This window comes from Artemia sp. Qi Xiang Cuo, chromosome 11, assembly GCF_049724085.1.
Source record: "Artemia sp. Qi Xiang Cuo chromosome 11, ASM4972408v1, whole genome shotgun sequence".
Lineage (NCBI taxonomy): Eukaryota > Metazoa > Arthropoda > Branchiopoda > Anostraca > Artemiidae > Artemia > Artemia sp. Qi Xiang Cuo.
The window spans coordinates 3417562-3557242 of NC_142804.1; the positions used below are offsets into that span (position 1 = coordinate 3417562).

The window sequence follows — 139681 nt, forward strand, 5'->3', positions numbered from 1 at the left end:
CAGACCTAACTCCGGATCCACAAGGGATCCGATGTAGACAAATTCTTTAACTTTCTCAATGGTCTTGCCATCTATGGGTATAAAAGGGGGTTCTGGGAACTGGCACATATCACATTGGTCTTTGTTGAGTTAATTCTTAATCCGACCATTGCAGAGTAGCATGTTACTTTGTTCATTAGCACTTGGGCTTTCTGTGGATCATCCTCTGCTAGGGCAATATCATCAGCATAGTCAGAGTCAGTGGCCTGAACATTTTTTCTGACCGTTCCTTCTTCGTATGTGCTGACAACTCTTCCCATAATCCAGTAAATTACATTATTAAAAAGGACGGGGATAGGACGTCGCCTTGTTTTACTCCTGAGTCTACAGACAAAATGTTCAGATTTTTCACCAAAGACAGTACCCTCACAGTATGCTTTCAAAAGCTCTACAAAATGCTAGGGCATTCCACCCTTTTCTAGGATATTACCAAGGAGCTACTATTCTTCTGTTGGAGTAGCAGTCTAATACAAAACACTGTAGGGTAGCCTCGGAAGTAGACTAAGGGGTGGCGAATACACCTTTTAGCTTGGGTTCAATTCGTTGTTGTGAAGTTTTGATTTTTCTTTTTACGAATATGTTGAGTGAATGTATTACTTTTTCTTCTCCCGGCCCCTCTGTATAGAAGAGGTGGCAGTAAAAACTTGAAAGAGGGCTCATCAGATTGAAAACTGAAAGTTCTAGTTTTTCTTTAAGAGTCAGAAGGGATTGGATACAAGTAAGCTGGATTTTTTTTTCCATGGGATTGGAGAAATTACTAATAAAATGCATCAAGGGACACCCTTTATAAGACTCAAAAGGGCATAAGACATATTCCAGTAGATCCAGATCTATTTCAACAATATACAACTATAACAATATAAACTGGCTTCCAGATGTGAAACTGAAATGTTCGGACTTTTTTTATTTTTAAAATTTTTTTGTTGGTTGTTTTTATTCACTGTCTTTGTCATTGTCTTTGTTACTGTCTTTATTCACTGTCTTTGAAACATTATATCCGTTTTTCTATATTTGCATTTGTTTAAATTTTTAAATGGAAACACAGCGGTCTTTATGAAATTATTTTCTTCTTCTGTCGGTTTTTTTTTCCTGTTTACGTCAACCCAAATGCTACCATAAAAATGCAGATAATTCAGAGTGATTGAGAGACAACATGTAAACTAATATAATGATTTAAATGCAAATGGCAAAAATTTCTGAGTTTTTTTGGTGACTTTCAAAATTCAAGACGTTTTGAAAAACTGGAAATGAAAAGCCCTCTAAGCAAACATTGCAAAGGTATGTAAGTTAGCAACTCTAAACAAAAACTAGCTACACGTGCCCTTATAAGAAAAAGTCATTTAGCAAACAAATCCAAAGTATTGTCGTATAAAAACACGTTAAAATAATATCATCAGAAGCATACAGACAATGATTATGCTTAAATTGGCTGCGAATTAGTATTCAATCATATAACAACAATAACAAATCATTAGCTTTATTTATATGCCGAAACTAGACTAAATTCTACTTTATTGCCAAAAAGTACAGTAGTCAAGTAAACTTTTTCTCATCTTGTCGTACTTACCCAGTGTGGTCTCAGAAATTATTTAGAGTCAACACCTTCCTTAAACAAAGCTTTCTATTAGTATTTATGACTATATTTTTAATGATACAAAAACTTAGAAACATTAGATATAAATTCTGAAAAAGGTTAATAAAACACGAATAAGAACTTTAAAACCTAAAAATATTAACTTAAAAAAAAAGATGGAAAAATCATTGTTCGTATTTCAATAATGATGGTACATGTTAACACAAACTGGCCAAATACCAGCAAGTACCAGCTTGAACTAGTGCCTAGTTCCAGCAATATTCAAATGGAGAACCCTGAACTGCGAGGAGATATTCTCAACCAATACAGCACCTAAGTTTATATTCTCAACCAATTGGGTGCTGTATTCTCAACCAATACAGCACCCAAAGATCATCTGTCCAGATTATAGAGTTTAAAAAGTTGGCCAATTTTTTGTATTATTGAGTTTCTTCTATGCTTAAAAATAACCGAATGAAACAGATTTGCACAATCTGTATTAACAATAAAATGAAAAAGAACATTTGGAACTTATTTATCATGTTCAAACGGAAAGCTTCGACTTGTAAGAAGATATTGTGAGCTAAAAATGTCTCACAGTATCCGAACTTAGCTCGTACTAGGAGTGAATATTGCTAGATCTTGAATATACGTAATCTGGCAAGACATTGTCTGAACTTTTTGGGCAAATATTTTCGATTATTTAGACTAGATACTTTCTGCCCCGTATACCCACAAATAATATTTGACCAGGTTGTACAGTGAAATATTTAAAAAGTGAAGTACCTTTAAATGTGAGACAAAAAGAAACAGCAAAGAGAAAGAGAGAGACAGAAAGAAAGAAAGAGAGAAAGAAAGAAAGAGAGAGGGCGGGGGGGGAGGATCAGAACACAAACACTCTGTACATAAATCACATCATATTTGATACCTAAAATTGATTTCTTAAACTTGATTAGTTAAAGAATAGCTGCACAAAATAGAAAAGAGACGACAAAATTGACTTAAAAACTAAACACTATGGCAGCAGAGTTTACCAAGAAGTGGATAGACTAGAAATAAGTAGAAAAAGGAATGAAATTCCCTTTTAAGCTAATACTATTCTCTGTATAAGCAAAATTAATATAACAGGCAATTAATTGGTTAATTAATAAGCACAGATGAACCTGAAACAAATAAGCATAAACATACTTCACATATGTTACTATGATTTAAAATACAGACCTCCTAATTCTACGAATATGGATAGGATTCTTTTAAGTATGCCCTAAGCACAAACAAAAGCAAGCAAATACTGTTGTAGAAGTTGAGCCAATTAATACGGATAGTTAACACTACTACTATCAAAAAAACAACTTTACACTGCATTTTAGCAGCTTCTAGTCAAGCCACTTGATTCAGTAATAAAAATCATATTTTGATTTCAACGGTTTGCAGCTGTGACACATTTTGGTCAGAAAATCACATTAGTCTTTAATTATAATTCAAAAAGGAAATAACCCTCTCTTTTTTTAACCTGAATGGGTTTCCTTTAGTCATCTGTGAAATCTTCAATATTTACATCTATTAATTCGAACTCAGCCTGTCCTAAGGCATTCTATGGACGCTTTCTTGGTTTTGGCTGTCTTTTCTTAATATTTGGCAACCACGAAAATCTGCGCCTTCAATCGAGCCCATGATAACAGCAGTGTCAATAATGAAAAGAATTCTTTCCTGTCAAATCGATTCGTTACCCATTCGACTTTCAATTTGTCCGATCCAAAACGTCATCTGTTATTTCCATTGATCCAAAGCGTCTTTCACAGTCCCTTGGTCTAAACCACACTGTCTCAAAAACTGTAAACCTTAATTTAAGACATTTTGAAATTAAGGAGGCGTTATAAAAAGTACACATTTGGTCAATTTAGTATATGATACCTTTTTATAGTTATCCAAAATAAAAATAGCCACCAATTACTCTAAAGTGTCGTTATTGACTGCGCTATACCTTAAAACACCGTTCAAAAAAGGTATGCTTCTAAGACGCAATTAAGAAGAGGGCCAGAGGGATCATGTCCCCTCCTTTGAACTAAAAATTAATGTGCTCAGAAAAGGGTCAAAGTTTCTTTTAATTCTTTTGGTTTGACCCCCCCCCCCTCAAGCACAAAAGGGGAAATATTGACTTGCACCAACAACCACTCTCCGTTTTACTCCAAAAAAAGAAAAGGAATGAGCTTCCCAGTTGTACATTTTCACTGAACATTAAACCACTTAACAAACAAAGGGATACAAAACCAACTTAAAAACAGAACAGAGCTAATAAAATATGATATAGACCGTTCCTTTTCTCTTAGTTTATTGAAACACGTGTTCGAAAGTATATAAGATAGATTTTGTCCATTATTATTATTATTGTTTATTGGAAAATTCTTTTAGTTCAATTTTTAAATGAAATCTGAGAGGATACAGAGGCCATTATAAATAAAAGAGGAGACCCTGCCTTTCCTTATGGGAAGTTCAGTCATATTGGAAAAATGGACACCCAGCCTATAAAAGGAGTCGCTTTAAAAACTTTATTGCTGACATTTCTTTTAAGAAGAAAAGGAACAATCAATCAATCCGATTTAAAAATGTACATTCAATACAATATGACTACTATCGTTTTTCATATGACCGTTTAGATACCCCTTTACCAGCATGTCTGAGCTTACCATTAATTACGTCATTATTTATCCCATTTGTCTATTAGCTTATACAACGAAACCTATTTTTCACTGGTGGTCATTCAATGTTTCAATGAACAGAAAAGGTCAGTCGTCACAGTCTTTCTTCTTTTCTTCTTTAGATGGGAGGAAGAGCAATGGAAACATTCCAATAATACACCCAAGAGCAACTCCAAACGCTCGCCCCTGCAAGAGAAAGACAATACGAACTTCTGACATTAAACTTAGTTAGGGTAAAGGAAGCTACAGATTTTTTTCCGGGATGGAAACGAGGACTAAGAAGTTTTTTCAATTATTTTTTCGATAATAAATAATTCCCGATTTCGGTCTGACCCGTTCTAGCTAATAGGTCAAGCGGTTTACCTTTCTTTGAGAGGTTATTCGCAGATACTATTAAATTCTGTGGAAGTTATAGGTTCAGGTTCTAGAGTAAAATTTTCCTCAATTGTAACGTGGACACCACGGTAGAGAGAGAATATACAATAGCGACTTTTTTTCAAAACATGACACATATTTCAGACCACGCGTAAATATTCTGACCCGTGTCGTCACAGCCTAGTTCAGTTGCTAACACAGTAAAGAAAATAAAAACAGGTTTTTCCTAAGCTTATCGTGATGTGTGCATCGGAATCATGCGAGCGCAAAGGTGGGGTATGAATCTCGTGTGGTTTTAGATCAGTGTCACATATTTTTAATGGAGAGTATAGCCCCTGTTGCTACTTGGTATTATCTCTACTGTGGTAGACACAAACAAGATAACCTTTATGCCCTTCATGTAAAAGCTGTAAAACAAGTTTTCATATCTATCAGCTCCGCATAGCTCAAACGTGCAGTGAACAGTGTATGGCTGTAATTACCATTTGGATGAACGACCAACTTCCCTCCTGACTTCCTCAATATTTCACATCTCGTCATTATACTTTATTATCCTGTCGTAGAGTTGTGAAGACAGATAGTTAGCTAAAAACGATTTTCTTATATGATAAAAACAAAGTTGTGATCAAAATGGCGTAAGTCATCACGGTTATGGTTTATTTCCCTACAATAATATCAACGTGATCAGTGTCATTGTCATCATTTGATGACCACATGGCATAGGTTCCGCTAAATGGCTTGGAAATCGATATGATGGCCTGAGAAGGTGAGTTTAACCACCATTTTAAAGGCCCAAATGTCCGATGCAGGCCCAATGGAATATATAATTTTGATAGATAAAAAAGGGCAATTCATGACTAGAGTTACCCAATGGCAGAATTGACTCTAATTCTTAATTATAACTGTTGAATATTACTCCTTAATTAGCTGTTGAGCTCAAAATCCCTGATAACATAGAAAATAATTTATTTCTAAGATTACGGTGTTTCCGTAATAAATATAGAAAAAATCATCAATTACTCGGATTTAATTTAAAATTTTGGAGAAATTTTGGATATAAAAAAAAAGGATTTAATATTAAACGAGATGAAGACGAATTCACAAAAACTGACTTATAAAATTATTACTAGAGGAGAAACTTATTTGATGTATAATTAGTTATTCAAAATTAAAATAACAAAAAGCAAAATCACGTGTCTAATAATTAAGAATTTCAAAAGTAAACGTTTTACCGCAATTCCGACAAAAAAAAAGTAATCTTAGTGATAACTGTGTATTTTAGAGAATTATTCGACTTCCATTGACTCATCTATTATATAATTTTCGACTTGTTAAAATTTCATTTAAAAGTAATTTAAAATAGAATCACAAACATTTATTTTTATTCGTAGTCTGATAAGATTGACAGACTAAATAAATCTGTCTTTTACGATCTTAGTCTTAGGGTATTCTATTAAAGGTACGAGTGAAAAATGAGACAAGTGAATTTTAATCAGTTAGTTTTGATAGGTCCTGGATCAAATCTTTCTTCTTCTGTGTGTTTACTACTGATGTACTGATTTCGGCAACTTTATAAAGTTGCCATCTGATAACCTTTCAGGATTCTGAATAGCCAAAAATGACGAGGGTAGATGGCATTGTAAACAAAGATGGCGTTACTACTTGTCGAAAATAATAAAGTCCTTATAATGACGATTTTCTGGCTGCGACTGGCATGACTACTGCACAACTCAAATTCAAAGGATAATAATATTTTAATCGCACTGCCAGAACAACACACTGTAAACACTGAAAAAAAATAAGGTCAAATAGGGAGGAGGGTAAGCAGCGACACATCGCTCAAGTGCTGGATAAACGAGTGACATGGAGGCAAGGAACAATTCGATGTTATAACCGTCGGGTTCACTGAATATCCATCCAAAGTCGAAGGGGTATGAATGATTGGAAGATGGTCCGGAGCTTAAGCAGCTAATCAGCGCTCAAGTGCTGGAAAAATAAGAAAAAAAAAGTTTTTTTATATGCATTGGCCATATTGCAGTCGCAATGTGTTTTACTTCATTCCTTTAATAATACGTTTTCCCTAATTCCGGACCAATATATTTTTTCCTCAGGTTCTTTCAGTTGTTATTTATGAAAATATATTCATTCTCGTACGACGCTTTCAAGGTATACATATACATATACGAATATTTAGAAGCGAGTGGCTATATACACAAAAGAAATGAACAAGTGAACAAATCGAAAAAAAAACCCACAAAATTGAACAAATCGAACAATAACACACAAAACATTGAAATTATACCTTCCGTGCCTCTGAGACTTTCCATATCAGACTTTCTACCGCAATAACTAAGTACTTAAAAGAAGTCTCAAAAATACCTGGGGGCAGTGGTGCACCCCTACGAAAAAACCAAACAAAACTATTACTTAAATTCTTCAAACTCTGGCAATTACTCATAAAATGTTCCAGATCATACCCATAACTCCCTACAAAGGGGGCAAGCACACTTACCTCCCCAGCCATCTTCGGTATATAAATGCCAGTGTCCCCTACGCAGTGGTACACAATTTGCTTGCACCTGCAACCAACACTTAAGCACCCACTACGGAGGGTTCAGCCTTAACTGAAACTCCTCTATATGCACTACTTTAATCTCGTATAAAACTTAGAGTACTTGACTTCTCGACGCCAGTAAGCCAAACCCGAATCTCCTGGTTCCGAAGGAGCGATTCCAACATACCACGGAAGTCATCAGGTTTACAATGGGGACCGTGACTCTCATTCCATGATAGTCACGGCCGCTTTGGCCATGTTGCCTTTTTAGAAGAATTCAAAATTTCATTGTAAGTCATCTTCGCTAGACGGTTATCGTGCAAAAGTAATAACTGTAACCAAAAATTAATCATCTGGATCGTCCTCTTACGACGTACATTTGGTAAACCCAGGTCTCCTTTAAGAGCTCAACTTCTGAAATTATTTTGTAAGCCACCTACTTTTTAATAAACGTAAACCGCAGAGGCTCAAATTTTCTCACCAATGCGGTCTCCCACAATTCACAACCATAATGGACAACTGATAGGACTTTTAGTCATGAAAAGGTACTTATGCATCTTCATGTTCTTAATTTCCATTATGTGTTTTGTCAGAGTGGAGCACACGCGGCTGCTTTTCCACGCAAAGTCACCAATTTAATGTGTTCGGTCCAGTCCCCATTTGCTCCGAGCATGAATCCAAAGTACTTATGCCTAGGGACTAATTTCATTGACTCAACTTTATAAAAAAAATGAGAAACCATGGGAGACTACGGAATACGACAATATCTGTCGTGGATACGTTTAGCTTTAATTTCTTAGATTCTAAGTAAGCTTCGACTAAATCCAGGAGAGTTTCGAGCTCCTCAGCTGACTTGGGCACTAAGCCTGCGTCATTAACTAAACAAGAAAAAGGGTGTTCACTATTAAGACAGCCAGAGCCCATCTCTGTTCAACGTACTCTACCAAATCATTAATATACAAAGTAAACAGCTTCAGTGACAACGTACCTCCTTGACGAATTCCTCGGAAAGTTCTGAATAGCTTAGATATACCTTGTTCGGCCATGATAACTACAGATAAAATAGTCCCATACATACTAGTTAAGAATTTAATAAAAGGTTTAGGTAGTACAATCTTAACAAAGTAATAAAATAGGCCTAACAGTGCACCCGAATGCTTTTTTGATGTGAAAGAAGGCGACATAAACCTTACCCTTTTTCCTGCAATATTTTTCTATGAGAGCTTACAGAATAAAGACACGATCTGTACGATAGTTGAATAGTATTTTGTTACCTTTATCTAACCAGCACCCTAATCTAACATCTAAAACCTTTTCCAATAATTTAATAGTAGTTGACACTAAACTAATTGGACGATAATTACTATGCATCATGCGGTCACCCTTTTTAAATAACGACATTAAAGCCGAAGTATTCCACACTGCAAGCCTGCACACTGCATGTACAATTTCTTATACGTGGGGATTCCATCGTATTCCATATACGTGGGGATTCATGGGGATTCCATCAGCCCCTGGAGAAGATCCTCCACGGTGACTCTTAATATTTTGTATCAAGTATAAGTTATTTTAGGAAGGAAACTGTACTAATCAGCAAAACTCCGAAAATTAGCAAAGTTGGTGCAAAATCACGGTGATTCAGAAAATAATTTCTTTAATAGGATATTAAGAACTGGCATCAGAATCGTTTTGATATTCAGAAATTATTCTTAATCCTGATGCTGATTCTAGGAATACCGCTGATTCTCTCAAGACCCTGTTCCCACAAATCATGGAAAAATTGATAAGATTTGGACCGCATAAAGTGTTTCTAATTCTTCAGGAACGAGAGACATTAATAATTAACTAGCTAAACCTGTTCCAGGAGCATTTTTAAACTTAAAAACCATACGATCTTTATAAAAATCAGACCTCAAGATATAAAATGTCTTTTAACCGGAGCCTTTTTCTGTAAAACTGAGAACACACACACACACAAAAAAAGATTTGTATCCCAAACATCTCATATAAAAAAGAAATGAAATATAAATGTTCCAATAAGCAAATTTAAAGTGCACCTTTTTTTCAAAAATGTTGTATATTTTGTACAGTTAAGATAATAATTTCAGGTTCCATATTCATGTATTTTTTTTTATCATGTTAAACATAGATACTATTTTAAACGATATTTTTTTCCATATTAGAAAAATATAAATTAAATATATTAGAAAAATATAAATAAAATCGAAAAGAGAGACTACGTTGTTTCAAAGCGAAAAAAGGACATTGAGCCCGAATATGATTGGACCCATTTTAAAAGAAATACAAAATAATTCAAAAATAAACAAAAATTGCGAAAAACTTAACTGATAAAAAATCCCGAGCACACCCCAAATGACTCAAGCATATAATAGTTTTATAAGAAAAAAAAAACAAGAGAAATACAGTATAAACTCAAACAAGAACCAACACTGTGAAGCTCCTACCATTGAATTAATTTGGAAAATTTCGTTTTATTGTTTTTCTTACTCTTTACAATATATTGCGCAGCCCCAATTTTATTTGTAGTTTTTGTAAAATAAAGGTATAGAATACAGCATTAGACTTTACATTCTATACACGGCAGTGCTGATCTTAATTTCATTGCACTTCAGACAGGAAGTGGAAAGATGGGTTGAGAGTTAGACAATCAATGACCAAAGAGCAACTACTTAGTAATAAGTCATTTCAGCGAAGTCACTTAGTGTACCACTGTTTTGCTTTTGTAATAAGCAACCATAATTTTTGAGCAACAAATAAGTTTTCAGGATTGCGAATTATATCATATTATTTACATCGGAGAACTGTCAAGTTCTAATTGCTAATTTTTGCTCATGAAAGATCGTAACAGTTTTCTACTTTAAATAATAAACAAATTTTATTTTGAAAATTCAATAGCCATGTAGGTGGTACCTAACTAAAACCCTGTCTTTAAGCTGAACGCTCTCGATTTTGACGGTCGAGAAGGTAAAGGGTAAAAGATGTTCCATTGAATTGGTAGACTAGTAAAAGATTTTAATCGCACTTTATTTGCATATCAAAAAATTGTTCTTTTTTATTATTACCAGTAACCACGTAAGATGAACCAAACTCAAAGTTTGTTTTTGCACTAATCGTATTTTTATTTTGGAGGGGCAAGATGGCAAAAGTAAAGAAAAATTTGTTGGATTGGTGGCCCAGAGAGGGATAACTTCAAAAACTAGCATTACTTAATACTAAACTGCAGAAACCAAACTATATCCAAGGCAAAGTTTGTGGCATACTTGCATACAGGTAGGGGGAAAATACAAAATAATTTGGAGAATTTAGTGAAAAAGTAGACTTAGTGGGTGTTTCATGAGCTAGAAAAATTATGTGACACCTGACTGAAAATGATATTCTGATATCCTGAACAAAATGATAGTCTAAAAAAAATAAACAGCTTACAAGGTTTGCAGATATTCTAAACGATGTTGTCGCTAGCTGAACTGGAGTTAGAGAATGTTTGGCAACCCCAAACTTTTCTGCTAGCTTTTCGACATAAGCAGAAAGACTAATCCCAGCTACATCAGAAACAGCGTTTCCTAAAGCAGCAGCAGCCATAGTTGAGATTCCAAGTGCTATGCCAAGTGATAGATCAATATAATCTCCCTAAAAAGAAGAAAACAATAGGGACATACCTACGAAAAATACAATCTATCAGATCACCCCTTTCAACAAAGGCTATCCGAGGAAGGCCATACAGTATTTTGGTATAAAATTTGTAAATTTATACAAGATTCAACAGACGTGACCTAAAACAGTAAGATTAACAGTAGGTGTGGAATTTTTATTTCTTGAAGTAAAGGCTTTATACGATAACGATAAGGGTAGAAGATAACGTCTACTCGGTAACGATAGCAAAGCTGCTGCTTATCGGGCTGTTTTAGAGGTATTTTGGCTTTTTATCATGGTTGCACCAGTAACTACAATCTAGTAAGGAACAAACCACGGCCCATAGCAGCCAAAATTTAAAAACACGTTTAAAAAAATGGAAAGTGGGAAAACATTACCATTTCTAGCTGATTCAGGAATTGTAACTATTATCTATTATCTAAAATTTAAAAATAAATTTAAAGGAATTTCGAAAAATAGCCCCCCCCCCAAAAAAAAAAAAATTTGCATCGATTCAAACCAAAACGTACACCATTGGAACCGCCATGGCCCAAAACCTATGACGTACCAATAACAGTTCAATAGGGAAAAATCGTTTCATTAGAGAGTGAAAACAACAACAAAATCTCTAGATATTCCGGTCAAATACATAGTGACCGTCCTCAGCAGATGATCAAAATCAGCAGATAAACAAACAGCATATTTTGTTACTGTTTTCACTGTCTTAAAAGGACTTTTCCCAATTAAACTGTTATTTGTACGTCATGAAAAGCCAGTGTGGTCTCCGAAAATACCCGAAACCTATTCAGGAAACTTACAGCTCACTGCCATGAACAATAGACAAAAAATCACCTTTTAACATGAGCAGCACTGATGTGTCCTCTTTTTTATTGTCTTTTTTATCCTTCACTGCTGGCGGGATACTGGAACGTCATAGAGAGCTGTTTAATGGCTTATTTTGAAAGAAACTGCTACATCTACGTGATTTTGTAAATAACAAAACATAATGTTAAAAATCAAATCCATTTTTTGACAAAAAGTACATCTTTGTATAAAAGATGATGAATGAGGTCAAAATCGTAGGTTACAACCATAAATGGCGTTATAGCGTAAACTATATTGTGACGTTAGTTGTAATTGAGGTTTGTTCTTTACTATATACAGCTAAGAAAAAGCCGAAGGCTTTTTCTTGAGTGCGATATATAGTCATGGTTGCAGCGGTAATTTTTATCATTATCGATACAGCCAATGCGTAAAATGTATTTATGTCATTATGTATACGCCATAGTATTTAGTGTTAAATTACTTAATTTCTGTCACTGCCAAATTACATTCTAGAATTAATTTATTGCTTGTTATTTAAAAAAATGAGACACGCCATCTAACGTTATCAAGTTAAACCCTAAATATGCTTATAACCAACAAAGAGAAATATCTCTAAAAAAAACAAACAAACGAGACTGTGTCCAGTGTATATAAAAAGAAAAAAACACAAACAAAACAACGCGTATATTTCGCCTTTATACAAACAAGGCGTCTTATGCACTAAAGACACAAAAAAAAAAAACAAGATAAAACTAAAAACCAATAAAACCACCACCAAAAAATGCTTATGAATCATTCTACTCAATGTTGGTAGCAAACCTGGTGCTGGTTGCGATTTTATACAGGTGTTTTGGCATATTAAAATTTCTAAGCAAAATTCATACGATTTCTCGTTGATCTAGAAATCAGTTTATTACTGATTACAAACGTTGATCAATATTATCTAAGAAAATCGTAAAAACGAGTATGCTTCTGAATTCCATTCACTACATACAGAAGGCAAAGCTTCAACTTTGGCGGTAAAGCTATTTTTCCCTACAAACTTTTCACGTCATCTAAAAAACCCTAAAGACACATATGCTTTTCAAATCTGCTCGGTATCGATAGCAAAGCTGCTGCTTGCCAGGCCGTTTTACAGATATTTTTGCTTTTTATTTTTTCTAAAACGATTCACGTTATCTAGCGCTATCAAGTTAAACCCTAAAATATACGTAGGCTTTTTTATTTTACTCAATATCGGTTGCAAACCTGGTGCTTGCCTGGTGTTTATGGTGGTTATCTAACGTTATATAATCTCTGCTTGTTAGGCTTTTCTTAAGTCATTTTAGCTTTTTAGCTGTTTTTAGAATACGTGCTCAATTACTACTCCTAAATATATATTCTTGTTTCTTTTAATTGGCTTTTGTGTTTTCAGTAAAGCGCTAGTTTTCTATAATCATACAAAAATATGAAAATACTAGTTTTATCGATATATTTTAGATAGGACGTGAAGCAATAATTGTTTAATCACTATTAGTTAGGTTCTGCTGAAAACAATTCCCAATATCCAACATTACCTAATATTTAAAACTTTTAAAAAACAACCCTTCGCTAGTGAAACACTAAAAATGCATAGACTATTTAATTCTAATTAATAACTTGTTTGGCGGGGATCATAAAAAATTTTCACCAGTACACTGTGTTTTTCTTATGTTTGACTATGAAGTACAAATTCGATCTATCTGGGTCTGTGATAGCGATTTATGGAAATAAATATTATTTTCAAATTGTATTATAGGGGCAAAAGTCGGCCTATAGTCCCTCCAACACTACCTAACTTCCCAGCTCAGTTTTCAGCAGATAAGTAAGCAGTTTTTTTTTTTTTTAAACCGATTGACTCGAAACTGGAGGGGCAATAGAATATGAGAATGAGGATTTTCAGAAACGAAGTGCACCCCTTCTCCGAACAGTTCACGAAAGTGCTCAGATGTACTTGAAACTTACAGGCCGTGTGTCATGAGTTAACGGGAGAGAGCAGATGGATTTTTAGCAGTATACACAACTTCTGATCCCTCTACCTTCTGTACGAAAATACGGGGATTCCATTGCATTTTTTTTAAACAAATACGGTAACAAGAGTTAAGGAGACTTGACAAAGAAACTTTAGACATCAAACCCTGACAGTAAGGGTGCTGCCAACCTTCAAACTTCCAAATGTCAAAGATTCCCTGAACTACGAAACTGTTAACCCTTTAAGGAGCGTGTCATCAAATTTTTGCTTAAATAACTTTCTTCTTGAGACGTGCTATCTTAACAGTTTTGAGGGATAAGCATAAGCTATTTGCATGATAATAAATAACTTGACACATTTAAAATTGATACATTTAAAATTCCTTAAGAAGCTTGCATAAATCATCAGGATTTGGCGCTGGCCACTGGAGATTACGAGTTTTCTGGGTTTTAAAATTTTTGTGTCACGAAAACATTAGAAAAACTACTGGGCTATAGATTGCACTAATTTTAACTCCGAGTATAGCGCTAAGTATGCAACTGAAAGAGTTTCTGTGATGGCCAATCTTCGTCAATGGCAACAACGAGCAATTTTAGTTAACGTTATGTTTACACAAAGATATTTACAAGGCACAATAGCCCCAAAACATTAAAATAAAACATTATGGTTGGAACGAACCAGAATAATACTTCACTTTTTTCTATTGCTGTTAGAATGAAAAAAAAGAAAAACCTCAGTTGTGTACTACAAAGAATCTATTACATTTTGTTTAAATAGATATTGTATTACTTTTTCTATTTTTTACTTTAATACATTTGTTTTATTGGTTGTTCCATTGAGTAACCATTCTGAATGCTTCCTGAGAGAAGGCGAAACAAGTACAAGAATTTCGGTTAGTTGTACACAGGGAAGAATATTTGTAAGATGTAACTTAAATCAAGTTTTTAGTACTTTCTCCAGTATTTCTTTGATTACATTTTTAGCTTCGTAATTCAATAGTTAGTCTTAATACTTATACATACCATGGTTGTTGCTGGTCCTTACAGAAAAAAAATTCAGCTCTGAGTAGTGTCTTTGTATGGCAATTAAAATTGCCAAGATTGACAATTAAATAGCAGCGACATGTAAATTTCTTCCCTTTTGTTTTTTCGTCGAAAACGCCACTCCTTTCAGAAAATTCAACTGCAAGGGAGGAGCGACATTGAAACTTAAAACGAACAGAAATTATTACGTATACGAGGGGGATTGCTCCCACTTCAAAACCTCACTTTTTACACTAAAGTTTGAGCTTTTGTTCCAAACATTAAAGAATGACCCCTAAAACAATTCGAATTCGAATTTAATTATTAATAAAAACATTTTAATTCGAATGATAACTTTTTTTAAAGCTATAAGAAAACTTTAGTCTAAAGAGGCACTAAGGAGGAGGCAACCCCCCTCATATACATACTAATTTATGTTCGTTTAAGTTTTTATGTTGCTTTTGGAGCTTCATGAGCGAGATATTGAGGAGGGGGCAACCCCCCTCATATACAAAATAATTTCTGTTCATTTTAAGTTTGTATTTGGTCACTTAAAAAGAGCACTAGAAATTTTGATTTCCGATCAAATGAGCCCTCTCCCAATCTTCTACATCACTGGTTCGATACGATCACCCTTGAAAAAAACAACAACAAATAAACACGCATCCGTGATCTTGCTTCAGGTAAAAAAATCAAAACTCCACATTTTTATATATAGGAGCTTGAAACATCTACTGCAGGCTTCTCTTACATGCTGAATCAGCCCTTTTTCAAAAATTATCCAAATTTTCCGAGACTCGTAAATTTTGATGGGAAGATTAAACTTAATGAATTTATATATTTTGAATAAGCATCCAAGTTTGATTCTTTTGATATGTCCACTGTAATCAGAACTCCGTATCTTAAAGCAACTATTGAGCTGCATCGATCCTTACTTGAAGTTCGTTACCACGAATTGTTTGATAAGTGACATAAGGTATAAAATGAAATCTGGCGTGCATGGGTTAGACTGTTTATAGTAATGAGTAGTGAACGGTACGCAAAGAGTTGCCCTTGTTTATATTGACCATAATTCCAAAAATTGGAAGCTTGGAAAAACAGACATGTCAAAACCGATGTTTTCTTACGGGGATTACACATCTATTAAACCTGAAGTGATAAATCCAAAGTTATTGTCATAAAAAAGTTTGCATAAAAAAACAACATATTCTTTAGCTAGGCTTTAATGCTAACGAGAGTTGACACAGGGGAAACAAGGGAAAGATCTACATCTGAAACCATAAGAATCATTGAATCATCCGAGATTGAGCATGACCATACATTAGTGGTCGAAATAATAAAATTCCAGAAGAAACCCCGGTAAGATGATGAATTGGGATCATTCAGTTAAGTAGTAAATTAAGTTTAGGATAAACAGACCCTTCAACCTTACACTGTCTACTAAGGATATTGCTAGCAAAGACAGGGGCGTAGGTCCAGCTTTTTATTGGGGGGGGGGGAGCAAGAGGGGGTCCATATCTGGATAGTCAATTAGCATGGGCTATCTTTCAGGGGAAAGCACTGGCGTTTCTCGCCTCTTCAATTAGCTTATGCTTACAGTAAGCATTAAGTATTATCATATAAGTATTACAGTAAGTAACTTCCTGCAAACTGCGACCTCTATTTTATTTTAATAAAGATAAAATTTCAAAAAATTATAAAATTATTATAAATGTTAGATTATTATTTCAAATTTCAGCACTCCTAAAATTTCAGGGTTGAGGGGGCGAGTGCCCCGTCAACGCCTGTTCTCTAAAACCACTTGTGGGGAAAGGGGTATTGGAAAACTTGTGAAAAACACAAAGCTAAATGTGTTTTGAAGATGTCTGAAAATCCTGTTCCGAATTTTCTCCCGTTAGTGTAGGGAAAAATCAAGTCTATGTTGAAAGGCGGCTATCACAAATATGAGCCAAGGCTGAGGCTGTACCATTGGATCACATTTGTTAATTAATTTGGTCTAAGTTGAGCTGCTTTCATTGTTAAGATTGTTTTCACTTTTTGTTATTGTGTTACTAATGGAAGACGTCGATGGGAATCAAATCCCTTTTAAATGCCTTCTTCTTTTTGTTCCACTTTCTGTTGCTTTTAAAAGTTGGTTCTGAGCCAACGGAAGAAAGTAATGAGCTCTTCCGTTTATTGGTTCATTAGCCTATCTAACTAAATAAAATTGAGACAAATTATATTTTTTAATAACTTTAAAAAACGCATCAAAGTTGAGAGCTGGACAAAGCTGGTTTTTACGGTTAAGGTGATTAACTGATTAAATAGTTTGCATCGCTAAGCCTACGGATACGTTTATTTTGAATATATAGCGTTTTGTCTAAGTCATTGAAATTATCACGTTACATCATCGTATCGTGAGATTCTGCAGAGTTTTGATAGAACAAATTCTACATTTGATATTATAGGCCTATGTGAGATTTTTTTAACGTCAGAGCATTCTTTGTCACTTATTAATTTTCCAGGATAACAACTTATTGTAAAGAATAGAAAGACGAAAGCACGTGGAGGTTAGCATTTTATAATAAGGTTGAAACTCTTACTCTTGAGCTGGAAATGGGTGGGAATAAGGTTTTGACAAGTGAAGTGTATAGGCCACTGATGACTCAATGGGAGGAGTTTGCACATAGTTTTGGTTGAGCTTTTTTTATGAGATACAGATGAATACTTCCGAGTTTATTTGCATGGGTGATTTTAATTCTGATCTTTTATATTTGAATAATGATACTCTCAGAAAGCCATGGATATCCCAAAAGTTTCTTCGACTAATCCAGAAAAGAAATGAGTCGTAGGGACTTTACCCAAATTTAGAGTTACAGGAGGTATTCAAAGTATTTAAGAAAGTTGGCAATGAGACTATTCGGCATCAAAGATCTTGTGTTGAAAAAAATTGAAAATGTATAGAAAATAATGAAAATAATAATAGAAAATAAGAAAATGTATAGAAAAAATTGAAAATAATAGAGGAAACACTAAAGGTATGTGGAAAATCATTCACGAATTATTAAGCGAGAACAAGAAGATTGAAACTCCAACTAGGCTAAAATTTTATGATAGAATAGTTGCTAAAAGGCAAGAAATTTCTGATATCTTTTCAAAAAATAGGTGAATCAGTACACGAGACTTCATATAATGATAGTAACAAAATTTCTAAGGAATTTAAATATGAAAGAGGTTCAGAAGTGAAGATGGATATTGCTGAAACTAATAAGGAGGGGATGAAGCAAATAGTAGGATTCATGAAGCCGAATTTGTCTGGGAGTGATGGTGTCAATCTGCAAACATTTAGATTAGTGATGGTTAGGTTAAATTAGTTAGTGATAGAATATTTGTTGCCCTGCTTTGTATTAATGAAAAGAGATGAGTTTCCTTCACGATTAAAAGAAGCCACTGTTATCCCTTTGCATAAAGAAGGTTTAAAAACAACTGGAGACCGATTTCGATGTTATAGTTTGTTTTCAAAACTATATTAAAATGTTATGCACAAAAGATTGTAGTTACCTGAAACTATATGGATTTCTCAGGGAAACACAGTTTGGATTCAGGAAAGACCATTCTTGAATACATGCAGTACACCATCTCACAGATTTCATTAACTTGCTACTTGAACATGGTGAGTTAGCGATTTCAATTTTCATAGATTTTAGTAAAGCTATTGATACTACTGTTTTTAATATTTTATTGAATAGGCTACGTTGATTGGGGGTTCAGGATATATCTTTGAATTAGTTCGAGTTTTATCTTAGAGGGAGAACCCTAGATGAAGCCCTTAGAAGCCCTTTATCTTAGAAGCCCTAGATGAATTGGTAAGTTTTACGCACAGCTCATATAATTATCCAGTAAGCTTATTGCAGATCATTTCTGGTCTTCGTTCTCGGTGCGAACAAAAAGCTCCTCCCACTTCTTCGTGCAGTTAATAATAGCGGGTTTCCACTTGTTTCCGATTGTTTCGCGTCTGACTTGTCTACCCGTGAAAAGATCTGACGCCGCTTATGTTTCTACGTTCTCTGGAGCACTCGCACTCCGGTCCGGGTTTTTATAATGGGTGAGATAGGGAATGATCATACTGGATAATTATATGAACTGTGGTTTTACGAGGTTTAACTGGCTTTCTATTTGTGTTTTGAGACGAAATTTGTGACTTTTGGTAGAGCTAGTACTCTCACTGGTTTAGAGAATAAAGTTTGTCTGAATGGTAGTTTTAAATCAAGCTTTTACTATTGAATAATTATGTTTTATCTTGATCAAACAGTTCGTGGTAACGAACTGTAAGTAAGGAGCCACCCGGCTCAATAGTAAGCGAAACTCTAAAAAACGGAATTTTGACAATAATAGATGCATCAAAAGAATTGGATTTTTATGCTGATTTTAGATATATAAGTTTCATCGAGTTTAGTCCTACCCATCAAAAGTTAAGAGCCTCAGAAAATTTGCCTTATTTTCGAAAAAGGGGGATAAGAGCCCCTAAAGTCATAGAATCTTAATGAAAATCATACCATCAGATTCAGCGTGTCAGAGAACCCTACTGTAAAGGTTTCAAGCTAGTATCTGCACAAATGTGGAATTTTGTATTTTTTGCAAGAAGAAAGATCACGGATGTGTGTTTATTTTTTTTTTTTTTTTTCCAGGGTTGACTGTATCCACCCAATGGTCCTAGAATTTCACGATAGGACTCATTCGAACGGAAATTAAAAAACTCTAGTGCCCTTTTTAAGTGACCAAAAAATTGGAGGGCAACTAGGCCCCCTCCCACGTTCATTTTTTTCCCCAATCAGATAATCTACCAAGCATACAACTACCACAAATCAGGATCAATAAATAAATGAAACCTCCCAAAAAAAAAGAAATTAAAATAAGTCAAACTCAAAAGGAGCAGAAATTAATCTGAGTAGGGTTCTAAACCCTGTGCTTTCTAAAAGCTAGAATATAATTTGTACTTTACTGAAAAAAATTCAAATGAATTTACTGAAAAAATGTGCATTGTCAGTTTAATATAGATATGCTTATATTAATTCCTTAAAATACTAATTATTATTTTATTTCTTCAGGTTATAAAAGTGATAACATTTAAAAGAATTTTTTTCAGTAAAGTACAAATTATATTCTAGCTTTTGTCTATCTGAAGATTTTTATTGGATGTGTTTGGGGAAATGGTGGGCGTGAGAGGGGCGTTAGTTGCCTTCCAATCACGTTCGACTATTAAAAAGGTTCGAACAGTGGAATATTTTACTTTAGTTAGGCTGACTGTAACATGTTTTATTTAAATTATATTAAACAACAACCATGCCCAAAATAACCGTGAGAGAGGGGTTAGTTGCCATCCAATCACTTTCGACTATTAAAAAGGGCACTAGCCCTTTGAATTTCCAATCGAATGAGCCCTTTTTCATTTTTCTACGACAAAGATTTCAATAAAACCTTATATGCCCCCAGGGCATAACCTACAACCTTAGCCCTAAGGGCTCTGGGGGGATTGTCATCCTCAAAGACCTAATTTAAAGAACTTTCAACTACGTTGTACAAAATGGCTATCTGAAAATTTTGATTGGATGTTCCTGGGGAAATGGTGGGCGTGAGAGGGGTTAGTTACCCTCCAATCACTTTCAACTATTATGAAGGGCACTGTCGCTATCTATTTCCAATTGAATGAGCCCTTTTTGAAGTTTTGTACAAAAACGCTTTCTATAAAGACCTTATATGCCCCCAGGGCATAACTTAAAATCTGTTCCGTGGGGGCTCTGGGGGGTTTGTCATCCTCAAATACATAATGTCCTGAACTTTCAACTATGTTGAACAAAATGGTTATCTCAAATTTTGATTGAATGTGTTTGGGGAAATTGTGGGCGTGAAAGGGGGTTAGTTGCTCTCCATTCAATTTTGACTATTAAAAAGGGCACTAGCCCTTTCAATTTCCAATCAAATACGCCCTTTTTGAAATTTCTACGACAAAACTTTCTATAAGAACCTTATATTCCCCCAGGGTATAACTTGTAACCCTTGCCCTGAGGATTGTGGGAGGGGGGGGGCTAGAGTTGTCATCCTCAAAGACCTATTGTCCAGAACTTTCAATTACTCTAAACAAAATGAGTATCTTAAAATTTTGATTGGACGTGTTTTGGGAGATGGTGGGCGTGAGAGGGGGGTTAGTTGCCCTTCAATCCCTTTCGACTATTAAAAAGGGCACTAGTCCTTTCAATTTTCAATCGAATGAGCCCTTTTTGAAGTTTCTAAGACAACTCTTTCTATAAAAACCTCATAAGCCCCCAGTGCATAACTTACAACACTTGCCCTGAGGGCTATAGGAGGAGGGGGGGGGGGGGGCATCCTCAAATACCCAATTTCCAGAACTTTAAACTACGTTGAAAAAAATAGTTATCTCAAAATTTTGATTGGATGCGTGTGAGAAAATGGCGGGCGTGAGAGGGGAGTTTTCTTTCCTTCAATCATTGTTGACTATCGAAAAGGGCACGAGTTCTCTGAGTTTCAATCGACTAGGCCCTTTTTGAGGATTTTATAACAGCGATTTCTATAAGAATCTTATATATCCCAAGGGCATTACTTGCAACCCTTGCCCTGAGGGCTGTGGGGGGTGGGGGGGGGTCACCCTCAAAGACCTAATTACTAAAACTTTCAACTACGTTGAACAAAATGGCTATCTAAAAATGTTGATTGGATGTGTTTGCGGAAAAGGTGGGCGTGAGAGGGGGTTAGTTGCCCTCCAATCACTTTCAGCTTTTAAAAAGGGCACTAGCCCTTTGAATTTCCAATCGAATGAGCGCTTTTTCAAGTTTCTACGACAAAGCTTTGAATAAAAACCTTATATGCATCCAGGGCATAGCTTAAAACCCTTGCCCTGAGGGCTCTGAGGGGGTTATCATCCTCAAACGCCTAATTTCCAGAACTTACAACTACGTTGAACAAAATGGCTATCTCAAAATTTGATTGGATGTGTTTGGATAAATAGAGGGCGTGAGAGGGGGGTTAGTTGCCCTCCAATCACTTTCGACTGTAAAAAGGGCACTAGCCATTTCACTTTCCAATCGAATGAGCCCTTTTTGAAGTCTCTACGACAACGCTTTTTATGAAAACCTTAGAAACTTGAAGCCCTTTTTCAAGTTTCTACGACAAATATTTAAATAAAAACCTTATATGCCCCCAGGGCATAACTTACAACCCTTGTCCTGAAGACTGTGGGGGGAGTGTCCTGCTCAAAGGTATAATTTCCTGAGCTTTAGACTGCGTGGAACAAAACGGCTACCTCGCAATTTTGATTATGCGTTTTTGGGAAAACGGTGGACGTGAGAGGAGGGTTATTTGACTTCCAATCACTTTCGACTATTAAAAAGGGCACTAGCCATTTCAAGTTCTAATCGAATGCGTCCTTTTTGATGTTTCTACAACAATGCTTTCTAAACAACCTTATATGCCACCAGGACATAACTTTCAACCTTTGTCCTGAAGACTGTAGGGGGAGTGTCCGGCTCAAATGTATAATTTCCCGAACTTTAAACTACGTGGAACAAAACGGCTACCTCGCAATTTTGATTGGATGTGTTTGGGGAAATGGTGGGCGTGAGAGGGGGGTTAGTTGCCCTCCAATCACTTTCGACTATTAACAAGGGCACTAGTCCTTTGAATTTCCAATCGAATAAGCCCTTTTTGAAATTCCTTCGACAAAGCTTTCTATAAAAACCTTATATGCCCCCAGGGCATAAATTACAATCCTTACCCTGGGGGCTGTGGGGGGAGTGCCCTCCTCAAAAACATAATTTCTATCTGGAAATCTTTTACGTTGAACAAAATGGCTATCTCAAAATTCTGATTGGATGTGCTTGGGGAAATGGTGGGCGTGGAAGGGTTGTTAGTTGCCTTCCAATCACTTTTGACTATTAAGCAGGGCACTAGCCATTCCAATTTCCAATCGAATAAATAGGAAAATAGGAAAAACATTGGAAAAACCCAAATAGGAAAGACATTGTTTTCTCCGATCAGCTTGAATATTCCAGGGTATACTGAGTGGAACAAGGGAATCCTAACGAGGACAACAAATTCAGGAGAAAAATGTGGTCGCTTCTTAGTGCAAAAATTCCTTTTTTTATAACATTGATCTTCTTTAAAAGTTCTTACCATGTAAACACCCCAAAAAAATCTCAGGACTGAGAGAACCTCCATTAAGAGAACAAAATTAGGAAAAAATCTGGTTATATTCATCTTTGACGCCCATTTTTTTTTTATTTAGACACCAAAACAGAACTCTCTTTAAAAAATGAACGTGACATGCTTTTAATTAAACAAACAAGCAGTTAAACCAAAATATAATACAACGCTTTTTTCAATAAGATGTTGGATTGATATACGTCTATATTTAAGGGTGTACCAGGATGGGGGTCAAGATAAATAAGCTGGTAAATCGTGGAAATTTACACTAGCATTAAGCTAAACATGAAAACCAAAAGATTGTATTTAGAATTCTGATTTGCCCACCTCTGCTTCTCCAAATATACACGTCCACTCGCCTCACATCCTCATTGATTAGTATAAGACTCAGTAAGCTGTGTGGGATGGAGATATGGAGGAATAGGGAACAGAGAGGTGGAGAACTAGGTAGTGGTGAGTTGAGAAATGGAGAGCTGAGTGGAAACTAAAATTGACATTTTTAGAATTTAAAAATACTACATTGTGAAGGATGCCGACGGAAAGTCGATTAGGCATTATGAATTACAAATGCTACCTTTGATGGCCCTTAGTTATCCTGCCTGGAAGAATTGGCATCAGATAAAGGTTCCTAAGACGTAGAGGATTGGCCTAAAATGCACATATAGCAAAAAAATCAGCAATTTAGCTTTTTTAGAGAACAAAAACTAGCTAAAAATAGTACTACTATTCCATAAGATTTAATTTCAGTCATTTTCAATTTCTTATCATGAATACTACTACTACTACTACTACTAACAACTCACCGCAGCACCAGGCCGCCTGAGGCCAACACAGCTACGCACGCTCCTCTTCCACCCGAATCTATTCAAAGCCTCCCTTTTTACACCCGTCCACGAAGTTCCCATTTCCTTCAAATCTTTCTTTATGACGTCCTCCCACCCCAGACGGGGACAACCTACTGTCCGTTTAGCCCTAGACGGTTGGCCGAAAAGAAGAATCTTCGGCAATCTGTCATCCTTCATCCACACAACGTACCCTAGCCACCTCAACATTTCTTTTTTATTAAAGTCCTAGAGAGCGGTATTGACCCACATTTTTCGTATAGCCTATTGTTTGAAATACGGTCAGTCAGCCGGGTACCCAGAACAATCCTTACGAAATTTCTCTGGAAAAAATCTAGCAAATCTTCATCCGCTTTTCGGAGCGTCCATGCTTCAGAGCCATATTTGACTACTGTCATCACTGTAGCTTCAAATATTCTAATCTTGGTTTGCAGACTTATCTTCCTATTCTTCCAAACTTTTTTTAAGCTGTGAAAAAACACCCTGATCCTTGGCTATTCTACTTTTAACATCTTCACTGCTCCCACCATCTTTGCTAATAATACTACCAAGGTAAGTGAAGCTACCCAACTGATCCATGTTTTCATTACCCAACATCACCTTTTCGTTTTCACTTATTCTTAGCCTTAATGACGTAGTCTTCCTAACATTAATCTTCAAACCAATTCTAGCACCCTGAACTCGCAAAACCTCTAAAACTTCATTCATTTTGCTCAAACTTTCATCTAGGATGCTTAAATAATCAGCATAATCCAATTCCACGAGACTTTTCCCTCCCCATTTGATTCCGTGGTCTCCCATTGCCTTTCCTGTGCTCCTTAAAACAAAGTCCATCAAAATAATCCCTATAAAGGGGGATAGAACACAACCCTGATTAAAACCTGATTTAATACAAAACCAGCTGCTAACCTCATTTCCTACCTTAACCGCAGCAGTGTTATTCTCGTACATAGCACTAATTACTTTAATGTATTTGCCTGGTACAAGATACAAGGATAAGACCTTTGCCATAAGTCTTCTATAATCGGATTCGAACGCTTGCTCATAATCTATAAAACTGAGGACCAAAAGTGTTTGAAAACTCAGGCACTTCTCAATAATTAGCCTAAGAGTGATAATTTGGTCAACACATCCTCTACCTATTCTAAAACAAAACTGTTCTTCTCTTAAAACTTCTGTCTACGGCATCTCTCAGTCTAAAAAGTATCATATTACTAAGTGATTTGCTACCTACAGAGACCAGACTAATGCCTCGATAATAACCACGCTCACTTTTATCACCTTTCTTATAAAGTGGCTTAATTAAGGTTTTCCTAAAATTATTTGGTACTTCCCCTTTTTCAGAAATCATATTCATAATCTTCAGTAACTTGTTTCTAACCTCAGAGCCGCCATATTTAAGAAATTTATCTACCACACTATCAGAACTTGGAACTTAATTATTTTTTTTATCTTTCTAGTATTGTCGTTAATTCCTCCTCACAAAATAAATATTCCTTCACATCCAAGGTATCACAAACTTTTTCATTTTCCTCTTTATCTTTTCCTGCAACTCTATCTCGGTTAAGCAAATTCTCAAAATGTTCGGCCCATCTCTCTTTAGTTTTTTCCTTATCGCTAATTGCGGCCCCATACCTATCTTTAACTGGGCAAAGTCTGGATTGACTAATCCCTCTCAATTGTTAACATGCCAGGACAATATTTTACTATTATGCCGTCTAGCTGCATCATCCACATCCTCGGCAATTTTATCCATTGGCTCCAAATCACACCTCCTTAGTTCATATTTTAATGCTTTCTCCACTTTCTTTACATTCCTTTTGTTTTCATATGATCTATCACTCAGATAATTCTTGTACAAGTCCTTTCCCCTTTCTATTAAACATAAAGCTTTTTCACTAATATTCTTATCTGCATTTCTAGCTTTCTTCCCTAATACACCTTCAGCAACTTCACAAATAATTTTTCTAAAATTATTCCAACCATCTTCCACATTATCAAATTTTAAACTCTCATGTTTAGTATTCAACTGTTCCTGGAAAGTTTCTCTCATATTCTCACCCTGGAGTCTACCAACATCATAACTTCCCGGGAGGTAGTTACCCTTCCGATATTTCAGCTTTAAATCAACCCTTGACGCTACTAGATGGTGATCTTTGCTTTTAGCATCAATAACGGCACTCCTACATACCCTAGTATCTTGTATTGATCCCGTCAGTCTCTGGGTTTACTATAACATTATCAACAAGGTTAGCTGTCTTACCATCACGTGAACACCAAGTTAACTTATGAGCCATTTTATGACCAAACACCGTATTGGTTATAACTAGATTGTTATACCTACAAAATTGCAAAAGTCCGTATCCATTACTGTTTTCTTTTCCTACACCAAATTTACCTAGGCTAGGATACTACCTATCCCTATTTCTAATAACCTGGCGTTAAAATCTCCCAGTAATAACCTCATATTTCTACCTGGGACCCTGTCTATTTGCTCCAGTAACTGTGAGTAAAATTTATCTGAGTCACTAGAATCTCCGTCAGTCGGTTCTACAGGGGCGTATACTACTATAACTGATACCCTGAACTTTTTAGTCATAAAATGAGCAATTAGTATTCTATTATTAACACATTCCCAGCCTAAACAAGACTTAGCAGCTTCCTTATTCATCATCAGCCCTACTCCCTGTCTATGTACCCCATCCTTCCTGCCTGAGTAAACAAATTCTATATCATCTAATTTCATGCTTCCTACCCCTGGGATATGAGTTTCTGAAACTCCTAATAAGTCCAGTTCGAATCGTCTGAATCGTCAGCCGAAATTTCGATACGATAGTCATTTTTTAATGTCGTAACATTCCAAGTTCCAATTTTCATGTTCTTTAAATCATTGAAATTATTTTCGCCTCAGAAAAAGCAATGATCCCGGATACCAGTGCAGGACGGGGATCACATATCTTCTCACATCAACGCCGAAGTGCTTAAGCCGGCTTAGAACCAGACAGCAAGAAGTCCCTGGGACCTCCATGAATGGAGGCTTTGTGAAATCCTGGGCCCATCTTGGTCACAACATGGTTTTCAGCACTTGGCGATGCTCTTCTATCAACAAGAGTCCAAATCCTGCACAGACAGTCTCAAGCCTATTACCTCCGACATATTATATATTCATGCCTACAAATATTATGCTAGTTCGGGGAGGCAGCCCATAGTAGATAAATTAGTTAGAAATAGGTCAGCCCGAAGACACCCATCAAAACATACCAAGCCCAGAAGAATTTTCCATTAGTCAGAATCCCATGCGAATACTGTGTCGTTTATTAGGCTATAATTAACTCGAGGGGCGCCACTCCTCAAGTGGGAATAGAGTTGACCGCAAGGTCCCTAGTCTTGCAGGTACCCCGAAAAGGTCGAGGCAGCCCTTTGCAGAGGCCGTTGTCCATAGATCAGGAATCTTACGCCCTGCCACAGTTGTCCTCCTATCGAGGATCCTCCTGCGATGGTGTTCTGCATCACCATGCAATATAACCCATTACTGGGAGAAGGTCTGCAACTCATGGGACTTGTGGACAAACCAGTGGGCCCTTTTGAGTGTACGTTTAAGGGGCCTTCTTCCACCTGCACCTGTATTTATGACCCTGGGCGAGGGTGTCCCAGTTTCTATTATGGACCCCCAGGAACGAGGTACCCCCTTGGTCCATTCCTCCTATGGAGGTACCCTACATATCTGTAGAGCGTTCCCCTATCGCAACCTGGGGACACGCTGAATGGCCTGGGGAAGGCCAGGATAAAAATGAAATTAATAAAAAATATTATGTTTCCTTTAAACATGGAAAATAGTATAGTCTTCAGTATGACTTTTTAAACATCAAATTATTATAGAGAAGTATGAACAAAGTTATACAGATGACTTTTTGGTTTTCTTATTCAATGTAACTCAAAATTACCTTGTAAAACCAATGCATAAGTAACGTTTAGACAAATTTATTGGTGTACTTGAACATTTACCTGTAAAACTAATGTAAAAACTAATGTAAAAACTTATGTCTAGCCTGTTTTATTGATTTACTTCAACATTAGCTTGTAAAACTAATGTAAAACTAATATAAAGCTAATATCTAGCCAAATTTATTTATTTACTTCAACATTAGCTTGTAAAACTAATGTTTTACAAGACAGATTCGTGGTACATCACTACAATATGATTTAAATATACCCAAAATGTAAAAACAATAGCCACGGATTTGCACTAATGAACGTCTACTAAATAAGGACTTAAAAAATAACTTACAGCAAGAATCATTATTGCATTATCTAAAAATCCAAATCCAACAAATGGTAGGCCATTTTGAACAGCCACTTTCCAATAATCTCCACCAGTAACCATAGGAAGATCCAAAGTTTTTGGAGCCTCGGAAGAATGTACTTCTGTTTTTTCCAGAGCTTGCCTCAGTAGAGCCCTTTCCTCAGGTCTTAGTTTAGAGACCCATTTCTCTGCCTGTTGTACAGAAAGAGTTGGACTCCTAGGTCTATGAAAAGATACAGACCTACATGTAAATTGTAGCAGGCTTGAAAAAATTAGGTTTTTTGAGGCCATTGTTGGTGGTCAACAGCAAACAACCTATAACGATAATAAACAAAACTAAAAACGATATTAGACCCCTTACAAGCGATCAGGACATTAAATGTGCAAGTTAAACTATTCTGAATTAGCTTTGACTTATTGTTTACGCACCAATTATTACCACTACTACAAATTGAACGAAGGGTAGAGCTACCTGAGGCACAAACCAACAAGGACTCCTATTGTGTTTTTTTTTTTTTTTTTTTTTTTTTTTTTTTTTTTTTTTTTTTTTTAACTGATGCATAAGCAATTCCACAAGTATGTGAATTTGAAAGGTTTTTATTAACATAAGACTGTTTGGTTTCCGTCCAGGTCATTCCATCGAAGACGCCCCTGCTTCTCTTCCTTTGTTTATTAATGAGATGTCAGATCAAGGTAGAAGTCCTGTAGAAATTCTTTTGGACATTAAGAAAGCGCCTTGATTGGTAGACGTTCGCATGGTAAATTGGTATAAGAGGTAACGCATTTTCATGCTCTAAAAGCTCCCTTTCTTGAAAGACAAATAGTAGTTGATGAAGGTAATTCAAATGCTAAAAAGACAAATTGTGGTGGTCAGCAGGTTCTTTATCCTGGGGCCACGTTTGATAATAATAAATATTTATGTCCTTAAGTTTGTTTAAAAGGGACTGTTAGCATTGATCACCGCTAACACATATACCCCTCCCAATATATACCGCTACAAATGGGGTACTTATGTATTATAGCCACCACAACCAAGAAGTGAAGTTAGGTTAATCCTAATGAAACAATTCTTACTTCATGATTAATTAAAAAAAACTTTCCGAAAAATAAGTTTTTCAAAGAAAAGTAAAGGCCATTTTAAACTTAAGCTCAGAAGATACAAATACCTGTTAAAATTCAAACTCAAAACGACCAGAAATTAATATTAAAGAATAAATGAAACCCAAAACGAACAGAAATTAAATAAACAATCATAGCAAAAAACATACAACAAGTAATAATATAAATGAATAAATAGATCTTAAAGCGAGTAATGCTTAGATTGAATAAGAAAATCAAGATTAAACCGAAAAAAAATAGTTTGCTATTGAAGTATAAATAAAACTTAAAACAGACAGAAATTAAATAAATAAGCAATGTAAATAAACATACAATATAGATTATTGTAAATGAATTAATAAATATTAAAACGATTGAAACTGAAATTGAATAAGCGAATTAAGTGTGAATAGAATAAAAATAACTACAAGCAAGAGTTTGGGTATCGCCTCACTGCAAAAGCCTAAAACCTACTGCGTCATTGGCACTTTACTGAAAACTATATGAGTCTTGAACAGTCTTGGAAAGTATAAACAAAATCAAATTGAATATTAGATATATAATCATATTAATTGTTGAAAGATCCATCAGTTCAAGATTTTTTTTCACTGTAATTTTTATTTTCATTTTCAATGCTGTAAAAACTCGAAAAGAATAAATTTGTAATATACGAGTAATTCGTTTTTAGTGAAGTGCCAATGACGCAGAAGGCTTTAGGTTTTTACAGTTAAAGAAGGGGGCAGTATCCAAATTTTGTTTGTAGTGAAACTATATTTGTCCTTGGCTGTAGAATGTTGGACCGTTTGAGTTGTGGAAGATGTTAAAATACTCAAAAATACTTTATATTTTCAGTTATTGCAGGATTTATTTCATAGATTGTGGAATGGTGAGCCCCCTGGGCCATCATTTGGGTGAGCCTCAACTCATAATATGCAATTTTGATCAATTGTTCCGTGTTATGTGCAAATATTATTCTATATATGTTATTTTGAGTTATAATTTTTATGTTATTTTGAGTTATGAACATTGCGTTCATTTTTAAGCCTTGAGATAAAAACTGAAACCTTAGTGTAGACAGTGGTTGGGGGAAGTCTCCCCCCTCACATGCATAATTGAGCAGCCACAGAGAAAGTAATACAAATGAAATTAATCTGTCTTTTGAAAATGTCTTTTTTCAAAAGACACGAACAAAATCGTCTAAAGGAACCTGAAGTGCTATCTCTGACATTTCCGTTGATTCTTTATTCCCGTTACATTCAGACGTAACATTTAGAATAGTATATAATTGGTTTAGTCATCTCCTCCCTGAGTTATTAATATTTGTAAAACCCGCCCCTGAAAAATATCTCCCCCTCAAAGAACATTTTCTTTTCCTGCTGATAATTCCCCCGCGTTAAATTCCACCCAGCAGAAATTTATTAATTAATTTACATTAATACCAGCACTAAATTTATTTATTAATTTACATTAATATCTATTGTATGTTTGTTTGCATTGATTGTTTATTTAATGATTGTTTGATTGTTTATATGCCCCCAGGGCATAACTTGCAACGCCTACCCCCGGGCCCTGGTGCGCTGTGTCGACACCGGAGTTTTTTTTGTTATCAGAACTTTGGACTATTTTAAGAAAATGTCTATCTCAAAATTTTTATCTGATGCATTTAGGGCGTGGAGGAGCAATGGGGGGGGGGGGGGGCTAGTTGCCCTCCAATCTCTTTTGACTCTTAAAAAGTGAACAAGAACTTTCAATTTCCAATAAAATGAGCCCCCTCTAAAGTTTATACGAGCATCCCTTCCATAAGAAATAACGGGAAGGATTCTGAGAATCCTTAAATTACAACCCTTGCCCTGAGGGCTGTGGGGGAGTTGTCATCCTCAAAGACCTAATTTCCAGAATTAAAACTACGTTTAATAAAATGGGTGTATCAAAATTTTGATTGGATGTGTTTGGGGAAAAGGTTGGGGAAAGGGGGTAGTTGCCCTCCAATCACTTTCGACTATTAAAAAGGGCACTAGCCCTTTGAAATTCTAATCAAATGAGCCTTTTTTGAAGCTTCTACGACAACGCCTTCTATAAAAACCTTATATGCCCCCAGGGCATAACTTAAAACCCTTGCCCTGGGGGTTGTGGGGGATTGTCATCCTCAAAAACATATTTTTTGTCTGGAAATCAATTACGCTGAACAACATAGCTATCTCAAAATTTTTATTGGGTGTTTTTGGGAGAATGATGGGCGTAGGGGGGAGGCTTTGTGCAATTTGATCACTTGTATCAATTACTAAGAATCCGATCCCTTTGTTTGTCCAACCAAATGTTACTTTTTTGAATATTATATGTCAACACCTTCTATAAAAACCTCTCGTATCCCTAAGGTATATAATAATTTCCAGTTAGCGAGGGTTGTGGGGGAGTGTCCTCCTCAAAAACAACTACGTTGAACAAAATGGCTATCTCAAAATTTTGATTGAATGTGTTTGGGGAATGATGGGCGTTGGCGGGGGGGGGGCTAGTTGCCCTCCAATCACTTTCGACTATTAAAAAGGGCACCAGCCCTTTGAATTTACAATCGAATGAGCCTTTTTTGAAGTTTCTACGACAACACCTTCTATAAAAATCTTAATCAAATTCTAATCAAATGAGCCCTTTTTGAAGCTTCTACGACAACGCCTTCTATAAAAACCTTATATGCCCTCAGGGCATAATTTAAAACCCTTCCCCAAAGGGTTGTGGGGGCGTGTCCTCCTCAAAAAAATATTTTCTATCTGGAAATCAACTACGCTGATCAAAATGGATGTCTCAAAATTTTTATTGGATGTGTTTGGGGGAATGATGGGCGTTTTTGGGAGAATGATAGGCGTGGGGGGGGGGATAGTTGCCCTCCAATCACTTTCGACTATTAAAAAGGGCACTATCCCTTTGAATTTCCAATCGAATGAGCCTTTTTTGAAGTTTCTACGACAACACCTTCTATAAAAACCTTATATGCCCCCAGGGCATAACTTAAAACCCTTGCCCTGGGGGTTGTGGGGGATTGTCCTCCTCAAAAACAACTACGCTGAACAAAATAGCTCTCTCAAAATTTTGATTGAATGTGTTTGGGGGAATGATGGGCGTTGGAGGGGGGGGGGTTTAGTTTCCCTTCAATCCTTTTCGAAGATCAAAAAGGGCACTAGCCATTTGAATGTCCAATGGAATGAGCTTGTTTTGAAATTTTCTACAACAACACCTTCTTCAAAAATCTTACATGTCCTCAGGGCATAATTTAAAACCCTTCCCCTAAGGGTTGTGGGGGAGTGTCCTCCTCAAAAAAATATTTTCTATCTGGAAATCAACTACGAATTTTTATTGGATGTGTTTGGGGGAATGATGGGCGTGGGGGGGGGGGGTACTTGCCCTCCAATCACTTTCGACTATTAAAAAGGGCACTAGCCCTTTGAAATTCTAATCAAATGAGCCTTTTTTGAAGATTCTACGACAACGCCTTCTATAAAAACCTTATATGCCCCCAGGGCATAATTTAAAACCCTTCCCCTAAGGGTTGTGGGGGAGTGTCCTCCTCAAAAACATATTTTATATATGGAAATCAACTACGCTGATCAAAATGGCTATCTCAAATTTTTTATTGGATGTGTTTGAGGGAATGATGGACGTGGGGGAGGGGTAGTTGCCCTCCAATCACTTTCGAAATTTAAAAAGGGCACTAGCCCTTTGAATTTCCAATCGAATGAGCCTTTTTTGAAGTTTCTACGACAACGCCTTCTATAAAAACCTTATATGCCCCCAGGGCATAACTTAAAACCCTTGCCCTGAGGGTTGTGGGGCATTATCCTCCTCAAAAAAATATTTTCTATCTGGAAATCAACTACGCTGAACAAAATGGCTATCTCAAAATTTTTATTGGGTGTTTTTGGGAGAATGATAGGCGTGGGGGGCTAGTTGCCCTCCAATCAGTTTCGACTATTAAAAAGGGCACTATCCCTTTGAATTTCCAATCGAATGAGCCTTTTTTTAAGTTTCTATGACAATGGCTTCTGGAAAAACCTAAAATGCCCTCAGGGCATAATTTGAAACCTGTCCCTCGACGTCTTTTGGGTAGTATCATTCTAAAAGAAATCTTTACTATCGGGAAATCAACTACGCTGAACAAAATGGAGATCTCAAATTTTTGATTGGATGTGTTTGGGGGAATTTGGGGCGTGGGGTAGTTTGGGGGGGTAGTTGCCCTCCAATCACTTTCGACTATTCAAAAGGGCACTAGCCCTTTGAAATTCTAATCAAATGAGCCTTTTTTGAAGCTTCTACGACAACGCCTTCTATAAAAACCTTATATGCCCCCAGGCCATAACTTAAAACCCTTGCCCTAAGGGTTGTGGGGGAATGTCCTCCTCAAAAAAATATTTTCTATCTGGAAATCAACTACGCTGATCAAAATGGATATCTCAAAATTTTTATTGGATGTGTTTGGGGGAATGATGGGCGTTGGGGAAAGGGGTTAGTTGTCTTCCAATCACTTTCGACTATTAAAAAGGGCACTAGCCCTTTGAAATTCTAATCTAATGAGCCTGTTTTGAAGCTTCTACGACAACGCCTTCTATAAAAACCTTATAGGCCCCCAGGGCTTAACTTAAAACACTTGCCCTGAGGGATGTGGGGGAGTGTTCTCCTCAAAAAAATATTTTCTATATGGAAATCAACTACGCTGATCAAAATGGATATCTCAAAATTTTTATTGGGTGTTTTTGGGAGAATGATAGGCGTGGGGGGGGGGGCTAGTTGCCCTCCAATCACTTTCGACTATTAAAAAGGGCACTATCCCTTTGGATTTTCAATCAAATGAGCCTTTTTTGAAGTTTTTATGAAAACGTCTTCTGTAAATACCTCATTTTCCTCGAGAGCCTAACGCAAAGCATTCGTCCTGTGGATTATGGGGGAGCATCATCCACAAAAATACATTTTCTACCTTGAACTCAATTATGCTGAACAAAATGGCTATCTCGCAATTTTGAAAGGATGCGTTTGGGGGAATGATTGGCGTGGGGGGGGGTACTTGCCCTCCAATCACTTTCGACTATTAAAAAGGGCACTAGCCCATTGAACTTCCAATCAAATGAGCCTTTTTTGAAGTTTCTACGACAACGCCTTCTATAAAAACCTTATATGCCCCCAGGGCATAACTTAAAACCGTTGCCCTGAGGGTTGTGGGAGATTGTTATCCTCAAAAAAATATTTTCTATCTGGAAATCAATTACGCTGAACAAAATGGCTATCTCAAAATTTTATTGGGTGTTTTTGGGAGAATGATAGGCGTGGGGTGGGCTAGTTTCCCTCCAATCACTTTCGACTATTAAAAAGGGCACTAGTCCTTTGAAATTCTAAGCAAATAAGCCTTTTTTGAAGTTTCTACGACAACACCTTCTATAAAAACCTTATATGCCCCCAGGGCATAACTTAAAACCCTTGCCCTGGGGGTTGTGGGGGATTGTCCTCCTCAAAAACATATTTTCTGTCTGGAAATCAATTACGCTGAACAAAATGGCTATCTCAAAATTTTTATTGGGTGGTTTTGGGAGAATGATAGGCGTGGGGGGGGGGGGGGCTAGTTGCCCACCAATCACTTTCGACTATTAAAAAGGGCACAAACCCTTTGAATTTCCAATCGAATTAGCCTTTTTTTAAGTTTATACGACAACGACTTCCATAAAAACCTTATATGTCCCCCAGGGCATAACTTAAAACCCTTGCCCTGGGGGTTGTGGGGGATTGTCCTCCTCAAAAACAACTACGTTGAACAAAATGGCTATCTCAAAATTTTGATTGGATATGTTTGGGGAAATAATCGGCGTTGGAGGGGGGGGGGGCTAGTTACCCTCCAATCATTTTCGACTATTAAAAAGGGCACCAGCCCTTTGAATTTCCAATCGAATGTGCCTGTTTTGAAGTTTCTACGACAACACCTTCTATAAAAACCTTAATCAAATTCTAATCAAATGAGCCTTTTTTTAAGCTTCTACGACAACGCCTTCTATAAAAACCTTATATGCCCCCAGGGCATAATTTAAAACCCTTCCCCTAAGGGTTGTGGGGGCGTGTCCTCCTCAAAAAAATATTTTCTATCTGGAAATCAACTACGCTGATCAAAATGGATGTCTCAAAATTTTTATTGGATGTGTTTGGGGGAATGATGGGCGTTTTTGGGAGAATGATAGGCGTGGGGGGGCACCAGCCCTTTGAATTTCCAATCGAATGAGCCTTTTTTGAAGTTTCTACGACAACACCTTCTATAAAAACCTTATATACCCCCAGGTCATAATTGAAAACCCTTCCCCTAAGGGTTGTGGGGGAGTTTCCTCCTCAAAAAAATATTTTCTATCTGGAAATCAACTACGCTGATCAAAATGGATATCTCAAAATTTTTATTGGGTGTTTTTGGGAGAATGATAGGCGTGGGGTGGGCTAGTTGCCCTCCAATCACTTTCGACTATTAAAAAGGGCACTAGCCCTTTGAAATTCTAATCAAAAGAGCCTTTTTTGAAGCTTCTACGACAACGCCTTCTATAAAAACCTTATATGCCCCCAGGGCATAATTTAAAACCCTTACCCTAAGGATTGTGGGGGAGTGTCCTCCTCAAAAAAATATTTTGTATCTGGAAATCAACTACGCTGATCAAAATGGATATCTCAAAATTTTTATTGGATGTGTTTGGGGGAATGATGGGCGTGGGGGGGGGGGGGGGGGGTAGTTGCCCTCTGAACACTTTCGACTATTAAAAAGGGCCCTAGCCCTTTGAAATTCTAATCCCATGAGCCTTTTTTGAAGCTTCTACGACAACGCCTTCTATAAAAACCTTATATGCCCCCAGGGCATAACTTAAAACCCTTGCCCTGGGGGTTGTGGGGGATTGTCCTCCTCAAAAACATATTTTCTGTCTGGAAATCAATTACGCTGAACAAAATGGCTATCTCAAAATTTTTATTGGGTGTTTTTGGGAGAATGATAGGCGTGGGGGGGAGGCTAGTTGCCCTCCAATCACTTTCGACTATTAAAAAGGGCATTATCAATGTGAATTTCAAATCCAATAAGACTGTGTTTATGTTTATTCGACAACCCCATCTATAAAAAGCATATATAACCCCGACGTACAGCCCACATCCCTTCACTCCAAGGTCTGGGGGGAGTGTTCTGCTCAGAAAAACAATTTCTATCTTGAGATCAACCTCGCTGAACAAAATGGATATCTCAAAATTTTGATTGGATGTGTTTGGGGGAATGATAGTTGTGGGGGGGGCTAGTTGCCCTCCAATCACTTTCACCTATTAAAAAGGGCACTAGCCCTATGAATTCCTAATCGAATGAGCCTTTTTTTAAGTTTCTACGAAAACACCTTCTACAAAAACCTTAGATGCCCTCTGGGTATAACTTTAAACCCTTGCCCTGAGGGCATTGAGTGTTTGTCCTCCTCAAATAAATGACTTCTATCTAGAAATAAAATACACTGAACGAACTAGATATCTCCAAATTTTGCTTGGTTGTATTTGGGGAAAAGATCGGTGGGGGGGGGGGGGGGGGGTCGTTGCCCTCCAATCACTTTCGCCTATTAAAAAGGGCACTAGCCCTTTGAACTTCTAATTAAATGAGCCTTTTTTGAAGTTTCTACGACAACACCTTCGATAAAAACCTTATATGCCCCCAGGACATAACTTAAAACTCTTGCCCTGAGGGCTGTGGAGGATTGTCCTCCTCAAAAACATATTTTCTCTCTGGAAATCAACTACGCTCAACAAAATGGCTATCTCAAAATTTTGATTGGATGTTTTTGGGAGAATGATGGGCGCGGGGAGGGGTCAGGGAAAATAAACTCGCTGATGAATAGTAAAACGGGCGGTGTAACTTTTTATGTCCAATCGAATTAGCATGTATTGTAGATCCTGTGAAAAAAACTTATATAAGAACCTTATATGCTCCCAGAGTATAACTTAAAACCGCTGAACAAAACGCTGAACAAAATGGATATCTCAAAATTTTGATTGGAGGTGTTTGGGGAAATGATTGGCGTGGGGGAGGGGGGGCGAGAGTTGCTCTGCAATCACTTTCGACTATTAGAAAGGGCACTAGCCTTTTGAATTTCCAATCGATTGAGCCTGTTTTGAAGTTTCTACGAAAACGCCTTCTATAAAAACCTTATATGCCCCTAGGGCATAACTTAAAACACTTGCCCTGAGGGTTGTGAGGGAGTGTCCTCCACAAAAATATATTTTCTATTTGGAAATCAACTACGCTGAACAAAATGGCTATATCAAAATTTTGTTTGGTTGTGTTGGGGGTTTGGATGGGCGTGGGGGGGGGCTAGTTATCCTACATCCACTTTTTACTAATAAAAAGGGCAATATAACTCCCAAATTCCAATCGAATGGGCCCCCTTTGAAGTTTTTTTGACGACCTTTTCCATGTGAACAGCCTCTGGGAAAAAAAAAATAATAAAACATTGGAGCCGTATGGCCTTATGGCCTCTGATATGCAGAATAATAGTAGCTAACACATTTTGCATGCAGACCCGCTATGCTTTAGGATTTTTAGGGCTTTATCTTGGGCTTCCATAATGAACCTATTCGAGCCACACGCTCACTCATTATTAAAGCATTGAAGGAGAAGCTAACAAAAGTCCTATGGTCCTCTCTCTAGGGTGAAGAATCAATTCGATAACACTCGGTCGTCTTTATAACGCGTTTCTGCTCCTCATATTTTATTTTTAGTCCCTATTTGGAAGTTTTTCACCGCTTTTGAACGGAAACAAATTCCTTCGCTATTTTCCAGATTTTGTAAATATCTTCTTCGTATTCCAATTTGGACGCGTAACAGATACATATCAAGACGTTATAGTCTTCGAAATTTGCGAGAAAATGGATAATCTTAGAGTTGCGAATCAGTAGTCGATTGTTCACTCATTTGTATTTCATTGATGTGAGTCATTCTAATTTTGTAATTCTTATGTTTGTTTATCTGTGCTGATACGTGTGTTTGTCCCCGGTAAGAAGTTTCCTTTTTTTCTTTCATTTTGTTTTGTTCTTTTCCTTCTGTACTTCTCTTGTTACATTTTATATGTATAGATGGTTCAAATATATTATTATTATTATCATTATAATAATGGTTAAGGAAGCTTCGAAAATTTTTTGGGTATTATTTTGTTCATAGATATTCCACAGGTGTTACTACATAGGGGTATGCCATATGGTTTTATGGTATGGCGCGCTCATTTTGCCTGGGTGATGAAATTTAAGCGCCGAAACCTATATAAGCAATGAGTTTTCATCTGAGGAGCCCTGATATGTGGTGACTACTTAGGGAATATTAAATTTTGTAGACTTAAGATGCCCTGACTTGGTTTTGGGACAATGACTTATACTTTTTAATGTTGATTTTGCTCTATGTTGGACTTGATTTTCGGATTATCGGGTTGGATATACTGTTTGTCCAAGGTGATTGGATGGATGAGTAAGGTATAGATCTTGTTCAAGTACTCATTTATCTCAGTTACTAAATTAGGAAGACAGTTTTGTTTTTTGCCAAGTAATTACCTGTAATACATTATTATTATTATATTATAAAGTAAGAATTGTTTCATTGGGATTAACCTAACTTCACTTCTTGTGGGTGTGGTGGCTATAATACATAAGCATAGGGAATGGTTTTATAAACTATAGCATGCAATACACATGCAATGGCACCACAGACAAGTCTGCTTCCTAAAATAACTGGTAGATACAGGATTTATCCTATCACTAGATAGTTATTAATAATTAGTTCACCAGCTAAAAGATGAACATGCCACCTGATATGCCTTTTAATACTCTTTATAAATTCAGTTATTGCTACCGTTACAAATACTTGTGAACCTTCTTTCTAATTGGGGTGAATGTAGCTGTAGACTATATTCAAAATTTTGCTGATTTTAGGCCCTTTTTTAACTGACAAACCAAATAGTAAAACTAAAACCCGGTGTGTAAATTTCCAATTCTGTCAGTAATCTGGATCATTAAAGAATGCTCTATTGAAAACTGAGATCATGAGTTCATAATCTATATTGTGAATTTGACAACTATACTTGAGAAGAAGTTTGTGGATTAGGATTATTATAAATTTTGTTGTTCCAAAGTTGGCAATCTAACAATCTAGTTTTATAAGTTCATTTGTTCTTCTGACAATAGTCAACCTTGTTTTAAAATTCTGGTTTTTTTTTGGCAGAAAACATCTTTAGTAGGTTAGACAAGAGTAGTACCATTTGACTCCCTAATCAAAACTCTTTCTAACTATAATGGTAACTGCAAGTATGGCAGTTATCTCCCTCCTTCCCCTCTCATGGGGCTGGATATAGATCTAACCCCAGTGGCGGATCCAGGGGAGGGGCGAGCCCCCCCCTAGCGTAGTCTAAATTAGTGCAATTTACTTAATTAACCCAAGTTTGCGTTAATAAACTTGCTCCTAACGCAAGTTTATCGGATCAGCCTATTTTGCCTCCCCCCCCCTAAAAATGGCTTTTCGGATCAACCTATTTCCCCCCCCCCTAAAACAAAATCCTGGATCCGTCCCTGTCTAACCTTAGACTAGGCTATATATAAAATTACAAGGAAACACTATGATAAAGAGGTTCTTACTTTTTAAAGGTCAAAAATTCCTATTCATCAAATTTTCATGCTTCTTTCTATTTTTAACCAGTATTTTGAAAATACCTTTTACAGGATACATTTATCCAACTGTTCTTATTGTTTCTCAATGATAATAAGAACATCCCCACCTTTGAGGAGGGGGGGGGTATTTTGTTATGGTAACAATGATTATATTTTGAAAAAACTTTATTGGGAATTGAATGCTGCTAATTTCTTCTATATTACATTGTTCAGAAGAGGGCATAGACAAGACTTTTCTGCTTAGTGTGCCTTTTTTGTGCTCATATCTTATAAGCTAATATATGATTCAAAATAAAGCCAATTTGAAAAAACAAAAATAAGGAAGCTCTTCAAACAGTTCTTGGTAATGAACTGTAAGTAAGAAGTAACTCGGCTCAATAGTAACCAAAACTCTAAGAGGGGAATTTAAATATCAATATATATATATATATATATATATATATATATATATATATATATATATATATATATATATATATATATATATATATATATATATATATATATATATATCAAATGAGTCAGCTTATTATGCTGGTTCCAAATATGTAAAATTCAAAAAGTTTAGTGTTACCTGTCAAAAGTTACAAGCCTGAGAAAAAATTCCCTAAATCTTAATGAAAATCACGCCATCATATTCAGCATACCAGAGAATCAGCATTTTGACTGACGACTTCAGACGATTTGAGATGGACTTATTAGGAGTTTCAGAAACTCATATCCCAGGGGTAGGAAGCATGAAATTAGGTGATATAGAATTTATTTACTCAGGCAGAAAGGATGGGGTACAAAGACAGTGAGGTGGGCTCATGATGAAAAAGGAAGCTGCAGGGAGTTGGGCTCATGCAGGGTATCAGTTATAGTATTATATGCCCCTGTAGAACCGACTGAAGGAGACACTAGTGAGTCAGATGAATTTTACTTACAGTTACAGGAGCAAAGAGACAGGGTCCCAGGTAGAAATATGATGTTTTTACTAGGAGATTTTAACGCCCAGGTCGGTAGAAATAGGGATAGATGGCATCTTAGCCTAGGTAAATTTGGTGTAGGAAAAGAAAACAGTAATGGATACAGACTTTTGCAATTTTGCAGGTATAACAATCTAGTTATAACCAATATGGTGTTTGGGCATAAAATGGCTCATAAGTTAACATGGTATTCACGTGATGGTAAGACAGAAACCATATTGATTATGTTATAGTAAACCGAAGACTGGCAGGATAAATACAAGATACTAGGGTATATAGGAGTGCTGTTATTGATGTTAAAGTAAAGATCACCGTCTAGTAGTATCAAGGGTTAATTTAAAGCTAAAATTTCAGAAGGGTAACTACCTCCTGGGGAGTTATGATGTTGGTGGACCCCAGGATGAGAATTTGAAAGAAACTTTCCAGGAACAGTTGAATACTAAACTTCAGAGTTTAAAATTTGATAATTTGGAAGATGGTTGGATTAATTTTAGAAAAATAATTTGTGAAGTTGCTGAAGGAGTCTTAGAGAAGAAAGCTAGGAATGCAGCTAAGGATATTAGTGAAAAAGCTTTATGTTTAATAGGAAGGAGAGAGGACTTGTACAAGAATTATCTGAGTGACAGATCATATGAAAACAAAAGGAATGTAAAGATAGTGGGAGAAAGGATTAAAATATGAAATAAGGAGGTGTGAAGTGGAGACCATGGATAAAATTGCTGAGGATCTTGAAGATGCAGCTAGATTGACATAATGGTAAAATATTGTACTGGCATGTTAATAAATTGAGAGGGAGAAGTCAACCCAGACTTGGCCCAGTTAAAGATAGGAATGGGGCCACAATTAGCGACAAGGAAAGAATTAAAGAGAGATGGGCAGAACATTTTGAGAATTGGCTAAACCAAGATGGAGTTGCAGGAAAAGATATAGAGGAAAATAAAAAGTTTTTGATACCTTAAAGTAAGTAAGTAAGTATGACGGCACTAGACCCTTAAGGTCCAAACCGGCGGTGCTTATCTCCGGTCCATGGCCCTTCAACCAGGAACCCTTCAGCCAGTGATACCTTGGATGTGAAAGAAAATTTTTTTTGTGAGGAAGAATTAGCTACAGTACTAAAAGGATTAAAAAATAATAAGGCTCCAGGTGCTGATAGGGTGGTAATTGAGTTTCTTAAATATGGTGGATCTGAGGTTAGAAATAAGTTACCTTACTGAAGATTATGAATATGATTTTTGAAAAAGGGGAAGTACATGACGATTTTAGGAAAACCTTAATTAAGCCACTTTATGAGAAAGTTGATAAAAGGGAGTATGGTAATTATCGAGGCATTAGTCTGGTCTCTGTAGGTAGCAAATTACTTAGTAATATGATACTTTTTAGACTGAGAGATGCCGTAGACAAAGTTTTAAGAGAAGAACAGTACGGCTTTAGAAAAGGTAGAGGATATGTCGACCAAATTTTCACTCTTAGGTTAATAATTGAGAAGTGCCTGAGTTTTCAAATACCTTTGGTCCTCAGTTTTATAGATTATGAGCAAGCGTTCGATTCAGATGATAGAAGAGTTTTAGTAAAGGTCTTATCCTTGTATGGTGTACCAGACAAATACATTAAAGTGATTAGTGATACGTACGAGAATAACACTGCTGCGGTTAAGGTAGGCAATGAGGTTAGCAGCTGTTTGCGCATTCAATCAATAGTTAAGCAGGGTTGTATTCTATCCCCCTTTATATGGATTATTTTGATGGACTCTGTATTAAGGAGCACAGGAGAGGCAATGGGACACTACGGAATCAAATGGGGAGAAAAAAATCTCCTGGACTTGGATTATGCTGATGATTTAAGCAACCTAGATGAAAGTGTGAGCAAAACGAATGAACTTTTAGAGGTTTTGTGAGTTCAGGGTGCTAGAATAGGTTTAAAAATTAATGTTAAGAAGACTAAGTCACTAAGGCTAGGAATAAGTGAAGATGAAAAGGTGACGTTGGGTACTGAAAAGATTGATCAGGTGGGAAGATTCACTTACCTTGGTAGTACTATTAGTAAAGATGGTGGGAGTAGTGAAGATGTTAAAAGTAGAATAACCAAGGCTGAGGCTGTTTTTTCACAGTTAAAAAAAAGTTTGGAAGAATAGGAAGATAAGTCTGCAAACCAAGATTAGAATAATAGAAGCTACCGTGATGACAGTGGTCAAATATGGCTCTGAAGCATGGGGCTCCAAAAAGCAGATGAAGATTTGCTAGATGTTTTCCAGAAAAATTGTTTAAGAATTGATCTGGGTACCCGGCTGACTGACCATACTTCAAACAATAGGCTGTACGAAAAACATGGTTCAATACCGCTCTCTAGGGCTATAATGAAAGAAAGGTTGAGGTGGCTAGGGCACTTTGTGCGGATGAAGGATGACAGATTGCCGAATATTGTTCTTTTCAGCCAACCGTCAAGGGCTAAACGGAGAGCAGGTCGTCCTCGTCTGGGATGGGAGGACATCATAAAGAAAGATTTAAAGGAAATGGGAACTTCGTGAAAGGGTGTAAAAAGGGAATCTTTGAATACATTGGGATGGAGGAGGAGCATGCGTAGCTGTGTTGGCCTCAGGTGGCTTGGTGCTGCCGTGAGTTGTCAGTAGTAGTAGTAGTAATGTACCAGAGAACCCTGCTGTAGAAGTTTCAAGCTCCTGTCTGCAAAAATGTAGAATTTTGCTATTTTTGTCAGAAGACAGATCACAGTTGCATGTTTATTTGTTTTTTTTTCTCCATGGGTGATTGTATTGAAATAATGGTCCAATAAGATCCGGAGTGGGTGCTTCCGAACGGAAATTAAAAGTTCTAGTGCCATTTTTGAGTGACCAAAAATACTAGAGGGCAACTGGGCCCCCTCCCTCACCCACTTTTCCCCAAAGTTATGTTATCAAAATTTGAGATAATAATTTTGTTCAGTATAGTTGAAAGATCAAATAACTATGTCTTTAGGTGTAAAACGATCCCCCCTCCAGTCTGTGGGGAGAGGCCTGAAAGATGTGAAATTTGCCCATTGCTTACATATAGTATACAGATTGGGAAATACACAGACATTTTTCGGGAGAGGGGAGGGAATTTCTCTTCCTTTGGGCAGGGAAATTTCTGGGGGGTGAATTTTCCTGGGGAAATGTTACACAGGGAGATTTGACAGAATTACTATACAAAATTATTTAATTGCCTTACATTCTCTTTTCCAAATTTTTCATGTGGAGATATTCTGGGGGAAATATCTGGGACTACTTACCATGTGTTTCGATTTCTGGGAAATAATTTCCATGGAAGGGGGCATATCTGGAGTGATCAAAACACCAATTAGAGATGAAAGTCTTATTCGAACGAAAGAATAATAAGGAGAATTTTTCAGGCTGAATTGTCAGCAAGCAATTTTACAGGGGGTGGGACAATTCTCAGCAAGGATAGAAATGTCTGAAGGGAATTTGATGGGGGGTGCACTTTATTTTGGATGAAGTTGCCATGGAAGAGTTTTCTGTGAGGGGGAGGGTATACTTCATACAAGGTGAGCCAGATTTACTGGCATTATTTGAAAAACGAACAGAAAGTACTCTTTATATGAAGGGTGGCCCCCTCCTCAATACCTTGCTCTTTATGCTAAAGTTTGACTGTTTATCCCAATGTTTTCAGAGGAGCTACTGAAACATAGGGGCCATTTAATTAGAATAGGAAGCTTTTTAAAAGTGCTAACACCTTTAGCATAAAGAGCAAGGTATTGAGGATGGGGCAACCCTACATATAAGGAATAAATCTGCCAAATTTAATATACAAATTTCGTTTCAATTTTTCATGTTGTGTGAGCCAAATTTGCAACCGCATTAGTTGAAAAACGTTCAGAAACTAAATAAGAAAAACAAGTTTTTTTAACTTGAAGTAAGGAGTGACACTAAAACTTAAAATGAACAGAAATTATTCCATATATGAAAGGGACTGTCCCCTCCTCAATGCCTTGCTCTTTACACTAAAGTTTGACTCTTTGTCAGAACTCTACTTTTTAAAACAATCAAAACTTTAGTGTAAGGAGCAAGGCATTGAGGAGAGGACAGCCCTCTTCAAATTTGTGCTCGCTCAACTTCCCGGTTATTTCGCCCTCAAATGTGGAGACAAAAATCAAGAACATTAAAAATGCAGTATTTGCCCACTAGACATCCCAATTGTACTAATTAAAGCCTTTGCCGACAATCTTTCAGAACATTTGTCCTTACTTTTTAATGAAATCACCTCTACTGGTGAGTTCCCAAATTGATGGAAAGTAATTAATGGAAAGTGTCCGGCCCATTACCCTTACTCCAGTTTTTTCCAAGTGAAATGAAAGCTTTTTAGCTGAGAGGTTGAAAGTAAAGATAATCCCAAATGCTGACCAAAGACAATTTGGAAACTTATGCTCTACATCTACCACCATCTTGTTCACCTTATTGACACAATATGTAACAAACTTGAGAAATCGAACACCTGGCTCAACGTTACAGGGCTCAGAATGATTCCTGCTCATTAGAAAAAGGATTTTTAGGGGTGAAAAAGGGACCAATAGGGACCAAAGTGGGAAGGGATTTTTATTGCCATTCCTGGTCAAAACATTCCTTTGATCATGAATCAGAAGCAGTGGCCAAGTCCCCCTAAGAATCATCATATTCCTGAGCCTTGGAAGGAACTCATTTTCCATAGAGATAGGTCAGTTGTCTTTGTTTCTCCATTTTCTTTTTGTTCAAACTTTTTTTTTTCTTTCTGCCACTCATGTCTCCTTTGATTAACCAGGAGTAACAAAATTTGCAGTTGTCCATTGTCTTTCCTAAATAAACTTGAGAGAATTGAAAGACAAGTAGGTTTAAACAAAGCAGGAAAAACACTTGAGTACACAAATTTGCTATCTGAATATTCCACCCATGGAACTCTTTTCACTCATCCTGCTTTTAGTTTATAAACTAACATTTAGAGGGAAGGAACATATAATTTTTACTTTTTTGGAATATAATATAAGTTTTTGGAATATAATTCAAACAAATTCATACTGGTATGGTTCATTTTATGAAGCTACAGGAAATTATCTGTCCTTGAACATTACCATGATATGACCAAGCCATCCCATCCACCATATAGGCCAACATTACTCTCTGTCAAGGGCGCCGGCAGAAAATTTTCCAGTGGGGGGCCAAATGCCAAAATATCAGTGGTGGTTGGGTGACAGGGAATATATTTCACGAAATTTTTTTCGTAGGAATACGTTTAGTTTTAAATACTTTTAGGAAGAACTCTCAAATAAAAAGAGAAATTAATCTGAATACAAAATGAAACAAAATACAGTAAATTTTAAACGACAGGGATTCCTGGAAAAGGGATCAACTTATTTAATCAATAATATATTTAATTATTATGCATTTAATCTTAAAAGAAAATCAAACTCAAACCAAAATTACAGAAATATTTATTGCTTCCGTAGATTATAACAAATGTAGACTTGTCTTTATGCAATTTGCTTCGCCTTAGAATAGTTTACAGAAGAAGTAGAGATGCTCAGAAATCATCCTGCCTGCGTAGATACCATGTTTTGACTTTATAACAGCCATGTAAAATGTACATCTTTCCGTAACAGGACAATCCTCCCTCTCTCGAACTTAAACTCCTTATATATTCAGAAATTAAAAAAATAGAATAGCAAAACAAAAACAAAATTTAAACTTACTATCTAGTTGCCAAATTAACCCTCTTTCTTGTGTCCTATTCAACTAAATAAAATGAATAGGTTTCAAAAAAAAATTTCGTCACAAGAGAATCTTATCAATTAGTTTGTTATAAAAAAAACTGGAAGTAAAAAGTGACTCGGATGAAAATTCACCAAAAGCAAAAATGGAATTATCATGACGCTTGCTATTGGCACCGACAGTATTGGCTTTTTATCCTGCCACTAAAGATATAAAATTCTTTCAGTTAATTGTTGCCCACCCAAAACCAAAATCTGAGAAAACTTGCCTGATTTTTGAAAAAAGGGGAAACACCCCCCAAAAAGCAAGTGATCTTACTGAAAATCCCTTTATTAGATACATCATATCAGAGAACATTACCATAGAAGTTTCAAGCTCCAATTTTCAAAATGTGGAATTTTGCCCTTTTTTTTAAGAAACATTGTCGATGCACGTTTATTTGTTTTTCACAGGGGTGATTGTATCCAACCGAAGGTCCAAGATAATTGGGAGGGAGCTCATGAATTTAAAGCTCTTTTTTAAGTGACCATACAGATTGGACCAATCTTGTTTTCTTGCTATTTTTGGGCACCAACCTACGACTTTCCCCCGAAGAGGACGAATTTGCAATCAATTTAGAATTCTGAGAAGCTAATTGATTTAAAAGTACCAATAAATATATCTTAGGCTTCAGTTCCAGAAGAAGCTATGCTATACGCTGGCAGTACTAGATTTTAGCAAAACGACTAACTTAATTTGTGATGAAATAACGTTACTACGTTTGGTGATCTGTAATTGCGTATCAGCTATAATAAGGAGAGAGGGGCTGAGTCATTGTTTAGGTGGGGGTAGGGTAGATTCCTAAAAAAGTACATTTTAATGGACAAACTGCTAACTGTTCATGAGGGTTCAGATAAATGTTGAAAGAGGTAGGGGGGAGCAGGAATTATTTAAATTGTTTCTCTATTCAGCTAAAATGTTACATTCCCATATCTACCAGCACAGAGGTGGAAAATGCAACGCAGGTCATCATAAGCCCCGCAAGGAAATTTCTTTGGGATGGCAAATACTGCTAGGAAATTAGTTTTCAGCAATTTTAAATGGTGTTATTTTCTTTTTCTATTTATATGAAGTACTTTAATGTATTCTAACAAATGTATGCAATGTATTTATTGATAAGAAATCCTATTGTAGAGGTAGTGATGGCTTCAGTTACGTAGAAGATCCAAGGTCTCACAGAATTTCAATCCATACAAACAATAATACTCCTTTTCATCCAACAGGAATTCTTTAGTAATAATATTAACAAGGACTTTTTATCAGAATTACTCAAAAAATTGCCAATTTTTTTAGTATATTCAGATTTTATCCAAATTGATATTGCAAATTTAAATGTAGGACGGTACTAATCAATTTACAATTGTTGATTTGCACATTTTAAAAACAATTAACCAGGAATTTAAGGGACTGGTACCTCAAATTATATCCTGGTTAGGCCTGGGTATGATTTGGAAAACAATCAGAAATTAAATAAAAAAGAGCTTTTCAAATGAAAGCAAGGAACATATTTGGGACCTATTTGAACAGATTACTCTTTATAAGAATGGGGTTGTCTCCTCCATAGCTCCTTACTCTTTACTGTGAAGTTTGGCTTTTTTCAAATTTTAAAAGAAATTTTGCAATTGGAAAAATAAAAGATTTTTTAAAGCACTAAAAACCTGTTGTTTAATGAGCAAGGTATCAAGAAGGGGGCAGTCCCCCTTATATGCACAGCAATTTAAATTTAAGTTTTAAACTTGCTCCTTACTTTAGTTGAAAAATATTTTTTATTTGTTTAATTACATTTCATTAAACTGTAAAGTTTTATGAATACAATACTTTTGGTAACACAGAAAAAACAATCAATATTTCAATGATCTTTGTTTGAGTGGTAATCAAAGAGTTTGTGCTAACAAATTGTAATTCAATTCAATTCAAACTTTTTATTTCCTCCGAATACGAAGAATAAAAAAAAAAAAAAAAAAAAAAAAAAAAAAAAAATGGAAATAATAACCGCTAATCGACAGGCCATAAAATTATTTTAAACTATATAACAATAAGTACGCAAAGGCTTTCAATCAAAATTACCACATAAATTAACACTTCATTCAATAGATAATAAATTAACACTTCACACATTAACACTTCATTCAAAAATTAAATCAAATAAAATAAATTAAGCTTCGTGCGCAGCTCTATATAAATTACGAGAAAAAACATTTAATTCGGATAAAAATTTCTTTTGCTTTTTCTCCAAAACATCAACAGGGTTTTTTATTTTATATGTATTAATTAAAAAAGTATTTGATTCAGATTTAGAAAAGCGGAAAAGGAACTTAGCAAAATTAAAAATTGTGGTTTTTACATGCGAAATATTACTAATTCTAAAAAACGGGAGAAGCGATGAAAAAACTAAAATTTGAGGCAAAGCGACTGTATTATATACCCAAGCCAATGATTTCCGAGGAAGGAGATCGCAAAGACAAATTACTGCCCCAAGACTAGAAGCCATTCTAATTTTAACAGCTTTAGAAATAGAAGCATGGCACAGAGCTAAAGTTCGTCCATAAGGCACACCAATATATAAAAAAGAACGGTTTTAAAATATTGTCATAAAACCAAAAAGATCTTTCTGAGTTAACCATATCACTAGCTTTAGGACCAATAACTAAAAACTGACACTTTGCAGGGTGAAAACGAAGTCCATGCTCACTAAAAACTTTTGCTAAAAAATCTACATTTTGTTGAAGTGACTGAAGCGATCGACTCAAAAGCAGTAAATCATCTGCGTAAGCAATCCACGACAGAACATAACCTTTACCATAAATAAAAGTCAACTGAATTTGATCAAATAGCCCCGAAACAGTAATATTGAAAATCAAAGGAGAAATAATGCTTCCTTGTCTCAGCCCCCTACATAACTTATCATTATAATCACTAAACTGATTCTTCCACTTAATACGAATACGAGAGGAGCCATACCACTTTTTAAAACCAAAACTACTGGTAGTGGGACATTACTCTTCAGAAGCGCCGTCATAGCCTAAGAATGGATAATTGAATCATACGCCACCGCAAAATCTAACACAAGTGTATAAACTCTCCCATTGCTTACAAAAGGATATTATTCTTGAAAGGAGGGTATGAGCAACATCCATGCTTAGACCCTTCCGGTACCCTATTTGTTTCAGGCCTTGGTTACAAGACTCCAAATAATTTAATAAAACTAACTCAAAAACTTTGCTAATCTGGCACGAAACAGTAATCGGCCTGTAATCAGAACATCGATTCGTATTCCCTCCTTTTTTTGAAAGGGGTGAAGTGGTAGCACGAGAACAGCTAGTTGAACGAACTCCAGAAGAAAGAATAGTAGTAAAAAGAGTAGCGAGGAGAAGGATTGCTTTGGGGGATGCCCATTTTATATGGTTTGAATGTATACCATCATGATCAAAAGAATGCTTACTTTTTAGAGATTTAATTGCTGCCGTTACCTCTTCAACAGGAACAGATATTTTACCATGTGGGCGGGACTTTGCAATTTGTTCCGATAATAAGGAGTCACGCCTTGATTCAACTGGCACATCACCGGATGAAAAAACATGATTATAATGAGTTATCCAATCATCTAGTTTCAGAGAACTATTAGAATCTGGTGAACAATTATTATAACGACATCTAGAATTAACCAAACTCCAAAGCTCATTCTTATCACTAGTAATCCTTGAACCAATTTCATCTTTTATAATTTCATTATGCAAACGTAACTCAGCCCAAAAAACGCGTTTAGTTAATTTCTTACCATCATAAAATGGTCCAGATCGCGGTTTTCCCGCGCAATTCCAAAGGTAACAAGCTTGAGATGCATTCTTTTGGCTTTGCTTTAAAACCGGGTTAAGGTTCCAACCTAAAACACGAGATCCACGACGGAAAGAATCAGTCATAAATGCTTTATTAGCCCGACATTTAAACTACGAACAATTTTAGGTAAAATAGATCAATATCAATTTGATCAACATTCTTAGAATAATTTACAATTATTTTAGCTAAAAGTGCATCTGATTCTTCATGATATTTGCACACTTTTTCCCGATCCCAGATCATTTTATTTACAATTTGACTAAAACGATGGATAATTTTAAAAGATGGAATTTGAATATTTAAATGAAAAGAAAGGCAAAAATGGTCACTAATATGCAGATCCAATCCAACATGAACAGGCTGTGGTAATATTGCTGCATTTGAAACAAGCACATGGTCTAGATTAGAGTAAGAACCAGAATTATGGACATACGTAAAATCCGCATCTTTTGAAACTATAGTAAAAACCGAAAACAAAGATAAAAGAGCGGAGGAGCGGACATCAGAGATAGCAATGTTGCAGTTAAAATCTCCACAAATAAACCAGTGGAAATCTGATGGAACTTTTACCACAAATTGAGAGAAGTCTAAACATTCAAAATTGAAATCAAAATCCGAATAAATGGTATGATAATTTGTTGGTAAATAGCACAAAAAACAATAATCCATGGGATTCAAAGAGCAACAAAATATCGATTAATGGCAAACACGGAAACTGGAATATTCTCTCGAATAAAAATGCAAACGCCTCCTGACGGGCGTCCACCTGTAGGTGTAGCTGGAGATATAAAACACTTAAACTGCTGCGACAGGCTCGAAAGAAGACTAGTAGAGTGGTCCAGAAGGAGATGCTCTTGCAGACACAAAATATCCAGATCGCACAGCATAGACTGCAATACATGTTGTTTGTCACCAAATCCATTCAGATTCAGAGATATAATCTTTGCACTAATCATTTTTTATTCTTTGCAACTTTTTTGGTCAGCCATTTGCAGCGAAAGCTAAATCCAGTATGCTCATGAGATCCACAATGGAAGCAACAAGGTTCATTCTGGCAAGGGTTGTTCCTAGAATGAGAGTGTCCGCTACAAAGACACTTGAGACAACGTTCCACGCTAAAGCAGCCCGACGATACATGCTCTAGCGACCCGCATTTGTAGCACATTCGCGGTAAAAACTTATAATCAGTAAGCCGGAAATGTTCGTAGCCAATGTGAATCCCATGAGACTTGGCCGTCGCCAAACGGAAGTATACACGATATGATTTCGAAACACCAATGCGCTGTATCTCTTCGATACCTTGGTTAGAAGCACACACACTCTCTGGATTGATCGGGAAGTCTAGTCGTGATAATAAACTGACAATTCTCGATTTGCGAACCTCAGTTTTACCGACCTTTTCATTCAAACAGGCTTTTAAGTTTTCGGTGTTTTGTCTTTTCGTATGAATGACCCATTTCTGTTGCTGGGATCCTGATTCTTTAGAAAGTGAAATCCGCACTATACCATCAGCTCCATCCAGCGATTTCAGAAAAGCTTCACGCTTTAAGGGATCATCACAATCTTGTGTGGTGGTGTTACTACAAGACCCACTGTTTCTGACTCGTTATTCAGCGGAGGCCAGGATTTATCATTGAGTTTTTCTTTATTTATACAGCTCAAAACCTCGCTCTGTACTCCGTCACAACACTCTTTCACCAAAGCAGGAGTCTCTGCTACCTTACTTGTGACGTAATCAAGTTTATCAATTATGCTAAAAAGATACCGGTCCCAGGTTTGAATGGCACGGCTATAGTGAGCATTTTGATCCGTATCTATCTCAGGTATCACATCACTTGCAGTCGTAACGAATTTCAGGATTGGCAAGCGAGGGGTAGTATCCTCAGAAATAAGGATGTCTAAAATATCCTGTGACAGACTTTGCTTAGCAGAGGTGCTGCGATGTGCAAGGAGTTTATGCGTGGGCTTCACTAGAGATGTTAGGAGGCTTCTAGCTTGATTAAGATGATCATTAGAATAGAAGTTTGCACACGAAGATATACAGGAGGCGGACGAAATTCCTGACTGTAGACATTGCCAGAAAAAGCTTTAAACTGGTGAATAAACAAGACTCTCCGAAGGAAGCAGGATCCGCGGGGAATCAGGTTTATCAACAAATTACTCGCCGCAGTCCGAGGCCTGACGTATTATAATATTGTCTTTCTCGATACTCTGAGAAATTTCACAGTGATTATGGCAGAGGTGACAACAGCCCCAAGAAGATGTGATCAAATCACAGTTCCTCTGGTTTTGAGACTGAGGCTCTCTTTGCAAACTTTGCATCCTGTCTTGTACAACTTTTCAGAAGTCACGGCAGCCATTTATCAATTAATAATAATAACATATAAATATTGACTTGGTACTATGCGCTAAGGAAATGGAAGGGGGCTACCCCAAACCACTACCCCGCCTTCGCCTCAGTAAAACTATTACCAGAAAAAATCTCTGCTTAAGGAAGGTGTTCTCCTAGGTGATCTTATATTCAAAAATAACAGTTCATAGACGATCATAATCTGTCACCGCGGATCGCGCCAAAATTCATTTCATTTCACATAGCATCCTCCTTCGCGCAATTTAATTTACTGTAATTTATTTCAAACTTAATCCTTATTCCAAACTAAGTCACTGAATTAAATTCAAGCTCAAGCAGTGAATTAATGAATATCAATACTCTAGTTTAAGTTCAGGTCAATTCATCAAAAGTCCACTGTTATTTATTCCAAAGTAAGCCACTGAATTAAATTCAAGTTCAAGCAGTGAATTAATGAACATCAAAAAACTAGGTCAAGTTCAAAACAAGTGAATTAATACTGGTTGAGAGCATGCTTTAAAGTTCAAGAAATCCAAAAAAGATATTTTCACTTGGGAGACTGAATCGAGACGATCGTAAGTAAGGAACGACCCTGCTCAATAGTAACCGGAACGCAAAAAAACGGATTTTTATATCAATAGATATATCAAAAGAATTTGCTTACTATGCTGATTCCAAATACATAAATTTTATTAAGTTTAGTTTTACCCATTCAAAGCTACAAGCTTGAGAGAATTTGTCTGATTTTCAAAAAAAGGAGAAAGACCCCCTTGAAGTCATAGAATTTTAATGAAAATCACATCATCGGATTCAGCATAAAGAAGAACCCTACTGTAGAGGTTTCAAGCTCATATCAGAAAAAATGTGGAATTTTGTAATTTTTGCCAGAAGAAAGATCATGGATGCATGTTTATTTGTTTCTTTGTTTTTTTTTTGTTTTTTTTTATGTTTTTTTTTTTTTCATGGATGATCGTATCAATCAAGTGGGCCTAAAACGTCAAGAGAGGGCTGATTCTAACGGAAATGAAAAGTTCTAGTACCCTTTTTAAGTGACCAAAAAATTGGAGGGCAACTAGGTCCCCTCCTACGCCACTTTTTTGCCAAAATCATCTGATCAAAATAGCTATTTTTCTTCAGCCTAGCTGAAAGGGCCAATAATTGCGTCTTTAGAGATAAAATGACCCCCTACAGCCCCTGGGGAAAGGTTTTCAAGTTATAAAATTTACCTATTGCTTTATTTGTTATTGGGAAGTATGCATACATTTTTCGGGTGGGGAGGGAAGGACAAACTATCTGCTGAGGATATTTTGCACGGGGAGAATTTTCCATGGAGAGGGAAGTTCCCAGGGGGTGAGTTTTTCAGAGGAAATTTTACATTTGGCGAATTTGCCAGAATTCCTATACGAAATTTCTTTATATATCTTGCTTTTTCTTTACCGATTCAATTTTAGCCATTGTGATGTTAAGGGTAATTGTCTGGGGTAAATTTTGGCCAGGATTGAATTGCCCAGAGGATATTTCTATGAGAAGGGGGATTTTCCATGGAGGGGGATCCAGGTATTCTGGCATTATTTAAAAAACGATCGAAAATTAAATTAAAACAAAGTTTTTTCATCTGAAAGTAAGGAGCAACATTAAAACTTGAAAAAAACAGAAATTATTAAGTATATGAGGGGAGTTGCCTCCTCCTCAGCACCTTGCTCTTTACGACAAAGTTTAAATTTTGTCCAAATTCTTTAAAAAAAACTCCTGAAACACAAGGGTTGTTTGATTAGAACAATAAGTAACTTTTTTCAAATGGCCGAAAAACTATAGCGTGAAAAGCGAGCTGTTGAGTAGGGGGGCGACTCCATTAATATACATAATAATTTCTGTTCGTTTTAAGTTTCAATGTTGCTCCTTACTTTCAGTTGAAAAAACTTGTTTTTTCTTATTTAATGAAGCTTAGAGACAAACATTTTTCTAAAGGTAATGGAAAAGATATGCCAATTAAACTAAAAGTATATAAAAATGAAAAAAGTAATTAATTAAAAAAAGATACACAAAACAATTGCCTACTTACAAAACTAAGATATAAAATCACACCAATCAGTTCTGCTCAGCAATGCCAAAGCGTTGGACAGCTATTTTTTAACAATATTGACAGTTTTGAACTTGTTTATCAAACACCAAAATATTTAATGCCTTTAGACTCAATAGTTTATAAAAAGTAATGCATTATCAAAGTAGTTTGTTCAAAGTAAAACATTAAAACTAAAATTCGGAAAATCAAATAAAATTTTTTAATTCAATATTTTAAGGATACTAAACATCAATATATTTGACACACTTATGCTTCAGAAGTGTAAAAATTAAATTTTTTCGAAGTGACAACTAGATAAATACAATCACTCCTGGAAAAAAATAAATGATAATAAAACACAAAAAAAACGTATCAGTTCAGGGGGAAAATACAGAAATTCTCAGCATTCCCTTCAGGGGACATTTCTGATCATAGTGGATCCATATATCAGCTCATGGGTACTCTTGCAATGCAAGCAAAAGTGGACAGCACATTTTCACCAAAATTGCCCCTTATTAATTGTTTTTCTCATATTTTCTATAATTAAACAAACTTTCTTATGTACTAACAGCTGCACTAAATACTAATAAACAAATACATATTTAGGATCCCCATAAAAGCTGATTCCTTGATTGAATGTTATCAATAGTTAGGCTCTTACACTTTTGTTATTGACAAGGATCATTATATATTTACCATTCATTACTATGAAGAATTTGATATTTTTTTTTGTTACTTCAACAAAATCATATAGAAAAATGTTTGTGGAAAACTAGAAACGGGTCACTCCGTCACCAATTAGAACTTATATTTTCCTTATCAAGGGTCAAAATCTATTGGCAGGCAGCCAACAATGGGGTAACACACATTTTTCCATGTTGTTTCCCTATTATGCTCTCTTTCATTTGGTTTTCTTATAATTATTTTATAGTCAAAAATTTCCAGGGGGCCATGGCCCCCCTGCCCCCCCCCTCCCCCTTGCCAGTGCCAATGCTCTCTGTCCTTGAACAGTACAGCAATATGACCCAAATATTGTACACACTATATGGGCCAATTTTGTGCTGTTATTAGCTGCCAATATTTACAACAGTTAATAGACACTTAGGCCACAGACATAGGTCATACTGTTTTGTTGCTTCTTTCTGAGCTGCACCAGCATAACCAAGAGACCAGTACAACCACATTTGTGGAGAAGCTATATTATCTAAAGCGGGTCCTTCAAATATATCATGCTTCATTTTTAAAATATAAAATGCTCCCAAATAGGGAATTTTAGGGACTTTTGGGGGAGTTAAGGGACTTACTGCATAAAAAGAAACTTTAAAGGGACTTCACCCCAAAAAAGAGACTTTTGGGACTAATTTCAAGCCCTGATGTTATTGCAGTGGACTTGCAAAAAGCTTTTGATTTAATTAACCACAATACATAGGTAGAAAAACTATCCAATGACTTTCAAGTTGACCCCTATTTAATTACAATAATTCCATCTTTCCTTTATAATAGAATGCAGGTTGTTAAATACCTGAATGTATATTCTGATCCCCTCCCAGTCTATAATGGCATGTCCCAGGGTACCCTCTTAGGCCCAATTTTATTCCTTTCAATGATAAACGACCCTGGTGTCAATTTCCCAGGTAGATTGAAATTTGTTGATCATCTAACTGTCTTAGAGATATGTTACAAAAATTTAAAAAGTAGCCCAATAAACATCTTGGAATTGATATCACACAAAGCTATCATTAACAATATGAGAGTCAACCCTTTGAAGTCAACAGTTTTAACTATTAATTTCCTTGAAACTTCAACTTCTTTCTCCTGCCCAATCCCCCCTGAAATGTCAGTCACCACTATGAAATTACTGGGTGTTACCATCTCAAGGGATGATTGCAATATTAATAACATTTTAAAATGTGCAAATGATGTATTTTTGCTCCTTAAATCCCTTAAAAACTTTAAATGTCCAAAATTAGGTTGTTTGAGGATTTTCCTCTCATTTTTACACTCAACCCTTGAGTAGGCCTGTCCTGTTTGACATTCCACCATTTCCATTGAATTGTCAGACAGAATAGAGGCAGTCCAAAAAATGTGCCTAAGAATTATCTTCAATGAGGGTAAAGTGACTTATATTTCCCTTTTTTGGAGAACCAATCTAGTCAACCTTAAAAAAAAGAGAGCAAAAATGTTGTTGTATTTTGCTAACAATGCCCTTCATAACCCTTAGACAACTACCCTTTTCCCTAGTCAATATTCACCCCTTTGACTCCATCTTTTGTGTTCTGCTTTGACAAAAATCCCGTTTCTTGCCCCAATAAATGTTTCCACTGAAAGATATAGAAAACTTTCATCCTTTACATAGTTGACATATTCAATCAGTGAATCTTCTTACATTTTACTATTAAGACTAACAAAAAAAAATACTTTTCCTGAATCAGTTACAAATGGCAATTTTTTGCACAAGACAGTTTTGTTCAAAACATGGTTTTAACTTTTGGTTACTATGGACTATTTTACCTCTTGGGAATACATTATGGGATCAAAAGGTAATCACTCCCAGAACAAGTTATTGAATTATGAAAGAAGATAAAAGAATTCATTAAGTAATGCACTCACTTTCATCCTAGCTAATTATAGGTTTATTGCCAACTACAAATTTACAAAAAATGTAATTTTCTTTGTTGTTCAAGGTGGGGCTGTAAGTTTCCTTTTAGGGTTTTCAACAATGGTGCTCTTTTCATTTTGCTGTAATGCCATTTTTGAGGGTTTTCAGTCTTTTCAAAAAATCCTACAAATTTCCTTTCAAAATAACATTATACTAGGCTATTAAAATACTAATGCAAATAATAATTACAATTCTTGGATCAGCCACAAATAGTATTTTTTTTTTCTTATTAGGCTACATGGTTTTTCAAATATATTTTTGGTAGAATTGTAGTTTAGCTACTTTTTGCTACCTTGGAAAGGGGTAAAGTTAGGAAAATGAAATTTTTGGGGATGGGTCTACCAACTAAAATATGTCCTGGGAAGGTAATTTGAAGTACCTACTTCCACTTCTTCTCCCTTTAGAGGCCAGTAACTTCTGATTACCTTTAAAAATGTTTTTGTTATCAAAGTGAAACCTTGCAAAATAGATCTTCTGCTTAAATGAAGTATAGAAAACTGTTTTAAGTTCACAACTTTGCTCAATCCCAAGTTATGAGGTTTCAATGATTTGCAAATAGCATACACTTCCTAATTTAGAAAAAAAAACATTGATATGGCATAAAAAAATTTGCCTCATATATTAGGAATCCAGTAAATTTTTCACAGTTCATATTATTGACTTATGAATAAACTAAACATACCACTCAATGTCTTCTTTATGCTCTTTCTAAATATAATAATCATTTTTTTCGGAAATGAATTTCACCCCCATCCCTATATATTCCAATTTTGGGTATATATTTGCATATTAGGGGGTTGGGGTTGAAGCTTAAACTTACCTCTCATTTACACCAGAAATAGAATTTACCCCCACCCCCTAATGTGCAAATATATACCCTCAATTGATATATATATATAGGGGTGGGGATAAACTTCATTTCTGACAAAATGATTATTATATTTGGAAAGAGCATAAAAAAAGTCATTGAGTGGTATGTTTACTTTATTTTTAAGTCAAAAATATGAACTCAGAAAAATTTACCAGGAATCCTATTTTCAGAACTAAACCCAAAGAAAAAGAAACTGATAACTGAAAATTAAGGTAAAATGCTGTTTTGTCAAAATTTCAATAGGAATAGGCCTAGACCTGTCAAGTAGGCACATATCTAAGACTTAGAAATCAGCAGATGGTTAACACAGAAGCTTGGCAATACCTTCCCAGAGTAGGCATAGCCTAAATTTTTGGCCCTAGGTTCCAAGTTTTGTTTTCCTACATTAACCCTTTCTAAGATAGCAGAGAGTAGCTAAATTAGAGTTTTACCATACTTTTAAACTTTGGTAACTATGAACTGTTTTAAGCTCCTTAAAAAAGTCAAAATGTGGTTTACCCCAGGAGTGATTATAAATAAGGCATCAAATGATGTATTCAATTGGTAAAATTCTACTTTAGCTACTTTTGGCTATCTTGGAAAGAGGTTAGGTTAGAAAATTGAAAGTTTCAGGGATGCATCTACAGGCCAAAGTAGCCTATGCCCTGGGAATGTGTTTTGAAGAATTTACCTCCACTCCTCTCTCTGGAGGGCCCTGACCTTTAATGACCATTTAGAATGTGTGTTATAAAAGTGAAACCTTGCAAAATAGATCTTCTGCTTAAATAAAGTAGAACAAAATTGTTTTCAGCTTCACAACTTTGCTCAATCCCAATTTATGAGGTTTCAAAGATAAACAAATATATTTCCTTAATAAAAAAAAAAAAATTGATATGGCTTAAAATTCTACTCAAATAGCAGGAATTGCATTTTCAGAACTAAAGCCAGAGACAAAGAAACTGAAAATTAAGGTTAAAAGTTGTTTTGTCAAAATTTTGGTAAATTTTACCAAATCATATTATTGAGTTATCAATAAAGTGAATAAACAATTTGATGCATTCTTTTTTTCTTTTTAAGAATACAACAATATTTTATCTAATAAATTAATTTCAGCCCCCCCCCCTATATATGCCAATTCAGGGTAGGCCTATATATTTCTACATTAGAGGGGGTGGGGGCAAAGTTTAAACTTGGTAAATTTCTACCAAATCATATTATTGACTTATAAAATTTGCCCCCCCCCCCCCCCCATAATGTAGAAATATATATCCTGAATCAGAATATAAAGGGGAGGGGGCTAAAATTCATTTCTGATAGTAATGATTGTTATATGTGTAATCAGCATAAAAAAGGCATTGAATGGTATATTCACTTTATTTGAAACTCAGTAATATGATTTGGTGGTAAAAATTTACTAAAATTTCAATAGGTATAGACCTGTCATGTAGGCAAATTTCAGGAGCCTCTAGAGGCAGAAATAGTGGATGTAAGTACTTCAAAATACTTTCCCGGGACATACTTTAGTCTGTAGACCTATCCCTGAAAGTTTCTTTTTTCTAGCTTAACCCCTTTCCAAAATAGCTAAAGTAGCTAAAGTAGCATTTTACCATTCAATTTCTTACTAGCTAAATTATGTGGCCATATACAAATTTACAAAAATACTACAGTTTAACAGGAAAACAAAATAATTTTTTCAGTCTGCAAATATTTTAAAAAATGGCCAGGCATAGTTAAAAGTTTATTAAGCAGGCCTAGTCTATCTCAGCTCAAACTTCCTTCAAACAGGACATTTCACCTTTTTAAAGAAGAGTTATTTAGCTGATTTTATCTCATTGATTACTTTTAAATAGGTTAATCAAATGTTTTGTTTCAAGACTCATGCGAGACATTCAAATTTCTCCGCCAAAGAATTCAGCCGTCTTTCAAGGAGCCTGTCACCTGTGTGAAACAGTGCTAGCGCAAGGTTGCCACTAAAACGAAACAAAAATCACCAGTTTTTCAGCAGGAAAATTACCAACAATCACCAGTTTTACACCAAGAAAATCACCAGTATTTCACCAAAATCACGAAAAATCGGTATTCAATAATGATAGGCTTCAACCAAGAAGACACGTCAGGCACCCTCAGCCAAGACATTATGTTTTGCAAAGGCTACTGCTTAAGAAGAAAGAGAATTTATACCAAAGACCGTAATTCCAGCCAAAACTAAAATTGCAACCTAAAATCCTGTTTCTGGACTTAAGGAGCTTTTAATTTGTTTAACTACTATTTTACTTTTTTTTTATCTTCACTTCAATTCAATACAACTATCTTCCATTCAACTATCAGATTCAACTCTATTAGGGCTTGTGTGTGATTTCTCGACAATTTTATAGTGATAAGTCGATTAGATAAATGTTTTGGAAGCTGAATACGAAAATTACGCCTAACGGATTCTTTTAATAAAAATTACAATCTTCACTTTTGTAATTTTATCTTTTAATAAGCTATTCCCTATATGGGGAGGACTACCCCTTCCTCAATCCTCACTCTTTATGCTAAAGTTTGACTTTTTCCCACATTTTTTAAAGAATGACAGCTCAAACACCAGGGCTGTTGAAATTGAGTAAGAAGTGTTTTTAAAGAACTTTAAGACTTAAGCGTAAAGAGCATGGATTGAGGAAGGGGTAATCCCCCCCATGTACAGAGCAATTTCTGTTTGTTTTAAGTTTTAATGTTGATCCTTACTTTCAGTCGAAAAAGTTTTTTTTTTAATTTTTTAGTATAGATTGTGCATCATAATATTGTTATAATTACTATTGTAAAGCATAATATCGAATGAAATACCTTAATGGACAAAAAAAAAGTTTTTCTTTGTTGCAGTTATCCTGTGCTGAAAAGGTGAAAATGCAGATTTTAGTAACGCAGATTTAGCTTAAATCCAGCCAAAACTAAAATTGCGACCCAAAATATTGTTTCCGGACTTAAGGAGCTTTTAATTTATTTAATTACTATTTTACTTTTTTTATCTTCACTTTGCAAAATTTTTTCTTTTTCTTTTTTCTAGGTTTCCATTGAAAAGAATAACCACAATAACCCTCTTTCGTCCTCAAATTGAATTTCATTTGCTTATGAGCGTTTTTAATCCCCATGCCACAGTTGGTATCCTTAATGGTAAACTATAGCTTTGAAAAGGACCACTCAAATGGTGTCGATTTCTTATATATTTGCTTTGCCTCTGGAAAATTTTCGTGGGTCAAGTCCAAGCTGTAATATTGGACAAGCAGTGATAAATCTTATTTCCCTAGTTCCATTGACAAGAGCCCTGCTCTGGCCGACCATCTAAATACTATGATTTGAAGATATCGTAGGCAGCGCAATCGCACTGCCTAAGTAGAGAACGGTATTGGCACAATGTATTGTTATTTTTTGTTTTCCATACCAGGGCACTTTGTATCAAAGGAGTTGTCATAAAAACTTCGAAAAGGCCTTTATTCGATTGGAGATTGGAGTAGCTAGTGCCCTTTTTAATAGTAGAAAGTGATTGGAAGGCAACTTATACCCCTTCCACAACCAACAATTTCCCCAAACACATCCTATAAAAATTTTGAGATAGCCATTTTATTCAGCGTAGTTGATTTCCAAATATAAAATATGATTTTGAGGAGGACACTCTCCCACAACCCTCAGGGTAAGGGTTTTAGGTTATGCCCTGGGGGCATATAAGAACGATGTTGGCACAATGCATTATTTTTTTTCTTTAGACCAGGGCACTTCGTATCAACGAATTTGTCGTAGAAACTTCGTATAGGGCTCATTCATTTGGAAATTGAAGTGGTTTGTGCCCTTTTTAACAGTCAAAAGTAATTGGAAAGAAACTAACACCCCTTCCATGCCCACCATTTCCCGAAGCACATCCAATCAAAATTTTCAGATAGCCATTTTGTTCTGCATAGTTGATTTCCAAATAGAAATTATGTTTTTAAGGAGTATACTCCCCCACAGCCCTCAGGGCAAGGGTTGTAAGTTTTGCCCTGGGAGGCATATAAGGTTTTTATAGAAAGCATTGTCGTAGAAACTTCAAAAAAGGCGCATTCGATTGGAAATTTAAACGCTAGTGTCATTTTTAATAGTCGAAAGTGATTCGAGGGCAACTAACCCCCCTCTCACGCCCACCTTTTCCTCAAACACATCCAATCCAAATTTTGAAATAGCCATTTTACTCAACGTAGTTTTAAGTTCTGGAAATTAGGTCTTTGAGGGTAACAGTCCCCCCCCATAACCCTCAGGGCAAGGGTTGTAAGTCATGGCCTAGGGGAATACAAGGTTCTTATAGAACGCGTTGTCGTAAAAACTTCAAAAAGTGCTCATTCGATTGGAAATTGAAATGGCTAGTGACCTTTTTAATAGTCGAAAGTGATTGGAAGACAATTAACAGCCCTTCCATGCCCACCATTTCCCCTAACACATCCAATCAAAATTGTGAGATATCCATTTTGTTCCACGTAGTTTAAAGTTCGGAAAATTTTACCTTTGAGCAGGATACTCCCCCCACAGTCTTCAGGGCAAGGGTTATAAGTTATGCCCTCGGGGCATATGAGGTTTTTATTGAAATCTTTGTGGATTTGAGAGCAGCTAACACCCCTCCCACGCCCAACTTTCCCCCAAACACATCCAAAAAATTTTGAGATAGCCATTTTATTCAACGTAGTTGAAAGTTTAGGAAATTAGGTTTTTAAGGATGACCACCCCTCCCCCTCCCCCTACAGCCCTCAAGGCAAGGGTTATAAGTTATGCCCTGGGGACATATAAAGTTCTTATAGAAAGCAATGTATTAGAAACTTCAAAAAGGGCTAATTCAATTGGAAATTGAAAGGGCTAGTGCCCTTTTTAATAGTCAAAAGTAATTGATGGGCAACTAATCCCCCTCACACCCACAATTTTCCCGAACACATCCAGTCAAAATTTTGAGAAATGCATTTTGTTAAACGTAGTTGAAAAATCTGGAAATTAGGTCTTTTAGGATGATAACCCCCTGAGAGCCCTCAGTGCAAGGGTTGTAAGTTATGCCCTGGGGGTATATGAGGTTTATATAGAAAGGTGTTGTAGAAATTTCAAAATGGGCTCATTTGATTGGAAATTGAGATTGCCCTTTTTAATAATCGAAAGTAAGTGGAGAGTAATTAACCCCCCTCTCATGCCCACCATTTCCCCAAACACATTCAATCATAGTTTAGAGATAGCCATTTTGTTGAACATAGTAGAAAAATCTGGAAATTATGTATTTAAGGATGAGAAACCTCCCAGAGTCCCCACGGCAAAGGATGTAAGTTATGCCCTGGGGGCATATAAGGTTTTACAGATAGATTTATTGTAAAAACTTCCAAAGTGGCTCATTCAATTGGAAATTGAGAGGGCTAATGCCCTTTTTAATAGTCGAAAGTGATTGGAGGGTAACTAACCCCCCTCTCACGCCCAACATTCCGCCGAACACATCCAATCAAAATTTTCAGATAGCCATTTTGTTCAACGTGGTAGAAATTTCTGGAAATTAAGTCTTTGGGGATGACAAACCCCTCCCCCAACCCTCAGGGCAAGGGTTGTAAGTTATGCCCTGGGGGTATATAAGGTTTTTATTGAAAGTTTTGTCGTAGAAACTTCAGAAGATCTCATTTGATTGGAAATGGAAAGGGCTAGTGACTTTTTTAGTAGTTGAAAGTGATTGGAGAGTGACTAACGCCCCTCTCACGCCAACCATTTCCCGAAACGCATCCAATCAAAATTTTAAGAGAGCCATTTTGTTTAACGTAGTTGAAAGTTCTGGAAATTAAGTCTTAGAGGATGACAACTACCCTAACAGCCCTTAGGATAAAGTTTTAATTTATGCCCTGGGGGCATATAAGGTGTTTATAGAAAGCGTTGTCGTAGAAACTCGAAAAGGGCTTATTCAATTGGAAATCGAACGTTCTAGTGCCCTTTTTAATAGTCTAAAGCGATTGGAAGGCTTAACCTTTTTATAGTATAGATAGATGTGGGTATAATGTATTATTTTTTGTCGTTGTTTGGACCAGGGCATTTCGTATCCAAGGACTTGTTGTAGGAACTTCAAAAAGGGCTCATTCGATAGAAAACAGGAAGGGCTGATGCCCTTTTTAATAGTCGAATATGATTGGAGGTAAAATAATCCCCCTCCGCCGCCCATCCTCCCATTTGCCCATTGTGTTTAAAAACAAAATGTTGCCTTAAGATTAAATCAAAATGCACTGTGTTAATGCTAATTCCTAATAAGACATCTCAGCAGTATCCCAAGAACGACTGAGGGTATTATGTTCAAACTTTCGGGACTACTTCTGCTCCTAAAATTTAACCAAACCAAAATAGCGTAAGTGTATCCAAAATATCAAAGTAATTAAACAGATTTTTTTGCGAATGGTATCAAGTTTTCCATTTCAGGTCAACTAGAGGAGGTATGAAACTAAATTAAACTGTACTATTTGTGTCCAGATTCTTAAAAGGGTGTATGTTGCTAAGAATTGCTGTAAAATTTTCTCCAGCATACAAATAGCAGGTCAATCTATTAAGTCTTAAAAGAACGAAAAGATTTAATTCCCTGCAAAAGACTATTATTTTTTTTCCCTGCAAAAGACTAGCCTATGTCAATATAAAACGAACAGAAATAAATTAAAAAAACTTTTTCCACAAAATAAGTTTTCAAAGAAAAATAAAGAACTCCATTAAACGAAAAATGAGCAAACATAAAATCAAATAATCTAGCAAGCGTGAAACTACCACAAATCAGCATCGATGATTAACTGAAACCCAAAACGAATGGAAATTACAATAAATAACCAACTCCAACTCAAAACGAGAAGAAATTAACTTGAGTTGGGCGCAAAACCCCTATGCGTTCCCAAGGCCAGTACACAATTTGCACTTATAAATTTTTTTGTATAATGTAGTTCTTTACTTTTCTTTGAAAAACTTATTTTGTGGAAAAAGTTTTTTTAATTGATCATACGAAAGAAGCATCTTAGCAAAAAAAACGCAACTGCCAGAGAGCAAGAAATTCTACCAGCTAGAAGAAACAGATTTCATCACTGAGTTTTTAACCTCCTTCCTTTTGCAAAATCACAACTTCACAAGATGTACCTGGCGGGGTTGCCCCCCTCCCCCTGTAATAAATTTATTGTCGCTAGCTTCGTTAATTAATGCGTCAGTTCGTGTCCTCGGGAATCAATTCCAAAGACCTACTTTGAATCTTCAAGCATTTGAGCTACAATGCCTTTCCATGACGATAAAATAAAAGTTCAAAATAGGGATAAAATCCTTTTTAATAGACAGTGTATAGAAATTCACAAAAAATACCAGATATTTCGGTCACATATATAGTGACCGTCATCAGTAGTAAAACTGTTTTACTACTGTTAAAAAACTGTTAAAAATAATTTTATCCTTATTTTGAACTTTTATTTTATCTATATTAGGCAGAAATATATGTTCTTTAATTACCCGTCCTTTCTACTACAATTTGGCGAAAACATTGTATTGACCATATACTAGTCCTAATGGCAGTACAAATTCTACACAAGGAAACCAAATCTGTCAATATTCAAATAATATCAAATCAAAATCTGTAATTCAAATCAAATCATATCAAATATAGTATATCATAATAAACTATATCAAATATATAGGATCATATCAAGTTGAAAAAGTTTCTGCAGAAGATTTAAATGAAAGAACAATTCTGTGCTCTTCAAATGTGAAACAGAAATAGACAACAATATTAAAAGTTATCCCAAAAGAATGTATTTTGCGCTACTGGTCTTCCCTTTTCCACAGCCTGGCCCTTGTGACTAGTGATGATGACATTTCCCGTATTGCTGGGTCTTCAACAAACCTGTGCACATGCATCAAAGCACTTAATGTTTCTGGCTGTAATTTATTTTTGAGGGGACTTTTGATGATCTTTAGCAGCCAAAACGGCCTCTCTGCTGCAGTACTTGAGTGTGGCAGTGTCATCAGGATACCCATGAATTTCGGCAAGGTAAGAAGAAGAATTTGCCTTCTCTATTCTTACATTCAGACAGGACTGACCAAAATTTTGCTGGATTGTCGCCAGTTTTGGAACGGATTGCATCGTCTGCCTGCCTCAGTGATCGAAACTCTCTGTCCAAATCATCAATGTCAAGGTTCAGGTACTTTTCTCTCTTGATCTATGACAGCATATCAATGATGCTGACAAGACTGCATAACAAGAAACTACAAGATGATGATCAAGATTTGAGCATTAGCCTTATGACCTAGACAAGAAAATGGCCTAAAAGATTGCAAAATTACCAATATACTCAAGATCAGGGTTTGGATGTCAGGCGTCAAAGATCAAGACCAATGAACTGCTAATAACTTATTGTCAATAATTTCAATTTGTGTTTATTGATACACGAAAACATTTATTTGGCAGACATGTAAATTTTTTGACTTTACACTCCTGATTACATCTGCTGAATGCAAAGCATAAAATGGTAATACAATATAACTGGCCGGAAACAATAGTGAAAAAGGGCTTCAAAGAAAGGAATAAAGCATATTTCCTCTCTTTGTCAAAAAGTTACTTGCCAACTGTAGGAATAATAAAACAGAACACCTATACTAAGTTATTTCAGCCCAAAGTCCAGTAATCACAGGAAATGTGGATGATTTCAATCTAATCCGTAGTACGAATAAAATAGGCCTAAGCCGGAATATCAGACTTAAATTTAATTTAGCATCAACTATAAAACATTTCTAGTGAGGCTTGTCCCATGTCAACATTCTGCACACAAGAAAATCAGATATAATTTAGCTATTAAACTTTTCCCTCAAGTGTCAATTTACTTTAATACTTTAATACTAAATTCTTGTAAAAACTCCCATCAGAAACCTAGTTAGACTAAGCCTAATCTCAGTCCTGGCAAGGGTGAACTATGCACGTTTCTGTTTGTGTCATAGACAAGTAGGTTTAACAAAAGCCTAAAGAACTAAAATCAATCATGACAATTTCTCCGTTTAGTGCGTTCAAGACACTAAAAACAAAATATATGTTGCGTTCAATTTTCAATTCAATTTCAATTTATTATTCCAATAAAAACATAACACAAACATCAATAACAATAAAGATCCTAGAAGAGAACTTGTTAAGGACCAAAAAAAAGAAAAAATTAAAGTGACACTGAAAAAAAAAAAAGATAGAAGAATAAAATATGGGTAATTGAAACAAATTTATGAAAAGTTGAAAGATTAAATTATATTATCAAGTTCTTTTACATTGTTTTACAGCGTGCAGAAACATTTTGCTAGCTCAACACTGGAGGGTATTTTGTTTCATAGGATGATAGATTTGTAAATGGGAGATTGCTGGGCAGCACTAGAAATGCATTTAGGAATTATCAAGGCTCTATTGGATGAACGGAGACAGTGGGCTTCCGAATTATTAATATTATAATAGGTTAGTAGTTGAGGAGGAAGATTATTGTGGAAAGCAAAGTAAGCAAGCGATAAGTTTAGTTTTTGTATGATTTGATCTAGTGGAGCTATGCCAAAATCTGAGTACAAATCACGGGTTGGATATAGACGGGGAAGCCGAAAAACTGCATTAATGGCATGGTTTTGGGCAAATTTGAGTTTTTAGTGAAGGACCGGTTTGTATTTCCCCAAATTGATCCGCAATAAGCAAAGTAAGGAAAAAGAAAGGAATAATAGAGGGTAACTAGGATGTCAGGAGGAAGAAAATAATTCACACGGTTAATCATACCTACTTGTCTCAAAATTATGTCTGTGATATAAGAAATATGATTAGAGAATGACAAGCATGAGTCAATAAATACACCAAGAAACTTGGCAACCTCCACTTGTGGGAGGATGTCGGAGGAGTACTTGAGACGACGAGCAGGTTGGATTGTGTGTTGGGTGTAGAGGGTTCTGAATAATACTACGTGACTTTTTTTGCTATTAATAGTCATGTTATTCATAAAGCAGCACGCCTGGACTCGGTTCAGAAACACTTGGGCAGAGGTTATTGCCGATGGTAAATTGGTGCCAGTGATGAAGAAGTTGCTGTCATCAGCAAATAGTACAGTTCGCAAATAGTACAGTACAAATAGTAAGTTTACATTCGAACGGATGTTAAGTGAGATACCCCAAGAACCCTTTGTCAATCTCCTGGGCACATGGATTATTTGGTAACCAGGGAGTAAGAAATCACAAGTGCCATCATTATCGGAAAGCCACGTCTCTGTTAATCCTATTACGTCTAAAGGGCAGACACCATTGAATGAAATTAAATCTTTAAACTTGAGCCACGTATCCTGGATGCTTCTGATGTTGAAACAAAGAACATTAAGGGAACTATTATTGACTAGTTTTGCCTTGACATTGGTAGCAAAATCGAGGATATCAAGGTATTTACAATTAGCATGAGTTAAGGTATCATCGGGGCTGCTTATAGGGTTGGCATGCTGGTTACTATCTATATCAGAATAATTAAAAGCAATGCTATTAGAAAGGGATAAATTAGTTAAAAACGAAAAGTCACACATTAATTAGTCGTCAGGTATTCTTGTTGGGTATCTTCTCACTTGGGTTTTGCTTTGAACATCATCCTCTCCCGAAGAGACTTGGTGAGAGGTCGTCGATTTGTGTATTACTGTGTTTGTTGGCCTTTTCTTGTTTTTTTTTTTTTATTTTCTATGGCTTGGGGCTACTAACATCGTTTCAGGTGCGGGTGATTCTTTCAAATTTCTAAGGGACTTGGTAACAGTTGGGATCGTAGGAAATGTTGAGTTAGAATGGCATTCCATGCCTTCTTTGAAGGATAAAAGTTGGACCGCAGCTTTCTGCCAGATTTCCTCTCCTAGGAGCGTAGTAATGGCCTTTTTAAGGATATTTTTCAGTTCAACTGGTTAACTGCCAACCTCGATAAAATGGGAAATGGCGAGGTATGTGGCTAACCTTTGCCATTCTTGATTATAATGATGAATAACTTGTGGATGTCATAAAACCAGAATCTGGGAAGAGAACGACTGCGATTTGGCGTTAAGTGGAGGAAATTGTGTGGAACATTGGGTAAATGAGCAGCCTTTATTTATTGGGAGTGGGACCAGTATCCTCTGATTCTTTGAAATTTCAGTTTGACTATTTAAGGGTCGACTTGGAGTTAGTTGTCTAGTATTATAACAGCTATGGTGGAGTAGGGTAAGTTCAATCTCACAAAGTCCCGGAGAACCTCTGCCCTCTTGTTATAGGCCGGACAAAGTTTCTTCTCAAGTGCCGTGTGCCCCTTATTAGTACAATTTTTACAGTAGGCGTCTTTCTCGGTGCAATCTTCTGTAACATGGCTATGTTTACCACATTTTTGACATGATTGTAGTGACTGTTCACAATTATTTTTGCTATGACCATGAGCTAGGCAAATTTTGCATTGTAGAGGCTTTGGTTTATAGGATTTATGGCGGAGGGCCATGCCATACAAAACACTTCTCTTTTCAAGTCGTTTTTGCATACAATGAGCACTGAGGGACTGGGTATAAAATTACCATCATTTTTCAAGCTGGGTCTTGTGGCTCTTGTTGGTTGAACGGGATTACCTGAAGAATCAATTAGTTCAGCTATAAATTCCTCTATTGGTATACCGGTGTCAACACCATAAATCACGTATTTATACGACTTTTCTGTTTATTATAGAGTGGCAATGATTCTGGAACCGTCACCAATTTATTCCCTGGATCTTGAGAGGACTGAATCTGTGGTATTGTGACAGGTAAAAATAAAGATTTATCAAATCGTCATTTAGTAAAACTTCTTCCCAAGATGAGTTAGCGAGTAGAAATATAGGCTTTCCAATATCCATTAACCGATCTCTGGTAAAGGGTTGACCATTGGTTTTCTTGATGGTCACAATGCAATAGTATGGCTGATCTTAAGAGCTAGGTAGTGATTCAATTGGTGGGGAATCATCAGGGAGTGATATCATTTCTGGTTGGGGTTCTTCAGGGGGTGATCTAATTGCATCAATTTTTTTTGCCAGAGTTTCACCAGTACTTTTAGCTTGAAGGATGTTTAGGGCTTGTATCCCCTTAAGATGTGTGGTTGATTTAGACATAGGAGTGGGGGGGGGAGGGGTTCTAGTTAAGTTTCTTTTTGATGGCAGGAAAGTTGAGACATCCATGTCTTTTTCAGGAGGTTCCTTTTTGTCAGACATGAGCTATTTGGAACTAAAAATCTCACCTCTGATTTCTTTCACTGTTCAGAACTATAATACAAATCCTATTATCCAATTAACAAGAACCGAGGTCACTAATATCACTTAGGAAAGTCCAGGGACATGCACGGTCAGTAAATTTTCAAGTTACACACGGGGAATTTCGACTGGCAAATACCAAGAGTGAAAACACCAATTAGATGTTAACACAGCGGAAGCAAGTTCACAACTCGACACAGCGGAAGCAAGTTCATAACTCCACACAGCGGAAGCAAGTTCATAACTCCTAGTAATTTTTCACACAGCGGAAGCAAGCTCAAAACCTAGTATTTTTTCTTCCCTTTCCCTGAGACTGTTAAGTCCCTTGAAAAAAAAACTATCCTGTGCTGTTGAATCTATGTTCATGTGGGATTATGCTTTCTTTACCAGATAAATTATTTTTTTATGTTTCTGAGCCTTAATCCGGTTATAGAACACATGGCCCACATGGGACACCAATGTATTTATAGATTAAAATTTGTAACTACGGGGAAGCCGATTGCCATGCTAAAAGGATACAGAAAAGCTCAAAATAACGCTTGCCTTAGAAATAACAAATAAAAAAAAGACATAAAATATGAAAGTAAGTGATTATTTCACATCAGCAAGACATTGGAAACCAAACAAGCATGGAATGTCAACCACTTTTGTAGAAAATCACCAAATTGAATGAAAGTCACCGAAAATCACCAAAATAAAGAAGAAAATCACCAAAAATCACCAGATTCAAGGAAATTACCAGAAAAATTACCAAGAGGATGAAAAATCACCAGATCTGAGGATGAATCAAGGTTGTTGGCAACCCTGTTTTTGCATACCGTCCAAAAAAAGCATGAGAGGTAGAAAAGTAAGTGGATTTAAAGTAGATCAGATTTCAAAAATAAGTTGCTATACGAAGATTATTTTTCAAAGCAAAAAGGAATATGAACGTCTCAAACTACTCCTTATATTTTTTTCTCTTTGCTTGAAAATTTTCTAGATTGGGTTATTCTTCTCAATTATCACGAGTAATTTCTCTTACTATTGATTTCCGGCACCGACAACAAACCAAAACGGATACACATGACCAGAACAAATCCATGCCAAAAGACGCATTAAGATGGTAAGACTGCTAACTTGACTGGTAACGTGATGGCTTTTGACTGGTAAGACGATATTATTTTTTTGCCCAGATCTTAGGCAAAACACCTTGGCATGGACAAGAAATTGGGAGCAATAGACCACAATAGATGGAAGGCGTTGTCGTACAAAATTCGGAGAGGTCTCATTCCATTGGAAAATGAAAGTTTAACCTCACTTTTTAAGAATCAAAATAATTAAGGCACAACAAGTGTACCTCCCCCCTCAAAATCTGTTTTGCTGCACTTCTCCCAAAGACATCTAACCACAATTTCGGATCCTGCACTCCGGCTTGCTGATTTTGAAGGGTTAACAAAGAAAATTATTATTTAGTGAAAGTTTGGCTGAGCCCTGAGCGAGGAAAGTCTAGACTATTTCTTGTACTGTATATTTTAAAGAAAACAATGAGAATATGACTTCCAAAGTGATTTAGAGAAAGACACTCAATTAAATAGCACTTAAAGTCCAAGCAAACTGGTCAATCCCAAAAGGACCAGAGTGAAGTGTCCCAGTATATCAATATGCTTTAATTCCCTCAATTTCGCTATTGCTTCGACCTTATATAGTATTTTCCAGGAAGTTATTCAGGGCATCAAAATGCCCTGAATTCCGACATATTACATACCCTCTACGTGCTCTATTTCTTCGAGTTCCGAAATTAGGATTATTAGGTTATTTTTATCTTATTAGGATACAGAAAATGGCTGTAGGGTTTTAGCTTGCCCTGAAAGCGCACAAGCTGGACATTTAGCTTAACAAACTGGTAAATTTCACTTAGAAAAGGGAAGATTTTTTAACTTGTTTGACAGCTTCTTTTTTTAAAATTCTCTGGCCATATATTTCACTCTTTCTCCGCTTTCACTAAGCTGGAGACCAGAGTTCAAATCAGAAAGGCAACTTTCAGGGTTCAAACCAATATACACTTGGTCCAGGGTAAGATAAATTGTCCATATTGATAATGTATACATTGCTAATATTCTTTTGGTTTTTTAAGGTAACAAGGAGTGAGAAAGTTCATGCTGAAAATCTTCATTACAGCTCATTTTTATTTTCAACTCTGAAAAAGTTGGCGATTCACTCTGAAAAAAGGGAATTAAATTCATTGAGCATTGCAAGAGTGTATTCAACAGACTCAATCAATATCTGCTATTAGTGATTTCTTAGCGTCGATAAAACTTGGTCATTATCTATAGAAGTGTGTTTAACTGTTAAATCTGTCTATTAAAGTGTCAAGGCGTCCAGGTTCTCCAAGCTACAAAAAACAACCTCTTATTGTTTGTTGGAAAGAAAGCCAACAAGTTGAGGGAAAAACAAACTTTTATTTAACTATAGAAATCAAATATAGCATATCTAAGGAAATAAAGTAAACAAATATGAGAAATAAGTAGAAAGTAAATAGGAAAATAGATTTTGACATTAGAAAAGTGGAAATGTAAGTATTTTACTTAAATACATTTTAAGACCACAATGGGTATACATAACGTATGAAACAAAAAAGAAGGATATAATAAATGAAAAATAAATCAAATAGGTGACAAAAAACGAAGATTTTGTCAGCCAGTAGCAAAATATAAAGACGAAAAACAAGCAATTTTTTCGACAAGGACCTTCGCCAAGTCGTTTTCAGTGCTCATAAAAAAATAAAAGATAAAATCTAAACTTTTGAAGTCAACTCTATAAGAAGAGAAAAGACACTGAATAAAAAAACATCCAGAAATAAATGAAAGACGATTCACCAATTGGATTGGATAAGTATTCTTTGCTTTGCAATAGATTTTGCCTTTCTACAACCTCGATTTAAATTAGAAATACGGACAGGGTGTCTTAAATTAGACTGGGCAAAAATATTGATTGAGTCTTTTAATATTAAGCTATTATAAATTCGGCTTAAGGAAAAATCTCCTGTTTCTCTATTTATAACAAAATTTCTGTTTAAAATTTTTTTTTTATCTCAATTGCCTCTTTAACAGATTGCGGTTTGCCATTTACAGTAGATGTTAAAGTTGCCTCTTCTAAAATAACTAAATGATCAGGATTTTCAATGATGTGGAGGGCTAAAGCAGAATAAAAGTTGCCATTCTTATTTTCAAATCTCATGGACTTGTCTATTGAAATTTTGTGTTCATGCAAACGTTTCCCCAGTTGTTGATAGGTCCTCCCAATGTAAAATCTCCTACAACGGGACTCTGTAGACACCACTACCCAGTATAGGGTCAGTTTTATCCTTTCCCGAGTTGACAAAATGTAAAAAATTTTGTTCAGTTTTGAAAGAAACAGAGAGAATACCTTTTTTATTGATTTTTCACAATTTGTCACTGAGTCTGGAGATGTATGCTAATGTGGTGAAAGTTTTGTTTTCAATTTCTGGAGTAACTGAAACAAGGGGATATGCTACCTATTTTAGTGTTTGATCTTTTTAATCGTCTATCTATGATATTTTCCATTAGGTTAATTGGGTAGTCATTGTAGAATAAAATATCCTTAAAGTAAGTTAATTGAGATTTTACATAATTACGTGAACAGATTTTCAGAAATCTGTCTAAAGGGACTATTACCCCTCTTTTTACAGAAGGAGGGTGACTTGACGAGAAATGTAAATACGATCATTACGGGTCGGCTTTCTATATATATATATATATATATATATATATATATATATATATATATATATATATATATATATATATATATATATATATATAGTAAATTCAAGACTGGGAGTATTTCTTATAATTAAAACATCCAAGAAAGGGAGCTTTCCTGAATCTTCTAGTTCTATTGTGAATTGATTCAAATCAAAAGTATTCAAATGTGCCAAAAAAATCTTTTTTGAGAATTCTGTCCATGTTTCCAAACGACAGAATATCATCAACGAAATGAAAACAGAGAGATTGTTTCAAGGAAAACTATTTCAAAGGAGATTGTTCTATGGAATCCGTGTAAAAATGTGCCAAATAATGGGACAAATCGGTGCCCATCGGTGGACCCATAATTTGAAGGAAAAATTTATCTCGGAGCCTAAAATACAACGAGAACTTGTTGAAAAGACGAACCGGCGCCTTTATTGTGTCAACTTCCAAGGTTTTATAATCTGACCAAGCAGAATTTCCCTCTAATTTTCTTTGTAAGGTCTGTTCACATTTTGGACATCACATGAAGTGTACATGGAAATTGAGTCAAAACTAGATAATATAGTTTTTTCTGTTATATTCTTATTTTTCAACTTGTCAACAAGATCAATGAAATTTCTCGTATAAGATTTCTGTGTGCTTAAAACAAGCTTGAAAATGGTGGCTAAGAACTATCCTACAGTTGTAGCTGGAGATCTATAACATGCTACGATAGGACGTAACGAAGTCTCGTTCTTATGGATTTTAGGTGGACTATAAAACTTTGGGGCTGAACAACCTTTGTGGTAGAATTTTCTGTACATTCGAGGGGTAATTCATCGTTTGTCTTTCAAAATTTCTAACTCTTTTCTCAATTGATGGGCGTATTTATCTGTGTGATCAGTTTTTACTCCTTTTTAATTATTTTTATCCATTAAAAGGGCATTTACTTTATTATGATAATCTGCGGAGTCCATAATCACAACTGTATTTCCGCGCTCTTGTAATTACTGTATATCTATCTCTTTTCAAGTTTCGGAATGTTTCAATTTCTTCCTTCGATTGAGTTGAAAGCAACAAAGACGGCTTAAAATCAATAATACTCTTTACGATTTCTCCTCTGAGTAGGTCTGGATTTTCAACCTCGTCATGAGAGCTAAAAATGCCGAATTCCACACCCGTAATAATTTCTGATATATTTACGTGCGTCTGAGTCATTCCAGTTTAGGTCCTTTTGATATAATACTTAGCTCCTTGGATATGGAAACCTTGGAGGATTGATTTTCCAAAAGAGGGCCAGAACAAAATCTAGGAAGGAAAATCCATGTTTGTTGAAAATGTTCCAACTGCAATTTGGAAATTTTTTCCAATAGGCAAGTTTTCACTAAGCAGAAAACGTGTCGGAAAAACCTTTGTAAAATGTGTAAAATTTGGTGAAAATCAGGAACGGATAAATTCTGATATAGTAAATATTTGCAATTAAATATTTTATTACTAAGGAGGTGCCTTTTGAGTCTATGGTCTTTTAAAACATGTGTTAAAGTTTTGAAACCCATTCTCTGGATAAACAGGCCTTAAGATTTTGCACCTTAGCGTAGATTGAAACGTAAAGAAAGAGGAAAGATTCGATTTCTTTTGCAAGTATCTAAAAAATTTAACTGACAAATAAGATTTGCATGTTTTTTAACACAATTTAAAAAATCTAGACCGATATTGGTCAATTGCTCTCCGTATGCTTGATGTAAATACATTCTAAGACCACACTGGCTATAGATGACGTATCTATAAACGAAAAGAGAGGATATAATAAATGAAAAATAAACTCAAATAGGTGAGAAAAAACAAGGTTTTTGTCAGCCAGTAGCAAAATATAAAGAAGAAAAACAAGCAAATATATTGACAAGGACCTCCGCCAAGTTATCCTCAGGGCTCATAAAAAAATAAAAAAAAAATAAAATATAAACTTTTGAAGTGAACTCTACAAGAAGAAAAAAAAAACTGAATAAAAAAACCCGCCAGAAATAAATGAAAGACAATTCACCAATTGGATTGGATAAGTATTCTTTGCTCTGCAACAGATTTCGCCTGTCTGCCACCTCGATTTCCATCAGATATGCGGACAGGTAGTCTTAAATTAGACTGGGCAAAAATATTGAAGAGAAAAATATCTTTTCTCTTCTTGTAGAGCTCACATAAAAAGTTTAGATTTTACTCTTTTTTTTGTGAGCACTGAGGACAACTCGGCGGAAGTCCTTGTCGAAATATTTGCCTGTTTTTCGTCTTTATATTTTGCTACTGGCTGACACAATCCCCTTTTTTCTAACCAATTTGATTTTATTTTTCATTTATTATATCCTCTATTTTATTTCTTAACTACCACAAATCAGCATCAATAAATAAATGAAACCCAAAACGAACAGAAATTACAATGAATAACAAGGTCAAGCTCAAAATGAGAAGAAGTTAACATGATTAGGGCTTACAACCCCTATGCCCTCTCAAGGCCAGAACATAACTTGCACTTTACCGAACAAAATACAAATGAATGTGCATTGTCATTATGATATACATAGGATCATATTTACTCTTTAAAATCTTATCAATTTTTGATTTATTAAAATTATAAAAGTGAAAAAAAAATCTAGTTAATTGCAAATTATAGTGATTGAAGAAGATCCAGCCCCCCCCCCCTTCATTTCCCATAAGACATCCAGTAAAAATTTTGAGATAGCCATTTTGTTCGACGTAGTTGAAAGTTCCGGAAATTGTGTTTGTAAGGATGGCCACCATCCCCACAACCCTCGGGGAATGGGTTATAAGTTATGCTCTTGGGGCACATACGGTTTTTATAGAAAGGGTTTTCGTTTAAAATTTTGAGGTGGCTCATGGGACTGGCGAACAGAAGTTGTAGTGAAATTTTTCAGAGTAACAGTGATCAGAGGGCAGCTCACCCCCCCCCCCCTACCACACACAAAGACACGTCGTATTGTCCAAAAAAGTATCCAATTGAAAATGTAAGATAGCAAATTTATTCAAAATAGTTTAAAGATCATGTAGCAAGGATTTTGGGGTTGAAACAAGCCCCCAAAGCCTTGGGGCAAGGGTTGTAAGCTATGCCCCAGGAGAATTAAAGGTTTTTATGGGACGCATGGTTGTATAAATTTTAGAGAAGTCTCATTTTGTTGCAAATTGAAAGTTCTAGTTTCATTTTAAGGGTCAAGAGTGATGAAAGGCAGCTAGCCCCCCCCCCCCCCCGACTACCTCTTTTTTCAGCAAACGCATCTGATTTAAATTGTGAGATAGCCATTTTGTTCAAAATAGTCAAAATGACATATAACAATGCCTTGTAGGGTTGGCAGAGCTTCCAAAGCCCTGGGACAAGAGTTGTAAGTTATGCCTTGGGGGAATGTGAGGTTTTTATGGAATAGATGGTCGTATAAACTTCACATGGGGCTCATTTGATTTGAAATCGGAAGTTATAGTACCCTTTTTAAGAGTCAAAAGTTATTTTAGAGCAATCAGCTTACCCCTTCACGCCCATCCTTTCTCCAAGCGGAGCCAATCAAAATTTTGAGAAAGTAATTTTGTTCAGCGTAGTTGACGGTTCCAGAAATTATTTCTTTGAGTGTAACAACAACCCCACAGCCCTCAGGGCACGGGTTGTAAGCTATGCCTTGGGGACATATAAGGTTTTTATAGAAAGGGCGGCAGAGGTGGTCTGGGACCGGGGGTAAGGGGGCAAACGCCTCCTAGGCTGGCCAGTTTTGGGCCGGTTGAAGTTATTCTACGTAGAAAAGTGCAGTCAGTTCAAAAAAATCCCCGCTTGACAATTTGTCGTCTGTATTATTATAGGCCTACGTACAGAGGCAGCGTAGATATCAGCATGCTGCCCTAGGAAGGGATGGATGCTGCTCTAAAAAGGGTTTGTTCGTGACCTGTCATCTGATAAATATGACCCATCAGTTGTCACTTGACTCAGAGGTTTAATTTTTGTGTATCATTGTGTGTCCGATTCCGTTACAAGCTAGTAGGAGATTCAGTAGCCTACATAGTGGAGCCTCAAGGTGTTATTTTGGGAAATGTTAGTAATAATTTTATTAACCCATTAAAAAAAAGTACATACAAAATGCATGAATGGAGCAACAGAGAAATAATAGAAACAAGAAAAAAGTGCTATTATTATAAAGTAAAGGCGATGATATTGCACCCTGCCGAATACCCTTGTTCATTTGGACTATTTGGGAAGATAAAACTGGAACCTCATTTGATGGTATGTTAATTTGTACTTGAAGATTTTTATCCTTATTTTTAAATGCTAATACCACAGACTGGTCAACCCCGCTCTTAAGAGCCGACAGGAGTAGCTGGGAATGAATCCCCGAAACGAAAGCCCGGCGCACGTCGTGACTTGCGAGTATAAATCTTTCATTTAAGTCATGTGCTTCTGCCATTACATTAGCAAGAATATAATGTACATTCTCGTGGCTAACCCCCTTTTTGAAACCAAACTGGGAGTCAGGAGTAGAACACTTATCTTTGAGCATATCCACTATAAGTAGTTACACAAAATTGGTGACACGGTTATGGGACGGTACGAAAAACATTCAGATGGATTTTTCTCCTTTTTCAGTATCGGTGTAATTACCCCCCTACAAAATAAATGTGGAACAAGACCGGAGTTAAAGACCATCTGTAACAGTAGCTGCAGATGACAAAGTAATTTATCACTGGCATGAACTAAATGTAAACCACATAGCTTATCAAAACCTCTAGATTTCTTCTTTTTCTGCTTTAAAATAGAACAAACAAGAATAGAAATACCTACAACAAAACTGTACCTAGACCTACACGACATAAAACGACATCAAGCTCCCCATTAAACTTATCCTCGAGCACAGGATCAGGGGGTGAGAATTCAGCCGTAAAGTGAGATAACTAATCATGTTCATTTGGGGGAGTAGTTTCAGACTTTGTAATCCTGCTCTTTTATTTAAGCAGTTTCCATACCATACTTGGATCCAGACTAATCTTCTCACTATGCTCATGAATAACGTCTCATTTATGCTTAGATAAAAGCTTTCCAAATTCACGTTTACTATAAAGACGAATCTGGTTAACAACACCAGATCTCGGCCGATCACATTCATTCCATATCCCAAGCCAAAATTTTACTCAACGACAAGCTTCACTCAAAATTGGGTTCTGCGACCACTTAGGAATTTCAGTACCAACTTTGACCTTGCTTGTTGGGACTGCAGCCGTTTCAGCACATAATAAAGCATAGTTATTTCACTGCAGTAAATATTAAGTAGCACTTGTCTCTCCTTATCTGGTATATGCGCACTCTGTTGAAGCAACTGAAAAGGCACTTTGATCTTATCTGGAATATTATTTAACATAGCTTGATAGAGGATAGGATCAATCTTATTCCAATCTTCTCTAGTAATCCACTTTTTGGTGTAACCAGCATTAGCTGCTTCAATTATTTTAAAACTGTTTATAATTGGAAAATGATCTAATGCACAAACACTCAGATCTACATGAGATGTGCCATGCCTCTCAAACATCGATGAATGAAGAGGTAGAGCCAGAATCAAACAGTTCGTGGTAACGAACTGTAAGTAAGGAGCGACCCGGCTCAATGGTAACCGAAACTCTAGAAAACGGGTTTTTGATGCCAATAGATATATCAAAAGAATCAGATTTCAATGCTGATTTCAAATATATAACTTTCATCAAGTTTAGTGCTACTCATCAAAAGTAACGCGCCTGAGAAAATTTGGCTGATTTTCAAAAAAAAGTTATAGATCCGTAATGAAAATCACACCATCAGATTCAGCATATTATAGAACCCTACTGCAGAGGTTTATAGCTCATATCTACACAAATGTGGAATTTTATATATTTTGCGAGAAGAAACATCACAGAGGCGTGTTTTTTTTTTTTCTCCAGGGGTGATCGTATCGACCCAGAGGTCCTAGAATATCGTGGGAGGTCTCATTCGAAAAGAAGTTAAAAGTTATAGTTCTCTTTTTAAGTGACCAAAAAAATGGAGGGCAACTAGGCCCCCTCCCACGCTTATTTTTTTCCCAAAGTCACCCGATCAAAATTTTGAGATAGCCATTTTGTTTAGCATGGTCGAAAAAATGATAAATAAGTCTTTTAGGATGACTTAATCCCCCAAAGTTCCCAGAGGGAGAGCTAAAAGTTATGAACTTTACCAAATGTTAACTTATAGTATTGTTTTTTGGTAATTATACAGAATTTTTCAGGTGTTTTTTTTTCTGGTTGTGGGAGGGATGGGTGGGTCGGTGGTTATGTTGGAGGATCTGTTCATGATGGAAGTTTTTATGGGGGAAGGGAAATTGCCATGAAGGGGGCGCCGGACTTGCCAGCATTATTTATTGGTTATTGGGAAGTATACAACCATTTTCAGGAAGGATTTTTTCTGGGGGGGGGGCTAGAGGAGGGGGTTACTCTGGAGAATATGTCCGTGGAGAATGTTTCTTTGGGGTAAGAGACATTTCTATGAAGGGGGCGCCGGATTTCCAAGCATTAGAAATTAAATCGATCATTAGACGAGCAGAAATTAAAAAAAAAAAAAAGTTTTTTCAACTGAAATGTAAGAAGGAATATTAGAACTTAAAACGAACAGAAATTATAACGTATGTGAGGGGGTTCTCCCCCAAGTCAATACCTTGCTCTTTAAGCTACAGTTTTTTTTTGTTCTTTCAAAAGAGCTATCTATTCTAATTAAACGGCCTTTGTGATTCAGGGGTTTTTTAATAATTTTTTTTTTAACTTTTAACGTAAAGAGCGTGGTATTGACTACGGGGAGAACCCCTTCATATACGTAATAACATATACATAATAAAAAAACAATAAAAAAACAAGCGATACGGCTCAATAGTAATCGAAACTTTTAAAAACGGAATTTTTATGTCAATAAATGTATCAAAAGAATGTGTTTATAATGCTGATCCAAAATATATAAATTTTATTAAGTTTAGTATTACTCATCAAAGGCTCCAGGCCTGAGAAAATTTACTTAATTTTTTAAATAGGGGGGATAAATCCCCTACAAGTGAAAGAATTTTAATGAAAATCACACCGTCAGAATTCAGCGTATCAGAAATCCCTCTTACATAGGTTTCAAGCTCATATCTGCAAAAATCTGCTACTTTGTATTTTTTTCCAGAAGAAAAATATACGAATATAGAAGTTAGTTACGTAAGTTAATTTGTAAAGACATTCATTTAGCAAAATAAAAGTAAAATTTGTATGCAAATAAAAGCTGCATTAAATAAAAAACGATCAGAAATTAAATAAAAAAACAAGTTTTTTAAACTGAAATTAAGGAGCGACATTAAAACTTAAAACGAACAGAAATTATTCCGTATATGAAAGGGGCTGTCCCCTCCTCAACGCCTCGCTCTTTACGATAAAGATTGACTCTGTCTCACAACTTTATTTTTTTAACAATAAAAAACTTTAGCGTAAAGAGCGAGGCATTGAGGAGGGGACAGCCCCTTTCATATACGGACTAATTTCTGTTCGTTTTAAGTTTTAATGTCGCTCCTTACTTTCAGTTTAAAAAACTTGTTTTTTTTATTTAATTATGTACTTAAGTAAAGTCAGAATCATTGATGGTCAGGTACAGATCGTCACAGGAGGCTAACAATAATTGGGTTCTTGCACTATTATTATTTGTTAAATCACAATTCATATCCCGGGCAAGAATACCTTCGAACCCTTGACTAAGACAGCTCCTAATAGAATTATAAACCTTACTGCATGCCCCACTAAATTTCACTTCAGATTTACTGTTTCTATAGTTAGTAGGCATATACACAGAGAAGACGATTGTCTTGTGGATCTTAACAGCGATGAAAAAGTTATATGTCTCATATAACACAGGGTTTAATGCGCCACTAACTAAGATGGCCACCCCACCAGATGGTCTACCTTTTACAGATGACTTTGCAGGAACCGCAAAAGCATTCACTCCTTTGTTTAACTCGAGGATACTGGTGGCTTCTATTGAAAGTAAATGTTCCTGTAAACAGACTACATCATTAAAACACAACAATCTCTCCAATAATGGTAGATGTCTAATCACACCACCATTTAAGTTCCATGAGGCTACGCGTAATGTATCGAAATTCATTGCTTAGACAGGACATACTGGGCTTCTGGACATTTAATACTGTAGCTTGGATGCCTATCAGACCCACACAAAGCACATTTTTGAGCATTTTGGCAAGGATTAGCCCGAGAATTCAAATGACTTCCACCGCACCTGAAGCAGATTGGAGGACTACGATTTAACTGCATGACCGAATAATTGACAATTATAGCATTGCATAGGCTTAAATTTGAATTCCTTTACTGACAACCTTTCGTAACCAAAAATTGGCGGAGAATCCATTACAGAACCTAACTGAAGCCTGTTATCGAAATGTATCTTAAAGGATTAAGTATTGCCCATCTGTATTGCCTTAACACAATTGGGTATCATTGCACAAAGCTCTTCAGCCGAAATTTCATTTAGAACATGACAAATAATTATAAAAAACCAAGGGCTTTTTACTTTTGCATTTACTGTTGTATCTTTTACACTCACTGTTTCAGCGAGTGATTCCGCTGCACTTTTGTTGTTAAAAAAAAGTTTCCATTTAGTTTTTCTTGCTTTTAATTCGACAATATTTGAACTATTATCTCCACATATACTGTCTAAATATGCTTTTCGCGCTTTTGGGTTTGGTAGATCTTTGGGGGGATTCCTTAAGACCCCAGCATATGACGATTTCGCTGTAGTAGAATGAGGCTCAGCAACACACACAGGAGGAGCAGGAACATGAGAAAAGGGACTAGACTCAACAAAGTTGTTAAACTTGATGCACAATTCATTTACTTTTCTGGTAAGAGTAGCCGTGATCTTGCTTGTGATTAATCGAACTTCGTCGGGTTCGGAAATTACAAAACGTGGCAGACAAGTCTTTTTATCTTCACACGCAGGAAATACTTTTATTTATCCAAAACATTGTCTATAATTTTTGTTCACACAGTAAAACGAGTAGAAATTCCTGCCAGAGGCCACAACAATTCTTTAGCGTTAACAATCGAATCCTCTGAAAAAAATTCCACTGTTTTTCGGGCTATATCGTCAGAGCGATTCCCGGCTTTAATTGCCCGACAAATGTAATGCTGAATAGGATTCCATATAAGATTTTCGTCACTTATTATTTTAATAGCAGAAACACAGTTAACAATACATATACCACAGTCCTATGTAAGCTTTTGTTTTCAATCTTATAGCTTAAACGTAATAATTTCTCCAATAAACAATCGGGGATTTTTGAGTGATTCAATTAGAGAAGTCCAAAAACAAGCTTAGGTCAAGAGTCAATTCGAAAGAAACTGGTTCAGCAGGTAGATCTAATTATCCAATAAATAATCCAACGACTTGTTATCACCTCGAATGTACAAATGAATGTACAAAAAATGATTTATTTGTCTCGCTTTCCTAAGTTTATTTATTTTCCTCGCTTTCCGATTTTAGAGGAAAACCAAAATGTCCTCTGTATAACTTTATTTGTACTTCTTAACAATAATTTGATGTTTAAAAAGTCATACAGAAGACTTTATATCATTCTCCATCATTTCTCTAGAAATAGAAATATATAATTACAAACATACAAGGTATAAAAAGTCATTTGTAAAGCATAGCATACATTAAATATGTAACCTAACCTAACCTGGGCACCTCTTTTTCCCCCTACACCTCCAAAAACAAGTTTAAACATTGTCAACACATTGGAAACCATGCTAAGCATTAATTACTGCATAATAGTGTCTTAAATTGACCTATGCAAAATGGGTTTTCTGTTGTATCTCCAGTTTGACACATATACAAGAGTGCATTTAACATAAAAATACCAAGTTATCTGTAGGACTTGTTCATGTTTGCTATATAATAGTACAAGTTATGAAATATCATCTGCATTACTTTATTCATGTTTGCTCTATAATAGTGTAAGATATAAAAAGTCATCTGTATGACTTTATTCATGTTTTCTCAATAATATTGAGATATATAAAAGGTCATCTGTATGACTTTATTCATGTTTTCTCAATAATAGTGAGATACATAAAAAGTCATTTGTATAGCTTTATTTTTGCTGGCTCTATAATAGCATGAGGTATAAAAAGGGTCAATATATACGAAATCATATTATTGAGTTAGGACTAAAGTGAATACACCATTTGATGCCTTTTTTTATGCTGATTACAAATATAATAAGCATTTCTATCGGAAATGAATTTCAGCCCCCCCCCCCCTATATAGGCTATACCTTACCTAACCCAACCTAACCTAACCCTGAGTTGGCATATATAGGGGGGGGCTGAAATTCATTTCCGATAGAAATGCTTATTATATTCGTAATCAGCATAAAAAAAAGGCAGCAAATGGTGTATTCACTTTAGTCCTAACTCAATAATATTATTTCGTATATATTGACCATAAAAAGTCATTTGTATGACTTCATTTATGTTTGCTCTCTAAAAGAATGAGGCATAAAGTCATCTGTATGACACCAATGATACTTTAAAGCCCAGCTCCCACTAGCACCCAAGAACCCAACACATTTACTTTAGTGTCCGCGAACCCATAGCGCCCACAGCTTCCAACTTGGAAGATAAATAAAAACATATCAAAACATTAATTTACAAAACTGAATACTGTTATTTTACCTTTTGTACTACGAATTCTTCTTTCTTCTTTGAATGGCGGTTTAAAAAATTATTATCTTCACTTAAGTTTGTCAATCACAAATGGTGCTGGCATGCATAGAAGAATTCTACCATTCACAAAGATTGGAGTCAGCAAACCAATGTGTTGGCAAAGGGTATTTGACAAAGAGAGATCATATCAAGTTACAAGAGGGGAAATTTGGCTTCCGTCGGCAAACACATTTCACAGAGACATATCAAGTTACAGGAGAGATCAACTTTGGGTTCTTTCTGGGCATTCAGAAATATTTCAAATATGTCATTCATTTTTGGGTTCTGATAAATTAAAAATGCTTGTATTACATGCATGCGGGCGTTGGCCTTGCTTGGGCTTATGATGCCCTATACAGTGTTTTTATCTAATGCAAAATAATTCATACTTATATTTTCAGCCAAATAAGTATTCAAATAATCAATTTATTGTCAGTATAATTTTACTTTTAACTTGGGCGCTAGATTCAAAGGTAAATATAAACCTTTGCTGAAACCAGATCTAGCTTCCAGGATCAAAGCTTTGATACTTTAGCTCCTCAGCTTCCAGAGTCCAAGCACCCAGGATCAAAAAAGAGCTTTAGACTTTGGGCCTGGGAGCTTATCCTCAAAATTTAAGATCAATCTAATCATTCCTTCCCTATTTTCCCAAAACCAAATATCAAGTTTTGTGGGGATTTTCTTGCGTCAAAAATAGATACTGGACGCTAAAATAATAACTGTGTTAGTGTCTCTGTGGTACAATGATTGCTGTTCCTGACTGTCAGGCAGGATATCCGGGTTTGATTCCCTGTCAGAGAAATTTTTTTATATGCTGAATTTAAAGTTTAAAAAAGAAACTCAGTTTCTTTTTTAAATCCAATCTATTACTTGGATTTAAAAAAAATGGAAAGATGGAAAAAAATTTTTTTTATTTGATTTCCAGTTGTTACAAAATAATGGCGGGAAATCCGGCTCCCCCTCAGTAGAATTCTTTTGTGTATACCTGCACCATCTGTGATTTGCTAACTTTAGATATGATATTTGGCTTCTGTTGGCAAACACATTTTGCAGAGACATATCAAGTTACAGGAGAGATCAACTTTGGGTTCTTTCTGGGAGATCAGAAATATTTCAAATATGTCATTCATTTTTGGGTTCTGATACATTAAAAAGGCTTGTATTACATGCATGCGGGCGTTTGCCTTGTTTGGGCTTATGATGCCCTATACAGCGCTTTTATCAAGTGAAAAATAATTCATACTTATATTTTCGGCCAAATAAGTATTCAAATAATCAATTTATTGTCAGTATAATTTTATTTTTAACTTGGGCGCCAGATTCAAAGGTAAATATACACCAGATCGCATGGGATTTTGCGAGTTCGCGAGTTCCTTGCGCTTTTTCTTCTTTGCCTCCAGTAAAAATCGCTTTTTAAAGAAAAAAGAAGAGTATGCTGTACCAAAGGTAAAACAACTTAATATTTGGTTTTATGAATTGATAATTGGGTGTGCTTGTATTTATCTTCCAAGTTTGGAGCTGTGGGTGCTATGGGTTCTTGGGCGCTAAAGTAAATGTTGCTTTGATCCTGGAAGCTAGATCTGGTTTCAGCAAAGGTTTATATTTACCTTTGAATCTGGCGCCCAAGTTAAAAATAAAATTATACTGACAATAAATTGATTATTTGAATACTTATTTGGCCGAAAATATAAGTATGAATTATTTTTCACTTGATAAAAATACTGTATAGGGCATCATAAGCCCAAGCAAAGCCAACGCCTGCATGCATGTAATACAAGCATTTTTAATTTATCAGAACCCAAAAATGAATGATATATTGGAAATAATTCTGAATGCCCAGAAAGAACCCAAAGTTGATATCTCCAGTAACTTGATATGTCTCTGCAAAATGTGTTTGCTGACAGAAGCCAAATATCATATCCATAGTTAGCAAATCACAGATAGTGCGGGTATACAAAAAAGAATTCTACTGAGGGTGAGCCAGATTTCCCGCCATTATTTCGTAACAATCAGAAATCAAATAAAAAAACATTTTTTTTTTCAGCTGAAAGTAAGGAGGAACATCAAAACTTAAAACAAACAGAAATTATTACGTATATGAGGGGGGGGGTAGCTCCCTCCTTAATACCTTGCTGTTTGCAATGAAGTTTGCCTTTTTGCCCCAGTTCTTTAAAACTACTCATAAAACACAAGGGCCATTTAATTTGAATAATAACCCTTTTAAAATATTCTAGAAAAGTCAAAATTTAGCGTAAAGAAAGAGGTATTGAGACAGGAGCAACCCCCCTCATACAGCACACCCAAGTATCAATTCATAAAACCAAATATTAAGTTATTTTACCTTTGTTACAGCAAATTCTTATTTCTTCTTTAAATAGTGATTTTTACTGGAGGCAAAGAAGAAAAAGCACAAGGAACTCGCGAACTCACAAAATCCCATGCGATCTGGTGTTTATTTAATTATATGTCTATGTGACCCAACACTGAATGAAATATTTTTAATATTTGTAACACCCAAAGTTGATCTTTCCTGTAACTTGATTCGTCTCTGTGAAATACATTTGCTGACAGAAGTCAAATCTCTCCTCCCGTAACTTGATATGATCTATATTTGATTTGGTTCTTGGATTCTGGGCAATTGTTTTTCTTAAATAAAAAAGTCACAAAATCTTTTAACAGTGGCTGTTATATTTTATGGCAAATACTTGAGTCATTGCTGTTCACTTAATAAAAATATTGTATATTGCATAATAAGCACAAGCAGGGCTAAGTAAGGCCAAAACCCGCATGTATGTAATACAAGCATTTTAATTTGTCAGAAGCCAACACTAAATGACATATCTCGAATGTTTGTAACACACAAATTTCCTTATTGCGAATTACGTTTGCCAATAGAAGTTAGATATCCCCTACTGTAGTTAATACTGACCTCGTTACGTTATATTCACCTTGCCAACACAATGCCTCGCTGGCATAAATTGAATATATTTTTGTGACTCGCAGAATTCTTGTGTTTGTACCCGCAACATCTGTGATTTGCTAACTTTAGATATGATACTTTTTTAAATTGCTAATTAAAGAAGAAATGGACTACAAATTTGCTCTGCTAAAGGTAATGCTTCATAGAAGTGCGAAGTTTCATTGTTTGTGTTGGTTCAGCATATTCACCCCAAAAGACAATATCCAAAGGCCTGCCTCAGGGAGCAGTCCTCAGTTGCCTCCTATTTGCTCTTTATCTCTGGGACATCAACCTGCCCCACACAAATCTACAATATGATGATGATATGGTGCTATGGTCATCTGGCAACACCTTTCAGATAGCACAGTCAAATCTGCAAAAATCACTTTTCCAGTTTGAAAAATTCTCTCAACATTCAGATTTACCCATTGCACCCACCAAGTCAAAAATAATCCAATTTCACTGGAAGCGAAACCATGTTAATGCAAAACTAACTCTAAATAAAACAACTATTCCAGAAGATAATAATATTAATATAAATAGGTCTCATGCTTGACCAAAAACTTAATTTCCACCTCCACATTTCAAACACAATAAAAAAATGCTATAAAAAAGCAAATATACTAAAAAGACTTCTTTCCACACCCTGGGGTTGTAAAGAGAAAACCTTACTCCAGTTTTATAAATCACATATAAGAACCCATATTGACTATGGGCTCATCGTCTATGGTGCATGTGTAAAGACCCAGATGCAAAAAATTGAAACAACACAAAATGATATAATAAGTCTCATATTTGGTCTTAGGAAACCCACAAGCACCAAGTTTCTGCTTATAGAGAGTGGATTAACAACAATAATGGAGAGATGTAGCTTTCTCTTGATAAAACATGTTACAAAAATTGAATCAAATAGCTCACACACATTACATAATTGGTTAAGAAATCCAGCCATGTATAGAGGTATTGCAGATGAGTATGCCAATATTCAAAAGAAGTTCCCTGTACCAGCAAAGTCTATTGCACCTACTTTCCCCCAATCCCCTCCATGGAATTGGTCATTTCCCATAATAAATACTGAATTTTCAAAATGGAATAAAGATTTAACCCCAATTGCTTTTGTACAGAAAGAATTTGCAGAACTTAATACAATTACCTATAAAAATAACTTCCAAATATTTGTTGATGGGCCAAAAATAAATGAGAAGGTAGCAAGTGGTGTTTTCCTTCCTCACCTGAAAATTGCAATGGGCAAGAGATTATATAATAATTTATCTATAATGTCTGCTGAGTTAAATGCCTTAATCATGGCATTAGAACACCTTAAGCAAAACCAACCTTTGATTGAAAATTTGAATAATATTATCATCTATTCTGACTCGTTATCAAGCCTTGAGTTGCTGGCCTCAGCTCCTCAATATAAGTTGGACATTGACACTTATCATTGTCTCAGTATTATTGATAATCTTGCTTCAAGTGGCATAAAAACTTACTTTCAGTACATTCCTAGCCACTCTGGCATAAGTGGTAATCATCAGGTTGATGAAATAGCAAAAAATGCTATAAATATTGACCAGCCAAGTGGGAGACCAATCCCAATTAGAGATATTTACCGATGGAGGCTATCGGATATTAATTTTAATAAGATTAATCCTATCCTTTCCCCCTTTCCCAATAAGTATCTTTCTAAAATTTATCATAGAATTTGTTCTGGATGGACTAAATTTCCTTGCATTCTCATATAAGCTTTCTAATTCAAGTGGTTCAATTCCCCTGTCCCCTCTTTGCAGGCATTGTAATATGAATAATGAAACAATTGACCATTGCCTATTTGAATGTAATATGCTGACGTCTGAACAACATATCTTGCTTTCTAAACTGTTAAAATACTTTAAACACCACAAAATCTTACTATCAGCCAGGAGCCTAGCCAACTATACCTGCACACAGAGCATAGAAATCAACATCTATCATCTTATATTTGAACTCCTAGAGTCGAAAGATCTGCTGAAAGATATCTGAATATATCTAATAAATATGAGGCAATGAAGCCAGTAGCTCTGTAGCCTACAGAGTGAAGCAAAAGGAACAGGGCTAAATAGTTTTACTGAAAAGCCCGCCTGCTGTTAAATAGAAGAAGAAGAAGTAATGCTAGTATTTATTTTTCAAGTTGGGAGCTGTGGGTTCTGGGCACTAAAGTATTAATGAATTTGGGTTCTTTGGGCGCTAGCGGGTGTTGGGCTTTAAAGTATCGTTGGTCTGTATGACTTTATATCATTCTACATAGGCTAATAGGAGAAAGCAAGATATTGTCTTCTGTTTGACTTTACACTGCATTCTATATAAGAGTAACTGACAATTTTCTGTTGCTCAGATATAAAGAAAAAAATTTTTATAAAATGTCATATGTGGGTAACCCCTGAAAGTTTCTTTTTCTAGCTTAACCCCTTTCCAAAATAGCCAAAAGTAGCTAAAGTAGCATTTTACCATTCAATTTCTTACTAGCTAAATTATGTGGCCATATAAAAATTTAAAAAAACACTATAGTTTAATAGGAAAACAAAATAATTTTTTCAGTCTACATATATTTTAAAAAAATGGCCAGACATAGTTAAAAGTTTATAGTTTATTAAGCAGACCTAGTCTATCTCAGCTCAAACTTCCTTCAAACAGGAAATTTCACCTTTTTAAAGAAGATTTATTTGCTGATTTTACCTCATTTATTACTTATAAATAGGTTAATCTAATGTTTTTTTCAAGACTCATGCGAAACATTCAAATTTCTCCGCCAAAGAGTTCAGCCATCTTTGAATGAACCTGTCACCTGTGTGATACAGGGTTGCCAACTGCCAACGTCATAAAAGAGTGCAAATGGAGGCCAAAAAAGAGTTTAAGTTGTTAAAAGTGTATGCAAGTAAAAAAATTTGCGCGTCCGCGGCTGCCGCCGCGCACACTGCCCCTTCACTGTTCTGACCATTCTTCCACCATTTACACACAGGGTTGCCTACTTGACATATTTTATGTCCAATGGACATATTCCTGTGTGCCGGGACACAATGACATAATAGGGCAAAAAAGGGATATATTTTAGAAACTTGGGACATAAAACAGACATATTTTGCAAATTTATGACATAAAATAGAATATTTCCCCACTGGATAGATATTTTTGTGAAAAAAAAAAATGTAATTTTTCACCAAATCAGTGTTAAAACTAATTGTCTAGCACTAAAATTACTTGACTACTTATTTTCTACTAATTTTTACAAACGTTATTATTTTTCAGAGTTGCTTGCTCTTTCCCGCAGACAATTATCTGCAAATACTCTTGAAATTCTTTACAAGTTTGTATTCTTTCATCATTAAACGATTTTATTTCTCCTTGCTTCTACGCTACAGTCAAGATAATAGGCAAGAAGGCACCTTTTTCGATAACAATGGCTTCCGGCTTCCAGTAGTCAGGCAAAAACATCTATCTATTTATCAAGTATTAATAGCTGAAAATGAAAAGTTATCAAAAGGAAAAAATTTGATTCTTGAGCATCTGGAATCAATTTTGATATCAATAGACGTACCAAAAAATTAATTTATTGTGCTGATTCCAAATATACAATATTTTTTTAGTTTAGTGTTACCCATTAGTGGGCCTGACAAAAATTTGCCAAATTTTCGAAAAAGATGAAACACACCCCATAAAAGTTAAAGAATTTTAATGGAAATCACGCCATCACATTCAGCGCATCAGAAAATCCCAATGTAGAGGTTCCAAGCTTATATCTATAAAAATGAAATATTATAGTGTTTGCCAGAAGAAGCATCACGGATTCATGTTTATTTGTTGTTATTGCTTTTTTTAGGGATGATCATATTGAACTAATGGTACTATAATTTCGCAAGAGGGCTCGTTCAAACGAGAATTAATAGGTCTATTGTCCTTTTTAAGTGACCGAAAAATTGGAGGACAAGTAGTCCCGTCCCACACCCTTTTTTCCTGAAAGTTTTCTGATCAAAACTTTGAGATAACATATCAATAAAAATATTTGGAGATGACATGACCCCTCAGAACCACCAACAGGAAGAGCCGCAAGTTGTGAAATTTGCCCATTGTTTACATATAGTATTTATTATAGGGAAGTATACCGACATTTTCCAAGAGAGGAAGGAGATCTCCTGGGGATGGATTTTCTATGGGGAAAATTTCCCATTGGGATGAAATTTTCTGGGGGTGAACTTTTCAAGGGAAATTTACATGTGGAGAATTTACCAGAATTCGTATACAGAATGTGTGTTAATTGTCTTTTTTCTCGTTGTTGATCCCATTGTACATATGGAGACACTTTGAGGGAAACCTCAGGGGGAAGTTTTCAGTGAAGTTGGAATTCCTTTGGGATCTTTCTGGGGGGGGGGGGGATTTTCCACGAGAGAAATTTCCACGGGGGAATTATCACAAGGAGAAATTCTCCATGGAAAATTTCTGGGGTATAAAATTTCCAGGGGGGGGTGTTTTTCAAACATGGATATTCCCCAATGACCTTAAAAAGGATCAGAAACTAAATGAATGCAAGTCTTTCTTCAAATAAAAGTATGGTAAGGAGTATTTTTTAGGCAGAATCGTAAGCAAAAAAATTTTGGGGAAGGATTTGCAGCAGGGATGGAATTGTCCGGGGGTTATTTTCCAGCGGAAGAATTTTACATGGGAGGAACTTAATATAGAGGAATTTATTGTGAGGAAATTTTCCACAGAGAGGGGTGGATTTCTTAGGATTATCTGAAAAATGATCATAAATAAATAAAAAAAACTAGTTTTTTCTACCGAAAGTAAGGAGCGACATTAAAAATTAAAACGTACAGAAATTATTTCGTATTTGACAGGGGCTACTCCCTCCTCAATACCCCCCTCTCTAAGCTAATGTTCAACCTTTCGTTTATTTTTTTAAGAACCTCATTTTTGTAGATGACCCCCCCCCCTAAAAAAAAAAGCTTTCAGGGCAAGGGTTAAGAGTTATAATACTTCCCCATTATTAACATATAAGATTTCTATGGGAGAGTTGGTTTTACCAACTTTCGAGGGGACTTACTGTATTGAAAATCAGAAGTCCTGGTGCTAGTTTTAAGAAATAGAAGTGGTCAGATGCACACCAGCCTTCCCCCCCTCCCTCCACCCACGTCTTCTTTTCCCTAGATGCATCCGACAGATATTTTAAGATAGTAATTTTGTTTAAAAATGGTCAAAAAACATATAACAGTGCCCTTAGCGTTTACACAACCCCTAAGAGCCCTGGGACAAGGGTTGTAAGTTATGCCCCAGAGGCAAATAAGGTTTTATGGAATGGGTAGTCGTATAAACTTCAGATGGGGCTCACTTGATTGAAGTTTAGTGCCTTGTATAAGAGTCAAAAGTGATTTGAGGGCAATCCCCCCCCCCCGTGGCTATAAGTTCCGAAAACCAGCATCCAATCAGAATTTGGTGACATGTATTTTGTTCAGCATTGTTCAAAGGTCCAGTAATTATGCCTTTGGGAATGTCACTCTCCTGATTAAAGGGCAACCCAGCTTACCCAGCGGTCCGCAACGTCGCTTGACTCCTGGGTTTTACCTTATGTGATGCGCAAGAAATACTCTGATTTGCAAAAAACTACCAAAAGAAGTCAAAATGCTAACCCTCATGCCGACCATACCTGTCAAGCGGAACTCTCACAGGAAGATGAGCCTTAAGCTCCCACAATTAGTTTTTTGCAGTTTACATGTTTTTATGACTTTTGTGCTTTCATACTAGTTCATTTTGTATGGATGCACGAAATGAATCTTTTTCGTTTTCATTATATTCTATGTTAACTGACCACTTTGAAAGAGGTTTACAAGTCGTAAAAAAACTAGTTTCTAAAACGAGTCGTAAAAACGAGATTTCAAGATGGACATATTATGGACATATTATAGACAAAACATGGACATAATTTGTCTGAAAAGGACATATTTTTGGATGTTCAAGGGACATATTCGTCGACCAAAAAGTTGGCAACCCTGTTTACACATAATTATCAGTTATCCATCGATCGATGAACTTAAACATCTTTAAATGTTTCAATTGTATTTAAAATCAAGTTGGGAAATCAACCTCTAAATAATAAGTTAGATAATGATTATCATTCCTTTTTTTAGCTTAAAAGGTAATACTCTGCTTAAAATTTTCAGGTGTTTATTTTGATTGATTAGATCTTTAACTAAACTATAGTTGACTGCATTCAATGTTTAGTTAAAGTTTTGTCTCCATTTTATTCAAACGTTTTGAAAGGAATATAAGAGGTCCAAGTAACTAATCGTGAACTATAGCTGACTTCACTGCAGTCAAGTGAAGTACCGAACCCTAGCACAGCGAAAAAAAAGGAAGCAGAAACAAAACGGATTTATCATCCTTCAAAAAAGCACACAAAATTGCGTATTTATTGCATTTTTATTTGCATTTTTACGTTGTGCCTTAGCGTCACCCAGCAAATTTTGAAACAGTTGAAGAAGAGGCACAAGAGTGTCCACATCTCCAGATAAGGCTACATCTGTAGATGTGGACACTCTTGTGCCTCTTCTTCAACGGTTTCCGGATTTGCTGGGTGACGCTGAGGCACAACGTAATAAAATGCAAATAAAAATACAATAAACACGCAATTTTATGTGCTGTTTTGAAGGATGATAAATCCGTTTTGTTTCCGCTTCCATATTAAGCATTCAAGATTTTCCAACGTTAGGTCATTGTAGTCAATCCGTTTGTTCATTTGTGAGCACAATTCCGAAAAAAATCTGACGCTTATCTGGATGAGTTAACCTGTTAAGCACTCAATAGGCCAGTGTTTTGCAGGCTTCTCACTAGGCGCAGTGCATTTGGTCCCAACTTTATACAATCAAGTGCAAGAAAATGAGCTGAACTCAACCGAACTTTAAATTGATCTTGTACGTGCTCTATTTATTCCTTTATGACAAAGTACTTGAGGAGCAACAGATACGTCTGTCGCAAACTTTCCTAAAGCCTGTGAATCCGTGTTCCCTCATCTTGAATTTCTTTGTTTAATGCATTGATCTTTTGTAAGACAAATGAAAGAAAATACTAAGTAACTTTCACAGATGAATCACGCGTAAAAGCAAGAATCTTATTAGCCCTTTCTTTGGCTCCTCTATCTCCAGCGGAGTCACCTTCTCCATGGTTGGTCAAGAATAAAAGGAGTGGGTTCTACTGCTCAAGGATCTGTTCAACGGAAGCTTCAAGGGTGAACCATCTCGTACTTGAAGTCTGCAAAAGCTTATGGTTTTCCATATGACGGAAATTTTGGTAGATCTTTAATTCATCCTGTCTTTTTGGGCTATTTACCACATATGCAACTACGCCGTGAATAAAAATTTAATTCCATCTGGCAACTTCTTTGCTGCATATGCAGAACAGAGAGCAAGGGAACGGCTAGTGCAGCCTAGCACAAGGAAATCTGGTACATATTCTTTTAACAGCACACCAAGGCCTTTTTGATGTCCAATGTTAACCCTGGGATTGGAGTCTTTGTACTTTGCTATAAGGACCAAGACCTTCTGCCAAGATTTATCGGTAGATTCGTTAACTATTAAAGAGATATTAGCTTTCTTCAGTTCACAAGAAAACACATCTCTTTCTACAGGGGCAATGATGCGTCTTACTATCCTACTAGTTCTAGTTCTGCCATGATTGAAGCTTTTACAAAGTTCTGAGTCTCCAAAAGCATTTTTCAGGACTGGGATTAAAGTGTCCGTTTTTGTAATGGGAATGTCTTCCAAGAAGACCCACGATGTAAGCTTCAAGCTGGCTTAAATTATAGACTCAGCATGTAATTTTGTGGGAAGGTCTTCATACTGCAGCTTTGATGTCTGTCTGTTCTGAGGAAGTTTAATCTCTGACTTCCTGCTCTTGTGGAAGTTTGTTCTAAGATGGCGCCTCGCGTATGCCACACAGCCGATTATGTCTTTATAACACACTTTACAGTAAGCTAAGTCTTGGTATCATTTAAAAAACGATCAGAAATTGAATAAAAAAAAAATAATTCTCAACTGAAAGTAAGGAGCAAAATTGAAACTTCAACCGAACAATGTTACAACATATATAAGGGCTGCTCCTCAACACCTCACTCTTTACGCTAAAGTTTGAATTTTGTCCCAATTTTTCAAAAAAGACTCCTGAAACACAGGGGTCGTTTAAGTAGAACGATAAGAAGATTTTTTAAAAGCACTAAAAAACTTTAGCGTGAAGAACGAGGTGTTGAGGAGGGGGCAGCCCTCTTCAAATACGCGGTAATTTCTGTTCGTTTTAAGTTTTAATATTACTCCTTACTTTCAGTTTCCTGTTTATTTAATAGTTCTAAAAACCAAGGCTGAAATTAGTATGCAAAGAAGGAAAAAGGCTTGGACGGAAATACTAGGCACCTTTTGTCTCCTTGTCTCTTGTACAAGATTACTTGCTTACTGTATAAGCTCTCGGGAATGTTAAAATGGGTGAATAGCCCATTCTACAATCAGCTTTGCTTAAAATTGAGAATATAAGCACTTAGTACTTCTGCCAAGCTTTGTCCATAAGCAAAGCTTGACAAAGACAAATATGTTTTAAACTCAGTCCTACTTAAAATTCAGCAAGCAAAATGGATGTGGATGATCTTAATACCTGGCCACAGTTTGCCCCCACCCCCAACTGAAATTTGAGTCTTCAAAAATATTATCAAATCTAAGATAGGCCCGGATAATTCAAGCATCCACAGAAAAGTATTATTTTTTTTAGTATACCTGTCTTTTTGGTACTATATTGCTCATTTTTTCGTAAATATTGAGCAGTTCATATTATTAACCTATGAACAAAGTAAACATACCACTCGATGCCTTTTCTTATGTTCTTTCCAAATATACTAATTGCTTTTGGCGTAAATTCACTTTACTCCCAACCCCTACGTTATATATTTACTTATTAGGGGGGGAGAGCTTGTAAAGCTCATTTCTGACGTAAAGGAATGTTAAATTTGGATTCAGGATACAATTTTGTCTATAGAGGTATGTTTGGACTTTACCCCCACCCCCACCCCAATGTGCAAATATATACCCTAAATTGGTATATTAGGGTGGGGAGAAGTGAATTTGCACCAAAAACGATTATTTTAGATAATTTCGGAGACCACACTGCCTTTCCCTGACGATAAAATAAAAGTTCAAAATAGGAATAAAATCCTTTTTAATAGACAGTGTATAATAAGTTCCACAAAAAATACCAGATATTTCGGTCACATATGCAGTGACTGTCATCAGTAGTAAAAGTTTTACTAGTGATGATGGTCACTGCATATGTGACCAAAATACCTGGTATTTTTTGTGAATTTATTATACACTGTCTATTAAAAAGGATTTTATCCCTATTTTGAACTTTTATTTTAACAATTATTTTATTTGGAAAGAACATAAGAAAAGGCATCGAGTGGTATGTTCACTTTATTCATAGGTCAAAAATATGAACTGCTCAATATTTGCCCATTTTTCATTGTCATTTTCAACTGGCTCGAATATTTTTGGCCCTGGATTCATTTCTGAAAGTGTCATTCACCTAACTCAAATGCTTTCTCAGATAGCAAGAAGTGTCTAAAGTCTAAACTACAATTTTAGGCTATCCCATATTTTCCTAATTTACCCTTTTATATCATTTTGATAGTGTGGGTTTCATAAAAATTGCTATCGCAAGTAGATATGGGTCACTCACGCTTTAAAATGGTGCACAGGCCTAAAGTTTTTGCATTATTTTATCAGTTTGAGATTAGACCTTAGTAGGTTTATTTTGGTTTTTGCTTCTACATCGCATTACTTCCCGTTTCATACTCCTTTTCCATTTCGATGAAGAACAGTTGTGCCCAACAACTTTCAACTTCCTTCTATAAAGCTTGATTTGAATTTACCACGTTTATACTGGTTATCTATGTTTTGATCTATTTATTTGTAAATAACCGACAACACGAGAAAGAGACCAGGGGAACGGGCCGGGCATATATAGCAAAGAGCATACCGGCTAGCTGCTCTGTCTTTGGCACTTAAATAGTTTGATTTTAATTTTTTAATTTCGGTTAATACTGTTTCTATCATCATTTCATAAAAACGTGCAGAAAAGAGTGCAAAGAGCAAATAATGAGCAAAAAGAGTGCATGTCTAGTCCGTGGTGAGAAAGAGTGCAATGAAAAAAAAGAGTGCATTTCACACGAAAAGTGTTCAAGTTGGCAACACTGGTGTGAAACAGTGCAAGCGCAAGGTTGTCACCAAAACGAAACAAAAATCACCAGTTTTACACCAAGAAAATCACCACCAATCACCAGCATTTCACCAAAATCACCAAAAATCGGTATTATGATAGGCTTCACACCAAAAAGACACGTCAGCCACCCTCAGCCAAGACATTATGTTTTGCAAAGGCTACTGCTTAAGAAGGAAGAGAATTTATACCAAAGACCGTAATTCCAGCCCAAACTAAAATTGCGACCTGGAATCCTGTTTCTGGACTTAAGGAGCTTTTAATTCATCTAACTACTATTTTACTTTTTTTATCTTCACTTCAATTCAATTCAACTATCTTCAATCCAACTATCAGATTCAACTCTGTTAGGGCTTGTGTTTGATTTCTCGACAATTTTTATAGTGATAAGTCGATTACATCAATGTTTCGGAAGCTGAATACGAAAATTACGCCAAACGGAGTCTTTTAATAAAAATTACAATCTTCCCTTTGGCAATTTTATGTTTTAATAAGCTGTTCCCTATATGGGGAGAACTACCCCTTCCTCAATCCTCGCTCTTTATGCTAGAGTTTGACTTTTTCCCACATTTTTTAAAGAAAGACAGCTCAAACACCAGGGCTGTTGAAATTGAGTAAGAAGTGTTTTAAGAATTTAGCGTAAAGAGCGAGGGTTGAGGAAGGGGTAGTCCTCTCTCATGTACGGAGCAATTTCTGTTTGTTTTAAGCTTTAATGTTGCTCCTTACTTTCAGTCGAAAAAGTTTTTTTTTAGTTTATTAGTATAGATTGTGCATCATAATATTGTTATAATTACTAATGTAAAGTATAATATCAAATGAAATACCTTAATGGACAAAAACAGAGTTTTTCTTTGTTGCAGTTATCCTGTGCTGAAGAGGTGAAAATGCAGATTTTAGTAACGCAGATTTAACTAAAATCCAGCAAAAACTAAAATTGCGACCCAAAATCCTGTTTCCGGACTTAAGGAGCTTTTAATTTATTTAATTACTATTTTACTTTTTTTTATCTTCACTTTGCAAAATCTTTTATTTTTCTTTTTTCTAGGTTTCCATTGAAAAGAATAACCACAATAACCCTCTTTCGTCCTCAAATTGAATTTCATTTGCAAATCTTATTCCCCTAGTTCCATTGACTTTTTAATAGTAGAAAGTGATTTGAAGGCAACTAACACCCCTTCCACGCCCACAATTTCCCCAAACACATCCAATCAAAATTTTGAGATAGCCATTTTATTCAGCGTAGTTGATTTCTGGATATAAAATATGTTTTTGAGGAGGAAACTCCCCCACAACCCTCAGGGTAAGGGTTTTAGGTTATGCCCTGGGGGCATATAAGAACGATGTTGGCACAATGCATTATTTTTTTCTTTAGACCAGGGCACTTCGTATCGAAGAAGTTGTCGTAGAAACTTCGTAAAGGGCTCATTCAATTGGAAATTGGAGTGGCTTGTGCCCTTTTTAACAGTCGAAAGTAATTGGAAAACAACGAACGCCCCTTCCACGCCCACCATTTCCCGAAGCATATCCAATCAAAATATTCAGATAGCCATTTTGTTCAGCGTAGTTGATTTCCAGGTAGAAATTATGTTTTTAAGGAGGACACTCCCCCACAGCCCTCAGGGCAAGGGTTGTAAGTTTTGCCCTGGGGGGCATAAAAGGTTTTCATAGATAGCGTTGTCGTAGAAAATTCAAAAAGGATCATTCGATTGGAAATTTAAACGCTACTGCCCTTTTTAATAGTCGAAAGTGATTCGAGGGCAACTACCCCCCCCCCCCCCTCTCACGCCCACTTTTTCCCCAAACGCATCCAATCAAAATTTTAAGATAACCATTTTACTCAACGTAGTTTTAAGTTCTGGAAATTAGGTCTTTGAGGGTACAGTCCCCCCCCCACAGCCCTCAGGGCAAGGGTTGTAAGTTATGCCCTTGGGAAATATAAGGTTCTTATAGAACGCGTTATCGTAAAAACTTCAAAAAGTGCTCATTCGATTGGAAATTGAAATGGCTAGGGACCTTTTTAATAGTCGAAAGTGATTGGAAGGCAACTAACAGCCCTTCCATGCCCACCATTTCTCCAAACACATCCAATCAAAATTGTGAGATATCCATTTTGTTCCACGTGGTTTAAAGTTCGGGAAATTTTATCTTTGAGCAGGATACTCCCCCCACAGTCTTCAGGGCAATGGTTATAAGTTATGCCCTGGGGGCATATAAGGTTTTTATTGAAATATTTGTTGTAGAAACTTGAAAACGGGCTCATTCGACTGGAAATTCAAAGGGCGAGTGCCCTTTTTAATAGTCGAGTGATTTGAGGGCAGCTAACACCCCTCCCACGCCCGACTTTTCCCCAAACACATCCAATCGAAATTATTAGATAGCCATTTTATTCAACGTTGTTGAAATTTTTGGAAATTAGGTTTTTAAGGATGACCACCCCTCCCCCTCCCCCCACAGCCCTCAAGGCAAGGGTTATAAGTTATGCCCTGGGGACATATAAAGTTCTTATAGAAAGCGATGTATTAGAAACGATGTATTCAAAAAGGGCTCATTCAATTGGAAATTGAAAGGGCTAGTGCCCTTTTTAATAGTAAAAAGTAATTGATGGGCAACTAATCCCCTTCACACCCACAATTTTCCCGAACACATCCAGTCAAAATTTTGAGATATCCATTTTGTTCAACGTAATTGAATGTTCTGGAAATTAGGTCTTTTAGGATAATAACCCCCGCAGAGCCCTTAGTGCAAGGGTTTTAAGTTATGCGCTGGGGTCATATAAAGTTTATATAGATAGTTGTTGTAAAAATTTCAAAAAAGGCTCATTTGATTGGAAATTGAAATTGCCCTTTTTAATAGTCGAAAGTGAGTGGGAAGTAATTAGCCCTCTTTTAATGCCCACCAGTTCCCCAAAAATATTCAATCAAAGTTTAGAGATAGCCATTTTGTTCAACGTGGTTGAAAGTTCTGGAAATTATGAATTTAAGGATGACAAACCCCTCAGAGCCCTCAGGGCAAAGGTTGTAAGTTATGCTAGTGACTTTTTTAGTAGTTGAAAGTGATTGGAGAGCGACTAACGCCCCTCTCACGCCAACCATTTCCCGAAACGCATCCAATCAAAATTTTAAGATAGCCATTTTGTTTAACTTAGTTGAAAGTTCTGGAAATTAGGTCTTAGAGGATGACAACTACCCTAGCAGCCCTTAGGATAAAGTTGTAATTTATGCCCTGGGGGCATATAAGGTGTTTATAGAAAGCGTTGCCGTAGAAACTCAAAAAGGGCTCATTCAATTGGAAATCAAAAGTTCTATTGCCTTTTTTAATGGTCGAAAGGGATTGGAAAGTTTAACTTTTTTATAGTATAGATAGATGTGGGTATAATGTATCATTTTTTGTTGTTGTTTAGACCAGGGCATTTCGTATCAAAGGAGTTGTTGTAGGAACTTCAAAAAGGACTCATTCAATTGAAAATAGAAAGGGCTGATGCCCTTTTTAATAGTCGAATATGATTGGAGGGCAACTAATCCCCCTCTCACGCCCACCCTCCCATTTGCCCATTATGTTTAAAAACTGAATGTTGCCTTAAGATTAAATCAAAATGCACTGCATTAATGCTAATTCCTAATAAGGCATCTCAACAGTATCCCAAGAACGACTGAGGGTATTATGTTCAAACTTTTGGGACTACTTCTGCTCTTAAAATTTCCAAATCAAAATAGCGTAAGTGTATTCAAAATATCAAAGTAATTAAACAGATTTTTTTGCGAATGGTATCAAGTTTTCCATTTCAGGTCAACTAGAGGAGGTATGAAACTAAATTAAACTGTACTATTAGTGTCCAGATTCTTAAAAGGGTGTATGTTGCTAAGAATTGCTGTAAGTTTTTCTCCAGCATACAAATAGCAGGTCAATCTATTAAGTCTTAAAAGAACGAAAATATTTAAAGTATTATTTTTTTTTCCTGAAAAGACTATGTCAATATAAAACGAACATAAATAAATTAAAAAAAACTTTTTCCACAAAATAAGTTTTCAAAGAAAAATCAAAAACTCCATTAAACAAAAAATGAGCAAAGATAAAATCAAATAATCTACCAAGCGTGAAACTACCAGAAATCAGCATCGATAAATAAATGAAACCCAAAACGAACAGAAATTACAATAAATAACCGAGTCAAATTCAAAACGGGCAGAAATTAACATAAGTTGGGCTCAAAACCCCTATGCCTACCCAAGGCCAGTACACAATTTACACTTATAAAATTTTTTGTATAATGCAGTTCTTTACTTTTCTTTGAAAAAATTATTTTGTAGAAAAAGTTTTTTTAATTGATCATACGAAAGAAGCATCTTAGCAAAAAAAAAACGCAACTGCCAGAGAGCAAGAAATTCTACCAGCTAGAAGAAACAGATTTCATCATTAAGTTTTTAACAGCCTTCCTTTTGCAAAATCACAACTTCACAAAATGTACCTGGCGGAGTTGGCCCCCTCCCCCTGTAATAAATTTATTGTCGCTAGCTTCGTTAATTAATGCGTCAGTTCGTGTCCTCGGGAATCAATTCCAAAGACCTACTTTGAATCTTCAAGCATTTGAGCTACAATGCCTTTCCATGATGATAAAATAGAAGTTCAAAATAGGAATAAAATGCTTTTTAATAGACAGTGTATAGAAATTCACAAAAAATACCAGATATTTCGGTCACATACGGTGAGCGTCATCAGTAGCAAAACTGTTTTACTACTGATGATGGTCACTGTATATGTGACCGAAATATCTGGTATTTCTTGTGAATTTCTACACACTGTCTATCAAAAATAATTTTATCCTTATTTTGAACTTTTATTTTATCTATATTAGGCAGAAATATATGTTCTTTAATTACCCGTCCTTTCTACTACAATTTAGCGAAAACATTGCATTGAACATATACTAGTCCTAATGGCAGTACAAATTCTACACAAGGAAACCAAATCTGTCAATATTCAAATAATATCAAATCATATCAAATATAGTATATCATAATAAACTATATCAAATATATAGGATCATATCAAGTTGAAAAAGTTTCTGCAGAAGATTTAAATGAAAGAACAATTCTGTGCTCTTCAAATATGAAACAGAAATAGATAAAAATATTAAAGTTTATCCCAAAAGATAGATTTTGTGCTACTGGTCCTCCCTTTTCCACAGCTTAGCCTCTCTGACTAGTGATTATGACATTTCCCGTATTGCTGGGTCTTCAAAAAACCTGTGCACATGCATCAAAGCACTTAAAGTTTCTGGCTGTAATTTATTTTTGAGGGGACTTTTGATGATCTTTAGCAGCGAAACCTGCCTCTCTGCTGCAGTACTTGAGTGTGGTAGTGTCCTCAGGATACCCATGAGTTTCGGCAAGGTAAGAAAAAGAAATCGCCTTCTCCATTCTTACATTCAGACAGGACTGATCGAAATTTTGCTGGATTGTCGCCAGTTTTGGAATGAACTGCATCGTCTGCGTGCCTCAGTGATCGAATATCTGTCCAAATCATTAATGTCAAGGTTCAGATCCTTTTCTTTCTTGATCTATGACAGCATATCAATGATGCTGTGAAGACTTCATGACAAGAAACTAAAAGATGATGATAAAGATTTGAGCATTAGCCTTATGACGTAGACAAGAAAATGGCCTAAAAGATTGCAAAATTACCAATATACTCAAGATCAAGATATAGATGTCAGGTGTCGAAGATCAAGACAAATGAACTGCTAATAACTTATTGTTAATAATTTCAATTTGTCGTTATTGATACACGAAAACATTTATTTTGCAGATATGTAAATTTTTTGACTTTACACTCCTGATTTCATCTGCTGAATGCAAAGCACAAAATGGTAATACAATATAACTGGCCGGAAACAACAGTGAAAAAGGGCTTGAAAGAAAAGAATAAAGCATATATCCTCTCTTTGTCTAAAGGTTACTTGCCAACTGTAGGAATAATAAAACAGAACACCTATACTAAGTTATTTCAGCCCTAAGTCCAGCAATCACAGGGAATGTGGATGATTTGAATCTAATCCATAGTTCGAATACAATAGGCTTAAGCAGGAACATTAGACTTAAATTTAATTTAGCATTAACATAAAACATTTCTAGTGAGGCTTGTCCCATTTCAACGTTCTGCACACAAGAAATTCAGATAAAATTTAGCTATTAAACTTCTCCCTCAAGTGTCAATTTATTTTAATACTTTAATACTAAATTTCTGAAAAAACTCCCATCAGAAACCTAGTTAGACTAAGCCAAATCTCAGTCCTGGTAATGGTGAACTATGCACGTTTCTGTATGTGTCATAGACTTGTAGGTTTGACAAAAGCCTAAACAACCAAAATCAATTATGATAATTTCTCTGTTTAGTGCGTTCAAGACAGTAAAAAAAACATATGTTGCGTTCAATTTTCAATTCAATTTGAACTTATTATTCCCATAAAAACATAACACAAACATCAATAACAATAAAGCTCCTAGGAGAGAACTTGTTGAGGACCGAAAAAGAAAATGCTGATGGTAAATTGGTGCCAGGGATGAAGAAGTTGCTGTCATCAGCAAATAGTACAGGATACACTGAAGGGCCCAGGTCCATAACAAGATCATTGATATATAGGAGAAATAAAATAGGGCCTAGAACGGAGCCTTGCGGGACACCCCTCCTAACAGGTAAGAGCTGAGAGGATACTCCACCTAAGCTCACACTCTGTACCCTTTTAGATAGATAAGGATCAAACCAAGAGAGGGGAACACCACGAATACCGTAACTATCTAATTTACTTATTAAAATTCTATGATCGACCGTGTCAAAGGCCTTAAAAAATCCAAAAATAACCCCAATAAAGTTTTTTTTAAGGTAGAGTTGTGAGCGTATGCACTGTGTCGCGTCAATTAGAGCATGAGAAGTTGGAAATTACGGCCGAAAGCCATATTGGCGGGGAGAAATGAAGGAAACGGAGCGCTGACTGCCAAACAGAAAGGGAGACAGACGTCTGAAGATAATTCTCTCGAGCATTTTGGATATAACAGGAAGAATTGAGATTGGACGATAATTACCTATCTTAGTTGGATCACCCTTTGTAAGAACTGGTATAACAAGGGCTGACTTTAGTAAATCAGGGAAAACTCCGAGGGTTAAAGATAGGTTGGCAATGTACTTGGTGGGCTCGTAAACAAAAGAAGATATAGTCTTCAGATGCTTATTGCTTAATCCAAGACAGTCAGGTGTAAAACTTATAGGGAGAGAACCGATTATTTGGAGTACCTCATTGCTATCAGTTTGGATCTAGAATTGAAGCAAGGGAGTACAGCCAGCAAGGAGGAGCAGGAGTCAGTATGAGGAACATTAGAAAAATTAATTATTAAATGCGTCAGGTGCATGTAAAGTGTCAATTAGTCTGTCATTTATGTCTTTAAGGTGAATAGATATAGGCTTTGTTTTTCTATTTTTTAAGAGTATATCATTAATGGTGGACCAAATTTTTTTCAGGTTTCCTTTGCAATTGAGAATTTTTGTATAATAATAATTTTTCTTCGGTTCACGGATGAATTTAGTGTATAAGATTTTATATTTTTTATAATTTTATAGGTCAATATCACTACTGGTCTTACAGGCTAACTTATATAATTTGTTTTTACGATATGAGGAGACAATGAGGCTATGTGACATCCAGGGGCATATAGGGATAGTTTTCCGGTTACGTTTACAAATAAAAAAAGTTGAATGGATAATCTCACTTAGTCGTTGCACAAAACCATTTGTGGCAGAATTTACCACTTGACAATTGAAAACATTGGACCCGTCAGTGGTTCTTAGGCAATCGATTAAATGGGTTATATTTGCAGAGCTGTTATTTCTAGTCGGTGTTGGGATATTAATTCTAGAGTGTAGAGGTAGGGGTTGCGGAGGTAGTGACAAGTAAATAGGAAAATGGTCTGACAGATCTGAAAATATTATGTTAGAGGACAGGTCCTTTCCCCGGGAAGTAGATACAAAAATGTTATCAATTAATGTTGAAGTTGATCTCACAGGAACAACTCTACTGGGGAAAAAATTGTGGTTAGAAGACCACTCGCGGTTACTGATTCAAAAAAGTGTCAGATTCAATATTTTTACCAATATTGAGTAGGTTACAATTAAAGTCCCCAAGAACTATTGCCTTTTTATGGGGTAGATTAATAAAATTAGAGAAATCATTGAACAGATTACAAAAACATGATGTCAGAAAAGGAGGAGGTTTATAAAACAAGGAGAGTATAGAAGAATTTTGGCCGATAGCTATGTTAACAACTATTGAATAAATACTTCTGAGATTTATTTGTGTAGATAAAATAGATTCACACTCTGATAGCCTGGTAAAATTTACATTCGAACGGATGTAAAGTGAGATATCCCCAGAACCCTTTGTCAATCTCCTGGGAATAGGGATTATCTGGTAACCAGGGAGTAAAAAATCACTAGTGTCATCATTATCGGAAAGCCATGTCTCTGTTTATCCTATTACGGCAAATGGGCAGCCACCATTAAATGAAATTAAATCTTTAAACTTGAGCCACTTATCCCGGATTCTTCGGATGTTGAAACAAAGAACACTAAGGGAACTATTATTGACTAGTTTTGACTTGACATTGGTAGCAAAATCGAGAATATCAAGGTATTTACAATGAGCATGAGTTAAGGTGTCATCGGGGCTGCTTGTAGGGTTGGCATGCTGGTTACTTTCTATACCGGAATAATTAAAAGCAATGTTATTAGAAAGGGATGAATTAGTTAAAAACGAAGTCAAACATTAATTAGTCGTCAGGCATTCTTGTTGGGTATCTTCTCGCTTGGGTTTTGTTTTGAACGTCATCCTCGTCCGAAAAGACTTCGTGAGGGGTCGTCAATTTATGTGTTACTGTGTTGGTCGGCTTTTTCTTGCTATAATTAACAAATTCCCATCAGAAACTTAGTTAGAATAAGCCTAATCTCAGTCCTGGCAAGGGTGAATATACACGTTTCTGTATGTGTCATAGACAAGTAAGTTTGACAAAAGCCTAAAAAACCGAAATCAATTATGACAATGTCTCTGTTTAGTGCGTTCAAGACACTAAAAAAAAAATATATATGCTGCGTTCAATTTTCAATTCAATTTCAATTTATTATTCCAATAAAAATATAACACAAACATCAATAACAACAAAGATCCTAGAAGAGAAATTGTTAAGGACCAAAAAAAGAAAAAATCAAAGTGACAGTGCAAAAACAGAAAAAAAGATAGAAGAATAAAACATGGGTATTTAAAGCAAATTGGTTAAAAGTTGAAAGATTAAATTATGTTATCAAGTTTTGTTACATTGTTGTACAGCGTATAGAAACTTGTGGCTAGCTCAACACTGGGGGGGGGGGGGTATTTTGTTCCATTGAATAATAGATTCGTAAATGGGAGATTGCTGGGCAGCACTAGACATGTATTTAGGAATTATAAAGGCTCTATTGGATGAACGGAGACAGTGGGCTTCCGAATTATTAATATTATATTAGGTTAGTAGTTGAGGAGGAAGATGATTGTGCAAAGCAGAGTAAGCAAGCGATAAGTTTAGTTTTTGTATGATTTGATCCAGTGAAGCTATACCAAAATCTGAGTACAAATCACGGGTTGGATATAGACGAGGAAGCCAAAAAACTGCTTTAATGGCACGGTTTTGGGGAAAATTTTAGTTTTTTAGTGAAGGAGCGGTTTGTATTTCCCCAAACTGATCCCCAATAAGAAAATTAAGAAAAATAAAGGAATACCAGAGGGTAACTAGGATGTCAGGAGGAAGAAAATGATTCACACGGTTAATCATACCTACTTGTCTCAAAATTATGGCTGTGATGTAAGAAATATGATTAGAGAATGACAAGCATGAGTCAATAAATACAACAAGAAACTTGGCAACCTCCACTTGTAGGAGAATGTCGGAGGAGTACTTGAGACCAAGAACGAGTTGGATTGTGTGTTTGTTGCAGGGGGTTTCGAATAATACTAGGCCTACTTGACTTTTTGTTGCTATTAATAGTCATGTTATTCATAAGGCAGCATACGTGGAGTCGATTCAGAAGCACTTGAACGGAGGTTATGGCCGGTGGTAAATTGGAGCCAGTTATGAAGAAGTTGCTGTCATCAGCAAATAATACAGGATATACTGAAGGGCCCAGGTCCATAACAAGATCATTGATATATAGGAGAAATAAAATCGGTCCTATAACGAAGCCTTGCGGGACACCCCTCCGAACAGGTAAGGGCTGAGAGGATACTCCACCTAAGCTCATCGTCTTTACCCGTCCAGATAGATAAGAATCAAACCAAGAGAGGGGATCACCATGAATACCGTAACTATCTAATTTACTTATTGAAATTGTATGATCGATCGTGTCAAAAGCCTTAAAGAAATCCAAAATTAACCCCAATACAGTTTTTTTTTTAGGTAGATTTGTGAGCGTATGAACAGTGTGGCGTCAATTAGAGCATGAGAAGTTGGAAATTTCGGACGAAAGCCATATTGGCGGGGAGAAATCAAGGAAACGGAGTGCTGACTGCCAAACAGAAGGAGAGACAGACGTCTGAAGATAATTCTCTCGAGCACTTTGGATAAAACGGGAAGAATTGAGGTTGGACGATAATTACCTATCTCAGTTGGATCACCGTTTGTAAGAACTGGTATAACAAGGGCTGACTTTAGTAAATCAGGGAAAACTCCGTGGACTAAAGATAGGTTGGCAATGTGCTTGATGGGCTCGTAAACAAAAGAAGATATAGTCTTCAGGAGCTTATTACTTAATCCAAGACAGTCAAGTGTAAAACCTTTAGGAAGAGAACCGATTATTTGGAGTACCTCATTGCTATCAGTTGGGAGAAAAACATGGATCTAGAATTGAAGACAGGGAATACAGCCTGTAAGGAGGAGTGGGAGTCAGTATGAAGAACATTAGAAAAACAATTATTAAATGCGTCAGGTGAATGTAAAGGGTCATATAGTCTGCCATTTGTGTCTTTAAGGTGAATAGGTATAGACTTTGACTTTCTATTTTCTGAGAGTATATCATTAATGGTGGACCAAATCATTTTCAGGTTTGCTTTGCAATTGAGAATTTTTGTATAATAATAATTTTTCTTCGGTTCATGGATGAGTTTAGTGCATAAGTTTTTATAATTTTTATGATTTGATAGGTCAATATCACTACTGGTCTTACAGGCTAAATTAAATAATTTGTTTTTACGATATGAAGAGACAATGAGGCTATGTGTCATCCAGGGGCATATAGGGATAGTTTTCCGGTTAGGTGTACGAATAGGAAACGTTGAATGGATAATCTCGCTTAGTCGTTGCGCAAAAACATTTGTGGCAGACTTTACCTCTTGACAATTTAAAACATCGGACCAGTCAGTGGTTCTTAGGCAATCGATAAAATGGGTTATATTTGCAGAGCTGTAATTTCTACTAGGCGTTGGAATATTAATTCTAGAGCGTAGAGGTAGGGGTTGCGAAGTTAGTGACAAGTAAATAAGAAAATGGTCTGACAGATCCGAAAATATTATATTAGAGGACAGGTCATTTTCCAGGGAAGTAGATACAAAAATGTTATCAATTAATGCTGAAGTTGATCTCACAGGATCAACTCTACTGAAAAAAAAATTGTGGATAGAAGACCACTCGCGGTTACTGATTCAAAAAAGGTGTCAAATTCAATATTTTTACAGACATTGAGTAGGTTACAATTAAAGTCCACAAGAACTATTGCCTTTTTATGGGGTAGATTAATAAAATTAGAGAAATCATCGAACAGATTACAAAAACATGAGGTTAGAAAAGGAGGAGGTTTATAAAACAAGGACAGTATAGAAGAATTTTGGCCGATAACTATGTTAACAATTATTGAATAAATACATCTGAGATTTATTTGTGTAGATAAAATAGACTCGCACTCTGATAGCCTGGTAAAATTTACATTCGACCGAATGTAAAGTGAGATACCCCCAGAACACTTTGTCAATCTCCTGGGCATATGGATTATTTGGTAACCAGGGAGTAAAAATCACTATTGTCGTCATTATCGGAAAGCCATGTCTCTGTTAATTCTATTACGTCAAAAGGGCAGACACCATTGAATGAAATTAAATCTTTAAACTTGAGCCACGTATCGCGGATGCTTCTGATGTTGAAACAAAGAACATTAAGGGAACTATTATTGACTAGTTTTGCCTTGACATTGGTAGCAAAATCGAGGAGATCAAGGTATTTACAATTAGCATGACTTAAGGTACCATCGGGGCTGCTTATAGGGTTGGCATGCTGGTTACTTTCTATATCGGAATAATTAAAAGCAATGTTATTAGAAAGGGATAAATTAGTTAAAAACGAAAAGTCAAACATTAATTAGTGGTCAGGAATTCTTGTTGGGTATCTTCTCACTTGGGTTTGCTTTGGACATCATCCTCGCCCAACGAGACTTCGTGAGGGGTCGTCAATTTCTGTACTACTGTGTTGGTCGGCTTTTTCTTGTTTTTTTTTTTTTATTTTGCTATGGCTTGGGGCTTCTACCATTGTTTCAGGTGCTGGTGATTCTTTCAAATTTCTGGGGGACATTGTAACAGTTGGGATCGTAGGAAATGTTGAGTTAGAATGGCATTCCATGCCTTCTTTGAAGGATAAAAGTTGGACCGTAGCTTTTTGCCAGATTTCCTCTCCTAGGAGCGTAGTAATAGCTTTTTTTTAAGGATATTTTTCAGTTCAACTGGTTCACTGCCAACGTCGACAAGATGAGAAACTGCGAGGTATGTGACTATCCTTTTCCATTCTTGATTGTAATGATGAATAACTTGTGGATGCGATAAAAATGGAAGTGGGAAAGAGGAAGGCTGCGATTTGGCGTTAGGTAGAGAAAATTGAGTGGAGCATTGGGTAAATGAGCAGCCTTTATCTATTGGGAGTGGGACCTGTTTCCTCTGGTTTTTTGAAACTTCAGTTTGGCTATTTAAGGGTCGACTTGGAGTTGGTTGTCTAGGGATTGTAGCGGCTACGACGGAGTAGGGCAAGTTCAATCTCAGAGAGGTTCGGAGGATCTCGGCTCTCTTGTGATAGGCCGGACAAAGTTACTTCTTAAGTGCCGTGTGACCATTATTATTACAATTTTTACAGTAGGTGTCTTTCTCGGTGCAATCTTCTGTAACGTGGCTAGGTTTACCACATTTTTGACATGATTGGAGTGACTATTCGCAATTATTTTTGTTATAGCTACGAATTAGGCAAATTTTGCATTGCAGGGGCTTTGTTTTATAGCATTTATTGCGGAGGGTGATGCCATACAAAAAACTTCTCTTTTCAAGTCGTTTTTGCATACAATGAGCACTGAGAGACTGGGTATAAAATTGCCATCATTTTTCAAGCGGAGTCTTGTGGATGTTGTTGGCTGGACGGGATGACCCGAAGAATCAATTAGTTTAGCTGTAAATTCCTCTATTAGTATACCGGTGCCAACACCATAAACCACGTATTTATACGACTTTTCTACTTCTTTTGAAGTGACAAAGATTCTGGAACCCTCAACGATTAGTTCCTTTGACCTTGAAAGGACTGAATCCGCGGCCTTGTGACAGGTAAAATAAAGATCTATCAGACCGTCGTTCAGGAAAACTACTTCAAAAGTTGAGTTAGTTAGTAGAAAGATAGGCTTTCTAATATCCATTAACCGATCTCTAATAAAGGGTTGACCATTGGTTTTCTTGATGGTCACAATGTAATAGTATGGTTGATCTAAAGAGCATGGTAGTGATTGATGGGGAATCATCAGGGAGTGATATAATTTCAGGTTGGGGTTCTTCAGGGGGTGATCTAATTACATAACTTTTCTTTTTTGCCAGGGGTTTCACCAGTACTTTTAGCTTGAAGGATGTTTAGGGCTTTTATCCCCTTAAGATATGTGGTTGACTTAGACACAGGAGTCGGGGGGGGGGGGTTCTAGTTAATTTTTTTTGAGGGCAGGACATGTGAGACATTTATGTCTTTTTCAGGAGGTTCCTTTTTGTCACACATGAGCTATTTGGAAATAAAAATCTCACCTCTGATTTCTTTCATTGTTCAGAACTATAATACAAATCCTATTATCCAATTAACAAGAACCAAGGTCACTAATATCACTTAGGAAAGTCCAGGGACATGCACGGTCGGTAAATGTTCAAGTTAAACACGGGGAATTTTGACTGGCAAATACCAAGAGTGAAAACACCAATTAGATGTTAACACAGCGGAAGCAAGTTCATAACTCGACACGTCGGAAGCAAGTTCATTACTCCACACAGCGGAAGCAAGTTCATAAACCCTAGTATTTTTTCACACAGCGGAAGCAAGCTCAAAACCTAGTATTTTTTCTTCCCTTTCCCTGAGACTGTTAAGTCCCTTGAAAAACAAACTATCCTGTGCTGTTGAACCTATGTTCATGTGGGATTATGCATTCTTTACCCAATAAATTAATTTTTTATGTTTCTGAGCCTCAATCCGGTTATAGAACACATGGCCCATATGGGACACACATGTATTTATAAATTAAAATTTGTAACTACGTGGAAGCCGATTGCCAAGCTAAAAGAATACAGAAAACCTCAAAATAACGCCATTCTTTAAAAATAACAAATAAAATCAAAACATAAAATACGATACTCACGATTATTTCACCTCAGTAAGACAGTGGAAACCAAACTAGCATGGAATGTCAACCACTTTTGTAGAAAATCACCAAATTAAATGAAAATCACCGAAAATCACCAAATTTAAAAAGAAAATCACCAGATTCAAGAAAATCACCTGAAAAATCATCAGGAGGATGAAAAATCAAGGGTGGTGGCAACCCTGTGTTTGCATACCGTCCAAAAAAAGCATGAGAGGTAGAAACGTAAGTGGTTTTAAAGTAGATCAGATTTCAAAAATAAGTTGCTATACGAAGATTATTTTTCAAAGCAAAAAGGAATATGGACATCTCAAACTACTCCTTATATTTTTTTTTCTTTGCTGGAAAATTTTCTAGATTTTGTTATCCTTCCCAATTATCACGAGTAATTGCTCTTACTATTGATTTCAGGTACCGACAGCAAACAGAAACGGATACACACGACCAGAACAAATCCATGCCAAAAGACGCATTATGATGATAAGACTGGTAACTTGACTGGTAGCGTGATGGCTTTTGACTGGTAAGATGATATTATTCTTTTGCCTAGATCTTAGGCAAAACACCCCGGCGTGGAAAAGAAATTGGGATCAATAGACCACAATAGATGGAAGAAGCTGTCGTGCAAAATTCGGAGAGGTCTCATTCCATTGGAAAATGAAAGTTTAACCTCACTTTTTAAGAATCAAAATAATTAAGGCACAACAAGTGTACCTCCCCCCTCAAAATCTGTTTTGCTGCACTTCTCCCAAAGACATCTAACCACAATTTCGGATCCTGCACTCCGGCTTGCTGATTTTGAAGACCCAGACTAGCTAAGGGTTAACAAAGAAAATTATTATTTAGTGAAAGTTTGGCTGAGCCCTGAGCGAGGAAAGTCTAGACTATTTCTTGTACTGTATATTTTAAAGAAAACAATGAGAATATGACTTCCAAAGTGATTTAGAGAAAGACACTCAATTAAATAGCACTTAAAGTCCAAGCAAACTGGTCAATCCCAAAAGGACCAGAGTGAAGTGTCCCAGTATATCAATATGCTTTAATTCCCTCAATTTCGCTATTGCTTCGACCTTATATAGTATTTTCCAGGAAGTTATTCAGGGCATCAAAATGCCCTGAATTCCGACATATTACATACCCTCTACGTGCTCTATTTCTTCGAGTTCCGAAATTAGGATTATTTTTATCTTATTAGGATACAGAAAATGGTTGTAGGGTTTTAGCTTGCTCTGAAAGCGCACAAGCTCGACATTTAGCTTAACAAACTGGTAAATTTCACTTAGAAAAGGAAAGCTTTTTTAACTTGTCTGACAGCTTCTTTTTGAGAATTCTCTGGCCATATGTTTCACTCTTTCTCCGCTTTCACTAAGCTGGAGACCAGAGTTCAAATCAGAAAGGCAACTTTCAGGGTTCAAACCAATATACACTTGGTCCAGGGTAAGATAATTGTCCATATTGATAATGTATACATTGCTAATATTCTTTTGGTTTTTTAAGGTGACAAGGAGTGAGGAAGTTCATGCTGAAAGTCTTCATTACATCTCCTTTTTATTTTTAATTCTGAAAAAGTTGGCAATTCACTCTGAAAAAAGAAAATTAAATTCATTGAGCATTGCAAGAGCGTATTCAACAGAGTCAATCAATATCTGCTCATAGTGATTTCTTAGCGTTGATAAAACCTGGTCATTACCTTTAGAAGTGTGTTTAACTGTTAAATCTGTCTATTAAAGTGTCAAGGCGTCCAAGTTCTCCAAGCTACAATAAAACCTCTTACTGTTTGTTGGAAAGAAAGCCAACAAGTTGAGGGAAGAAAAACAAACTTTTATTTAACTATAGAAATCAAATATAGCATATCTAAGGAAATAAAGTAAAAAAATATGAGAAATAAGTAGAAAGTAAATAGGTAAGTAGATTTTAACATTAGAAAAGTGGAAATGTAAGTATTTTACTTATATACATTCTAAGACCACAATGGCTATACATGACGTATGTATAAAAAAAAGAGAGGATATAATAAATGAAAAATAAATCAAATAGGTGACAAAAACGAAGATTTTGTCAGCCAGTAGCAAAATATAAAGACGAAAAACAAGCAATTTTTTCGACAAGGACCTTCGCCAAGTCGTTTTCAGTGCTCATAAAAAAATAAAAGATAAAATCTAAACTTTTGAAGTCAACTCTATAAGAAGAGAAAAGATACTGAAAAAAAAAACATCCAGAAATAAATAAAAGACAGTTCACCAATTGGATTGGATAAGTATTCTTTGCTTTGCTACAGATTTTGCCTTTCTGCAACCTCGATTTAAATTAGAAATGCGGACAGGCTGTCTTAAATTAGACTGGGCGAAAATATTGATTGAGTCTTTTAATATTAAGTTGTTATAAATTGGGCTTAAGAAAATATATCCTATGTCTCTATTTATAGCCAAATTTCTGTTTATATATTTTTTTTTATCTCAATTGCCTCTTTAAAAGGTTGCGGTGGGCCATTTACCGTAGATGTTAAAGTTGCTTCTTCTAAAATAACTAAATGATCAGGATTTTCAAAGATGTGGAGGGCCAAAGCAGAATCAAAGTTGCCATTCTTATTTTCAAATCTCATGGACTTGTCTATTGAAATTTTGTGTTCATGCAAACGTTCCCCCAGTTGTTGATGGGTCCTCCCAATGTAAAATCTCCTACATGAAAACGGGACTCTGCAGACACCACTACCCAGTATAGGGTCAGTTTTATCCTTTCCCGAGTTGACAAAATGTAAAAAAAAAAATTCAGTTTTGAAAGAAACAGAGAGAATACCTTTTTTATTGATTTTTCACAATTTTTCACTGAGTTTGGAGATGTATGCAAATGTGGTGAAAGTTTTGTTTTCAATTTCCAGAGTCACTGAAACAAGGGGATGTGCTACCTATTTTAGTGTTTGATCTTTTTAATCGTCTATCTATGATATTTTCCATAAGGTTAATTGGGTAGCCATTGTAGAATAACATATCCTTAACGTAAGTTAATTAAGATTTTACATAATTACGTGAACAGATTTTCAGAAATCTGTCTAAAGAGAATATTACCACTCTTTTTACAGAAGGAGGGTGACTTGAGGAGAAATGTAAATACGATCATTACGGGTCGGCTTTCTATATATATATATATATATATATATATATATATATATATATATATATATATATATATATATATATATATATATATATATATATATATATATATATATATATATATATATATATATATATATATATATATATATATATAGTAAATTCAAGACTGGGAGTATTTCTTATAATTAAAACATCCAAGAAAGGGAGCTTTCCTGAATCTTCTAGTTCTATTGTGAATTGAAGATTCAAATCAAAAGTATTCAAATGTGCCAAAAAAATCTTTTTTGAGAATTCTGTCCATGTTTCCAAACAGACAGAATATCATCAACGAAATGAAAACAGAGAGATTGTTTCAAGGAAAAATATTTCAAAGGAGATTGTTCTATGGAATCCGTGTAAAAATGTGCCAAATAATGGGACAAATCGGTGCCCATCGGTGGACCCATAATTTGAAGGAAAAATTTATCTCGGAGCCTAAAATACAACGAGAACTTGTTGAAAAGACGAACCGGCGCCTTTATTGTGTCAACTTCCAAGGTTTTATAATCTGACCAATCAGAACTTTCCTCTAATTTTCTTTGTAAGGTCTGTTCACATTTTGGACATCACATGAAGTGTACATGGAAATTGAGTCAAAAATAGATAAGATAGTTATTTCTGTTAAACTTTGATTTTTCAACTTGTCAACAAGATCAATGGAATTTTTGTATAAGATTTCTGTGTGCTTAAAATAGGCCTGAAAATGGAGGCTAAGAACTTTCCTATATTTGTAGCTGTAGATCTATAACATGGTACGATAGGACGTAAAGGAGTATCGTTCTTATGGATTTTAGGTGGACTATAAAACTTTGGGGCTGAACAACCTTTGCGGTAGAATTTTCTGTACATTCAAGGGGTAATTCATCGTTTGTCTTTTAAAATTTCTAACTCTTTTCTCAATTGATGGGCGTATTTATCTGTGTGATCAGTTTTTACTCCTTTTTAATTATTTTTATCCATTAAAAGGGCATTTACTCTATTATGATAATCTGCGGAGTCCATAATCACAACTGTGTTTCCTTTGTCCGCTCTTGTAATTACTGTATATCTATCTTTTTTCAAGTTTCGGAATATTTCAATTTCTTCCTTCGATTGAGTTTAAAACGATAAAAACGTCTTATAATCAAGAATACTCTTTATGATTTCTTCTCTGAGTAGGTCTGGATTTTCAACCTGGCCATGAGAGCTAAAAATGCCAAATTCCACGCCCGCAATAATCTCTGATATATTTACGTGCATCTGAGCCATTCCAGTTTAGGTCCTTTTGATATAATACTTAGCTCCTTGGATATGGAAACCTTGGAGGATTGATTTTCTAAAGGAGGGCCAGAACAAAATCTAGGAAAGAAAATCCATGTTTGTTGAAAATGTTCCAATTGCAATTTGGAAAATTTTTCCAATAGGCAAGTTTTCACTAAGAAGAAAACGTGTCGGAAAAACCTTTGTGAAATGTGAAAAATTTGGTGAAAATCAGGAACGGATAAAGTCTGATATAGTAAATATTTGAAATTAAATATTTTATTACTAAGGAGGTGCCTTTTGAGTCTATGGTCTTTTAAAATATGTGTTAAAGTTTTGAAACCCATTCTCTGGATAATCGGGCCTTTAGATGTTGTGCCTTAGCGTAGATTGAAACGTAAAGAAAGAGGAAAGATTCGATTTCTTTTGCAAGATTCTAAGAAATTGAACTGAGAAATAAGATTTGCATGTTTTTAACACAATTTAAAAAATCTAAACCGATACTGGTCAATTGCTCCCCGTATGCTTGATGTAAATACATTCTAAGACCACACTGGCTATAGATGACGTATCTATAAACGAAAAGAGAGGATATAATAAATGAAAAATAAACTCAAATAGGTGAGAAAAAACAAGGTTTTTGTCAGGCAGTAACAAAATATAAAGAAGAAAAACAAGCAAATATATTGACAAGGACCTCCGCCAAGTTATCCTCAGGGCTCATAAAAAAATAAAAAAAAAATAAAATATAAACTTTTGAAGTGAACTCTACACGAAGAGAAAAGATACTGAATAAAAAAAAACAGCCAGAAATAAATGAAAGACAATTCACCAATTGGATTGGATAAGTATTCTTTGCTCTGAAACAGATTTCGCCTGTCTGCCACCTCGATTTCCATCAGATATGCGGACAGGTAGTCTTAAATTAGACTGGGTAAATATATTGAAGAGAAAAATATCATTTCTCTTCTTGTAGAGCTCACTTCAAAAGTTTAGACTTTATTAATTTTTTTTTGTGAGCACTGAGGACAACTCGGCGGAAGTCCTTGTCGAAATATTTGCTTGTTTTTCGTCTTTATATTTTGCTACTGTCTGACACAATCCCCTTTTTTCTCACCTATTTGATTTTATTTTTCATTTATTATATCCTCTATTTTATTTCTTACGTAGTATTTTACTTCAAGAATAAGAAGAGGTGGAAACATTGCTCTTGAATATGGATAAATCTAGGAGAACCCCAAGCAAAACACAAGTAATACAGACAACAACTGAAATAATTTTATGGTACCAAACCAAACGGCACATGGATATCATACTTTTTTTATCATAAGAATAATGAAAAAAAATCCACGAAATATGTTTTTCAAGGAAAAGTAAAGAACCATTAAACCAAAATTAGAAAAAATAGAATCAAATAGTCTACCTAGCGTAAAATACCACAAATCAGAATCAATAAATGAATGAAGCCCAAAACGAACAGAAATTACAATGAATAACCAGATCAAGCTCAAAATGAGCAGAAATTAACATGATTAGGAGTTACAACCCCTATGCCCTCTCCAGGCCAGAACATAGCTTGCACTTTACCGAACAAAATACAAATGAATGTGCATTGTCATTATGATATACATATGCTCATATTTATTCATTAAAATCTTATCAATTTTTGATTTATTAAAATTATAAAAGGGAAAAAAAATTCTAGTAAATTGCAAATTATAGTGATTGAAGAAGATCCAGCCCCCCCCCCCTTTATCCTTCATTTCCCGTAATACATCCAGTTAAAATTTTGAGATAGCCATTTTGTTCGACGTAGTTGAAAGTTCCGGAAATTGTGTTTGTAAGGATGGCCACCATCCCCACAACCCTCGGGGCATGGGTTATAAGTTATGCTCTTGGGGCACATACGGTTTTTATAGAAAGGGTTTTCGAATAAAATTTTGAGGTGGCTCATGGGACTGGCGAACAGAAGTTGTAGTGAAATTTTTCAGAGTAACAGTGATCAGAGGGCAGCTCACCCCCCCCCCCCCACCACACACAAACACACGTCGTATTGTCCAAAAAAGTATCCAATTGAAAATGTAAGATAGCAAATTTATTCAAAATAGTTTAAAGATCATGTAGCAAGGATTTTGGGGTTGAAACAAGCCCCCAAAGCCTTGGGGCAAGGGTTGTAAGCTATGCCCCAGGGAAATTAAAGGTTTTTATGGGACGCATGGTTGTATAAACTTTAGAGGAGTCTCATTTTGTTGCAAATTGGAAGTTTTAGTTTCATTTTATGGGTCAAAAGTGATGAAGGGCCGCTAGCCCCCCCCCCCTCCCCGACTACCTCTTTTTTCAGCAAACGCATCTGGTTGAAATTGTGAGATAGCCATTTTGTTCAAAATAGTCAAAATGACATATAACAATGCCTTGTAGGGTTGGCAGAGCTTCCAAAGCCCTGGGACAAGAGTAGTAAGTTATGCCTTGGGGGAATGTGAGGTTTTTATGGAATAGATGGTCGTATAAACTTCAGATGTGGCTCATTTGATTTGAAATAGAAAGTTATAGTACCCGTTTTAAGAGTCAAAAGCTATTTTAGAGCAATCGGCTTACCCCTTCACGCCCATCCTTTCTCCAAGCAGAGCCAAACAAAATTTTGAGATAGTAATTTTGTTCAGCGTAGTTGACGGGTCTGGAAATTATTTCTTTGAGTGTAACAACAACCCCACAGCCCTCAGGGCACGGGTTGTAAGTTATACCCTGGGGACATATAAGGTTTTTATAGAAAGGGTGGCAGAGGTGGTCTGGGACCGGGGGTAAGGGGGCAAACGCCTACTAGGCTGGCCAGTTTTGGGCCGCGTTGGGCCGGTTGAAGTTATTCTACGTACAAAAGTGCGGTCAGTTCAAAAAAATCCCCGCTTGACAATTTGTCGTCTGTGTTATTATAGGCCTACGTACAGAGGCAGCGTAGATATCAGCATGCTGCCCTAGGAAGGGATGGATGCTGCTCTAAAAGGGGTTCGTTCGTGATCTGTCATCTGATAAATATAGCCCATCTGTTTTCACTTGACTCAGAGGTTTAATTTTTGTGTGTCATTGTGTGTCCGATTCCGTTAGAAGCTAGTAGGAGATTCAGTAGCCTACATAGTGGAGCCTCAAGGTGTTATTTTGGGAAATGTTAGTAATAATTTGATTAACCCATTAAAAAAAAGTACATACAAAATGCATGAATGGAGCAAAAGAGATATAATAGAAAAAAGAAAAAAGAGACACTAATGCAACAAATTCACACGACACATGAAAACAATCAATTAACAACAAATAGCTATTAAAATAAAGAGTAACTCAAGAACTAATTGCCAAATTTAGGCTATTAGATGGATCTAAGGACCTTAGAAACTTGGCTCGGTGTTTCAAAATGGCAGCAACTGGCTCCGCAGCACTATACATATTACTTAAAAATGAATTTTTGGCCCACATTCAACAGAAACTTTAAAAATTTATAAAATGTAGACCGAAGTTTTCTCTCATACGTTAAAGAAAAAAATTCCAAAACTGAGCCAGTGCTAAAACATGAGGCATTACTAGCGCATTATATAGTCTAACACGAATTCGGCGATTATATTTTACCTTTGTTGAACCAAGAGTTCCGTACCATTTCCTGACTTTTTCTGAAAAATTACAAAGTAGGTCAGCGCGAGTAGAAATTATATCTGAGTTTATTGGCAGTCCTAAATACATGATGGAACTAGATCCTATAACTTGCTGATTTCCAAATTTACAAACAGCACCAGAGGAATCACCATTAAAAACAATAAACTCACTTTTACTAGAATCAAACCCATACATTTCACTAAGAATATCAAAATTCTCTTCAATACGAGTTAAAGATCTACTTATATTAAGAATATCGTCTGCATAATGTAATAACGTAATATTTACACCACGAAATATAAAACTTGGTTTAACATACTTTTGCGCTTCTATAATGCTGTTATTATAAAGTAGAGGTGATGATATTGTACCCTGCCTAATATCCTCGTTCATTTGGGCTATTTGGGAAGATAAAACTGGGACCTCATTTGATGGTATGTTAATTTGTACTTGAAGATTTTTATCCTTATTTCTAAATGCTAATATCACAGACTGGTCAACCCCGTGCTTAAGAGCCGACTGGAATAGCTGGGAATGAATCCCTGAATCGAAAACCCGGCGCACGTCGTGACTTGCGAGTATAAATCTTTCATTTAAGTCATGTGCTTCTGCCATTACATTAGCAAGAATATAATGCACATGCTCGTGGCTAACCCCCTTTTTGAAACCAAACTGGGAGTCAGGAGTAGAACACTTATCTTTGAGCATATCCACTACAAGTAGTTACACAAAATTGGTGACACGGTTATGGGACGGTACGATAAACATTCAGATGGATTTTTCTCCTTTTTCAGTATCAGTTTACACTGATACTGAAAAAGCTGCAGATGACAAAGTAGTTCATCACTGGCATGAGCTAAATGTAAACCACATAGCTTATCAAAACCTCTAGATTTCTTCTTTTTCTGCTTTAAAATAGAACAAACAAGAATAGAAATACCTAAAACAAAACTGTACCTAGACCTACACGACATAAAACACTTATCAAGCTCCCCATTAAGCTTATCCTCGAGCACAGGATCAGGGGGTGAGAATTCAGCCGTAAAGTGAGATAACCAATCATGTTCATTTGGGGGAGTAGTTTCAGACTTTATAATACTACTTTTTCATTTAAGTAGTTTCCATACCATATTTGGCTCCTGACTAATCTTCTCACTATGCTTATGAATAACGTCACATTTATGCTTAGATAAAAGCTTTCCAAATTCACGTTTACTATAAAGACGAATCTGGTTAACAACGCCAGGTCTAGGCCGATCACAATCATTCCATATTCCAAGTCAAACTTTTGCTCAACGACAAGCTTCACTCAAAATCGGGTTCTGTGACCACTTAGGAGTTTCAGTACCATCTTTGACCTTGCGTGTTTGGACAGCAGCCGTTTCAGCATATAGTAAAGCATGAGTTATTCCACTGCAGTAAATATTAAGTAGCGCTTGTCTCTTCTTATCTGATATATGTACACTCTGTTGAAGCAACTGAAAATGTATTTTGATCTTATCTAAAATATTATCGAACATAGCTTGATCGAGGATAGGATCAATCTTATTCCAATCTACTCTAGTAATCCACTTTTTAGTGTAACCAGTATTAGCTGCTTTAATTATTTTAAAACTGTTTATAATTGGAAAATGATCTAATGCACAAACACTCAGATCTACATGAGAGTTGCCATGCGTCTCAATCATCGATGAACTTAACATAAAATAAACAGAAGAGGTAGAGCCAGAATTATGTACATAAGTAAATTCAGAATCATTGATGGTCAGGTACAGATCGTCACAGAAGGCTAACAATAATTGGGTTCTTGCACTATTATTATTTGTTAAATCACAATTCATATCCCCGGCAAGAATACATTCGAAACCTTGACTAAGACAGCTCCTAATAGAATTAGAAAGCTTACTGCATGCCCCACTAAATTTCACTTCAGATTTACTGTTTCTATAGTCAGTAGGCATATACATAAAGAAGACGATTGTCTTATGGATCTTAACAGCAGTGAAAAAGTCAGAAATCTTATATAACAAAGAGTTTAATGCGCCACTAATTAAGATGACCACCCCACCGGATGGTCTACCATTTATAGATGACTTTGCAGGAACCACAAAAGCTTTCACTCCCCTGTTTAACTCGAGGATACTGGTGGCTTCTATTGAAAGGAAATGTTCCTGTAAACAGACTATATCATTTAAACACAGCAATCTCTCCAGTATTGGTAGTTTTTTCATCACACCACTATTTAAGTTTCATGAGGCTACGTGTAATGTATCGAAATTCATTGCTTAGATAGGACTTTCTGGGCTTCTGGACATTTAATAATAAAGCATGGATTCCACACAAAGTACATTTTTAGCATTTTGGCAAGGATTAGCACGAGAATTCGAATGAGTTCCACCGCACCTGGAGAAGATTGGAGGACTATGATTTAACTGTATGACCGAATGATTGACAATTTTAGCATTGCATAGGCTTAAATTTGAATTCCTTTACTGACAACCTTTCGTAACCAAAAATTGGCGGAGAATCAAACAGTTCGTGGTAACGAACTGTAAGTAAGGAGCGACCCGGCTCAATGGTAACCGAAACTCTAAAAAACGGGATTTTGATACCAATAGATACATCAAAAGAATCAGATTTTAATTCTGATTTCAAATATATAAGTTTCATTAAGTTTAATCTTACCCATCAAAAGTTACGTGCCTGAGAAAATTTGGCTGATTTTCGAAAAAAGGGGGAAAGACCCCTAAAAATTATAGAACCTTAATGAAAATCAAGCTATCATATTCAGCGTATTAGAGAACCATACTGTAGAAGTTTCAAGCTCCAATATACAAAAATGTGTACTTTTCCATTTTTTGCCATAAGAAAGATCACGGTGGCGTGTTTATTTGTTTGTTTGTTTGTTTGTTTGTTTTTTTTTTTTTTCCCCAGTGGTGAACGTATTGACCCAGTGGTCCTATAAAAACGTAGGAGGGCTCATTGAAATGGAAATTAAAACCTATATTGGTCTTTTTAATTGACCAAAAAAAATGGAGGGCAACTATACCCCCTCCCACGCTCATTTTTTTCCCAAAGTCACCCGATCAAAATTTTGAGATAGCCATTTTGTTCAGCATGGTCGAAAATATGATAAAAATGTCTTTTAGGATGACTTGATCCCCCAAAGTCCCCAGGGGGAGGGCTGAAAGTTATGAACTTTACTCAATGTTAACATATAGTATTGGTTATTGGAAAGTATACAGACTTTTTCAGAGGAGATTTTTTCTGGTAGTTGGGGGAAGGAGAGGGTCGGGGGCTATATGGAAGGATATTTCCATGAAGGAAGTTTTCATGGGGGAAGGGACATTGCTATGAAGGGGGCGCCGGATTTCCCAGCATTATTAAAGAAAAAGATCAGGAATTAAATAAAAAAAAACAAGTTTTTAAACTGATCAACTGATTGTGATTAAGAGGTGATTTTTAAAGAACTGGAAAAAAAAAAAATTGAACTATAGTTTAAAGAGCAGGGTATTGACTAGGGGTCGAACCCCCTAATATACATGTTAAAAATTTATGAATATAGAAGGTCGTTACGTAAGTTAATTCTAAGTTACGTATATTTATAACTAATAAAAACGTTCGTAAATAAAATTAAACAAGTTTCGAGAAAGCCATTTAACCAAATATAATATGCAAATTTTGTTTTAATTATTCATGTACGGTGAGCCAAAATCAAAACCTGCATTAATTCAAAAACGTTCAAAAATTAAATAAAAAAAACAAGTTTTTTTAACTGAAAGTAAGGAACGACGTTAAAACTTAAAACGAACAGAAATTATTCCGTATATGAAGGGGCTGTCCACTCCTCGACGCCTCGCTCTTTACGTTAAAGTTTGACTTTCTCACAACTCTATTTTTTTTAACAATAAAAAAACTTTAGCGTAAAGTGCGAGGCGTTGAGGAGGGGACAGCCCCCTTCATATACGGAATAATTTCTGTTCGTTTTAAGTTTTAACGTCGTTCCTTACTTTCAGTTAAAAAAACTTGTTTTTTTTATTTAATCCTTTACAGAACCTAACTGAAGCTTGTTATCGAACTGTATCTTAAAGGATTAAGTATTACCCATCTGTATTGCCTTAACACAATTTGGTATCATTGCACAAAGCTCTTCAGCCGAAAGTTCATTTAGAACATTACAAATAATTATAAAAAACCAAGGGCTTTTTACTTTTGCATTTACTGTTGTATCTTTTACACTCACTGTTTCAGCGAGTGATTCCGCTGCACTTTTGTTGTTAAAAAAAGTTTCTGTTCAGTTTTTCTTGCTTTTCATTCGACAATGTTTGAACTATTATCTCCACATATACTGTCTAAATATGCTTTTCGCGCTTTAGGGTTTGGTAGATCTTTGGGGGGATTTCTTAAGACCACAGCATATGACGATTTCGCTGCAGTAAAATGAGGCTCAGCAACATACACAGGAGGAGCAGGAACATGAGAAGAGGGACTAGACTCAACAAAGTTGTTAAACTTGACGCACAATTCATTTACTTTTCTGGTAAGAGTAGCTGTGATCTCGCCTGTGATTATTGGAACTTCGTCGGGCTCGAAAATTACTAAACGTGGCAAACAAGTCTTTTTTGTCTTCACACGCATGAAATACTTTTATTATATCCAAAACATTGTCTATAATTTTTGTTCGCACAGTAAAACGAGTAGAAATTCCTGCCAGAGGCCACAACAATTCTTTAGCAATCGAATTCTCTGAAAAAAAATTCCACTGCTTTTCGGGCTATATCGTCAGAGCGATTCCCGGCTTTAATTGCCCGACAAATGTAATGCTGAATAGGATTCCATATAAGATTGTTGTCACTCATTATTGTAATAGCAGAAACACAGTTAAAAATACATATACCACAGTCCTATGCAAGCTTTGTTTTCAGTCTTATAGCTTAAACGTAATAATTTCTCCAATAAACAATCGGGGATTTTCGAGTGATTCAATTAGAGAAGTCCAAAAACAAGCTTAGGTCAAGAGTCAATACGAAAGGAACTGGTTCAGCAGGTAGATCTAATTATCCAATAAATAATCCAACGACTTGTTATCACCTCGAATGTACAAATGATACTCCATTATTAAATGATTTATTTGTCTCGCTTTCCTAAGTAATACGATTTTAGCTTAAAAACAGTGTAACATTTCGGCTATCACGTTCTCGGTTTTAAACTTGTGAGAAGATGGAAAAGTTAAGGGAGGTGCGGAAAAATTGAGACTGAAGCGAAGAAAAGAACTTTCCGAAGCTGGAAAAAACAAAGCGTAGAAAGTTGTTATTTATATGGAGAACTAAGGCCAGTAAAACTTTTTTCCGCTTTTTTTCAACTTGTGGGCTAGGATTTGAAGTTTTTTTAAGTTGGTCTTAGATTCTAAGTATTTTTTCACGTGACTATCATTGTTGATAACTTAGAGGAACAGATCTTCATACCAAAAGGCCTGTCAGTCTATTGGGGCTGCGTCTGTTATACAATTTCTGTTAGCACGATTGTTGATCAAAATAGGTACTTTGGCGACCACAGCTCGGACAGAGCCCAACCCATTCAAGATCTGTTAAGTCGACCCTATGAGTCATTGGTGCCTTGGTTTAAGTTTATTGTTTTTATGGCGTTTTTTTTCAGTCTCGGGAGATTAGACCCGGCCACACGACACCTAAAAAGACAGTTTTTTCTTCTTCGGCCATTTTTTTAAGTTCAATTTTCATAAAATCAAAGGCCAATGATTGGATCGGATTTTTTCACAGTACTTGGATTGTGAAAAAATCCTGCCCGATCATTGAACCTTTATAAAACCTGGTTTATGTTGGTAAAAAGTGAGTTTTAACTAAGATTCGGCGTCCTGGCTTCTAAACAAGCTACATTCTACAGACGTCTTTAGAACTCCACCGTACCTTGGCTGCGTGTGTGCCTGGGTGTTCTTATGCTTATGGTCCATCTTATAAACCCACATCAAAGAAGCACATGACATTAACCCGTTTCAACAGAGGGTGAGCCAACATCGTCAAATACTGTGCCGCCTTCTAGACCAGTGGAGCCAGTACCAAAGGAATCTACATCGTATCCGAACCAAACTGGAAGTGATGACTCAGATGCGAAGCTAGCTAATGGGGAGCCACCTTTGCCAGTGAGCGTATATATTTCCTACACTTTGCCGCCAAATGTAACACTAGCTCAGAAATTAAATTTCATGAGGTCACCTCCGTTCCAGTCGACATCACGTCAAACAGAAAAGCCTAGGTTTGACTTGGCTTCGATTTACTACCAGAAACATACCACCGGATCCGTCTCACGATTCTGGGTTATTCTTGAAACTATAAAATTGATAGTAGAATCAATTCTTTGCAACATATGCATCACGTTTTACGATAGAAAGCTGCAGTTTGTCACTGGGCTCACCAATTTAGGCATGCCCATGAGAAAATCCAGTTATAAGAAGCATTTGAGTTGTAGTAGAAACTTCGAAAAGGGCTCATTCGATTGGAAATTGGAGTGGCCAGTGCCCTTTTTAATAGTCAAACGTGATTGAAGGGCAGCTAGCCCCCTCCCCCCACGCCCATCATTCCCAGAAACACATCCAATCAAAATTTTGCGATAGCCATTTTATTCAGCGTAGTTGATTTCCAGATAGAAAATATGTTTTTGAGGAGGACACTCCCCCACAACCCTCGGGACAAGGGTTTTAAGTTATGCCCTGAGGGCATATAAGAACGATGTTGGCACAATGTACTATGTATTATTTTTTTTCCTTTAGAGCAGGGTACTTCATATGGAAGGGGTCGTCGTGGAAACTTCAAAAGGGGCTCATGTGATTGAAAATTGAGAGTTTTAGTGCCCTTTTTAATAGTTGAAAGTGATTGGAGGGCAACTAGTCCTCCCCTCTCCTCCCCCCCCCCGTGCCCATCATTCCCCCAAAAACACATCCAATTAAAATTTTAAGATAGCCATTTTGTTCAGCGTAGTTGATTTACATATAGAAATTATGTTTTTGAGGAGGACAGTCCCCCGACCACCCTCAGGGCAAGGGTTTTAAGTTATGCCCTGGGGGCATGTAAGATTTTTATAGAATTCGTTGTCGTAGAAACTTCAAAAAAGGCTCATTCGTTTGGTAATTCAAAGTGCTAGTGCCCTTTTTAATAGTCGAAAGTTATTTGAGGGCAACTAGCCCCCCCCCCAGCCCATCATTTCCCCAAACACATCGAATAAAAATTTGAGATATCCATTTTGTTCAGCGTATTTGATTTCCAGATAAAAAACATGTTTTTGAGGAGGACACTCCCCCACAACCCTTAAGCAAGGGTTTTAAGTTATGCCCTGAGGGCATATAAGAACGATGTTGGCACAATGTACTATTTATTATTTTTTTCCTTTAGAACTGGGCAATTCATATGGAAGGCGTCGTCGTAGAAACTTCAAAAGGGGCTCATTTTATTGAAAATTGAGAGTTCTAGTGCCCCTTTTAATAGTCAAAAGTTATTGGACGGCAACTAGCCCCCCCCCCCAAACCCATCATTCTCCCAAACCCATCCAATACAAATTTTAAGATAGTCATTTTGTTCAGCGTAGTTGATTTCCAGATAGAAAATATGTTTTTGAGGAGGACACTCCCCCACAACCCTCAGGGCAAGGGTTTTAAGTTATGCCCTGGGGGCATATAAGGTTTTTATAGAATTCGTTGTCGTAGAAACTTCAAAAAAGGCTCATTCGATTGGAAATTCAAAGGGCCCGTGCCCTTTTTACTAGTCGAAAGTGATTTGAGGGCAACTAGCCCCCCCCCCCGCCCATCATTTCCCCCAACACCTCGAATCAAAATTTGAGATATCCATTTTGTTCAGCGTATTTGATTTCCAGATAAAAAACATGTTTTTGAGGAGGACACTCCCCCACAACCCTTAAGCAAGTGTTTTAAGTTATGCCCTGAGAGCATATAAGAACGATGTTGGCACAATGTACTATTTATTATTTTTTTCCTTTAGAACTGGGCAATTCATATGGAAGGGGTTGTTGTAGAAACTTCAAAAGGGGCTCATTCGATTGGAAATTGAGAGTTCTAGGGCCCCTTTTAATAGTCCAAAGTGATTGGACGGCAACTCGCCCCCCCCCCCAAACCCCTCAGTCTCCCAAACCCATCCAATACAAATTTTTAGATAGTCATTTTGTTCAGCGTAGTTGATTTCCAGATAGAAAATATGTTTATGAGGAGGACACTCCCCCAAAGCCCTCAGGGCAAGGGTTTTAAGTTATGCCCTGGGGGCATATAGGGTTTTTATAGAAAGTGATGTCGTAGAAACTTCAAAACAGGCTCATTCGATTGGAAATTTGAAGGGCTAGTACTCTTTTTAAGAGTCGAAAATGATTTGGAGCAACCAGCCCCCCCCCCCACGCCCATCATTCCTCCAAACACATCCAATCAAAATTTTTAGATAGCTATTTTGTTCAGCATAGTTGATTTCCGGATAGAAAATATGTTTTTGAGGAGGACACACCCCCACAACCCTTAGGGCAAGGGTTGTAAGTTATCCCCTGGGGGCATATAAGGTTTTTATAGAAGGCGTTGTCGTATAAACTTCAAAACAGGCTCATTTGATTGGAAATTCAAAGGGCTAGGGCCCTTTTTAATATCCGAAAGTGACTTGAGGGCAACTAGCCCCCCCCCCACACCCCTCATTTCCCCAAACACATCCAATCAAAATTTTGAGATAGTAATTTTGTTCAGCGTAGTTGATTTCCTGATAGAAAATATATATATTTGAGGAGGAAACTCCTCCACAACCCTCAAGTCAAGGATTATAAATTATGCCCTGGGGGCATATAAGGTTTTTATTGAAATCTTTGTCGTAGAAAATTGAGAAAGGGCTAATTCGATTTGAAATTCAAAGGGATAGTACCCTTTTTAATAGTCGAAAGTGATTTGAGGGCACCTAACCCCCCTCTCACGCCCACCTTTTCCCCAAACACATCCAATCAAAATTTTTAGATAGCCATTTTATTCAACGTAGTTAGATGTTTTGGAAATTAGGTTTTTAAGGATGACAACCCCTCCCCCCAGAGCCCTCAGGGCAAGGGTTGTAAGTTATGCCCTCGGGCATATAAAGTTTTTATTGAAAGCGTTGTCTTAAAAACTTCAAAAGGGCTCATTCAATTTGAAATTGAAAGGGCTAGTGCCTTTTTAATAGTTAAAAGGGATTGGATAGCGACTAACGCCCCTCTCACGCCAACCTTTTTCCAAAACACATCCGATCAAAATTTTGAGATGTCCATTTTGTTCAACGTAGTTGAACGTTCTGGAAATTAGGTCTTTTACGATGATAACCCCATCAGAACCCTCAGTGCAAGGGTTGTAAGTTATGCCCTGGAAGCATATAAGGTTTATATAGACAGTTGTTGTATAAATCATAGGCAGCACTCGCGGCGAACAAGACAAGAAACGGGGACTAAGTAAAGAGGAGCAAACTCCCCCACAACCCTCAGGGCGAGGGTTTTAAGTTATACCCTTGGGGCATATAAAACGATGTTGGTACAATGTATTACTTATTATTTTTTTCCTTTAGAGCAGGGCACTTCGTATCGAAGAAGTTGTCGTAGAAACTTCGAAAACCGCTCATTCAATTGGAAATTGGAGTGACTTGTGCCCTTTTTAATAGTCGAATGTTAATGGAAGGCGACTAACATCCATCCCACACCCACCATTTCCCCAAACACATCCAATCAAAATTTTGAGATAGCCATGTTGTTTAACGGAGTTGAAAGCTCTGGAAATTCGGTCTTAAAGGATGACAACCACCCTAAAAGACCTTAGGGTAAGGGTTAAAATTTATGCCCTGGGGGCATACAGGGTGTTTATAGAAAGTGTTGTCATTTCCAAAAGGGCTGATTCGATTGGAAATCGAAAGGCCTAGTCCCATTTTTAATAGTCCAAAGTGATTGGAAAGCTTGAAATTTTTATAATAAAGCTCGAAGTGAGTATAATGTATTATTTTCTGTTGTTGTTATTGTTGTTTAGACCAGGGCATTTTGTATCGAAGAAGTTTTCGTAGTAACTTCGAAAAGGGCTCATTCAATTTATAATAGAAAGGGCTCATGTCCTTTTTAATAGTCGAAAGTGATTTGAGGGCAACTAATCCCCCTTCCACTCCCACCCTCCAACACCAACCCTCCCACGCCAACCCTCTCTTTTCTGCTCTTCAAAATGTTGTTAAAAATTGCTGAAAATTTTTCTCTGGCATACAAATAGCAGGCCAAACTATAAGCTCTTAAAAAACGAAAAGATTTAAAGTATTATTTTCGTCTTCCCTGAAAAGACTATGTCAATATAAAACGAACAGAAATTAATTAAAAAAATTTTTTCCACAAAATAAGTTTTTCAAAGAAAAGTAAACAGCTCCATTAAACAAAAAATGAGCAAAAATAAAAAAATCTACCAAGCGTGAAACTACCACAAATCAGCATCGATAAATAAATGAAACCCAAAACGAACAGAAATTACAATAATTAACCGAGTCAAACTCAAAACGAGCAGAAATTAACATAATTTGGGCGCAAAACCCATATGCCTTCCCAAGACCGGAACAAAATTTGCACTTTACTGAAAAAATACAAATGAATGTACATTGTCAGTTTATACTGATATTTAGTAATCAAAATGTTAATATTATTTGATTTATTAAAGTTATAAAAGTAAAAACATTTAAATTTTTTCAGTAAAGTGCAAATTTTGTTCTGGCCTTGGGAAGGCACAGGGGTTTTGCGCCTAACTTATGTTAATTTCTGCTCTTTTTGAGTTGCCTCGGTTAATTATTGTAATTTCTGTTCGTTTTGGGTTTCATTTATTTATCGATGCTGATTTGTGGTAGTTTCACGCTTGGTAGATTATTTTATTTTATTTTTGGTCATTTTTTGTGTAATGGAGTTCTTTACTTTTCTTTGAAAAACTTATTTTGTTGAAAAAGTTTTTTAAATTAATTTCATAGGAAAAAGCCGTTGAAAAACCCTTAACCCACTGAAAACAGTTTTAAATACCACATTCTTAGGGTTGTTTATCATTGGGGAATCATTTTAAAGGCTACGGTAAGTTAACCAATAGTCTTAGACCCCCTAAATTTTAGATGGGTATTCAGGTTTGCTTTTTGGGCTATTCCTCTCACAAATGCAGTGCCACAGTGGCCAAAATCTGTAAGCCATATCGCCGTTTACTGCTAATGTAAAAACACTAGCATTGGAACTTGGCTTGCATTGGTTCCAATGCTTTGGCTTCCGATTGGCTTCCAATGCTTGCATTGGTCTTTGTGCAGGAATCCGCAAATGTGACTTGCTTTGTGTTCGTGCTGGGAAATATGACCTTTCTTAAAGCGACGATGAGACGATTATCTAACAGTAACTTCAAAGTATTGCTCCAATAGCCTTAAAATGTGTCACAGAACTGATAAACAAGTTCAACACACTTCCCCACAACCCTAAGGGAAAGGGTTTTAAGTTATGCCTTGGTGGCATATAAGGTTTTTATAGAAGGCGTTGTCGTAGAAACTTCAAAAAAGGCTCATTTGATTCTAAATTAAAAGGGCTAGTGCCCTTTTTAATAGTCGAAACTGCTTGGAGGGCAAATGGCCCCCCCCCCCCGCCCATCATTTCCCCAAACACATCCAATCAAAATTTTGAGATTGCCATTTTGTTCAGCGTAGTTGATTTCCAAATAGAAAATATGTTTTTGAGGAGGACACTTCCCCACAGCCCTCAGGGCAAGGGTTTTAAGTTATGCCCTGGGAGCATATAAGGTTTTTAAGGAAGGCGATGTCGTAGAAACTTCAAAAAAGCTCATTCGATTGCAAATTCAAAGGGCTAGTGCCCTTTTTAATAGTCAAAAGGGATTGGAGGGCAACTAGCCCCCCCCCCACTCCCATCATTCCCACAAACACATCCAAAATAAAAATTTTGAGATAGCCATTTTGTTCAGCGTAAATAATTTTCAGATAGAAAATATATTTTTGAGGAGGACACTCCCCCACAACCCTCGGGGCAAGGATTATAAGTTATGCCCTGGGGGCATATAAGGCTTTATTGAAATCTTTGTCGTAGAAACTTGAAAAAGGGCTCATTCGATTTGAAATTCAAAGGGCTAGTGCTCTTTTGAATATTCAAAAATTATTTGAGGGCAACTAGCCCCCCTCTCACGCCTACTTTTTCCACAAACACGTCCAATCAAATTTTTTAGACATCCATTTTATTCAACGTAGTTGAAAGTTTTGGAAATTAGGTCTTTAAGGATGACAGCCCCTCCCCCCATAGCCCTCAGGGCAAGGGTTGCAAGTTATGGCCTGGGGCTTATAAAGTTTTTATTGAAAGAGTTGTCGTAGAAACTTCAAAAGGGCTCATTCAATTGGAAATTGAAAGGGCTAGTTCCTTTTTTAATAGTTGAAAATGATTGGATAGCGACTATCGCCCCTCTCACACCCACCATTTTCCAAAACAGATCCAATCAGAATTTTGAGATATCCATTTTGTTCAACGTAGGTCAACGTTCTGGAAATTAGGTCTTTTAGGATGATAACCCCCTCAGAGCCCTCAGTGCAAGGGTTGTGTTTTATGCCCTGGGGGAATATAAGGCTTATATAGAAAGCTGTTGTATATGATTTATAGAATAGATTTTAGTCTTCCTCAAATCCAATTTTTATTTACAAGATGTTCTACGTATTCATGAGGTAGAAAATTTGCGAGTCGCTGGCTGGACGCTGGTCTTCTTCATTATTCATCATGAGAAGTAAAAATCTGGTAAAAACGAAACAGCTGTGGCACTTCAGAATCCTTGCAGAATAGTTGAAATATCTAAGAGCTATGTTTTTCTAACAGAATTAATAGTAAAAATAGTATTATATTGATTCCTCGAAAATTACTGTATACAAAACTTCGAATACCGTATCACAAAATTCATCATTTATCTTTGAATATTAGTGCTTAAAAAAAAACTCCTTCAGGCCAACTTCAGAAGTATATTAGAACTGTGGGATGTGGCTATAGTTATCGTGAATGAAAATGAACTTATCCACTCTCTGTGGACTGAGACCATTTCTTTTCCAAGTCGCTATCATAGTCACTGTCTGGCCTACCACCAAAAATGGTCTTTCTGCAGTCACACTAGTCACAGGAATAGACAATAACTTCCTGGCAAGTGCGGCGACGTAGGAAGTTTCATCGCGATTGTGTCTTCGGAACAGAAGAACGTTGTCGTCACCGTCGTCTTCGGTTTCTTCCTATGTCTTTAAAGGGATGAAGTATAGTGCAACTTGATTCCTTATTGGTTCCAGCTCTTTACGATTCGCTTCTCTTTTTTATACAACCTCCTTGTTCTCTTTTTCAGCCTTCTTTTTTTGGCAATGTTTCTTCAACCTAGAAAAATGTCAAAGAAAATAATTTTTTCAGATGACCTTTTTTCTATTACAATCAAGAGATAGAGGCGAAGAAGCGTTTTTTTTATAGATATCGCTCGTAGCCACTAATTGATTGCTTAACTTTAATTTAAAACAACTATTGCAAATTTTAATCATTATTTTTAATGAAAATTAAATAAAACAAGTTCTTACTAAGCCAAATTTAATGAATGTATATATTTTTTTAATATTTAGTATGGTCCACTAAGCCGCCTTTAGAGCCCGTGGTTTACATTTATAAAATTGACCTATATTGTGTATTATATTTAAAAAAAAACCTATTTCCCATTCCGTCCAAGAGGAAGAGATTTAGGTACAATTTTTTTTTTTAGAGGTTTTGGCAGTTTCTTTTAGTAGTTAAGATTAGTCAAATATCATAGGCCTAAGTAAAGATCGATGTGGGCTCAATGTGTTTTTTTTTCTTCTTCAGTCGGGCACTTCCTATCGAAGGGGTTGTTGTAAAAACTTCGAAAAGGGCTCATTCATTTGGAAATTGGAGTGGCTAGTGCCTCTTTTAATAGGCAAAAGGGATTGTAGGGCAACTAGCCCCCCCTCACGCCCATCATTCCCCCAAACACATCCAATCAAAATTTTCAGATAGCCTTTTTGTTCAGCATAGTTGATTTCTCGATAGAAAATATGTTTTTGAGGAGGACACTCCCCCACAACCCTCGTGGGTATAAGGTTTTTGTAGAAGGCGTTGTCGTAGAAACTTCAAAAAAGGCTCAATCGATTGGAAATTAAAAGGGCTAGTGCCCTTTTTAATTTTCGAAAGTGTTTGGAGGGCAACTAGCCCCCCCCCCCCCTAACGCATATCATTTCCCCAAACACATCCAATCAAAATTTTGGGATAGACATTTTGTTCAGCGTAGTTGATTGCCAGATAGAAAATATGTTTTTGAGGAGGACACTCTCCCACAGCCCTCAAGGCAAGGGTTTTAAGTTATGCCCCGGGGGCATATAAGGTTTTTAAAGAAGGTGCTATCGTAGAAACTTCAAAAAATAATCATTCGATTGGAAATTCAAAGGGCTATTGCCCTTTTTAATAGTCGAAAGTGATTGGAGGGCAACTAGCCCCCCCCCACGTCCCGCATTCCCCCAAACACATCCAATAAAAATTTTGAGATATCCATTTTGTTCAGCGTAGTTGATTTCCAGATAGAAAATATATTTTTGAGGAGGACACTCCCCCAAAACCTTCAGGGCAAAGATTATAAGTTATGCCCTTGGGTCATATAAGGTTTTTATTGAAATATTTGTCGTAGAAACTTGAAAAAGGGCTCATTCGATTTGAAATTCAAAGGGTTAGTACCCTTTTTAATAGTTGAAAGTGATTTTAGGGCAACTAACCCCACTCTCACGCTCATCTTTTCCACAAACACATCCAAACAAAATTTTTAGATAGTCATTTTGTTCAACGTAGTTGAACGTTTTGGAAATTAGGTCTTTAAGGATGACAACCCCTCCCTCCCACAGCCCCCAGGGCAAGGGTTGTAAGTTATGCCCTGGGCATATAAAGTTTTTCTTGAAAGCGTTGTCGTAGAAACTTCAAAAGGGCTCATTCAATTTGAAATTGAAAGGGCTAGTGCCTTTTTTTAATAGTTGAAAGTGATTGGATAGTGACTAATGCCCCTCTCACGCCCACCATTTTCCAAAACACATCCAAACAAAATTTTGAGATATCCATTTTGTTCAACGTAGTTGTACGTTCTGGAAATTAGGTCTTTTAGGATGATAACCTCCTCAGAGCCCTTAGTGCAAGGGTTCTAAGTTATGCCCTGGGGGCAAATAAGGTTTATATAGAAAGTTGTTGTATAAATCATAGGCAGCAGGATCGCGCTGCTTAAGTAAAGAACGGGGACACTTGAGAACGAGACAAGAAACGGGGACTAAGTAAAGAGGAGGACACTCTCCTACAACCCTCAGGGCAAGGGTTTTAAGTTATACCCTTGGGGCATATAAGAACGATGTTGGCACAATGTATTATTTATTAACTTCGAACTTATTTTCGAAACCTCGAAAAGCGCTCATTCAATTGGAAATTAGAGTGGCTTGTGCCCTTTTTAATAGTCGAAAGTGATTGGAAGGCGACAAACACCCCTCTCACGCCCACCATTTCCCCAAACACATCCAATCAAAATTTTGAGATAGCCATGTTGTTTAACGTAGTTGAGAGTTCTGGAAATTCGGTTTTAGAGGATGACAACCACCCTAACAGACCTTAGGGTAAAGTTTGTAATTTATGCCCTAGGGGCATATAAGGTGTTTATAGAAAGCGTTGTCGTTTCCAAAAGGGATCATTCGATTTGAAATCGAAAGGCCTTGAGCCCTTTTTAATAGTCGAAAGTGATTAGAAGGCTTGAAATTTTTATAGTAAAGATCGATGTTGGTATAATGTACTATTTATTGTTGTTGTTGCTGTTAAGACCAAGGCACTTCGTATCGAAGGAGTTGTCGTGGGAAAGGACTCAATTGATTGAAAATAGAAAGGGCTGATGCCCTTTTTAATACTCGAAAGTGATTTGAGGGCAACTAATCCCCCTTCCACTCCCACCCACCCATGCCCACCCACCCACACCAACCCTCCCAATTCTGCTCTTAAAATTTAACCAAATAAAAATAGCGTAAGTGTGTCCAGCCTATCAAAGAAAGTAAAAAGATTTTGTGGCGAATGGTATCAATTTTTCCATTTCAGGTCAACTAGAGGAGGTTTGAAACTAAATTAAACAGTACTATTTGTGTCCAGATTTTTAAAAGGGTGTATGTTGTTAAGAATTGCTGAAAATGTTTCTCCAGCTTACAAATAGCAGGCCAAACTATAAAGTCTTAAAAAACGAAAAGATTTAAAGTATCATTTTTTTTCCCTGAAAAGACTATGTAAATGTAAAACGAACAGAAATTAATTAAAAATAACTTTTTCCACAAAATAAGTTTTTCAAAGAAAAGTCAAGAACTCCATTAAACAAAAAATGTGCAAAAATACAATAAAATAATCTACCAAGCGTGAAACTACCACAAATCAGCATCTATAAATAAATGAAACTCAAAACGAACAGAAATTACAATAATTAACCGAGTCAAACTCAAAACGAGCAGAAATTAACATAAGTTGTGCGCAAAACCCCTATGCCTTCCCAAGGTCAGAACAAAATTGCACTTTACTGAAAAAATACAAATGAATGTGCATTGTCAGTTTAATATACATATTCTGATGTTAAGTAATCAAAATGTTAATATTATTTGATTTATTAAAGTTATAAAAGTAAAAACATCTATATTTTATTTATACAAAAAAAACTCAATATTTTGTTTGATAATAAAAATAGTTTTTTTAGATAATACTAAAAAAAATACAAAATAATACAGTGTGCTAACAGTGTGCTAACATCTGGAATTCTAAGAATCTTATATCCTTTAAGCGAGGAGTGAAGGGTCATTATAAAAAGAGTGTTTAGTACTGTCCTCCACCAGGTTTGTTTTTTCTCTCCGTTTTTATTTTCCCTTTTTTCTCGTTCCCTATTGCTTTTTCTCTCTTCTTCTTTTTTTACCAGTAAAATTGAATATATAGGTTGATCTATTTATTGGTTTACCTTTCTTCTCTTTTTTTCTTCTTGATACGTTCAGTTAAGTTGTTGTTTCTGTTTAATTTTAATTAATATTAGTTAATGTCCTGCCCCAGCCAAGCATATTTTTTGTGCTTTCCAGGAAGGAATGTTATGTAAGTTTTGTATTATGTTTTTAAATAAAGATAATTGAAACTGAAACTGAACTGAATCTTTTTTCACTTAGGCAGCGTTATCGCGCTGCCTATGATAGGCAACATAGATATCTGCATCATATACTTTATATATATATATACATTGTCTTTATAATTGAGCAATAATTGTGTATATGTGTATATATGTATGTATGTTGTCGAAAACGGCTCCATATTTTTTCGATAAAATTGGTATTTTGTGATATTCTCGCATAAAAAAAAACTAATAAAATTCGTTAAGACCCTTAATTTTTGGTTTTTGAAAATGACGTGTTGTACATGTTATTACATCGTATAAGCATTTCTTATGACATCACATATGGCATCATATAAGCATTTTCTTATATGATGTTATGCATAGCAAAAATAAGATTTTTGAGTTTCCAACGTAACAGGTATTTATATAATATAATGTCTGTTGGAAGGCCTAAAAAACAAAATTTGCAGTTGCAGTTACTATAAATGATGATTCTTTGGAATCAACACCTGAACTATCATATGTGATAAGATGTGAAATTTGACAACCTGGACCATCAATTGCGACAACACCAATAGGGAGAGCTAAAGCAGAGGCCATTGCTAAATTATCTGATTAGTTTTCCACAAGTTGGATTTTTTCGTAGGGCAGGATTTTCATGTAATTTCCCTTCTTTTGAAACCGCAGCAATAAATGACGAGTAATTAAGTTATTTATAAATGAATACAAGACTGGTGTCTTAGAAATTAATTATGCTGAGTCTCATTTTTCTTTAAATTTTGCTACCACACGACATTCTTCAGATTTGTCTTCGGTTTTTCACTTTACTTGCTAATGTTCTATGATCTCTAGATAGAGACAAGATGGTAGTTAACTAAAACTTTGCTGCTATACCAATTTTCTCTTAGGCTACTTATGTTTATTTGATTTGCCTAGCGCTCATACATGAGATGTTGCAGGGATTCTTTTGCGGTATGGCATAGCTGACAATTAAATAAAGGAGTTTGACCCATTTTGAACAGTACACTTTGTGTTAAAAATCCATCAAATTTAATTACGTGGTGCAAGAAGCAATGTACATGGGAGTAATTATGTTGTGCAAAGGAATAGACCGGTGGTGTTTCGATTGACTTTATTAGTTTTGTAGGTTTTAAACTTCTGCAGTCTCTAAGCATGGCGAGTCTATTCTAAATCAGAGAAATGATTTTTTTGAACCCTTAGTGCAAAAAATTCATCTTGATCCCTTGAAGTCTTCATGGCTAAGGATTTGAACGAAATAAATTTTCTCAGGTACTTCAAAAAAATGTATTTATCCGTTCGAGTGTTGATTTAAAGTCAATAAATACAATGATGTGTGAATAAATGGGTAGGGGGTCAGTATTGAACATATTTCGAATTGATG

The 139681-nt window shown here is 36.0% G+C and overlaps 2 protein-coding genes across 5 annotated transcripts; both read right to left on the minus strand.

The window, feature by feature from the left end:
• Positions 1 to 1646: 1646 nt before the first annotated feature.
• On the minus strand, positions 1647 to 90802 carry LOC148946537 (transmembrane protein 65). Of its 4 annotated transcripts, none has more exons than XM_089097421.1 (4): positions 90787 to 90802; positions 28055 to 28384; positions 10685 to 10888; positions 1647 to 4497 (listed from the first exon to the last, which is right to left on the minus strand). In XM_089097421.1, the coding sequence occupies exons 2-4, from the start codon at positions 28358 to 28360 to the stop codon at positions 4399 to 4401; spliced, it is 609 nt and encodes a 202-aa protein (XP_088953547.1). In that variant the 5' UTR covers positions 28361 to 28384; positions 90787 to 90802; the 3' UTR covers positions 1647 to 4398. The 4 variants fall into 4 exon arrangements, with proteins under 4 accessions (XP_088953547.1, XP_088953545.1, XP_088953546.1 ...); XM_089097419.1 differs by lacking the exon at positions 90787 to 90802 and adding an exon at positions 60142 to 60236; XM_089097420.1 differs by lacking the exon at positions 90787 to 90802 and adding an exon at positions 60187 to 60230.
• A 30172-nt stretch (positions 90803 to 120974) lies between these two features.
• On the minus strand, positions 120975 to 121802 carry LOC148946538 (uncharacterized). Its single transcript, XM_089097139.1, has one exon. The coding sequence runs from the start codon at positions 121800 to 121802 to the stop codon at positions 120975 to 120977; it is 828 nt and encodes a 275-aa protein (XP_088953265.1).
• Positions 121803 to 139681: the final 17879 nt, after the last annotated feature.

Bases quoted from the DNA above. Each gene is read 5' to 3' on its own strand.
- LOC148946537 (XM_089097421.1), bottom strand. From the start codon at position 28,360: ATGGCCTCAAAAAACCTAATTTTTTCAAGCCTGCTACAATTTACATGT. The intron at 10,889-28,054 runs GTAAGTTATTTT...TCTTCTTTTTAG, and splicing joins ATGCAATAATGATTCTTGCT to GGAGATTATATTGATCTATC. The intron at 4,498-10,684 runs GTAAGCTGTTTA...TTTCTCTTGCAG, and splicing joins TTAGAATATCTGCAAACCTT to GGGCGAGCGTTTGGAGTTGC.
- LOC148946538 (XM_089097139.1), bottom strand. From the start codon at position 121,802: ATGCTCAAAGATAAGTGTTCTACTCCTGACTCCCAGTTTGGTTTCAAA.